Here is a 144179-nt window from a genome sequence, read left to right on the forward strand (position 1 = left end):
CAATTTTTGGCCCTTGTTATAGAAACCCTAGCCCATATGTGTATGATGAAAATGGTGAGATCTTCCTTCTTTCATCCTTGCTTGACCTTCTTTGACTTCCTGGTGAGCTAATGACAAAGAGAGCAAGGATGCAAACACACAAACAAAGAACAGAACTTGAACTTCACAACATGCTTCCATTCATCGATTAAACTGTTATATATACAGGATGGAGAAGGTTCTGGATATCAATTCGGGCGATGGCTTCCTGAAGAAGCTTGCCCTTTTGTCAACACTTTCTAGAAACTGCATTAAAATTACTGTTGAATATTGGTTCTGGGTAGTTGGAATTACTTCCAGTTTCTTCCAACACTCCCCCTTAATTCCAACTATATAACAAACATACTCTTAGTACAATAAACAAGACACTATACTCTTAATTGTCATGCATGCTGGTCTAAGTCTCAGCTAGGCTTACAACATAATTTGGATTCTCTACAATGCACAACTTACTTCTATATATTTCAAATTTATCCTTTCCAAGAGGTTTGGTGAATATGTCAGCCACATTTTCATTTGTATTACAATATGATAAGTCAATATCTTTTGATTCCAATTTTTCTCTTACAAAATGATGTTGTGTCTCAATGTGTTTTGACCTTTCATGATATATAGGATTGTTTGCCAAGTTGATATTGCTTTGATTGTCACATCTGATTACCGTAGGTGCTTGTTTTGTTTCTCCAACATCTTCAAGTATCCTCCTAAGCCATATTGCTTCATAGGTTGCACTGCATAATGCTTTATACTCAGCTTCAGTGGATGACAATGAAACAATTGGCTGTTTCTTACTGCTCCATGATATTGGTCCTGAACCAATATTGAACACGTATCCAGTAGTAGATTTCCTATCATCTAGATTTCCTACCCAGTCAGAATCAGAATAACCTGCCAATTCAACATCAAATTCATCAGTATACATAATACCAAAATTAAGTGTTCCTTTCAAATATCAAAGGACTTTCTTTGTTGTTTTCCAATGGCTTTCACAAGGCTTATCCATGAACTAATTAAGTGTGCTGACAGAATATGCTATATCTGGCCTGGTAGTGGTGAGATAGTTCAGACTTCCCACCAGTTGACGGTACATAGTGCCATTCACCTCTTTGGTTCCATCATCACTGCACAATTTGACATTCTGTTCTAAAGGAGTAGATGTTGTTTTGCATTTAATCATATTGAATCTTTTAAGGATTTCCCTTGTATATTTTCTTTGTGTGATTAGTGTCTTACCAGGTTCCCTCCAAACTTCAAGACCTAAACAATAATGCAATTGACCAAGATCCTTCATCTCAAATACATGTGACAACTGATTTTTAATTTATTCAATCAACTTGCATGCCTTTCCTGTTATGATGAGATCATCAACATATACAGATATTAAAGCAACATTCTTGCCTTCATCTTCCTTCATGTACAAGTTAGGATCATTTTTTCTTCTCATAAAAGAAAGAATCAATTTTTACATACCATGATCTTGGTGCTTGTTTCAAGCCATATAAAGCTTTATTTAACCTGCAAACCGGATGCTCCTGTCCCTGTTTTACAAACCCTTCAGGATGTACTAAATAAACTTCTTCTTTTAACTCACCATTCAAAAATGCAGATTTGACATCTAACTGATGCATTTTCCAATTATATTTTGTAGCTAATGCAATCATGATTCTAATTGTGTTCAACTTAGCTACAGGTGCAAATGTATCTTCATAATCAATTCCCTCCTTTTGTGAATATCCTTTTGCAACCAATCTAGCCTTATGTTTATCAATACTTCCATTAACATTAAATTTAGATTTATAAAGCCATTTGCATCCTATGGGAACTTTGTTTTTAGGCAATTCTGTTAATTCCCATGTGTCATTCTTCATTATAGATTTATATTCTTCATTCATTGCATCTCTCCATTCTTCATATTCTTTAGCTTCCTCATAGCTTGAAGGTTCTACAACATTCATAACATGAGACATTAATGCATAATATTTATACCTTACAGGTACCTGACTTTGACGTGATGACATTCTTGGAGTTTTACTACTTTCATCTTTATTTTGGCTTTGCAGAGTCTCCTCTCCTCTCTTTGGAGTGTCATGATGGCTTGATGCTACTTGTTCTTGAACTTGTACCTATTCCTATGCTTGTTCTTGTTCTTGTTCAACACTTGTGTCTAATTTGACATAATCATCAATATCATGCCATCCACTAGTATTATTTATTTTATCACCTTCATTTGTATTCTCACGAAACACCACATCCCTATTTGCAATCAGTCTATGAGTACTGGGATCAAACAACTTGTATGCTTTTTTATTATCACAATAACCAATAAATATGCACTTAATTGACTTTGCATCAAGTTTTCTTCTTTCATCTTTTGGAATATGAGCAAATGCCTTGCAACCAAAAACTCTTAAATGACTCACTTTTGGTTTGTACCCATAAAATGCTTCAAAAGGTGTTTTAAGCTCTAAACTTTTGGTTGGACTCCTATTTTTCAAATAAACAACAGTATTAATGGCTTCAGCCCAAAAAACATTAGAAATATTTTTACCTTGAAGCATACTACGTGCACATTCAACTAGTGTTCTGTTTTTCCTCTCGGCAACTCCATTTTGTTGAGGTGTATGTGGCACTGTAAATTGTTGCAGAATCCCATTGCTTTTACAATATTGATTAAATTCTCTTGATTTGAATTCTCCCCTTGATCAGATCTCAAAATTTTGATGTAATTACCAGTTTGTTTTTCTACCATATTCTTAAATTCTTTAAAGTGCTCAAAAACATCACTCTTCTTTCTTATGAAATAAACCCATGTATATCTGGATCTATCATCCACAAAAATAATAAAATACCATGCTCCACCAATAGATCTAGTTTGCATAGGTCCACAAACATCAGTATGAATTAATTCAAGTATTTCCCTTTGCCTTTTTCTTTATGTATAGGAAATTCCTCCCTATGTTTCTTGCCAAGTACACATGCTTCACATTCAACATGATCATTCTTCAAGACAGGAAGCCCTTCAACCATAGTGTTCTTTTGAAGTATCATTAAATCTTTGTGATTTAGATGTCCATACCTTTGATGCCATAAATCTTAGACTGATGATATTGTTGTAGATGCCAACGCTTGATGACTTTTCTTGGTCACATCCAACTTATACAAGCCTCCAACTCTGGTTCTTGTGGCAATAACCTTGTACTTGTCTTGAATGTCTTTCACTACACACTGTGATTTAACAAATTCCACCTTCAAATCTTGGTCAGTAATAGTAGAAACAGAAATTAAATTCTTTTTGATATCAGGAACATACATCACATTATGGATCTGTTTCTCTTGTCCATTAGGCAAATTCACACCTATTACTCCATAACCTTGAACTTCAAGTGATCTGTTATCTCCTAGGCATACATATGTTCCATTAATGTTTTCATGATATTCATCAAACCACTCCTTATTACAAGACATATGGAGTGACGCACCAGAATCAATGAACCAAGCATTCTTATCATCATTTTCCACAGACAATGCAGCATCAGAAACAAACAATTTAAGATTTTTAAATCCATCATTGATTGAGGTATCCTTGTCCACAAAGTTTCCATTATGCCTTCTGTTTTTTTACCTAGAATCATTATATTTCCTTTTATAACAATCTTTAGAATGATGCGTAGGTTTGCCACAATAATAACACTCCTCATTTCTCTTATGGATTGGAAATTTAGACTGTGTCATACCTTTTTGTTTTGCTTGAAACTTGCCTCCTTTGTTCTTGTCCCATGGCTTGCCTCTGTATGGATATTTTCCCTTGGCCACCAATGCCAAATCTGAACTGCTAGAGCCCAAATTAAAGCTCTTCATCCTCTCCTCCTCTTGTAGAAGAATTCCTGTCAATTCATCAAATGTAGGGGGTTTCTCTCTAGCTACAAGACTTGAAACAAAAATTTGATAATCTTGCACTAAGCCATTTAATATGATGGTGACTAAGTCAGTACTAGACACCTTTTCACCAATATCTCCTAACTTATCACTTAAATCTTTGACACGAGATATGAAATTGCTTATATTTTCATTTGCTTCCATTTTTAGAGATAAAAGCTTAGTCTTCAAAAACAAGATTCGGTTTGTATTTGTTGTTTCATACAAACCCTTCAGCGTATCCCATGTTTCTTTTGATGTCTTGCAATCTCTGATGTGAGGAATAATGTTGTCCTTTACGGACATACACAGCAACACCTTTGCTTTTGTCTCCCTTCTCTCCCAATCTGGAATAGAACCTGCAACAGTGGGTTTGGGCTCATCCCCACTCACAATGGACCACAAATTATTTCCTTCTAAAATAGTCATTAACTTGAATTTCCAATTCACATAATTTTCTCCATCAAGTTTGGTGGATTCATTCATATAAGTATCAAGCAACAAATTTGCCATGATGAAAAAAACTTTCTCCAATCACCAAAATGCAATTTTTTTTTCTTATAAAAGATCCTATAGAAGTATATTGTTGCTACTATGGCAAGATCCTATAGAAGTATATTGCTGCTGCTCATGGCCATCTAAAATGCCAAGGAAAAACGGCCCTTTTCTGCTCATGGCCAAGGAGAAAATATAAGCGGCTTCCTCAAAACTTTAAAAATTTTAGCTCAAACCTTCCAGAAATTTTCGCTCAAGGAAAAGAAAGAATTTCTATTGTGTCTGCGGTCAGGAACGAGGCCCAAAAATTAAAGATGGCTTCCAGAATATACTTTACCATCCTTCAATGATTACTCTCTCAGAAATCAATTTCAAATAACCTTTCCAAAAAAAAAAAAAATTGTTCAAGTTGTCAGCGTCCAAGGGAACTTTCATAAAGAGAAGAGCTTCAAAAGATCTGCAGCCGAGGAGGAAATGGTTCCAAAAAATATGGACGAGCCTTCTAGAAATTCAGTTTTGCTTCAGAAAATGAGGACGACTCTCAAAGATTTAAACACAGACAGCAGAGACATATAAACACAAAACTCACAACTTACTCAAAACTCCTCACCAATCCACGCATGAGCAGCACATAGGTCGACCACGATTCTGGCACGCAGAGGTAGATTTCCCTCACGTAGCCTTCCAAGCAAGCAACAGCTCTACGGGGCTCTGGACAGGGGCACGCCTTCCTTCTCACAGTTTACAAAGCACAACATCAAACAAACTCAATACTCAACATAGCTCACAATTCCTCTGCAACACACTTTCGTTGCGCACACCAGGCCGAAAAACTCAACAGATCTCCACCAACACAACACTGCTGCTAGTCTGCTACACAGCGATTTCTCACACACAAGCACAGCAGGCTCTTGACCTCACACCTGCTCTGATACCATGACAGAGAGAGTAGGGATGCAAACACACAAACACAGAACAGAACTTGAACTTCACAACATGCTTTCATTCATCGATTAAATTGGTATATATACAGGATGGTGAAGGTTCTAGATATCAATTCGGGCGGTGGCTTCCTGAAGAGGCTTGCCCCTTTGTCAAAACTTTCTAGAAACTGCATTAAAATTATTGTTGAATATTGGTTCTGGGTAGTTGGAATTACTTCCAGTTTCTTCCAACAGCTCAATCCTTGAAAATAGTCCTTATTAGCACTAAAACTTAACCCTTTTGATAGTACTGTAACTTGGATTTTTTGCAGTAGATAAGAACCTTGATTTTCTTCACACGTCTGAAAGTAGGAGGCTCAAAAAGTCCTAAACTTCAATTTTTCCTTCACTCCTTTCTTCACTAACTTGTAGGCTTCTTATCTTCATTTTCGGTCTTCTTACTTTCCCTTTCTTTCTTGATCGAATTATCTTTTTAAGTGACGTTGAGTCCTCTCTTTTATAGGATTCTCACCCTATTGAGAAATGGCAACAAAAAATTCCAGTTTAATTTGTCCTTGAATTAAATTGTGAATTAAAATCGAATTCTATTCTCATAGAAACTTGTAAATAGTTAATTAAGTTTAATTAACTTAATCATATTAGCAATTTCAAGTTGGAAGTCTTTCTGTAGTCATGTATATTTTCTCCCTAACTTTTAGGGGTCCAGTATGAGTTTATTTGAGTTGTAAATTGATTAACTCAGTTTACTGAGTTATGGTTAGTTAAATTAGTTCTAACTGTTTTTGGAACTAATAGAGGACTAACAGACAGTTGGTGCACTGGTGAATTCACAAGTGTTACTACAGTTAACTGAAGATTCCCTCATGAGAAACTCATGCATGTCATTCAGAGAAAGACACAGTTGAGACTAGAGTGCAGGGACAGTGTACTATCAGTTGTATGATTTAATGAGTCGTAAATATCATGCATGCAATTAGAGAAGATCCTATGTTTGGATTCCACAGTTTTGGAAGCATCAATTTCCTTTATATACAGGCTATTCATCCTAGGAATTGTGCAAGGAAATAAGGGCTTGGGAGGCAGTGTAAATTGGCTAAGTGTTGACTAATAGCGAGCTTGTGAGGTAGAGAGCTGAGCATACTTGTGCGGAATTGTTCTAGTGAGAACAATTTTTGTATCTTCACTCATATTTCTAATTAATGCAATACAGATAGGCGTGGTTTTGAGTTGTGGCTTTCCCCGGGAAAACATATTGTGTTATGTGCCATTGATTTGTCTTCTTCTTGTTCATATTGTTTTCATCGATCTATTGGCTTCCGTTGGTTGAAAGTAGAAGTAGATTATTGTCCTATGCTTTAGTAAATTGCATGAGCTTGTGAATCTACAAGAAATTCTACACACCCATTCATTTAGGCCAACATGTCCTCTTGTGTAGGCCAACAACTCCATTTGAAGGTTGAGTTGTTAGTAGCACTTGGTCTTGGTCTTGCAAGGTCTTTAGACTCTAATATTGATTCAAAATAATTATGTAACATGCCCAAGAAGGGTCTTTTATACATGACAATGACTCCCTAGACTTGTAGACTCAATGACAAGCACTAGAAGTTGTTATGAACAAAATATATATAAAATAGTACAAATAATGTAAAACAATAATAATAATAAATAAAGGTTAATTAGTAACTAGTTAATGAAAAGGTATGTCCCTAAGGACATAACCCTTGGTGACGAGGTACTTGCCTAGGGTATAATAAGAAGGCCCTCAACCTCATTGTAAAGATCTCACATCAATTCTTTAATACAATATTCAATATACAATTATTGTCCTACAATGGATGCCTTTGCCTTCGAAGTATTCTGAAGATTATTGCAAAGTATACGAACCTTATTCGTTACATTGGTATCAGAGCCACGTCTGATCCCGACCTTTGGCCATTAAGTCTCTATCAACATTGTTTCCACCACTAATTGAATCTTTTTTCTACCAAGCATTAGAGATTCTCCATCTTGTCATTAGGCCCTTGGCCATTAAAAAAAGCAATATATATTGAGAAGAAATACAAAGTTAAAAGTACAAAAAAGGAAAAAAAATATATACACATAAAAAAGGGATTCTATAAAAATAAATAATATAAAATGACACAAAATTATAATAAATTAAAATACAAAAAAAGGGTGACCATCTTTTACCGTTGTCGTTACACAGCACGTTAGTCAGCGAATTCCCTGTTGTCACCACTTCAAAGTTGGTCGCGCCGCTCCTGCAGCAAAAACTTAGAAATATATATATATATATATATAGAAATATATATATATATATATATATATATATATATATATATATTAAAACAAACAAAAAAAACCACCATTCGTAGTGTCTAATACCCATAGAAACTGACACACCGATCGGCCCTGACGTCCGCAACCACCTCTACCATCATCACACTGTGCTCCACCCACAAGAAGCTTTGCAGAAAATCGCATTCACTCCCAGCTGAACTTCTAACAACTGTCACAATTTCACGTCGAGCCACCAACACAGTGCCACTTGCCACATTACCATCATCGGCAACTTGCAAAAATCATTCCCTCGACATTCTTCCCATCAACCTGTGCTCCTTCTGCCACCAAATCACTGTAGGGAGTTCCTTCATGTTCATCAGTACTACAAAACGCGGCCCTACTTTCTAGTGATTCCACCTCTACCACCTTCGAACTGGGCCAAATACTACAATCTACGGATTAAAACAACTTCTTTCTACCATTGCAAGTTGCATTTTGATGCTTCCTCCAAAGACTTATTGCCGTTGTTCTCTATGTTTTCCATACAATAAGGTCACATGTTAAACAACTTACGAGACCAAAAAAATACCATAATCGTAAAGCATCATTAATTAGAAACATGTCCATGCCATCAATTTCAGTAAACAGGGGAACATAGTTTTCCACAACACCATGTCCCGTTTATTCCACACCAATTATTTCCCTTTTACTGGATCATTTCCATGGCCACAAACTTTGGATTCCACCCAACCATCTTGTCTCCTCTACTTCCAATGATCTGCCACGTTTCTTCCTCATTAACTTTTTTATTAAATCATGAACCTAACTTTGCCAAATCTTAAAGTTTCTATATGTATTTTTAAATTAAATCACATACATTAAATTAAATAATTAATTATATGATTATATATAATCAATATATATAGTTAATTAACTTTTCAACAACAACAACAAAAAATTAATAATAATAATAATAATAAATTAAAAAATTAAAATATATATATATATATATATATATATATTTAGATATTAAAAAAAATTATTGGTTTACGTAAAGGAGATTTAAGGGATATTTAATAAATAAATAAAAAGGAAATAAACTATGTATATAATTAAAAAAAGGTGTTAAGTCTCACAAGGAAGTCAAAGAAAAATATCAACAAAGCAAATAAAGAAGGGAAGATGAGTTCCACACAACAATCATTATTTTGGACTAAATGTCCATTATGTTTAAATGAAATTGGATATACTTATATTCAAAAAAAGACAACTTTAGATGTCCAAGGTGTGGAAGACTATTTAGTACAAAAGAACATCAAGGCAATGTGCAGATACAAATAAAACAATTAAAGGAAGAAATCGCAAAAATTCAACAAAAGAACAAAGCATCAGAGAAGAAATATAAAGATCTCGAAGATCGGTTTCAAGAAAAAACAACAGAAAGTAATGAGGAAATTTTGCGCCTAAAAGACCATAATAAAAAATTACTTCATTAGATCAAGAAGTCCAATATTAAGAAGCAAAAATTAAAGCAAGAAAATGAAAGATCTAAAAAGGGATTTCACGAGAATCTATCGAAGAAGGAAGAGGAAAATTTGTGCTTAAAAACTTTGAATCAAAGGTTATTAGAACAAATCAAAAGTATAAAAGAGAAACAGAATGATACGAAGGACAAAATAAATGATTCAAAAAACGAAGAGCTTTTAAGTTTAAGGAATCATAACTAAATCCTTCATAGGCAAATAAAGAAACTAAAAAGTGACAAAAGGTCGCTAAATGACAATTTATAACAACTTCCTCAAGAAGAAGTATTGAATTATCCACTCATAACAGTCCAAGTTGAAGATAAAAGAACAAATATTGATCTAGTCAATATCATACATCAAGAAGGTGAGAAACCAACAGAAGTTAAAACATATTCAAATGTCACAATTCAAACAATAGAAACTCCATGTGATGATTTCGAAGCCAACTTAATAACATCGGTATTTGAAGCGAATAAGGAAATTGCCACACACATGATAAGAGAAAATCAAACCAAAAGAACTCCTTAATGACATCTGAATCACAAGAGAAGGTAACCAAGTCAGTTTACATATTTTAACCATTCAAAACGGAAACAACAGATTTATCTTCCAAGGAATACTGAGGTTTGTAGAATCCATTCTTATTATGACAATTCATTTCAAAATTACAATTATCGGAAGATTCCACATAACGTTATTCTAGGATGGTCTGATTCATTCTCAGTCCGACAATTTTGTTTATCACTTAGAGGATCATATCATCTTGTACCAATGAAGATGAATTTTTTGAGACAAGAAGATACTTGAAACAAGAAAAGAGGTCAAACCCTTTCATCAATAAGCTTTGAGGACAAAGCTTTTTGAAAAGGCAATGTTATGAAGAAAATATATACTAAATAATACAAACAATGTAAAACAATAATAATAATAAATCATGGTTAATTAGTAACTAGTTAATGAAAAGGTATGTCCTAAGGACATAACTGTTGGTGAAGAGGTACTTGCCTAGGGTATATAAGCAGACCCTCAACCTCAATGTAAATATCTCACGTCAATTTTTTTATACAATATTCAATATACAATTATTGTCCTACAATGGTTGTCTTTGTCTTCGAAGTATTCTGAATATTGTTGCAAAGTGTATGAACCTTGTTCCCCTGATTTTCTTCATATGTGTGAAAGTAAGAGGCCCAAAACAGTCCTAAACTACAATTTTTCCTTCACTCTATACTTCCTTGACCTATAGGATTCTTACCTTCCTTTTCACTCTTCTTACTTGCCCTTTCTTGCTTGATCGAATTATCTTTTTATGTGAGATTGAGTCCTCTCTTTTATAGGCTTCTCTCCCATGCATTTAGGCCAACATGTCCTCTTGCGTAGGCTAACAACTCCATTTGAAGCTTGACTTGCTAGTGGCACTTCAACTTGTTCTTGGAGGGTCTTTTGACTTCAATATTGACTCGAAATAACTATCTAACGTTCGCAAGAAGGGTCGTTTATACATGACAATGACTCCATAGACTTGTAGACTCAATGAAAATCCCTAGAAGTTGTTATGAATAAAATATATATATAAAATAATACAAATAATGTAAAGCAGTAATAATAATAAATAATGGTTAATTAGTAACTAGTTAATGAAAAGGTATGTCCTTAAGGACACAATTGTTGGTGAAGAGGTACTTTCCTAAGGTATATAAGTAGGCCATCAACCTCATTGTAAATATCTCACACATTAGAGGAAATTTCAGCTTAAAGAGCACATGAAATTTTCGTGTAATTTCCATGTCATAATATGTAAACCAATCAAAATCCGTGAAATTTAAAAACAGGTACATGTAAATATTTTGGATGGAAAAGAAGAAAAACTAGTTTTTTTAATTATATTTTTTGTGTATCTCTTTATATGTTTACTCAAATTTCAAGTGTAGACATTGGTTGGATGTGGACTTAAATTCCACGTCCAGCAAGTACCCATTATGCATACCTTTGAGAAGACCCACATTGATAAAATTTGAAGATTCATTAAAAATTCATGTTATACAAGCTTTTTTAATGTATCTTCATTTTTTATCAATGTGGGTCATCTCAAGTATGCATAATGGATACTCGATGGATGTAGAATTTAATTCAACATCCTACGAGTGTCTACACTTGAAATTTGAGTAAACCTATAAGGAGATCAGTAAAAAATACAATTAAAAAAAGTAGATTTTTTCTTTTTCCTCCAAAATTCATAACTTTTATTTTATTATTTTGACTATTATTTTATTATTTTTCCTTAGGAGGCCACTTTTAGGCTAAAATTTCCTCTAATTTCAATTCTTCTATACAATATTCAATATACAATTATTGTCCTACAATAAATATCTTTGTCTTCAAAGTATTTTGAAGATTATTGCAGAGTATATGAACCTTGTTCATTACATTGGTATCAGAGCCACGTCTGATCCCAACCTTGGCCATTAAGTCTCTATCAACCTTGTTGTCGCCACAAATTGAAGCGTTTCTCCACCAAGCATTGGAGATTCTCCATATTTTATTAGGCCCCTAGTCATTTAAAAAAAAATCAATATATATGAGAAGAAATAAAAAGTTAAAAATACAAAAAAAGGAAAAAATATATACACATAAAAAAGGGATTCTATAAAAATAAATTAAAATAATAAAAAAATGGGCAACCAACCTTTACCGTTGTCGTTACAAAGAACGCTAATCAGACAATTCCCTGTTATCGTCACTACAAAGTTGGCCACGTCACTCATGCAGCAAAAAATTAGAAAAAAAATATATTAAAACAAAAAACAAAAACAAACCAACATTCGTAGTCATCGATACCCATATCATATGACACACCGATCGGCCCTGACGTCTGCCTTCACCTCCACCATCATCGCACCATGTTCCACCCATAAGAAGCTCTGCAGCAAATTGGAATCACCGTCCACTGGATTTCTGACAGTCGTCGCAATTTCACGTCGAGCCACCAACACAATGGCACTTGCCACACCACCATCACTGGCAACCTGCAACAACCATTCCTTAGCATTCTACCCATCGACTTGTTCTCCTTCTGCCACCAAATTGCTGCAGGGGGTTCCTTTCGGTCCGCTAGTGCTACAGAATGCAACCCTGCTTTCTGATGATTCCACCTCTGCCACCATCGAACTGGGCCAAATACCATAGTCTACGAATTGAAACTGTTGTTTTCCACCACTCCAAGTTGCATTTCACTGCTACCTTTGACAAACTTGGTGTGATTTTTCTCTACATTGTCCATACAACAAGTTCATATGTTAAACAACTAGACCAAAAAAAGACCATAATCGTAAAGCGCCATTAATTAGAATCATGCCCATGCCATCAATTTCAACAAACAACGGAAAACAGTTGCTCACAACACCTTGTCTCGTTTGTTCCACACCAATAATTTCCTTTTTACCGACTCATCTATGCTGCCACAAGCTCTCGACTCCACTCAATCATCACGTCTCCTTTGTTGCCAACAATCTCTCAAGTTTTTTCCTCATTTGCCTTTTCATTAAATCATGACCATAACTTTTCCAAATCCTTAAGTTTCTATTTATATTTTTAAAGTAAATCATACACATTAAATTAATTAATTAATTATATGATTATATATAACCAAAAATATGTATATACATTATATATATTTATTTAAAGTTATATAATTAGTAGGCTCTGCAACTTCCATGGCGGCCCCTCGTTATCATCTTGTAGGGAGGACTTTCTTCCAGGCTCACAATAGTTCAGTCGAAGGTGAACTCAGGTTTGCAGGCGTCCCCTCTCATCCGGAGAAGGAATCAAGTCTGGAAAGGGGTTCCTTACAGTTTTTACTTCCGCAACAGGGGTTTCACTTGTCTCAACTTCACCTGCGATCTCCAGGACTGCATGGCCGGGGCAATGTCCACCAGTCATCCCTCCTTGGGTGCGAGCCACGGTCCCTCTTGCAGCAACAGGACAGCGAGGAGATGGCTAGGGTTCCTGGAATGCCATGCGACGTTGTCGACACACTGTATCAACCAGACCGACCAGAGATATACCCTGGCAATAGATCTGTCACCCATAAAATCGAGCAAGAGTGGATAGGGGCCAAGGGGCCTGCAACGTCTCGGTTTTCAACTGGACAGGGGAAGTCCCGCGCAAATGTATGGAGGCCGACTACAGTGGACCCAGTAAAACTTGACGCAGTGGCTGGGTACTTGAAAAACGACCCATACAAACTAGATCCGGAGGAACCATGGCGCGGACAGAATACAAAAATCAGTGTTGCATTTGGGTTTACAGAGAAAATGCCCAATCCAACAAATCGTGGCTCCAAAAAGGTTGTTTCAAACTGCATGGGCGAAGATCTGATACAAATCTTCATCAAATTGATAGGGGGCAGACATCACTGCATGCAGCTCAGAAAGGGGCTGAATATTCAAGAGTTAAAGAAGGAAATCCAGATCCAACTTGGAACCCCCACAAAATACCAAAATCTGATATATACAGGACGTAGTCTATAGGATTTCCATACACTTCAGGAATATGGTATCATCAATGATTCAACTATCATTCTTAATCTGAGACTGCGTGGTGGATGCAATGGAGCCAGCTCAAAAAATACAGGTTCCTTTCGTGACGCAGTCAAAGGAAAGGAAAAAATGCAACACAAATCAGCACCAGCACCAGAGCTACCAGGTCCCTATATTGTGGAACAAAAACTGGAATCTCCAATGCTCCAAGTAACTCTGCCAGAGGTAACTAATCTACACACTGATCTATCCAAAAATGTTGTTATCTGTAGATTTAATGGGTTCTGGCCAAAATCCGACGCTCTGCATCAATGGATCTTCTCCACATGGTCACCTAACTGTGAAATTCACCTATGCTCAAAAGGTTTTTTCATAGTTAGATTCAACACAGAACAAGAACGAGACAGTATTATCAATCAGGGGCCTTGGTTTTGGGGCAATGCTAGCCTCTTCACCACCCCCTGGTTTTCTGATTTTGATGCAAATACTATGAAAGTCTCAACAATGCCTATTTGGGTGAGGCTACATAACCTCCCTCTACACTTCTGGCATCACAAAGTTTTAATAGCCATTGGGAATTCCTTGGGGAAATTCCTAAAAATAGATGAAGACAGAGTTATCAGGGGAATCTTCACTTTTGCCAGAATATGTGTAGAAGTGGACCTGAGTCAGGGGCTACCTGATCACATTACATTGAACTACAATAATACACTGAGGACTCAACCGCTTGACTATGAGAACACAGCATTCAGATGTCGCAGCTGCATGCAAACAGGGCACCTCCAATACACCTGCCCACTGGCCAGGAAGGACCCCAAAGGGAATAAGAAACAACAAAAAAAGCCCAAAGGGTGGCAGCATACCGACCTGCTGGAAGAAGAGGACATGTAGACAGAACCTACAGGGAACCAATCAGTACCTGACATACAAATGGGACAGAAATATACTCAGGAAGAAAATACCCCAGATACTCATTTGGGGCCAGACAATATGAAACAGCAACAAGAACCTCAGCTGGAAGTAAGTGGCATCAAAAGAACTCATGGATCTGAAGGATCGAAATCTGACAAAGAACATCCAATGAACACAATGGAAAACCAGCTAGCCATAATTGCACCCACTCCCAACTCTGAAGGTTGGCGAAGGGTGGAGAAGAAGAAGGGCAGAAAAGTATAGGCCAGCTAGAATTTATTTTTTCTTTTTTTGTAACATTTGTTTCCTGTCATTACAGGGATAGCCATATGCATATGCTTTAAGCATCTACAAAATGTAATTTTTTCATATGAATAAAATTACGACTTTTTCCATGGGAAAAAATTATATAATTAGTTAATTAAGTTTTCAAAAAAATTAAAAAATTAAAAAAAAAAATATATATATATATATATATATTTACCTAAAGGGGATTTAAGGGATATTTAATAAATAAATAAAAGGGAAATAAACTAGGTATATAATTAAAAAAATGTGAAGTCTAACAAGGAGGTCAAAGAAAATATCAACAAAGTGAAGAAAGAAGGGAAGATGAGTTCCACACAACGATCATTATTTTGGACTAAATGTACATTCTGTTTAAACAAAATTGGATATATATTTTTTTAAATCAATTTAAGATGTCCAAGGTGTGGAAGATTATTTAGTATATAAGAACATCAAGATAATGAGCATATGCAAATAAAACAATTAAAGGAAGAAATCACAAAACTTCAACAAAAGAACAAAGCATCAGAGAATAAATATAAAGATCTCAAAGATCAATTTCAAGAAAAATCAACAGAAAGTAATGAGGAGATTTTGCGCCTAAGAGACCATAATAAAAAATTACTTGCACAGATCAAGAAGTCCAAGATTAAGAAGCAAAAATTAAAGCAAGAAAATGGAAGTTCTAAGAAGGAATTTAACAAGAATCTATCGAAGAAGGAAGAGGAAAATTTTCATTTAAAAACTCTAAATCAAAGGTTATTAGAACAAATCAAAAGTACAAAAAGTAAAGAGGAGAATACTAAGGACAAATTCAATGATTCAAAAAACGAAGAGATTTTACACTTAAGGAATCATAACCAAGGCCTTCTTACGCAAATAAAGAAACTAAAAGGTGACAAAAAGTCACTAAATGACAATTTAGAACAACTTGCTCAAGAAGAAATATTGAAGTCTCCACTCATAATAGTCCAAGTTGAAGAGAAAAGAACAAATATTGATCCAACTAATATCATAACTCAAGAAGATGAAAAACCAACAGAAGTTAAAACATATTCATATGTTACAGTTCAAACAATGGAAACTCCAAGTGATGATTTCATAGCCAACTCAACAACATCAGTGTTTGAAGCGAATCAGGAAACTTCCACACATGATAAGAGAAAATCAAACCGAAAGAACTCCATATAGACATATGAATCACAAGAGCATACAACCAAGTCAGTTTACATATTTAAACAATTCAAAATGAAAACAATATATTTATGCTCCAAGGAATACTGAGGTTTGCATAATCTAGTCCTATGATAACAATTCATTTCAAAATTCCAGTGATCGGAAGATTCCACAGAAGGTTAATCTAAGATGTCTGATCCATTCTCATTTCGACTATTATGTTTATAACTTAGAGGATCATATCGTCTTGGATCAACAAAGATGAAAGTTTTGAGACAAGAAGATACTCGAAATAGGAAAAGAGGTCAAACCCTTTCATCAGTAAGCTTTAAGGACAAAGCTTTTTGAAGAGGAAGGCAATGTTATGAATAAAATATATATAAAATAATCCAAATAATGTAAAACAATAATAATAATAATAATAAATAATAATGGTTACTTAGTAACTAGCTAATGAAAAGGTATGTCCCTAAGGACATAATCATTGGTAAAGAGTTATTTTCCTAGGGTATATAAGCAGGCCCTCAACCTCATTGAAAATATCTCACGTCAATTCTTTTATACAATATTCAATATGTAATTACTATCCTACAATGGATTTCTTTGTCTTCAAATTATTCTGAAGATTATTGCAGAGTATACGAACCTTGTTCCTTTCATTTTCTTCGCGCGTGTGAGAGTAGGAGGCCCAAAACAGTCCTAAACTCCAATTTTTCCTTCACTCCTTTCTTCACTGACCTGTAGGCTTCTTATCTTCCTTTTCACTCTTCTTACTTGCCCTTTCTTGCTTGATCAAATTATATTTTTAAGTGAGGTTGAGCCTTCTCTTTTATAGGCTTCTCACCCATGCATTTAGGTCGACATGTCCTCTTTTGTAGGCCAACAACTCCATTTGAAGGTTGACTTGCTAGTGGCACTTGGACTTGGTCTTGAGGGTCTTTTGACTCTAATATTGACTCAAAATAATTATGTAACATGCCCAAAAAGGGTCATTTATACATGACTATGACTCCCTAGACTTGTAGACTCAATGAGAGGCCCTAGAAGCTGTTATAAATAAAATGTATATAAAATAATACAAATAATGTAAAAACAATAATAATAATAAATAATGGTTAATCAGTAACTAGTTAATGAAAATGTATGCCCCTAAGAACATAACAGTTGGTGAAGAGGTACATTCCTAGGGTATATAAGCAGGCCCTCAACCTCATTGTAAATATCTCACATCAATTCTTTTATACAATATTCAATATACAATTACTGTCCTACAATGGATGTCTTTGTCTTCGAATTATTCTGAAGATTATTGTAGAGTATACGAACCTTTTTCGTTACATTGGTATTAGAGCCACGTTGAATCTCAGCCTTTGGCCATTAAGTCTCTATTGACGTTGTTGTCGCCACAAATTAAAGAATTTCGCTACCACGCATTGGAGATTCTCCATCTTTCCATGACGCCCTTGACCATTAAAAAAAAAATCAATATATATTGAGAAGAAATAGAAAGGAAAAAATACAAAAAAGGAAAACAAAAATATACACATAGAAGAGGGACTCTATATAAATAAATAATATAAAATGAAACGAAGTTATAATAAATTATAATACAAAAAAAGGGTGACCACCCTTTACCATTGTCATTACACAACACTCCAGTTGGCCAATTCCCTGTTGTCTCTGCTGCAAAGTTGATCGCGTCACTCCTGCAGCAAAAAAATAGAAAATATATATATATATATATATATATAAACAAAATAAAAAAATAAAACAAACCACATTTGTAGCGGTCAATATGCATAGCAGTTGACACACTGATCGACCTTGAGATCCGTCGTCACCTTTTCCATCGTCGCACCGTGCTCCACCCACAAGAAGCTCAACAAAAAATTACATTCACCATCCACCAGATTTCTAATAGTCGTTGCAATTTCACGTCGAGCCACCAACACAACGGCACTTGCCACACTATCATTGTCGACAACCTGCAACAACCATTCCCTCATTATTTTTCCCATCGACCTATGCTCCTGCCGCCACCAAATCATTGTAAGGGGTTCCTTTCTGTCTGTCAGTGCTATAGAACGCAACCCTACTTTATGGTGATTCCACCTCTACCACCATCGAACTGGGCCAAATGCCACAATCTACGAATTGAAATTGTTTCTTTCCGCCACTACAAGTTGCATTTTGTTGCTACCTTCCACGGAATTTTTTTCGTTGTTCTCTACGGTGTCCATGCAACAAGTTCACATGTTACACAACTTAGGAGACCAAAAAAATACCATAATCGTAAAGCACCATTAATTAGAAACCTGCCCACGCCATCAATTTTAGCAAACAGGGGAACACAGTTGCCCACAACACCCTGTCTCGTTTATTCCACCCCAATCGTTTCCCTTTTACTGGCTCATATTTGCTGCCACAATATTTGGACTCCACCCGAACATCACGTCTCCTCTGCTACCAACAATCTGTCACGTTTTTTCCTCATCTGTCTTTTCATTAAATCATGACCCTAACATTGTCAAATCCTAAAGTTTTTATATATATTTTTAAATTAAATTATATATATATATATATATATAGTTAACTAAGTTTTAAAAAAAAACATTATTAAAAAAAATCTAAGTTTACCTAAAGAATATTTAAGAGATATTTAATAAATAAATAAAAAAGAAAGAAATTAGGTATACAATTTTTGAAAAAATGTGTGAATTCTGACAAGGAAGTCAAAGAAAAATATCGACAAAGAAAAGAAAGAAGGAAAGATGAATTCCACACAACAATCATTATTTTGGACTAAATGTCCATTCTTTTTAACCAAAATTGGATATACTTATATTCAAAAAAAATGCAATTTAAGATTTCCAAGGTGTAAAAGATTATTTAGCACAAAAGAACATCAAGACAATGAGCAGATGCAAATAAAGTAATTAAAGGAAGAAATCGCAAAACTTCAACAAAAGAACGAAGCATCAGAAAAGAAATATAAAGATCTCGAAGCTCAGTTTCTTGAAAAATCAACATAAAGTAATGAGGATATTTTGTGCATAAGAGACCATAATCAAAAATTACTTGAACAGATCAAGAATTCCAAGATTAAGAAGAAAAAATTAAAGCAAGAAAATGAAAGTTATAAGAAGGAATTTAACAAGAATCTATCGAAGAAGGAAGAGGAAAATTTGAGTTTAAAAAATCTGAATCAAAGGTTATTAGAACAAATCAAAAGTATAAAAGATAAAGAGAATGATACTAAGAACAAAGTCAATGATTTAGAAAACGAAGAGATTTTACGCTTAAGGAATCATAACCAAATCCTTCTTATGCAAATAAAGAAACTAAAAAGTCACTAAATGACAATTTAGAACAACTTGCTCAAGAAGAAGTATTGAAGTCTTCACTCATAACAGTCCAAGTTGAAGATAAAAGAACAAATACCGATCCAGTCAATATCATAATTCAAGAATATGAGAAACCAACAGAAGTTAAAACATATTCAGATGTTACAATTCAAACAATGGAAACTCCAAGTGATGATTTCGTAGCCAAATCTACAACATCAGTGTTTGAAGTGACTCAGGACACTACCACACACTTGATAAGAGAAAATCAAACTGCAATAATTCCTTATCGATATATGAATCACAAGAGCAGGAAACCAAGTCAATTTACATATTTGAACCATTCAAAATGGAAACAACAGATTTATGTTCCAAGGAATACTGAGGTTTGCATAATCCATTCCTATGATAACAATTCATTTCAAAATTCTAGTGATCAGAAGGTTAATCTAGGATGGCCTGATTCATTCTCAATCTGACAATTTTGTTTATCACTTAGAGGATCATATCCTCTTGTATCAACAAAGATGAAAGTTCTAAGACAAGAATATACTCGAAACAGGAAAGAGGTCAAACCCTTTCATTAGTAAGCTTTGAGGACAAAGATTTTTGAAGAGGAAGAAAATGTTATGAATAAAATATATATAAAATAATAAAAATAACGTAAAACAATAATAAAATAAATAATGGTTAATTAGTAACTAGATGATGAAAAGGTATGTCCCTAAGGACATAACCGTTGGTGAAGAAGTACCTGCCTATGGCATATAAGCAGACCCTCAACCTCATTGTAAATATATCACCTAAATTCTTTTATACAATATTCAATAAAATTTATTGTCCTACAATGGATTTCTTTCTCTTTGAAGTATTCTGAATATTATTGCAGAGTATACGAACCTTGTTCCCATGATTTTCTTCGCACGTGTGAGAGTAGGAGGCCCAAAACAGTCCTAAACTTCAGTTTCTCCTTCACTCCTTTCTTCGTTGACCTATAGGCTTCTTATCTTCCTTTTCTCTCTTCTTACTTTCCCTTTCTTGCTTAATCGAATTATATTTTTAAGTGAGGTCAAGTCCTCTCTTTTATAGGCTTATCACCCATGCATTTAGGTTGATGTGTCCTCTTGTGTATGTCAACAACTCCATTTGAAGGTCAACTTTCTAGTGGCACTTGGACTTGGTCTTGGAGGGTATTTTGACTCTAATATTGACTCAAAATAATTATGTAACATGCCCAAGAAGGGTCTTTTATATGAGACAATGACTCCCAAGACTTTTAGACTCAATGACAAACCCTATAAGCTCACAATGGGAGATTTGACCTAAAATTAAATTTCCCTTGAGCATGAAACCCATGCCTCAAGAGAAATAATAATAAATTATTTTTCCCATTACATCAAATACATAAAACCATGATTACACATGTCATTATGAAAATAGAACCTCCCTCTTTCAATTTGTTACATATTTCAACACTCCCTCTTAACTAGGGAGGTATCCATAGTCCATATAAGGTACTTGGACATTCTCAATCTGAAGAATTCTCATACGAAGAGTCGGATTGGTAACTCATTTGTTTAGCATAATATCACCCAACATTGTCACATAGCAAGGCCTTGACTAACATCTTTATCTCTCCACAAGATCATAGCACAATTCTAGTGATACCAATGATTTACAGACACCTTCATCATTATCTCTCAAGGAACATATCCCATCGGGTTCTCTCAAGATATGTCCTTCCAAGACTATTCTTATCTTGAATTCCCAATCCTCAAAGAATATCGGTCATCTACGAGTACTCTTATCCTATATACCCCACCACATACTAAAAGAGTATTGGATTGCATATGCTTACCCAATCCTCCATTCTTTCTTCTCAAGTGAAGACAAGAATGATGTGTTTATCTCTCCCTCTCATTTAGGAAGGATATACCCATTCCTATGAAAGGAATGTACCCATTCCTATGAAAGGAATGTACCCAAGCTCCCTCTTAACCGGGGACTTGCTTCCAACGGCTCTCTAGGCAGAGATCATGGGACAATCAACCACTTGTAGGGATCCCTCTTTCGATGTCATGAATTTTATATTCTTTGATATGGAACCTTCATCTTTTGGGAGTTTTTTGTAGGGAATCATCCATCCATCACTTTCCTCAAGTCAGTCGTGTCATTATTCTACTTGTCTAAAAGTGATCTTCTAGTTCATATTTGGCTTTCGTTTATACAACTACCTCCTTTACATCATGTTTCCTTTAGGAATTTTCATCCCATAACATTAGTAACAGTTGTAGTTGACATCCACAACATTTCCTTCGGTAGCCTTGTATTAGCCCATCCATATATTATTCAAAAATCAAAAATGAACATTGAATTAACATTACCTTTGTGACGGCCTTACATCATGACATATGTTTGTTGTGACATCAACATCCTGCATACATATTGACACATCTCCAAGATATGCAATGTTAAGGGTCTCCTTTTCCAAACTTCATCGGAGTCTTCATATATTTCCCATGGAGATATCATAGTCAAATATTTTAGTCATTGGATGTTGATATCATTCTCCATAGTTGCACCTTTTATGATCTCCTACTTTCTTTATTCACATATTGCTTCCCATGAACTTCCAATTATAGTTCCTTTATCTTTGTCAACCACCTCATATTCCATATGAGGACATATTATGTTAATTTCATCTATTTGATATGTGAACCATGCTTTCATGCATCCTTTTAACAAAAGAGATCCCTTTCCTTAGATCATACTCATGAGGTAGAGTATCCATCCTACTATCTACAATTATAAAATGGCATGACTTGGTTCATTAATCATATGCGTACATACCTCTTTCCTTCTTTTGGTCATCTAGACTCCCTTCAACAACATCCTTTCCTTGAGAGTAATTTAACCATATTGACATCATACCATCATTCTTTAAAATAATGAATCCCATCCAAAGTGGAGTTCTTAGTGAGACATTTGCTCTTCCTAATGATGTATGATGAGCTCTTTACTAGATGACATTCTTCTACCCATAAGTCCACTTATGTTTCCAATGAGGTTACCAGAGTTATTTCCTTCTAATAATGACTGCCATAGACTTCAGTGATCTTTCAAGCTTCCCATAATGATGTCATGACCTCTTTCTTTCAATCGTATGTCACTCTTAATGTGATGCATCCTATCATACTCTATTGACTATCATTATTTAACCATGGTAGAGGCCTTCCACATTCTACTCCTAGGTATTCATACACCATGAATAGTGCCCAAGGGTCCATATAGTTCCCTCCTTCTATCATGCTTCTTAAAACAAAGGCTTAGCCCATCCAACTTTACTTCTTGTACCTGCAATATTTATTGACAAGCACCCCAAGAAATGTATATAATACCAACACATTCAAGTTATCTTTCTAGGGTTTTATCCAATCAAGAGGTCATCCTAGGGTTTCTTAAGTTCAAACCCTAGATCATATTATTATATCTTTATGTCATTCTAGGGTTTATCCCATGTCCTAGAATCCTAACAAACCCTAGAAATCATAGGGAACAATTACCTTAATACTATGGTTCCTCGTTACTAGGATTTCTTATGAGTCCTCAAAATAAAAACCCTAGAGCAATAATTTTAATCCTACAACATCTTATGATGGACCCTTGAAAATTAAAAGGAAAATATCATACATGCCTCATGGATACCTACCTGCAGTGCTCAGTATTTCAAGAGACCATGGTATTGTTGTCCTTTCTGTTTTCTTCAAGAATTCTTTAACCAGGGAAATTATAGTTCTTCTTCTTGAGACCTGCTTCTTCACGAGTTCCTATGTAGATCCTTTCTTCTACTTTGATGGTTATAGGACTTATTTGCAACAAAACTTCATAATGGAGACTATTTTTGTTGCACTTACTTTCAGCCTGTAGTTTCTTGATTTAACTGCTTATCAAAATGTATAGATGATTGTAGAGGCAATTTAGCCTTCTCAAATGATTGATTGTTCTATAGAGAACAAGTATATTTGATTTGAATATGATTATTTCCTCAGTGCCATAGATGATTGATTTATCCCAAACTCGATGCTTTGCAAAATTGTGATATGAATTATCTTCATGAATTTCTCGGTCTTCTTAAGGAAATTGATTCCTTTCTGAGAATGTCTGGAATTTGGGTCATGTGGTGATGAAAACAACCTTTTAAGTCATAGAGATTTGATCTTCTTGTCAAAGGATTCAGACTATTATGAACATTTGAATTAGGCCTTCAGCCTCTTGAAACAATGATATGGTATCTTCAAAAATCGCTTCATTATGCACATAGTTTGAAAGTTTGCTTACTTGGAGAAGGATTGATATTGTAGCTAGAATTTTTAACTTTGGTATGAGCTTCCATGTCTTGAGAGAGATAAAGTCTTCTTGAGATTTATTGTTTTCAGACTTGAGAATTTCATAACTTGGTCAAGCCTTCTTCTTAAATTATGAGCATTCCTTTCTTTGAGTTGATAATTGAGTGAGGTTCCAAAGAATGCTAGGAGATCTTCTTTTACGTAATTCTTTTCCTTGAAATGCCTTGGATATGAGAGGATCTTATTGATGATGGATGCCCTAAATAATCTTTCTGTCGTTAAATGTTCCTTGTTGAGTTTACCTTCCTAGACTTGTCACCTTAGCTCTGATACCATGTTGAGAAATCTAGGGTGAGATGAGATGATTTCTCTTGCTTGATAATTGTTTGTGATGTATTTTTATTTTACTTTATTTGCTTCTTCTTTCACTTGCTTATTATAATTTTTTCTCTTCAAAAACATAAAGAACAATGAGACAAAGGACACAAGATATAGGCGATCAGACAGGGCCAAAACCTCTCCAATCTTGAGAGGAAAACCCACAAAATTTTTCTTCTTATAGAATCTTCAATTGATGAATTCCAAGACCTAGACCCTTGACCAAGACTCCTCCAAGACCAAGTCAAACCTTGCTTCTTTTTCCAAGTCAAACGAACAACTTCTTCTTTGTCTTCAACCTCGACCTAGCAACATCTTGACTACAACTTCGACTTCTTTTACTGCAACTTCAGCTTACCCGAGACTTCTGCAATGTTCGGCCCTTGTTACAGAAACCCTAGCCCATATGTGTATGATGCAAATGGTGAGATCTTCCTTCTTTCATCCTCGCTTGACCTTCTTCTCCTTCCTAGTGAGCTTGATCCTTGAAAACAGTCCTTATTGACACTAGAACTTGACTCTTTTGATAGTACTGCAACTCAGTTTTTCTGCAGTAGATAAGAACCCTAATTTTCTTTGCACGTGTGAGAGTAGGAGGCCCAAAATAGTCCTAAACTTCGTTTTTTCCTTCACTCCTTTATTCTCTGACTTATAGGATTCTTATCTTCCTTTTCGCTCTTCTTACTTGCCCTTTCTTGCTTAATCGAATTATCTTTTCAAGTGAGGTTGAGTCCTCTCTTTTATAGGCTTCTCATCCATGCATTTAGGCCGATGTGTCCTCTTGTGAAGGCCGGCAACTCCATTTGAACGCCGGCTTTCTAGTGGCACTTGGACTTGTTCTTTGAGGGTCTTTTGACTCTAATATTGACTCAAAATAATTATGTAACATGCCCAAGAAGGGTATTTTATACATGACAATGACTTCCTAGACTTGTAGACTCAATGACAAGCCCTACAACCTCACAATGGGAGCTTTGACCTAAAAATTAATTTCCCTGAAGCATGAAACCCATGCCTCAAGATCAATAACAATAAATTTATTTTTCTCATTACATCAAATACATAAAACCTTGATTACACATGTCATTATGAAGACGAAGCCTAGTTACATGTTTCAACGCTTACAACGTTGTAAACATTGAATTGGCATTCTCCAATCTCTAATCCTTCTAACTGCAACGAATGTGTGGGAAATGAATCTCTACCTTACCAACCCCTCAATCAAGACAACGAAGAGCCCTTAAGCCCTCAATCAACTACCTCTACTAGTGACTAATATTTTCTTCCTAATAATTCTCCAAGAAAAAGATGTCCCACATCCATCAAATAGAACTCATATGTCCATCAATGTAAAGAAAAATTATATGCACAAGATCCGCATCTCATCATACATTATTATTTTTATCTTAACATTTTCTTAATTTAGTTTTTCCATAAATTATCTTTACTTTCTTTTACCATTTTTCTTTTATTAGTAAAATAATTATTTTATTTCTATTTATGATCCTTTATTATTATTATTATTATTATTATAGGCATTACATATTCATAATTAAGTAAAGGGTTAATGTCTAGCAATCTCGCATCCTTAACAAGCAACATGTTTACAACCCAATGTAACAATTTATAGGATTCATTTTCCACTTTAATGTCCAGCAAAAGCTTATGATTTTTCTCAAATTTAATGCCATGTGGAAACATTTATCCTTTCTCCCTCCAAAGTAATGCAAAAATTTCAACAACTTTCATATAAAGAATTGTAGCACAAGTGCAAATTTGAAACTTGATATCCAATGAAAGGATTAAGATTGATCTTGCAAAAGCTTCAAGATTGAGAAAGGGCTTTGGAATGTCAACAACACATGATATATCAACCTTTGGCATTGTTTGGGTTCTTGTTTTCCTACTTCTCTAATATAACATTTTACGTAACGTATTTCCTTAACATGTTTTTTACTCTCTAGTAACAACAAAATGCAAAGCAAATGTTGGTGAAAAGACTCCCTATGTAAAATTCTAATATCCTTGAAGATAATAGGACAAACAATTTTATAAATTATTATGGAACTTATTATAAAAGATTAAATAATTATAATAATATATTTGTTGGTAAGAGACCCCTTTGTTTGTGGGACAATGGACCCCTTCTGTGCAACAATTTCGTTACTTAGTCTACAGAGGTGTACATAACATATCCCGTCAAACCCACTCAAACTGTGTGTAATATAGTATAATTATTTTAAATAATATAATTTAAAATATATTACAATAGAAAGTAGAAACTAGTAATTATCCCTTTTATGATTTTGCATTTGAAATGTAACAAACAACCATTAGAAAAAAAGTTGAAAAATAAGAAATAACCAAAAGAAACCATGTACTTTTATTTATTTATTTTTTAAATAGAAACTAGAGAAATTATACTATATAAAAGTTGTAGCATAAGCTAAACATCATAATTAAAGGTGCTAGCATAGATTCCCAAGATTGAAAACTTATTTATTGAATACACAAAATATTGGTTCGCAAAAAACTACACCCCATAGATTTTTACGTATATATACATTCTATAACATAAGATATAATCAAAAGATATGATCATTAGTTGTCTCTTATAGCCCTAGTTGGCTAGAGGAATATCCTAATTCACAATGTCCATATCTTCGAGCAATTGGTACACTATATTATCCTCCTATAAAGGATAATATAAATAGTCGGTGGACATCATATTGGAGGCCGCCAACTAAAAGCTCTATTACTTGAGCTTAAAACCAAAATTCTAAGAGGGTGACATTCAGATTCTTAAGCATCAATTCCTTTCTTCTATTGAGCCATAACATCCATAAATGTGGCATCCTTACGTTACAATGACGTTCATTATGGTGTACCTTACTTGTAACTAAAAGATATGGAGGTTCAATTGTATTGGATAGGTTCCCCATGATGCATAAGAGCCTTCTGAATTTCTTGAACCCATATGTAGTCCATGATTATTGTTTTGATAATGGGATGATGATGCTTGTGATTAATAAGATTAATTTTGGATTGTTGACTAGGTTAGCACATAGATAGACCAAGCCAAAATCACATTGATAACCTTAGAGATTGATGCAAGAGTGTTGAAGACTAAAAGAATTCTCCAAATAATAGAGAGATCCCCAATAAACCCACAAATTAACCATATAATCATTAACATTCCAAAACAGACTAAGCGAGTGGAGAATAGTAAGAGCCAAACCAAAATACCCAATCTCTTTACCCAAGTTTTAAGAACCAAGGGAACGAATGCATCAACCCACATTAAAACTTAGACAAAAAAATAAATAAATAAATAAAAATAAAAATTCCATAAATGATCCCCAAATCAATTGAGATTCTTAACAAACCACTACCAATGAGGGAAATTGTGCTCTAATTTGCAATTCTCACAGCCAACAACAAATCCATTATCCCACCACTTTCACTACGATATAGCTTAGACGAGATCTCAAAGGACACGACTAATTGAATATTAAGCATACAGTGAGGTGGGTCGAGATACCTATCATATCCATGACCCATGTGTGCAATTCGAATCACATGATGATGAGACACAATGAGGTTAAAAATGTATCCTCTCTCCTTTGGACACAGTAACATAAGATTAAGGGATGGTTTGATATTTTTTTGTTCCACTAGTCCTAAGAACCCCCTCTTTTAATGTGAAGGTCTCATTAGCTAACATGTTTTCTTGATGGTTGTTCTCCCTCAAGACATCGAGGAATCTCAAACCTTTTTACCTCAATAAAAGCTTGAGCAAGAATGAAGGCTAGAGCGTAATCAACGACAGGATATTTTTTTAATCTAGTTGAATATTTCACTCAAGTCTTCTACTACCGGCAATTCTTTAGATTGGAGGTTAGTTATCATTCTTAATTCTCAAAACAAAGCATATGTTTTTTCCTAGTTGTTAAATGATTTCCCTAATCCCCATGAAAAAGTTGCTTTAGTTTTTCCTCTAAGATCAATGATGATCTCCCCACTCTACACCTTTCCACCCCACTTTTACTTTATTATATTCATATAGCTTAGGGAGCTTTTACTTTATTATATTCCTGTAGCTTAGGGAACTCTAATTTATTTAGAGACAAACAAGGGATATCATTTTATTTATGACTTCAAAGCAATAGTTTAATTGTAAAAATATTTCACATTTCAAGGCTGGTTTATGTAATTAGCAACATTTAACTTTTGTCATACAACGTTAAATAGCATCCTAAAGTGTTGCTATGCAACCAAATTTTTTCAATGTTGTGTTGCTATGCAACCAAATTTTTTCAATGTTTAATGTGATGCTTGATCTTGTCCATACGAAAAACTATGTAAAATTTGATCTTGTCCATACTAAAAACTATGTAAAATGACACTAAATGCGATGGTGAAAATTTGTCCTTTATAAATAGCATTATTATAATTAAATAAATAATTCCAAACACCTTAAACTTTAGAGTAGGAATTTACACTAAAATACTATGTTTAAAACTGCTTTACAACCTTTCCAAATTCTCTACTTACAACCACCCCTATAAAGCAATCTTGAAAAGGAAGTCTTGAATGCAAGCTTTTTTTTCAACTAAAAAATTAAAGCCCCAATTAAGCGAAATAAGGTTGTTGCTTGGTCTCTAATTCACCAAGGCATTGGCTTACGATTCCATTTAGAAAAGATAAGCATAACCCTAACTACATAACGCTAACCACATCCCCCTTTTATGCTAGTAAGTCCTCTTTGTATTCACTCCAAGAATTTCCAAAAGCCAAGGAACTTTTGTGGTGGACTTTCTAATTTGTATGACACAAAACAATGGAAGCACTCCGTACTTGAAGAGATTAACGGATAACTTTTGTTGGACCCTAATTTTTAACATGCATGGCAATTTATCAAAACTGAACCGTGTTTTATGGAAAGAATATGATCGCATTTACATCAAAATAGTAACGTACAATAATCATTGTACTATACTGATTCTGTCTCCATTGAGTGCATTTATGACTTGCAAATTTAGAATCATGCTGAGAAAGTAGGCATGGCAATAGGCCACTTTCAACATGTTGGCCATTACGGAAAATCTACATACATATTTTGGTGCCACCCAAAAGAGATGCCAATGACATGGCTCACATAGCAAGAGCCAAGAAGAAGCACATTATGAAATCCTCCACTCGTACAAAGAGTTGAGATATCTAAACCAGGAGAGGTGGTGCCGGTCACACCCAACAAACAAAAATTTATTTTCCATCAAAAATATATGTCATGCCATTTTATGGTTTAAATCAAGTGATACACAACCTGCTGAAGGTCATGCAAGAACAAGATGCATTTGATTATTCAATGGAGTAACAGGTCATTTAATCATTAAATTGGTAAATAATGTAATACAATATAGATCCATGGTAAATAATGTAATACAATATAGATCCATCTTAACCCCAGATTTATTGAACACTGACAGACATCAAAACAACTAGGTGTAAACCTTTGTTAGCTCAAAAGATCAAAAATATGTCATGCCATTTTATGGTTTAAATCAAGTGATACACAACCTGCTGAAAGTCATGCAAGAACAAGATGCATTTGATTATTCAATGGAGTAACAGGTCATTTAATCATTAAACTGATAAATAATGTAAGACAATATAGATCCATCTTAACCCCAGATTTATTGAACACTGATAGGTATCAAAACAACTAGGTGAAACCTCTGTTGCTCAAAAGATCCAGAATTAAAATAGATCTATGTTAGTTTGAAAGAAATTCATGGATTCTTTTATTTTTTCAACATTAGACAGCAGAGGTCAATTTCTTTTTCATTTTATTTTATTAATACTGCATAGACGGGAAAACGAAAAGTTTAGCAGATCTTCCACCTAAGATGTAAAAGTAATTTAATTCACATGTGCAACTGAACATCAATATTCTTAGATGGTACCAGTATTGTCTTCCATAAACACAACTCCTTACATACCTCTCTGCAAGAAAATTTAGTCATGTTATGTGTTTTGCAACAAGGAGGAAGATGCAACCCCAACCAACCAATTTTCTTTTGCAAACCAGAAATATGTTTTGGGCCTCTAAAAGGTTAATCTGAAATCAGGTTCACTATTTGTAGTTTGTACATAATCAAAAGTAGCCTCGACATGGTTAGAAAGGCCTATGAAGGGTTGTGTGAACCTAAGTCAAAAGTGATCTTCCGCCAAGAGAAAGGTGAATTCTCGTTTCCCAGTGCTTCTCAATTCCAGTAAGTTTTCAGACAGTAGAATGTGCAGCTTTGACTTGCCATCAATTCATCTGCACAACGACGATGCAGCGAGATTCAGAATATACCAACATATAAACAAACAAACGTGGAAAGAAAACAAAACAACTCACAATAAGTTTTACCTTATTTGAATTCCACTCAAACGCATCAACCCGCGGATGAAGTATCTTCGTTTCCAGAGTTCTGCTTAGAGAATGATGCCGTGAATTTGAAACTGCCATTCAAAAAGCACATGCAATAATGATTAAAAGATTCATAAATATAATTAACTTCTCCAAAGGCTTTATATTTAAGGTTATCCGTATCTTCATATTTTAGAATATTTTGGTATGAGAAGTTAAAACCAGTGTTGCAAACATCTCGATAACATCCCGATTTTATCTCAAAATCACGATTTTTTGGCCTAGCTGATGTTTGCCGACTTTCACTGATATTTTCCCGATTTTATGATTTTTTGGTTTTCCGGACCCTTTCCGATTTTATCCCGGTGCCGTTCACAAAATTGATTAAAACAAGCCACATTATTACAAAACCAACCGGGGACACTAAGCATTAAGGTCCCCCTTCAAATTATATCTTTATATTTATTTGGCATGTGGATAAATGCCTAATTATTGCTAGAATGTGAATGTATTAATGATTGCCTAGTGGTCTTCTGAACAATTTATTTTTCAACAGCTCACCATATTGTAAAAAGATTTTATCCCACTTGTACTATGGGATTTGTTTTCCCTTCACTCTCTAATATATAATAGAGGTGAAGGAGACTATTGAGTGTGAGATAAGCAACTGTGCACTAATGGAGTGTGATGTGTACATATGTAACGTGCTCTAATGCATATGTGGGGGTGTAGCCTTGTATAATTGGGAGTTTATCTGGAGAACAAAGGAGCTGCTTCCATGGGAGCTACTTCTGTAGATGCTTCCTTGCTTCTGTAGATGCTTCCTCACATTGTGCTAGCCTCATCAAGCAAACAAAAGTTCAAGTACTCCATTATTTGACACATTACCATCTTACTTCAAAGGACATCATTTGCTGCCCTGCATTATTGTAAACATTAGAACTTGAGTGTAACCATTATGCAGCCTCCTCTAAAGTGTTTTCTTTGCCACATTTTCTATAATGTGGAAATATTGTGATTAAATCAATCTCGGTATAAGGTTAGAAACGCTGTGATTAAATATGGTTGACTTGGCAATTAATAACTATCTTTCAGAATAGCGAGACAAGAATTTTATTTGCTAATATGACTTGATAAAATGGCTCCAAAGATTTAAATGGGAGTAACCGCAGTTTTCAGTTCCTTACAAGCTAACCTTTTGTCATGTTCTCATAAAATCACCACACGGAACAAGAGCCTCATTGTGTCACATTGGCATCTCCCCTCTATCCTAGGAGCAACCATAATTTTATGAGTAAGGTCAAGCTCCAAATATGGCACCCTGTCACAGCCCGTGAGTTTTCCAATACATATACCTGCCTCGTGCAATTGGCAAGATGTCCCAAAATCCACAACATGCAAGTTTCCCACTGTGCATTTTTCTCTCCGTATATTTGACAAAATTAATGGCTCTTCATATAAATTTACACGAACCTGCTTGGAGCATGTCACAAAGTTATGCCTGGAAAAGTTGTTGCACGGCCTAATGTCATTTAAATATGTTCAGTACGTAGCTTTTATTCTAAGCAATCATTCCAACCCTAATCCTCTTTGGTTGGACGAAGACCCTACTCTGGCTAGTAGGTACAAAAGGAGCCCTGAAGACCTCGGGGAGAATCTGTTTGGGTCAGAGCTAATCAAGCTCTGTAGTGCTCAGGATCTCATAATTTGCAACGGTCTAAAGAAGTGGCCCAATTCTAGCCAGATAACCTGCATCCATGATCTTGGTAGCAGCGTGGTAGACTATGTTATTTCCGATCTCCCTTTATACAACGAAATAATAAATCTTGACATCTTAAACGACCACAAGCCTGACTCTGATCATAGGCTTTTACTTATAACTCTCAACTTTGTCATGCATAGAGATCCCATAGGAAATAATCCTTATAGCCAAAAAAACTTAATATTTGATAGAAATAAAAACGATCTCTTTCTAAAAGAGTTAAAAACTAATTTGTTTCCTTTATCTAGTATAGACAACATAGAAGACTTCTACCATAATTTTACTACAACCCTCTCATATTCTATTAACAAGTTCTCAATTGAAGTTTCAAATAATAAAATAAATAGCAAAACCAACCCATGGTATGACAAAGATTGTAAAAATGCGAGGAGAGCTATTAAGGAAGTTGTTGATGAATCTCTTAAAATGGACAAGATAAAAATATACAAAGCCCTAACTAAAAGAAAAAAGAGGCAGTACATTCGTAAAAGACAAGAGAATCTCTTACACCTCTCTAAGGTAGCTCCTAAGAAATTTTGGAGGCAGATTCTGACTAGGAAAACTAAAGATAATAATAAAATTGCTTTACACGATTGGAATTCCTATCTTAAAAAGCTCTATGAATCTCCAAATGTCATGGATAACTTTGAAACCCTACCCACAACGAAAGAAGTTTTCTCTCTAGAAGACATTGATTTTGGGGTTAAACGCCTGGCTAATGGGAAAGCTAAGGACATTGAAGGTTACCAGGCGGAAATCTTAAAAATTGGAGGCCCTGTCCTCATCCCCCACATCCACAAGCTTTTTAATCAAGCAGTCAAGCAAGGGTTCCCTAAGCTATGGACTGAGAGCCTCATTATCCCTATTTTTAAAAATGGGGATACAAATAACCCCTCTAATTATCGGACAATTATGATCAACCCTCTCTTAGCTAAGTTATATGGTAGTATTTTGGAAAAGAAGTTGAGCATATGGCTTGAAAGTGAAGGTAAGCGGGCTAAAGGCCAAGCAGGTTTTAGAAGGCATCACTCAACAACAGACCATCTCGTTACGCTTAAGATCATTGTGGACGAATGTCGTAATGATAAATCCAATCTCTTTTGTTTCTTTGTGGACTTTAGAAAGGCTTTCAATATGGTTCCTAGAAACAACCTTTGGAATAGATTAGAAGAGCTAAAGGTTCCTTGCGAGTTGAGAGTTGTCGCTATTAGGTTATACGAGAATGTAATTGCCAAGCTAAAGAGCAATGAGGGGTGGTCGAAAGATATTAAGTGTAATATCGGAGTTAAACAAGGTTGCCCTCTCTCCCCTACCCTATTTGGAATTTACATTGACAAGCTCGAAGGTTATTTAGAGGAAGCAGGATGTGTTGGCACGATCTTAGCTGGGATAGTCGTCATCCTTCTTCTCTATGCTGACAATATTGTTCTCCTCACAAGGTGTCCATCTGATCTTGATAAGCAACTTAGGCTTCTTAAGGATTTCTGCTCTACCATGGGTATGACTGTTAACACTGACAAAACAAAAGTTATGATTATCAAATCCAAGAAGGACACCCATGCTAATTTTATGTATGACAATAATAACTTGGAGGAAGTGTATTCTTACAAGTACCTAGGAATTGATATTCATCACAAGCTCAACTAGAACTATAGCATTGAGAAAAGGATTAATGGGGGGTGGAAAGCTTACTTTGGTCTTGAGAATAATTGTAAAACGGCAAACCTCGTAATGTGGGATAAAAAGAAGTTCCTCTTTGAAACTTTAGTCACTCCTGTTATCTTATATGGATGTGAGGTTTGGGGTTGCAGCATCTCTAGAGAATCCTGGAGAAAGATTGAGCAAATCCAGAAGCACTTTATAACGTATAACCTAAAAATTAAAAGCAATACACCCTACCCTATTCTCCTTATAGAAGCAGGTCTTTCCCCTATCGAGAGCCTAGCTATGACTAGGCTTCTGTTGTACAAGCACAAGCTCAATAACATAGGAGATCATATACTTCCTAAGCTAGCTTTAAATTCCAGCCAAAACCAACTAAGGCTCAAATGGGGGTGGTATAAAGACACGAGGGCCTGGTTAAACCATTGGGAGATCAACGAGAATGACGCATCGCAAAACATTAATAACATTAAAAATATTGTTACTTCTAAATTCAAAGAAAAAATGTGGTGTGAGAAAGATTTAGCAGCTAAAAGAAAATTAAGTTATTATACGAAGGTCATCAACCCCACCCTAGAAGATCAAAAATATCTCTATGTTTTAGCTAGCTCAAAGAAGAAAATTAATATAGCGAGGATTAGAACGAACTCTCATGAGCTCCATAGTGAAACAAGTCGTTGGGCAGTTCCTAAAACACCATAGATGGAAAGGATCTGCCATCTCTATGAGAATAGGAACATTGAGGATGAAAAACACTTCCTAGCCTTTTACGATGGCAAAATTATAGTGCGCTTGGGAGGCTTCTCTCCAAGCTTTTTGAGCGTAAAAATAAAATCTTAAATCAAACAATAAGACAGCTATCTTAAAATCACCGTGATCGACTCCATATGAAAGTTTTTTCAAAGAGAAGAAAGCAATTGTTTCATGCCCTCGGTGCAATGCAATCATAGGAAAACAACACCAGATATTAACAAAAAAAGCTGAAATGCCCCACAAGGGATTTATTTGAAATAAAATAAAGATAAAATATTAAAATTGCATCCTAATGAATGAGTATATGTGCATTAGAAGATAAAACCAAATTCGAATGAATGCATCAACAAATATAGTAGAAGCTAAACAGTACCTCTTAATGGATGCATTAACTATCTGATCCAAAATGGATCTAGAATAGACTTCTAAGTCTAAAAATCTTTCTCACAGAGGAAAATGAAAGTCAAAGGATGCCCTTGGAAATAGTCTCATTACATAGATCTCTTCATTCTGAATCTAACACAATTTGAATGGACGAAAACAGACTTCGGATGAAGAAGTTATTGTAAAAAGAAATTTGTCCATTGTCTTTGAAAATGAGGCAATTTCTTATAAATGGGACTTAATGGAGAATATCAGAGCAGGTGGTATCATGAAGCAGGTTGTATCATGATGCAAGTGGTATCAGATCAAAATGATTGATTGACAGAGCAAAGTATATGCTTGGTTGACTTGAAAGGTGTTTAAACAGTCGAGGATTGATTGTTTGATTGTTTGTAAACTGACTGTTGTTTGAGTTTGCAGAGGTGAAGGGAAAGCTATTGATAGCTAAGTCCAGGAGAGGACAAGAAGGAAGAAGGGCTGAAGGCATTCTTCTTATCCCAAAGGACCTCAAAGCAATCCTTGAAGCACAAGAGGTTTGTTGCAAAAGGTTGTTTGAATAAGCTCTTTGTTAATCTTGTTTGAAGTTCTTTTGTTCATTCTCATAATGACTACTTCTACAAGTGAGTCCTCAAATTCTTCTTTCTTCACAAGATTCTTTGATGAAGACATGAAGCAAGACTTGTTCATCATGATGGATATGGTGAGAGAAATGTATGAGGATGGAAGGAAGAGCATCATACTTCGAGAGCAGTTGAATTCCATGAAGGAAGAGAAGCAGTTGCTTTCTGACAAATTGCAAGAAATGGAGAGGCAACTTCATATTGCAAATATGAACCTAAAAAGGATGCATGAGTTGGAGACACAGCTCCTTGTTGCCAAAGAAGCCTTAGTCAAGTATCAGCTTGAAGAAGAGGTAAACAATTCCTGTTTGTCTTCAAATTCTTCTAAGAATGTTTATGTTGGTTCTTTTGAAAAACATACCAGAGGCATAGGTTCCAAGTTAATGTCCAAGATGGGCTATGAAGGAAAAGGCTTGGGCAAACATGCACAGGGTATTGTTGAGCCAATAATAGTTGAAGAAAGGCCTAAGTATTTGGGTATTGGCTATGGACAAGCTTATGGAGAAAGTTCCAAAGCTGCCATGAAGACAATTGAAACAGTTCCAAGAAGGAGTTTCATTTCAGGTCTTCTACCTCAAAAGTGTAAAGATTGTATTCTTGGGGAATGCAATAGTTTGAAACATACTTTGCAGGACAAAGGTGTTCATAAGCATACACTTGAACCAGAGAGTTGTGGAAACTCTGAAAGCCTTGAAGAGACTGATGTTGTTCCAAAGGGAGCCACTTCTCCATTTGATTCACCTTCTCATGAAGGTAATAAAGGTAAAAAAGAAAGGTATAAATCTGGTTCTAATCATATTCCTTTGATTATGTTCAGCATGGTAAATTTCCATATAAGTATTGGAAAAGAATTGCATGTTCCTTTTGTGGTTTGAATAACCAAAATGTTTCTAGATGTTGGAAGAGAATGGCCACATACAGGAAACTTTTGAAGGAAAAGAAGCAAAGAGCCAGAAGTCCATTGGACAAGGCAAATCATGCTATCAAGAAGATGCACATGTGTTGCACTTACTGCAATAAGCAAAGACATATTGCTGCAAAATGTTGGACTCTGAATCCAACAATGCTTCCACAAAACTTGAAGAGGGTGGAAAGAGAGAATTGCAAAAATGAAAAGAAAGATTCCATGAATGATGTGTTTCAGAATGATTCACATGTTGATGTTGATGTGCATACAAAGGAAGGACCTTTGAAATGGATTGGTAAGAAATGGTTAGAGTTCTTATTCAATTAAGATTGCATGTCTTTTTGAAAATGCATCAAATCAATAGAATGCATTTCTTTGTTAATGGAATGCAAGTTGCAGGGTTTTACCAAGAAGGTGAATGGAAAAGTTGAGTAGGAGACTCACTTTATTGCTACAACATTATATTCATTTCAGCTTCGAAAGTATAGTGTACTTAAGCGAAAGTTGAAAGGTAAAATGCATGCATAAGCATGATCTGCATAAACACGGGGATGTTGATGATTTCCTTGTATTTGAACATGTCTGTGTGATTAACTTGAAGGGTTGATTACTTTGTTGTAAACATGCGTGTAATGTAATGTTGACTTGGAAAAAGTTGATTTGGTCTCCAAGATGGAGATAATGATGAAGTGTTTCATCTTTGAAAAAGAATCCTAAAGTTCTTTTTCTACATGCTTGACTGGAAGGGTCAATTGTCTTAAAGGCATGTTTTGTTGGCTTGTTATCTAGTCAATCATTTGTATGCAGATGTAAAGGCATGGAGGTGTTCACAAGATGTGAAATATGTTTCTTTTGATGAAGCAAGAGTTTAGGCCATCCAGTTGTTGTCTGTAATTCTGTTGTTGTTGACAATATGTCAAACAGATACAAATGTAAATTTTTGTGAAGAAGATGTAACTTCACATTTGTTTGAGCCAACTTGGATCAATGATCCAGGAAGAGAAGTTCAAACTACCTACTGTAACCTTCTTAGCAAGAGTTCTACATGAAGACAAGGAGGAAGACAGTTCTTAAACGAAGGACAAGCACATCCAGGAAGGAAAGTGTTTAAAGGCTTTGGTTCAGAGGCACTATGCAAGGCAAGTGCATAAACGCTGAAAGAAGAGAGTGAGGTACTCTCATTTACTGTTCAAATCAGTATATCGGTCTTTTGGAGTCCAAAAGCTTTTTTGTGGAAAGGCGTGATCCAAAATGGATCTAGAATAGACTTCTAAGTCTAAAAATCTTTCTCACAAAGGAAAATGAAAGTCAAAGGATGCTCTTGGAAATAGTCTCATTACATAGATCTCTTCATTCTAAATCTAACACAATTTGAATGGGCGAAAACGGACTTCGGATGAAGAAGTTATTGTAAAAAGAAATTTGCCCATTGTCCTTTGAAAAGGAGGCAATTTCTTATAAATGGGACTTAATGGAGAATATGCGTTCCTTAAGGAAATGTCGCATCGGAAAGGTTCCAAGGGAGGACTTAGACCAAAGGCCTTAAGGACCCCCGATTAGCGATCTCCGATATATCGCATCGGAGGAAGGCCTGCATGCGATATCGGAACCCCGAGCAGAGCCGATTGCGATTAAAGCAATGAGCCGATCAGCGATTGCGATGGGTGACTTGCGATTGCGATGATCAAATCGGCGGATCGGCATCAGTGATATATATTGGATTGGCGCAGTCCATTGGAAAGTGGTATAAACCCCCGGGCTGTTACGATTGCGATATGTGATACGTCGATATCAGCGATCGGGATCGCAACCATATAGAGGGCCATTGACATATGCGACGTGCGATTGCAATTAGTGATCAAGGCACGGACCCGATGAGTTTATGAATGCGATTTCATATAATTTGAAATCCGGGTTATGCGGATTTTCAATGTATTTTCGCACTATCTCTGTGTATTGGAATTTTGTTCCATTTTCGGGAATTTGTCCGAAGAAAGGCCGCCTGTTCCTTTTCATTGTGAAACGGTCCCTATTCCTACAGTGTTTGGTTCCACGTTGTAATGGGGCATTTCTGTAACAATGATGCGTTATGTAATACGCAGAGCCATAGAGCCAGCGAGCCAGATGGCCAGTCGCACAGCCACAGAGCCAGTCGAAAAAACGCAGAGGCAGAGGAATGATTACACACAGAGAAACGGACAGGAAGTCGTAGAGCTGGAAGGATGCCTCACAAAAGTCAGAGAGCACAATTGACAGAGGGAGCTAGAAGTCGCTTGGAGGTCGAGCGAAACCAGAGAGCTCAATTGACGGAGAGTCGCTTGGAGGTCGAGCGAACCTAGAAGCTTGTGAGAGCCAGAGCCAAGAGCCAGAGCCGAGAGCAGAAGCAGAGCCCGCCGGAGGTTGGACGCAATCGCAGAGAATAGAGTCAGCATTCATTCTCAAGGTTCCAATAGTCGAGGTGACTGTAGGGGACCACTGAATCCATTGAGATGGAGTTCAGAAAATCCTGAAGACTTCTAAGAGCCATGGAGCAGTAATGAAGTTTCAGAACAGCAAAGAGATCAAATGATCAAGCTATTGCTGATGTCCAAAGTGTGTTGAAGACAGAAGAAGGAATTCCAGAGACAATAAAAGAATTCTGAGGGAGTTGGTGCAAGCTAGGAGCTCAAAATAGCTCAGAGCGCTGATTGAAATAGTCTAGTCCAGAGAAGCCTAAATCTGTCTGCAAAGTAAGGACAGCCAGGGGTGAGATGGTTCTAAGCCCATAGGTACAATTGTAAACCTATGGAGTTAAGTGTGGGACTTGTCAAAAAAACATTACCATAATCCTAAAGAGCCTAGTCGAGTTGATTAGTGTTCAAAGAGACGTAGCCCAAGATATCAGGCTAAACTCCATATTATATTGTTGTCTCCTGTGGTTTGCTTATTCGCTGTTTTATTTATTGTTATATGCATTTCATATCAATTTAAGCAAATGAACATAAGAACTTAACAGTGAAAGGCAAAGAAAAGCATACACCTATTTCAAGCACTTTTAATTCCGCAAATTGTCAATCATAAGCATAGATCTTGGAAATATATAAGCTTTGGAGTGGGAGAGGTTCTTGTAAGTTGACAAGAAGCCTTTAGTGCCCCATTTCAGATCACTATCTCAACTAGATCTACTTGAATTCTCTATAGTGCTTTTCTAAGTTTTCTTAAAGACACCAGCAGTTCTCTAAACATGGGGAGGGAATACCCAATGCTCTGACAAAACTAAGTCAGACCGCAGAATTTGGCTCCCCTTTATACAAATATAGTTGTGCCAAGCAATGGACGAGTGAATGCTAACGATAAAAGACACTATGAAAATGTGTGCAAACCTAGGGTGCTAGGTTGTGCCTCCTTGTTTTCCAGTCCTAAGATGCATTCTCAATCTAACATATTGTACATGCAATAAAGTGGTGAATATTTGTTTTTGAGGTTGGATCATTAATCATTTGTTAAACATGTTTCTCATGCATGAGTGAACTTGATGGTTAGCGTTTGATACAATTGTGCAAGTTAAATTGTGGGCGCCAAAACATATGGATTTCATCTTACCCAAAAATAACACCAATGATAAGAATCATGTCTAGGATATAGGCATGATGCAAAAAGGTCTCTACTAACAAACAAATCAAAATAAACAAATTTATGTCATCATTTCTGCCTTCTAGCATAAAGTACCTACCAAAGAGTATCTGTAATCAGAACAATAATAAGGCCAGCCTGCTCTCCAGTACATCGGTGGAATTAGAAGAGATTTGCAGCTTTAAAGAAAATCAAAGATGAGAAGGATATATGAGGTTTTAGTTCCTGGCCTAAATCGGACGTCATCATGTACAAAGAAAAAATATGTTCCATGATTCTCAGAAGAGGATCAAAATCTATATAAAACAATCCGAGTACTAGATACATGATACATGAAATAAGCCTGTTCAAAAATAAGAACAAATATAAAACAAATCTAATCAAATTGAGGCAATGAGATAATTTTATTCAATCCAACGAATTGCCACAATAATAGGTCAATGGGACCCAAGAATATATCCTGTTGTAAGTTCAAGTAAAACAAACCAACCAAATATTAAGGCCATATCTCTCTCACTTCAACACAACAAGGATGTGTTAATAATTCATCTTATGCCTGTCAGAACTTTTGTATTCCTGCACAATTTGATTTCATCTTAGACACATGTTTTTCACTAGTATGCTAGACATATTTGTGTTAATTTTTCAGGGTTTTATGTTGTAATAATCACTTTAAAGCAATTTCATTCACTTTCTTTCACCCCAGTAACAGTTAAGCAATTATTGATAGAACAGTAAACAGTAAATGCACAATAGAAGTTAGCAAAGCACAATGAGGCACACAGATTTTGGTCAACGACCAGGGAAAACCCCACAAGGGGAAAAACCTATGTTGCATGAGTTTCTGGAATGGAGGAACGTTGGGAACTTGGGTACGGGTGTCAGGAATGGCTAGAAGTTTCCCCAAAATTTACAGGAAACGGTTGATCGGGAACAGCAATATTATATAATAAAAAATTTTAAAATATAAGAAATAATAATAATTATATAATTTAAAATTCTTATATTTTTTTAACCTTTAAATTAACTTTTAATATAATAATAATAATTCTTATATTGTTTATTATTTATTACTTGAATTTTATGTAAAACTAGATTAATAAGGTCACTGCTGCTTCATTGTCAATTTTAATAGCACAATTATATATTGTTTGGGCGAAGACAAATAGGATTCATTCACATCTAATGCCTCAACATATAGGGTGAAAGCTCGTCTGGTCCAAGATCCTCTTTTCTCAGCAATGAGAACGCCTCTAGGGGCAATTATTGCGGCACATCTTAAATTAAAAGCACACATTGTATTTTATTCAGATTTTCAGAACTCCAAATACCCAATCTCTACGCATCTGATCCTCTGGACTGAGGGGAGGCTAGGGTTTACCTTACATAGGTCAACACTGCACACTGCATTATTTATTCAGATTTTCAAATACCCAATCTCTACGCATTTGATTGAATAGACTGAGGGGCAGCTAGGGTTTACTTTACATCGCCTTCCTGCAGAAGCTAACTATGTTTTATTTGTACTGAATTGGCTGAAAGTATGAGAGACCGGGCGAGCCCTATGAGCTTGTGGCCGTGGACTTCTTTGTGAGTATAAAATCGCAAGGGTTTGCCTGCATGAAAATAATATGAGTTGAATACATTTAATATAAATCTCACCACTCTAATTTTATAGAGGGAGCTGTTGAGAAATACTGAATCGTTGCAATGATAATAAAGTGGTAGAATGGGACAGGAGAAAGCAAGTGTCCGCAACCTACCAAACTGATTCACGAGTGGGTCTCGACCGATAAGTGGTTCCTCCCAATCGCTAGAAAGTAGACCAGTGAACAAAAGAAGATATAAATGAGATAGGGAAGGAGAGATTCAGAGGTTCCAAGTGTATAGTGTCTGCTCTATTCGCTTATTTCTTTTAGTCCTTCCGATAGAAATGCAAGACGTAGTTAATAACTCTTATGTTTGTTCCTACCTCGATTCATTACCAGCATTCGATTATTCGATACCTTGGCCTACCCATAGCTACTTAAAAATACATGGTGGAATTTGCCCATCAATAGGCAACGAGAAGGTCTAAAAATGACCACCGATAGATATGATAGACAAGTTTGTGCTTGAAGTCGGCCACTATGGGAACGTTCAAAACAATGCTCCCACGTTACCCGATCAGAACCTTCGGCGTGCCAAAAATGTCCCCTTGCTCTCTTTGTTGTTCCGCAAGAAAATGGAACATTTTGCTCACATTCCAAAGCTCCCGGGAACGTTGGAACCGTCGGAACGGGCTCCCTACATGTCGAGAGCAGTTCCCGTGTAACTAAGGGAAAAACCCATAATCAATTCTTCTTCTTCTATTAGTCAATCAATGTTCAGCATTGTTGATTTGGGGTAGCATCTAATGTGCTCTAAGCCTCAAATTTTGCAGGGAGGCTTAGGCACAGGTATTCCAAAGAACCCAAAAATCATTTTGGGAAATTCTACCGAGAAGTGATTTTATTTAAATAGTTAATATTTTTAATGGGGTTCCTAAGTAGTATATATGGGCCATGTATGTGAATGAAATCTCCTAAGGATAATTCTACCAATGGATATTTATCTTGATAAGCCATTTCTTTTTGCAAAGCGAAGTATAAAATCTTTGAGGTCACTTCTTCTTGCCCTAAAGGCCAAGCGAAGTAGTCCTTAAGGCCTCCTTGACTGAAATACAAAGTCCTTTCTCATCATTCTCCTAGACTCCATTCTCCCCAAGGGATTAGGCATTGGTCTACCAATAGGTGATCACTCAAAGAACATTTTTCTCCACCTCTTCCCTTTCTCTTCTAGGTCTAGCCAAGTTGGGTCACCTAGGGCATCACTCTCCTGACGAAATAGCCATAGAAAAAATTTGATCTCCAACCCTCTACTGAGTTAGTGTGTCCTCAAGGCCTCCTCCAAATTTGAAGCCATTCAGACGGTGGAGTTGTGAGATAACCTAAGCCCTAGCTCTGAGATCAAACTTTGGCCTGGTATTCCCTAGGCTAGCAGCTCATAGGATCTATTTGACACCTTTAATTGGAAATTTTTACTTTGATCCTTTCCCCTTCCTTGTCTGGGTTAGGAACATCATTGGTTGCTAGATTCTCTCTCCTCAACGTAAGTTGGGTCCACTTGGTCCTGTGTGGTCCCATACCTTTGAAAAGTCAATTCTTCAAAAACCATTCGGAAAGTCAAGTTCAATAAGGATTTTAGGATTGGGAAACTCTTTTACAAAGAATATTCCTGTTGATTTGGGGTAGCATCGAATGTGCTCTAAGCCTCAAATTTTGCAAGGAGGCTTGGGCACATGTATTCCAAAGAACCCAGAAAGCGTTTTGGGAAATTCCACCCATAAGTGATTTTATTAAAATAATTAATATTTTTAATGGGGTTCCTATGTCTAAACTTAAGAAAAATAAAATATTAATGGGTATTACTCTGATCGTGGATGAAACTTCTAAAAAAAGACATGGATCAAGCCAAAACGATCTGAGCCTTTCATTAAGATTTAATCTAGGTCATTGGTTGTCCAACAAGAAGATATAAGAAGGGGCTTGAGGGTCATTTGAAAGACACACCGAGAGATTAAGGAAATCGATTTTCTGAAGTGAGAAGTTCTCAGGAGGAAAAATCGATTGAAGAAATTTCTTGCAGCAGAGGGGCAGTGAGAATCCGGAAGAGGGAATTTACGGAGAGTACGAAGCAAAGGGAGGACAGTAAGACGTCTAGAGGAAGGCTAACGCTGGTCCACGCAATGCTGATGCATAGGTAGCGCAGTCCTTAAGGGGAAGTCGAGTTTTCTACTGAGGGAAGTCGAGTTTCAGTTACCGGAAGTTGGGGTGTGAGTACGGGAGGCAAAAGATCAATTTTCTCAGCCAGCAAAGGATTCAGAAGAGGAGCAACGTAATATTTAGGAGGGGTGACGCAGAAACTACTGGGAGTGACACAATTTTGCGCAAAGACCACACAAAGGGTGACGCAGAGCCTCCAGTTCAGCAGGATCAGTCATTGATTCTCCCAGTGACAGGGTGAGATCATTTCACCAGTCTTTTGTTCAGCATTCTCTCTGTATCAGATTGCTAGTTGAGCATTCTAGAATTGTATTCAGATTTTCTCCTGCATAATAATAAAACCCTCAGAGTTGCTGCACTGGTTTTCCCTCATTGGGTTTTTCATGGACATTTGTCCAAAAATAGCATTGTCCATCGTGTGCTATATTTTCTTTCTTGCTCAGTATCTTGTTTTCGTATAATAATTAATTAAGTGAAGGTTGCAGTAGTATTTACTTCGATATTTGTCGTAGCAAACAATAAATAACTTGTATGGATTAACAAGTAGGAGAAGTAACATCAATTTGTTGCAATAGGAGTTCCTGTTATGGAATTTTCACATGGTATCGGAGTTGTTGATGTGAAACAGGGAAGAGCAGATCTCAAACTGAAGCAAGGGCCAACTTGCTGCAGCAAGCAGCAGTTCGAATCCCCTGAGGGATTGCACAGTTCTAGCCAGGAGGGCTACATTTTCATGGGTGTCTCTCTCTGAGTGAACCGACAAAGAGGTAAGACTGTCGGATCGAGAATTTGCCAAGGCGGAAGGAGCCACGCAGAGAATCAGCGTAAAGCTAGAGGGACACAGTTTTCTGCAAGAAGTTGAGAGCTGGGCAAAAAAGTCGTCAGAAGGAGGAAGCAGATCGCATAGTGAGGGAATACTTCCTCAGTGATTTCTTGCCGAGGAAATCAGTATTTCTCATTCACTGAGCAGCTGAAGAGCAGCAAACTCACTAGCTCCATCAGGGAGTGCAAATCCAGCCTAGAAGCTATGCAATAGGGAGAAAGAGGGAGTTATTCGACATTTTTCGGAGGATATGGAAACCAGGGGCTTGAGGTATCAGGACCAGTTGGACGGGGCTTCCAACTACGTCATCTGGAAGGCTAGAATGTCTTTCCTTCTAGATGAGCATGCCCTCAAGACATATGTTGATAGTGTGGTAGTTGTCCTTGCAGGTGCAGATCCACTAAAGAAGTACAGAGTTGAGATGGCTAAGGCGAACAGAATGATCCTGGATGGAATCAAGGATCATGTGGTATGTCACGTTGCTAGCAGAGGGACTGCTAAGGAGATGTGGGATGCCTTGGCCACATTGTATCAAGGATCTTCCGAGCAGCGGAGGATGTGCTTGGAGCAGAAGCTGAGATCTGCTCAAATTTAGAAGGGAGAACGTGTGGATCCATTCCTCACGAAGCTGAAGGAAACCCGTGATGAGTTGTCTGCTGCGGGGCATACACCTCAAGATTCAAAGTTAGTGAGATTGGACCTAAATTTTGTCTCGGATGTGTGGCAAGTCTTTGTCCAGACTCCAGAGTATCCTAGGCAAAGCAGCATTGCCTAATTGGGATGAGATGTGGGCAGCTCTAAAACGAGGCAAGTTGAGGAGAGACCTGGTCAAGGTCAAACTTGACGGAAGAAGCAACAGCAGTGGGTCAAAGCCTAAGGAGGAGGAGGAGGAGGAGGAGAATGCAACCCTTGCATTGAAGGGGCAGCAGGGGCAACAAAGACGAAAGAAAGATGTCTCCAAGGTGAAGTGTTTCAAATGTGGCAAGATGGGCCACTATGCATCCCAGTGTCGTTTAAAGAAAAAGGACAAGGATGAGAAGCACGATCCTAAAGTTGCAGCCGCAAAAATCGAACAGGAGGAGGAGTTCGCCATGACAGCCAAGATACCTCCAGGAGGGAGGTGGGATGATATAGAATTGTAGTTCGATAGAGCTACAAATGGGTAGGATCCTTGAGGAGCCCACCTCTTGGATCATCACCTTGCTACGGGAGCCCATGATCAGTAGTAGCGGGATGGAGGAGTTTTCAATTGGTGCCATGGAGTGTTGATTCGACAGATGCAGTAGTTAGTAGCACCAGAATGTGAGCAGCGCAGAGCAGAGAGGCAGCAATGCGTGGAGGCACAGTGCAGAGCTTCAGCAGCGCAGTGGCTTCAGAAGACAGTGTGGGACTAGCAGCAGTCAGGATTTCAGCACCAAGGTGTATCCACTAGATACTTGTCCAATTTTGGGTGTTTTTCAGTTGCTTCTCTCAGCAACTAAGTTGCAATACGGATGCAGTGTTAGCAGTGGCAGTGCTAGCAGCATAGCAGATGCAGCATTTGAGAGGGAGTTGTAGTACAGATGTAGCATTGGCAGTGGCAATGTCAAAGGCAGCAGTACAGTAGCAGCAACAGCGTAGTAGTTGGTGGACAGTATGTCAGACATCAGCAGCACAGAGGAAGATGCTTTAAAGTCAAAGTAGTATGCAATTGCTAGAGCACATTCCTCGCTAAGAGGGAGTGTTGATTTGGGGTAGCAACGGATGTGCCTCAAATTTTGCAGGGAGGCTTGGGCACATGTATTCCAAAGAACCCAGAAAGCGTTTTGGAAAATTCCACCCATAAGTGATTTTATTAAAATAATTAATATTTTTAATGGGGTTCCTAAGTCTAAACTTAGGAAAATTAAAATATTAATGGGTATTAATCTAATCATGGGTGAAACTTCTAGAAAAAGACACGGATCAAGCCAAAACGATCTAAGCCTTTGATTAAGATTTAATCTAGGCCGTTGGTTGTCCAACAGGAAGATATAAGAAGGGGCTTGAGGGTCATTTGGAAGACACATCGAGAGATCAAGGAAATCAATTTTCTGAAGTGAGAAGTTCTCAAGAGGAAAAATCAATTGAAGAGATTTCTTGCAGCAGAGGGGCAGTGAGAATCCGAAAGAAGGAATTTCCAAAGAGTACGAGGCAAAGGGAGGACAGTAAGACGTCCAGAGGAACGCTAACGCTGGCCCACGCAGTGCTAATGCAGATGCAGCGCAGTCCTTGAGGGGAAGTCGAGTTTCCTGCTGAGTGAAGTCGAGTTTCAGTTGTTGGAATCTGGGGTGTGAGTCTGGGAGGCAAAAGATCGATTTTCTCAACCAGCAGAGGATTTGGAAGAGGGGCAACATAATACCCAGGAAGGGTGATGCAGAAACTACCGGGAGTGACGCAGTTCTACGTAGAGACCATGCAGAGGGTGACGCAGAGCCTCCAGTTCAGCAGGATCAGTCACTGATTCTCCCAGTGACAGGGTGAGATCATTTCACCAGTCTTTTGTTCAGTATTCTCTCTGTATCAGATTGCTAGTTGAGCATCCTAGAATTGTACTCAGATTTTCTCCTGCATAATAATAAAACCCTCAGAGTTGCTGCACCGGTTTTCCAGCATTGGGTTTTTCCGAGGACATTTGTCCAAAAATAACGATGTCCATTGTGTTGTATTTTCTTTCTTACTCAGTATCATGTTTCTGTATAATAATTAATTAAGTGAAGGTTGCAGTAATATTTACTTCGATATTTGTCGTAGCAAACAGTAAATAACTTTTATGGATTAACAAGTAGGAGAAGTAACATCAGTTTATTGCAGTAGGAGTTCCTGTCGTAGAATTTTCACAATTCCTCTAACCTAACCCTTAAATCTTCACTTCCTTATCCTAGAAATCTTTGTACCTTTCTTGAAGAGCAAGCTCCATTCTTAACCCCTTTATAAGAAAAGGATCATTAAGACCACTTTACATCCATCTGTTGATTCATCCTTTACAAGTGACTTCCATATATCGGGTCTCCTCCCATCGGTGAAAGTCCATAAAGAGTAGGGAGTCTTAACTAAGATGACAGTTGGCTAAGTCTCCATTGTTTCCCTTTACCTAGCAGTTGTCCCTTTAGGAGTCCCTTTTAGGCCCCCTACTAGTTTGAGCGGTAACATTTTGGCACCGTTGTCGAGGAGGAAGAAGGTCTACCTCCCTAGTGAATCATTGAGGAGTTGATTCGTTAACGACATCTATAAAGCATTCCTTTGACGACTCCACTCATTATCCAAACCCCAAGTTTACTTGAAGGCGACAACATTCCTCCTTTAACTAGGGCTGCTACAAAAAGGGGAGACTGAACTCCATCGCCTGTTGGAACCGCCCTTTTCCCTGAATTTGAGAACGTTAGTGATCCATCCCCAAAGATGCCCTCTAGTTCTAACACTGACCCAAAACAAGATCAACCCAAGATGACCAAAAGTGAAAGACTCTTGGTTAATGACTTTTCCCCATTGAAATTGAGTGATGCTCCCAAACCACTACCTGAAAAATATAACTGATGGTTGCCCAAGTTCAAAGGGGATGCTACTTGGACTGCCCATGATTTTATTGGGGAATTCTATTGGCAAATGTCCCCTAGGATGATCTTTGATGAAGATAGGATCATGATGCTTTTTGCTCTATGATGCTTTTTTAGGGACAAGCAAGAGAATGGTACCTTAGCCTTCCCCCAGCATGCAAAGAAGACTCCAATGACTTTGAAGAGCTATTCATGAAGAGGTGGTCATGCAATGCCCAAGGGACCTTTAACATTGAAAAATTCTACCAAATAACCAAGGGAAGGGAAGATGTACGGGAATTCATTAAAAAATTTGATAGGGTAGTCAAAGATATACCTGATCATTTGAAGCCATCCGAAGCTAATATTCTTGATAAGTTCATAAAAGCAGTGGGTGGCCACTTAACCTATGTGTTAAGGGACAAGAAACCCTCCACATTGACTGAAGCCAAAGAGATAGCAATGGAAGTTGAAGAAAACATACGAATCTCGAAGGTAGATATCACTGACCACCCTAGACCTAGAGTCGAGGTCAAGAAGGAGAAGTCCAAAGATCAACACGAAGAAACTCTCCTTGCCATCCTCAAGGGAATGGACAAGCTCACTGAAGAAAACAATTCACGTGACAGGGTTATCATGAACAAAATCACCGCCTTGGAAAGGGCCCAAAAATCTAGCTATATCCCAAAAGGAAAACCATTTCCAAAAAGCAAAGTGAAGAAGATAGGTCGAGCTCATCTCAATTCCCAAACACTTTGGCTCCAACTAATGCTATTGAGCCAAACCCATCGTCTGAGGATGAGGAAAGTGAAGAGGAAGAGAGTGAGGATGAACAAATTGATGAGTAGGCTAACCTTGTGGAATCTAACACCTTCAACATTTTGCTTGGAGGGTCATATACACATCCTCCCATTAGTGAGGTCACCCTTAAGGAGGAAAAGAAAGAATCTATTCTTAACTCTGATAGCAAGGGAAGGTTCAAAGGGGTCCAATATTCATGAAAGGAAAATAATAAAGACCCTACAACCTCTAAGGAACCATCTAAAGAAGATTCATTGCCTAAGCAAGCCCCTCCCAAAGAGTCTCTCCCTGAAATTCCTCCCAAGAAGGATCCCCCAACCAAAGCCAATTCAAAAAAGGATCCTCCGAGGAAGGAAAACATCAAGAAGAAAGAAAAAGGGAAAGAGGCTAAACTTGACATTGACATAGGAGTTGTTGTAGGAAGAATAACCATACTCGTTCCTTTGAAAGAGATTGCTAAACTTCCCGAGCAACAACAACAAATCAAGAAGTCCCTAGGAATTCAGGAAGAAGAATTACCCAAAGAATTACAAAACATTCATATTCCTGACCAAAACCCTGGGTGTGAACCATTTATGCTCACTTTGGCTATCAATGACCTCTTCTTACACAATTGTATGTTAGACTCAGGGGCTTCCGCGAATATCATGCCCTTAAAAGTTATGAAGCAATTGGGTCTCAGCATCACTTGGCCATACAAGAAGGTGTGTGGTTTTAACTCCAAGCCTGTGGAAGTAGAAGGTCTCATCAAGGACCTTAAGGTTTCTTTGGCCAGGAATCCCGACATATCCCTCCTCATGGATGTTGTTGTCATTGATATTCCTAATGTGTGGGGGATGCTATTATCTAGGAAATGGGGGCTACCATTGGGGGTCATGTTCAAATGGACTTATCATATGCTACCATTCCACAATCTAATGGAAACCCTTTTATCCTTTATAGGGAACCCACCTACCTATCTCATGTGATCAAGCCTGGACCATACTATGAAGCACATGAAATTGAGAAGCCTTCTCCTATTCTCCCAGCTCAAGAAGTTTGTATCCTCAAACAACCAATTTCTAAAGCAAGCAAAAAGTGGAAGCCTAAAAAGGAATATAAGGTCGGGGACTTGGTCTTGGTTGATAGAGATCCAATGCCTATCAAGATTCATGGAAAAGTTGGGGAGGATTATTATTACATTGCCAAACTCAATGACGAACTTTGGCCCGAGCCGGTCAAATTAAGTCGTATCACCCCTTTCCTTGAGACTTGATATTGTATCATATGCATGATGCATTGCATGTTGATTTTGCATTAGAACTAACATCATATGATATTTCTCATGATAGATTAGATGCATCTAAATTAAAATTTGCATATTTTATTTTTCTGTTGATTTTACGGCCTAACATTAAGCATGTGTGATCATGAGACGCCGCAAAAGCATGTTGCCCCGTGTTTTTCATCTATTATATGTGCAGGTAACAGGTCTACGGTAACCAAGAGATTGTTGGAGTTCTTGTGACCTCCCGTTCGAGTAGCTTTGTCCACTTCTTCGAGAGATCACGTCCCAATTGGAGCCAGATGTTACCCACCATTTTGTGGGTGATATCCCTAGGAGAAAAAATTTCTCCAAGATGGTCCTCAGCCGACAGCTAGTAGCCACCAACAAGATCATTGTACCATTTCTTTGCCACTTGAGCCAGCCACGTGGTCCCTTACCCATCTGTCATGATCGTATGTTTGAAGGTGGGCCTCCCGAACCTAAAGGTATACCTTGTTATTTGGTAATTGAGTATTATAGTTTGCTTATAATGGACACTTTTGGGCATGAATTAATGGGGGGATTCGGCAAAAAGAATGGGCTAGGTCCATGCTCTTGTCCCCTAGACCCCTTTTGGATATTAAACTAGGATTCTAGTCCTGTGGGATCTCTTTTATTGACCATTTAGTTTTAGGGATGGTATTTCATGGGAAACCCTGATTTTGGTTGCGTGGTCCCACTCCCGCATCCACATATATTGCCCCCTTTCCACTCATTATTACCCCAATCATCATTTCTCCCACCTAGGTCCACATCCCTCCACTGGGTCTGCATAGGGCTAGCTCTCCCCTTCCCCTTGCCCACACCTTGGGTCAGGCCTAGAATGATGCCCCGGAGGTTGATGCAGCTAAAAATAAATCTAAAAGCATAATTGGCCACATTCAACGGAAAAATGTACCACAAAATGCAAAAGATGGCCAAGACAAACACATTTAGCATGTGGGAAAAATCCAATACATGAGCTCTACCCCATCATCATGGCCATCACCCTAGTCCCTGCAGGCTCTATGAGCCTCCTTCATCATATAGGAACCCATGAGTGTCCCAACCCCTGGTGGGCAATGTAACGCCCTAACTTAAAAGGGGGTATCCACTACTATATCTCATGCATCATCCTCTTACCCCTTGAGCCTGAGCAGTTAATTAAAGAAAAATCATAAAAAGGAAAAATGCATATAAAGAAGGGTGGAAAAATCAATGTCGGGGCACATCATGTACGATGATTGCTCCCTCCTATACATTATATAAACAAATGTGGGCTTCCCTTTTAATAGCTACCCTTGTATCCCAGCGTGTGGCCCAGGGCTGCCCCTTCTCATTACCTACTCCACTCATCTCTTTATCACATGCCACCACCTTTTAAAGGATGTACCTTGGACATATTATCCCCTTTAAAAGTAGAAACCACCTAATGGGATACTTGGTTAACCCCATTTGGAGTTTGGAGACATTAGCACATGCCAAAGCCCATTATGGAAGGGCATGCCATTATGAAGTCCCCACTTGTGGTCCATGGTTTGTAAGCTCTTTTACTCGATTTCCTTGATGACTTGTTGTACTGGAAGGCTAGGGGACGCATTGGATCTTATGCAGGATTGCAGATGGTCTCCATCTTGGGTTTGGTCTCCTTATACGGGGTCCTAACCCTCCAGAGGGCTACATTGGCACATGTAGGGTGTGTGTTGAGAGCCATGGGCTTCCACAACAGTAGACAACACTCCATGGATCCCTAGAGATGCTCAGAGATTGCTCGAGATTCACCTATTGGACGAAGAAGATGCACCTGGTTCACCTTTGCCCAACCAACCCCACAGATGTAACATGCACTTGGCAGATGACCCAGGACTTGTAGGATGATGTCATCACTTACACCATCATCTGAGCCCTTACAGATGATCTATAGGCATCTTCGGCTAACTTGGAGACCCATGAGGTCACTTGTATGCCCTCACAGCCATTGGGAGCACCATAGGTTTATTATGTGGAGAACAAGGGGCCAACCCCTTGTCCATTACTTTTTGGAAGTCCAACTCATCATTTTGGCACTTATGGATTTCATTAGGCCTCTTAGAGAGCCCAACGACATGCATTATTTATCATTCAACCTCTTGGGAGGTTTCTTATTTTATTTATGAGCTAGTTTGGTGGGCTTGTCACCAATAGATAGTTATTTGCACATTATTTTAGTTAATGGGCTAATGTAGGCTCAAATTAGGTAATTCAAACTCCTAGTGTGTATAAATAGGAGAGACATGAATTCATTTGTATCATCACTTTGGATTAGATCATTCTTCTCTCTTGAGAATTTCGCACTTTATCTTGGAGGATGAATTGGAGCATGGATGAATTTTGATGTTTGGATTGGAGTATCTTATCTTGGAGCTTCTATATTCTCGAATTGTTGATGGTTGGATAAGTTCTATTACATGTAAGTACACACATTTAATGTTATTCTTGTTTTACTTTCTTCATATGCATTGAATGGATTTTTGCTATATTAGGGCTAATTGTTGCATTGCATAACTACAAAATTGTGGAATTATTGTTTCTATATAGCATCTCTCAATGTATGGGCCATGTATGTGAATGAAATCTCCTAGGGATAATTCTACCAATGAATTTATCTTGATAAGCCATCTCTTTTTGCAAAGCGAAGTATAAAAGCTTTGAGGTCACTTCTTTTTGCCCTAAAGGCCAAGCGAAGTAGTCCTTAAGGCCTCCTTGACTGAAATACGAAGTCCTTTCTCATCGTTCTCCTAGACTCCATTCTCCCCAAGGGAATAGGCATTAGTCTACAAAAAGGTGATCACTCAAAGAACATGTTTCTCCTCCTCTTCCCTTTCTCTTCTAGGCCTAGCCAGGTTGGTCACCTAGGGCATCACTTTCCTGACAAAATAACCATAGAAAAAGTTCGATCTCCTAGCCTCTACTGCACTGGTGTGTCCTTAAGGCCTCCTCCAAATTTGAAGCCATTCCGACGATGGAGTTGTGAGATAACCCAAGCCCTAGCTCTGAGATCAAACTTCGCCCTGGTATTCCCTAGGCTAACACCTCATAAGATCAATTTGACACCTTCAATTGGACATTCTTACTTTGATCCTTTCCCTTTCCTTGTTTGGGTTAAGATCACTATTGGTTGCTAGATTCTCTCTCCTTAACCTAGGTTGGGTCCACTTGGTCTCGTGTGGTCCCATACCTTTGAAAAGTCAATTCTTCAAGAACCATCCAAGAAGTCAAGTTCAATAAGGATTTAGGATTGGGAAACACCTTTACAAGGCATATTCCTCTAACCTAACCCTTAAATCCTCACTTCCTTATCCTAAAAATCTTTGTACCTCGCTTGAAGAGCAAGTAAGCTCCCTTCTTAACCCCCTTCTAGGAAAAGGACCATTAAGGTCACTTCACATCCATTTTTTGATTTATCCTTCACAAGTGACTTCCATATACCAATTCTCTTCCCATCGGTGAAAGTCCGTAAAGAGTAGGGAGTCTTAGCTGAGGTGACAATGGGCTAAGTCTCTATTGTTGCCCTTGACCTAGCAGTTGTCCCTTTAGGAGTCCCTTTTAGGCCCCCTGCTAGTTTGAGAAAGTAACAAGACAGTCTCGTGCCATATGTCCAAAATGGTTGCGTATGTAACACTCTATACTATACTTGGATAATGGATCAAACGAATTATGATTTATATCATTGAAGCCATCTATACCTCTAATTTTGTTGTCTGCAAGCTTATTCTTAGAGATTTGGTGCAAACCTTTGTCATAATCATTATAAGCTTTACACTCTTTTGCTCGATGTCCAAAATTTTTGCATAAGAAATAATGAGAAAGAAAAATAGTTTGATACCTAGTTATATATAATTGTCGAAACGAAACAATTCTTCAGGGATTGATTTTCTTGGAAAAAGATTGATGGTCCTTGTCCCTTATTGGATTGCTACTTGCATTACGAATGGACTTCTTGAGAGCATCATCATAGCTTTTTGGCGTAGCAGTGTTTCCAAACTCCTCCCATCTCCTATCCTTGCTCTTACTGAGATTGGGGTTTTTAGATTTTTCTTCAACTTCCTTACTTGGTGACTTGGTGTTTGCATCTTCATTGTATGAAGTCTCACCCATATAACCAAGACCGGTCTTCTCATGTGGTGATCTTTGATTGATGAGAATAAAATCCAGGGTTTGAGAATTTTCCATTTTTTGTTGAGCTTAGCTAGCTCTTTCCTTATTGAGACAATTTCCACTTCAAGATTTTCACAGTTTTCTTCCTTTTCTTTTAGCTAAATGTTCAATGCTTTTTCCACTCTTTTTGCTTCCTCTCTTTCAGTTTTGATAAAGATTATTTCCTTGGATAGTCTCTTGTTCTTCTTCCTAAGGTTATCAATTTATTCTAATGCACTAATAATATTTGTCTCAAGATCCAATATGCCTTCAACACTTTCTCCTTCTGCTTTTTCTTTTTGCTCCTCTGATTTGACTATGTTTGATTCCTCATTTGTGGATAAAAATACGATCGCCCTTCTGTCATCATCAAAATCGTATTCTTCAAAAAACAATCATTATCCTCTTTGGAATAGATATTTTTCTTTTTCGAAGATTTTCCTTTGAACACCCTTCTTTTGGGTTCTTCATCATCACTATCTTCCCTGTAAGGAGACTTAACAGCAAAATGTCCTATCTTACCATAGTTAAAACAAATGAAAGGCAACTTACCTTTGAATTTGGATTTTCTCTTTAGTTTTTTAATTAGCTAAGCCATTTCTGTATCAAATTCATCATCGGAACAGTTACCAAACTTGCATTTTCTTAACTTCTTATATGCCTTAAAAGTTGCTTCCTTATGTGATCAGTTTCCTGTCCTCATTTTGTATGAAGTGAGAATTCCATGAGGCTCATTCATTTTCAAATTCTCCAAATCCCTTAATTCTTTTATGGCAAAGACCTTGGCATCAAAACGCAGAGGAAGAGACCTCAAAAAATTTTGTACAGTTGTTGTTTCTTTAACTTCTTCACCAAATTCTTTGAGAGAATTAACCACTTCATCTACTTGAAGAAAATAAGAAGCAACATCTCTGTCATCATTCATTTCCAGGTTTTCAATGTCTTTGAAAAGTTTGAAGCTTTGCCTTCTTTACTTTGTCATCTCCTTCATAATTACTTACAAGTTTGTCCCACGTCGCTTTAGTTGTTTCACACGGCATAACTTTAACAAATTTTGAATCTGACAAGCCACTTAAAATGGAGTTCATAGCTTTTGCATTCGAGAGAAATCATAGTTAATAGACTGCCAAACTTCAACACCAAGAGACATCAAGCGTGTTCTCGTTCTTATCTTCCAAATTTCAAAATTTGTTCCTATTGGAAAATCCATAGAGATGGCAGTTAAATGATTTTCCTCTTAATGACATTAACTTGTGATATTTTCATTATTAGTATTAGATCTCTTAGTTATCTTTTCTTATCATCAACATTAATGCCAAGCAACAAATAGAAGAGAACACAAGATATAGACACGCTGCTAGGGCAAGATCCCCCTCGAGGCGAAAACCCAGTCACAAATTCTTCCTTCAGTAGATTTAAGATGAGACGACCAAGACCCTTACAACTTAGACTCGAGACTACCTCCATCCATATAGTCACCCTTGTCATGTCATTCTTTAGTTCTATCATCCTTCTAGCAGTCATCCTTCTTTACACTTCAATCCTTGCAATGGCACTGAATGAGCATCGAACCATCCTAGTTGTAATAACACCGATTTTACTTCACTGAGATAGCATTGAAGGTTGTCCATGAGACACTGAAGAAAAGAAACTTTCTCACTCTAATAACACCAAGATAGAACCACTGTGGTAGCACTGAAATTCATTGTGGTAGCATCAAGATAGACCCACTGTGATATAACCGAATTGCATTAGTACCAAAACATATTCATTGTAATAACCTGAAATTGTGATAGTTCTGTAGTTTGTTTATTCATCATATTAGCAATCAACCCGAGCTTCCTTCACTGTAAAAATACCAAAACATAACAACTGTAGTGGCACCGAAATTCTTCCTGTGATGACTGAACTTATTTCAGAGATAATCAAACTTCTACTTCTGTGTTTAATGCGAGTTTCTCAGGCTTGTATATATAGTTGATTCCACATTGAAATGAGCTGATTCCACATTGAAATGAGCCGACATGACCAAGTGAGAAGATGTGTCGTTGTAGTGAGCCGACATGTGTTCTTTTGAGTTTAGCCGACTTGATAAGGATTCTTGAAATTCTCCCTGTGATGACTGAACTTATTTCAGAGATAATCAAACTTCTACTTCTATGTTTAATGCGAGTTTCTCAGGCTTGTATATATAGTTGATTCCACATTGAAATGAGCCGACATGACCAGGTGAGAAGATGTGTCGTTGTAGTGAGCCGACATGTGTTCTTTTGAGTTTAGCCAACTTGATAAGGATTCTTAAGGAGACTAGATGGATGGAGGAGTCGTCTCATTTTGACTTTGACAATAACCTAGAGCCTACAATGGAGGCTTGACCTATACATTTGACCCAAGCATGAAACCCATGCTTTAACAAGTCAAATAAAATAATAATAAAATTCTTTTCACTTTCTTTTGACAAATATATTACATTTTGACTTCAAGTACAATTATGAAGAGCGAACCTAGCTACATATTCCAACAGTTTCATCAAAGAAAGAAATTTTGATTGACGCTTCTCAACTAGCCATGGCCCTTGCTCTGATACCAATTGTTGGTGATACTAGGGGGGGTAAATCAGTATTTCGTTATTGTTGACAAATTTTCACTTAATCTTAAAACTGAATTCACATCACATAATCAATCATCCACAATGTATGAACACAGAGATAGTATAAATCAAAATTTGAAGAGATACTTGAAAACAATACCAATCCTCTATAAGCACCAACTTACAAAAATTGTAAGATCCAACCTGTCAAAAAGATGAGGACACCAATCCTCAATGAGCACCAACTTACAATAACTGCGAGCTCTACCTAAACTCAGCCCCCAATACACTAGAACTTGAACTTCAAATTAGGCCTGAACTCGGCCTTCAAGACACCAAGACTTGGCCTTCAAACCAGGCCTAAACTAGACCTTCAAATAGCAAAACTCAGCCCTAAAACTCGACCTTCAAACAACAAAACTTGTCCCCTGAAATTTAGCCTTCAAAGACACCTGTACTTGACCCTCAAAAACAAAGGTCAAACAAATCAGAAACCCTTCCCAAGAACAATATCAAACTCAAAAACCCTTCAAAAGATGTGCCAAAACCCTTCCACAGAAAGCTACTTCAACTCGGCTTCACTTCTTCTTGCTTCATGAGGTATGAACTTCGTACTCACTCCTTCGCTTTCTTAAACACAAAACTAAATGCTTGAGTTGAGTGGTAGAAATGCTCCTTCTCACACCTATTTATAGTGCGTTTGGACACTAGGTTAGGGCCGACTTGTCCACTCGCTGGGCCAACTAGTGCAACTGGTAGAATGTATAATGAATATTCAAAAATTCATTTCTCCTTAACAATGAAGAATTAGAAGCCATGGAGGAAGAACTGTTCGAACCGATGGCTCCAAGGTTGAACCCTAGTTCTGCCGCCTCCATGCCCTCGGCCGACGGTGGGTCTCTGATCGCTCTAGCCGCGAAGGGATCTGAGAGACTTAGGCAAAGATCATGGATCTTTCTTTCCGCTGCAGGTTTGCAGGATGGCCACACCAGGAAAGACAGAGCCGCGGACTCAGATGCGTTTGCAGACCCCTTGATCGAGAACTCAGGGGCTGCATGGACCCGATCCCCTGCTTCCACAAAGCGTTTGTAACTTTGTACAGCCCTCTCCAGAATGACGGAGCAGAGGCCAAGGATGATCATGCAGATCCCTTAGCCACTTATCCTCTGACCGCGGCTAACGGGAAGGAAGGGCTTGCACCGACTGGCTGTTCGCCTCTGTTACCCATGAGGCAAATCCAGGAAGCGCGAATCAATCAATGCATATGCCTGCCCTCTCCACAGATCTGCAGGGGAAGGGGGCGTTCGGAACCCTCTTCATCATTCCAGATACAAATCAAGATCTTGACAGGCAAAACTATGTTACTATGGGTAAGCCAGACAGATCTAGTGCAGCATCGCAAGCAGACACTGAACATCAAACTGGGGATCCCCTCTGCAGCACAGCGGCTTCTCCACGAAGATAAACAACTTGAGGATCTGTTCCCTATTTCTTTTTACGGCATTAAGAAAGATGCATCTATTATTTTAACCTTTCGTTTGAAAGGAGGAGCTGCTGGAGAGCCATCCACAGCTAAATCATTTTCATATAAAGATGCAGTCCATGCCAAGAAGCCTGACAAGACAGCTCCACCAGTTCAGGCTTTACCCAAGCCTTTTTTGGTGGACAAAGTGGAGGAGGTTCCCTCTGTTGAGATCTCCTACTCTAACATGGCAGACGACTCCCAAAAATTTGCAGAAAGGGCCATCATATGCAGATTTAATGGGCTCTGGCCACGCTCAAAAGATCTTTTGGACTGGATCTATGACAACTGGACACACAGTTGCAAGATCTTCTTCTGTGCAAAGGGATATTTCATAGTGCTGTTCGACAATCTCGAGCACTACGAAAAGGCCTTAGAGGAAGGCCCTTGGTTCATGGGTTCGGCAGGCCTCTTCCTAACTCCATGGTTCCCAGACTTTGACCCAGCTTCTGCAGTTATCACAAAAGCCCCTGTATGGATCAGGCTTCCAAATCTCCCTATATATCTGTGGAACACAAAGGTATACAGGCAGATAGGCAACGCTTTGGGCTGCTTTCTAATGGGAGATTACCAGAGGGAAATCCAAGGCCTCTACACATACGCCAGAATCTGTGTAGAGCTAGATCTAAGCAAGGGTCTGCCAGAGCAAATAAATCTCAAGATCAAGGACACTGTTTGGACCCAGTTTTTAGATTATGAAAATACTGCCTTCCGATGCCGCCATTGTCACCTAACAGGGCATCTACAGACCTCCTGCCCATCGCTGACAGCAAGAGCGAAAAAAGGAATCTCCGCAAAATCCAAACCTAAGCGTTGGGCTCCCTGTACTCCGCAGCCAGCTCGAAGCTCCAGCTCCCCAAGTTCAGAGGTCGGGGAAAGCGATTCAGAACCGGACCAGGCGCCTCAGCCAATGGATTCACCCATGAACACCATGGGGCACACCCATGACTCAGCTATAGCCCAGAAACGCGTCCATGAGACCTCCTCGGAATCAGAAAAGGAATTCCCGATGAAAGAGAATTCCAGTCTTCAAGTTGTCTTAGCTCATTCCCCTCAGGGTGGCTGGACAAAAGTCAACAAAAAGAAAGGGAAAAAACAATGTGTTGTAGGTTCTGCCCCTATGGGGGATTTAGGCAGTCTGTGATTTCTAGTCATCTGATGTAACTATGAGTTTGAATCTTTCTTCCGGAACCGAGGTTGATGGATCCATCATTTCCGGTCTGCCGGTTTTTTGCTTATCCTGATTGTACTATATTACACTTAATAGAATTAGTCTTTAACGAGAAAAAAAAAAAAGAATTAGAAGCCATGCCATGTATCATTGGGAAGGTCTCAAAATAAGCTTTCCAACCATATATCCTATGCTTCCATTTGAACTAGGTAATTGGAGTAAAAATGCCTTCAAATATAAGGTATCCAAATGGGGTCTGCTTGTACTTTGGTTGGGTTATCTTGACAAAATATTTCATATCTTCTCATTTCTATGGAATTAGAGGGAGGTGTCATGTACTGTTGGAAAATTCTCAAAACATGCTATTTGACTATGTAATTTCCTCTTTCATTTGGACAGCCTTTGACATCAATAACAACCATTTTCAATATTGGCAACTTATGGAGGTTTCATTGTAAGCTTGGAATATTTAAATGAAAAGCTTATTTTAAGGGGTAATTATTTGTGTATCAAGTTTATGCTTTCACCATTCATATTCCAACTAAATGTGTGATTATTGCATTTTCAGAAATATAAATTTCTCTAGTTCAGATTTAGTTTATTTAATTAAGAGAAACATAGGACAGTGGTCACCTAGGGCTTGAAAATTTATAATAATCACATTTTGCATGGTTCTTAGTTTATGATGTGTTGGTCTTAGGTTGTTGCTTGTCACATCTATATCTCCCTCCTCCCCCTTGTGCCTTATGTGTTGCTCCAAACTCATACTTTTTGCTATTGCACAAAAGCTCAAGTAGCTTAGAGGTGGGTTGAATCTTTGTATGGTCATTTCACCCTTTCCCCAATTTCTTAGGAAATCTACTCTTTTGAGGGACAACCATCGTTGGAATACCGGTTTTATGAAACCCTTACACATGATTTATATCAGTTTCTTTTGAACTATGGATATTATGGAAATTATTTTTCGCACACAGATTGCTAGTTTAAATATTTCTTAGGCTAACAAGATCATGGTAGTGACCAATCTGTTATATAATGTCAAGCAAAGGCAATGTCCAAGGAATTAGATCAAATAACATTTTTTGGCAGGCTTGGGGGAGCACTCCATGCTCCATCAACCATGTCCCACCAAAATGTTAAATTTTGATGTTCTACGCTGAAACAATTACTTATTCCAAAAACTTCTTTCTGCTGCAATATTAGTTAAGCAATTGTAGATAGAACATAAACCAAATGCACAATATAAGACAGCCAAAAACAAAATGAGACACAGAAAATTTATGTCCAATGACCAGGGCAAAACCCACAAGGGGAAAACCCAATCAGATTCTTCTTTTATTAGATGTCAATTGTTCAGCAGAGATACAGAGTACAACGAGAGATCAAGAGAATGAGTAAGTTCACCCAAATCTGAACAAGTTGTAGCATGAAGATCACTGGTAGCAGCAGCAGATGCAAACACTGAATCAACCTTCCCTTCAACTGAATTAACACTGAAGCACTGAATCAACCTTGGCTCACCAAGTTCTGCTCTTACACTCCAAGTCTCTCTCTCTCACAATCTTCTTCAAGTCTCTTGAACTCTCTCTCTCTCAAGTTCGAATTCTTTTTCACAATGCATAAGTAGTAGTAGTCAAGTGAGAAGGCATGAGACACATATAGGAGGAGCAACGAATTCTTGACATAAAGGAGGAGCAATGCGCATGCCTTGAGGAAGAGTAACATATGCCATTAAGGAAAGAAACGCATGCCTTAGTAACTTACGCCATTAAGGAGAGGTACGCATGCCTTAGTAACTTACGCCATTAAGGAGAGGTACGCATGCCTCAGTAACTTATGCCATTAAGAAAGGTAAGCATGCCTTAGTTAAGTAGAGTGTAACATACGCATTAAAGAGAGCACAAGAGGAATTTTTATGACATGCCTTTAATGAGTGTAAGAGGAATATGTCATGTCTTTAATGAGTGCGTAAGAGAGAGTGTAACGTATCATTAAGAGAGAGAGAGAGAGAGAGAGAGTTACGTAGTGCCATGTGAGTCATCAAGGAGAGAGGTGTGAAGTGATTGAGGTGATGAAGGTAAGGTGACTTGTAATTTCTTTTAATAATAATATCATAGTATCATAAAGGATAATAATATTAATGTTAATAATATTGATGATTAAGTCGAGATTGAACTATTAGGATTGATTAATGATAAGTTAGGTAATTTTCGTTCAACTATACTTGATTACCAATTGGTGCAAGGTGACTTACTATTTTTGGAAAGTCAAACTTGAAATGCTAGACATGACTTTCTATTTTTAGAAAGTCACTCCAAAATTGTTAGAAATGAGATTTTATTTAAGAAAATTCTTCCTGAGCTGCCAATTTTCAACACAAAAGGTTTGTCTGGGAAATCAATCAAGCAGCAACAAGATGCTTTCCAACAATATAGAAATCAAATGAATAGTGAACACCACCATAGGAGACAACACAATGGACCAACATAGAGGTGAATTGATAGGCCCTCGCCCCGATACAAAGATAAAGTTGAAAGTTTCCAACCATCTAACTCATGACTTCTGAGAACAAATGTCAACTATTCAAAGGCAACCTGGGTTGGACCATATATGTGCCCACCTGCCAACTGATGAGCCACCACAAAATAGATGGGATTCTGTACCTGGCACAATAATGACCTTCCGCCTCCTCTCGGTTTAGTGGCCTTAGGGTCAAAGATTCTGTGGGAAGACTTTGCCTTGTATGTAATGTTGATGGCACTCTGGGAGTTTTAACTTTTGGTATCCACCATGAATGGGGGTAAAACTATTCTAACAACCTTTTGAACTTTGTGGTACTTAGCCAATTCAGATATTAATAATATTCTGGTCTAGGTTCCTATGGTGGTCGGTGTTTTTGTAATTTTGAAGGTCAGCTTGTTCTTGGCAGTGTTCCCTTAGCCACCCCTTTTATGTAATATGCTTTGCACAATATTGTTTACATAAAAATAAACTGAAGTATAGTTCAACCAAAAAAGGTTGTGAACAGCCAATCAATAGCAAACCATGTACACGTTTTCTCATAGACATATTATATAGTTGTTCTATTGAATTTTATCTGGTATAGATGGAGTTTTAACGTATTTCCTGTTCTAAATGAAGCTGACCAAGGCTAGACTAATGTACCAGTTACATTTTTATACACAATTTTCTCTATTAGGGTTCTGTAATGCAATGTTTAGATATTTCTACCTACTTGTTTGCCAACTCAAGAAAATCAGATTCATATATTCATTATTTAAGGCAGAGAACAGATATACAAACTGCATGATTTGGTTTCTGTCTATACTACATTCTGGACATTCTAGCAAAACTCCATGCCTTATATTGCCACTACAAATCATAAACAGTTAAGGAGTATTTACTGTTACCGGTTTCAGATTTTCACTCCTCTATAGTAGATTTTTTATAATCAAAGTTAAGTTCTTTGCTGATTTAAAGCCAGAGCAATCAGAATACATTTTATCCAAACTAAGATATGTAAGCATAGCAAGTGTCCTTTCACAACCCATGACCAATAGAGAAGGAGACTCACATGTTACTATCGTTGGCAACAAGTGTGTTCATATGCCCTGCAACATCAGTAAAATAGGGAGTTCCATGCTGAAGAGATGTTGAAACATTGATTTTTTTATGACGTTTGCTGCAATGTAAAGGAGTCAAAGTAATTAAATCACACTGCTAAATCTTGTTTCACAAGGTAAACCAATCAGTTGTAAAGAAACATGAAAGTCCTCATTATACTTCTGAAACTGTAACAGACTAAATTTACCAAGCCTTAATTGGTTTCATCGTTCTTGTAGTAACTGGAGAAGAGGAGGCTTTTCTGGCAGCTGCCTGTACAGCATCAAACTCATTGCTATCCATCCCAGCTCTCAACTCAGCTAGTTTTCCCTGTCAAAAAGAATGAAAAGAGTTAACCAAGATTCTAGTCCGGATTGATGTGCTAAAGCCACAATTCCACAGAGTTGCACACTAGGTGCAGTCTACTTGCAACACTACAAGAATTGACTAGGGAAAATACTCAACGAGGCAGAAGACCCAAGGGTTTGACTCGGAGAGGAAGAAAAAATTGGCAAGTACGAAAACATGACAAAATGTTGCAATTATTGATGTAATCCATACATGTGGCCACGGCCCATTCATATGTATTATTGTGGACTTGTAATTATGGCCAAGGCCATATTCTTTACTCTTTTATCGTATTACAAGATATCATTAAAGCCAACCTAGTAAAAATTGATATGTAGGCTCAATAACCCTCTTGGTGTGTGTACCCTCGTTTTGTGGGCCCATGACCTCCTCTTGAAGGAATACCTCACCTGAGTGTTGATTTTTGGTAGCATCGGATGTGCTGTAGCCATGAAAATTGGTGGAGAGGCTAAAGCACATGAGATTTCCAAGACCCAAAAATCGTTTGGGAAAATTCCACCTGGATGGAGAGATATTAAAATAATTAATATTTTTAATGAGACCCTAAGTCTAAACTTAAGAAAATTAAAATATAAATGTGTATTAATATAATATGGGTGAGAAAGTTCTAAATAATGAGGATCAAGCCAAATCTAATCTTAGCTTTTGATTAGGACTTAATCTCGGCCGTTGAATCGTCAACAAGAAAAGTATAAGAGGAGGCTTGAGGGTCCATTGGAGACACACCAAGTTTATCAAGAATTTGATTTTCTGGGGCAGGGTTTGCTGAGAAATCGAGTTAGTGATCTGTTGCAACGAGGAGCAGTTCGGCAGAAGGCCGAGAATACATATCAGAGAGGCAGAGAAAGTGCCAGAGAGACAGCACAAAGCCTTCGAAGGCTAACGCAGAGGTAACCAGGACTGACGCCGAGGCTGAGTGGGCCAACGCAGAAGACGCAAAGGGCTGAGAGGCTGACGCAAAAGGCCAAGACGCTGACGCAAAGGTAGCAAAGGCTGCACAGAGGCTAGCAGAGCTGACGCTGGGCTGAAGAGGCAACACTAAGGAATTTTCGTGGGGCAGACTAGGAGCTGACAGGCAATTGCAGAGCCATAGAGGGTGACACAGTCCCTGGAGGGTGATGCAGTTCCAGAGAGAAGCTTGGAGCAACGTTCGCTGTCCAAATAAGGAACTGTCAAAGTTGTTGTGGGATCAGTTATCCGATTGCTAATCAGCCAGAATATCTGTCTCCATGGAGAAGTACTTCTGCCAAGGAAAATCTCTAAAGGGTGAGCCATTTCTGGCACCCTAGTTGTATTCAGAAACTGCATAATAATAAAACCCTCATATCTGTTGCACCGGTTTTCCCACATTGGGTTTTTCCAAGGATGATTGTCCAAAAATATCAATGTCCCTTGTGTGATTGTCTCAGTTATTTCAGTTGTTGATTTGTATATGTGTGAATGTTGCATTTATGTTTATTTTGGTATTTATGTTAATAAATAACTTCTTAATGGAATAAACAAGTAGGAGATAATAAACCAGATAATGCAGTAGGGATTTCTAATGTGTCAAACTTAGAAATTTCCACATGGTATCAGAGCATTGTAGATCATAGGAGAACTGAAGATGCCAACTGGAGAAATCTAAAGAATTTTAAGCAGAAGCAGTTGTCCCGAGAGACAGCGTTGTTCCAAAGCAGAAGCAGTTGTCCCGAGAGACAGCGTTGTTCCAAAGCAGAAGCAGCAAGAGAGGAAGTGACGCAGAGCCTGCGTCATCATTTCAAGCCAAGAGGAGGGTCAGCGCAGAGGCAGAGGGGCAGATCAGACCTACGCAATACCCAATCATCTTTCTCAGCGAGGAAGGATCGACGTTGTGGCCATGAGGAGCAGATTCAGCCTTTATCGGGATTGCGCAAAGTCTGAAAGGTTCAGTTTCTTCGATTGTCATGGCTTGGGGAACTATGGGCAGATTTTGATTTGAGGAGCTGGTGGGACGTTGTTTCTGTCAAAGCATAACAGTGTCTAAGGAGGCGGGACCAAGGTAGAGGGAGTCACTACCTCAACGGATTTCTAGCCAAGGAATCCAAATCCGAGTTGTAGTTGCAAGGAGGATTGGAGAGGAGCGGTTCGACAGTTGGCCAGAGGATTTCCAGAAGGGAAATTAGGACTCAGAGGGAGTCCAGAAGAGGAGTTGAAATGGCAGTGAACGGACTAAGGGATCAGGACAGGTTGGACGGGGCTTCCAACTTTGTCATCTGGAAGGCCAGGATCCTGGCAATCCTGGATCGACATCGCATCAAGGACTATGCCTTGAAAACTGTGGCTATCCCAGTTGACCCAGCTGAGAACAAGAAGTATGAGGATGCAATGGCGAGGGCGAAGTGCATGATCCTAGACGAGGTCAAAGATCATGTCATACCACATATTGCTGAAAAGAACACAGTAAAGGAGATGTGGGACACCCTGACCACCTTATACCAGGGCTCTTCTGTACAGCGGAAGATGCTATTGGAGAATCAGTTGTGGTCATATCAGATGCAAAAGGGAGAGCAGATAGATCCATTCTTTCTCAGGTTGCAGGAGATTCGCGACCAAATTACTTCCGTGCGGTCTACACCGAATCCAGAATTTATGGTCAGGACTACCCTGAATGCAATCTCCGAGGAGTGGGAGACATTTGTCCAAAGTATTTTGAGCAGGGCTACTCTTCCCGGTTGGGAGGAGATGTGAGTAGCTCTTCGCCAGGAGGAGATCAGGAGGATGACCAAGGCGGGGAGTAGTGACAAGGGAGGTCGAATAAAGAAAGAGGAGGAGGATGCGCCTCTAGCATCTGCAGGACAGCAAGGGAAGAGGAAGAAGAAGGACATCTCCAAGGTTAAGTGCTTCCATTGTGGGGAGTTGGGGCATTATGCATCCCAATGTCCCAGGAAGAAAAACAAGGGAGAGGCTTTTGATTCAAAGGCAGCTCCAGCTAAGGTGGAGAAAGAGGTCGAGACTAATGACGATTGTGCCATGAGTGCTCATGTGCCTCTGAAGAAGAGGTGGGGAGATATCGAGTTGTAGTCAAGAGGACTACATACTAGGGGCAAGATCCTTGAGATGCCCAAACTCCTCTTCTTTACTGCCTTAAGCTTCAGCAAATTATGATCCTGACACCTTTGCAGAAGCTTCAGGCCATCTAGATTAGGACACAGCTATGAATGAAGAATATCGTTCACAATTGGCCAAACTATACATGGGACCTTGTTCCTCTTCCAAAGGGACGAAAACTTGTTAGATGCAAATGGGTTTACAGAACCAAGTTTGGACCAGATGGAAAAGTTGATAAACATAAAGCTCGTCTTGTTGCTAAGGGTTTTTCACAAGTTGAAGGCATTGACTATACTAAAACCTTCTCCCCTGTTGCCAAAATGAACTCTATCTGCCTTGTTCTTTCCCTTGCTGCCTCTTTCAAATGGGAAGTCCAACAGATAGATGTTAAATCCGCTTTCTTGCATGGGGGCTTGCATGAAGAAATCTATATGGAACAACCTCCCGGCTTTATACAAACAGACTCCAACCTTGTATGTCGGCTTAAGAAATCCCTTTATGGTCTCAAGCAAGCCCCTCAAGCTTGGTATGCCAAAATGGATAGCTTTCTTTTAGATACTGGATTTTCTAGGTGTCATTCTGACAATACTGTCTACACCAAGAAAGTGGGTAAGTCTCTTATCATTCTTGTTCTTTATGTTGATGATCTTATCCTTACTAGTAGTGATCCCAACCTTATAAACCATGTGAAGTCCAGCCTTAAAAAGAAGTTTGAAATGACAGACTTAGGACACTTGCATTATTTTCTTGGTCTTCAAGTCTTGCAATCCAAAGAAGGTATTTCCCTTTCCCAGTCCAAGTATGCTTGTGATCTTCTACACCACTTTCACATGGAAGGCTGTAAGCCAGCCCCTTCTCCCTTTCAGTCTGAAGCCAAACTTTCAATCACTTGTACTTCCCCTGAAGTTGATGTTACCTTATACCGTCAGCTTGTTGGAAAAAATTTGTATCTAACCCATACTCGTCCTGACCTTTCCTTTGTTGTTGGCCTTGTTGCTCGGTTTATGCAAAACCCACATGAAAGTCATTGGAAAGCAGCTAAAAGAATACTTTGTTATGTTCAAGGTATAGTTCAGTTTGGGATTCATTACAGTGCAGAAGCATCTCCTCTATTGGTTGGTTTCACTGATTTTGATTGGGCTGGTGACCCTGATGATCAGAAGTCTACTGCGGGTTATGCCTTCACTCTTGGTTCTGGACCTATTACATGGGCTTGCAAGAAACAAAGTGCCATTTCTCTTTCTTCAGCAGAAGTAGAGTATCATGGCATCGTTGAAGCTAGTAAGGAAGCCCTGTGGCTTCATCAGATCCTATCAGAGTTTGGTTTTCAGTAGCAGCACCCGACCACACTTTGGTGTGATAATCAAAGTGTCATTCAACTATGCAAAGATCCAGTCCAACATCAATGCAGCAAACACATTGAACTACACATGCACTTCATCAGAAAGCTCATTCATGACCATGTTCTACCAATGATCAAGTTGCAGACATCTTTACAAAGGCTCTCACAGAGGCAAAGTTTACTAAACTCCGATTTATGGTTGTAGTTCAGGAAGTTGTCACTAAGGGGGGATAGGCTCTAATGACTCCTTCCTTCTCCTATTGTGTCATCTTTGCACATCCTTCAATCCTATCCCAAGTTGTTCTTAAGGGGGGATGTTAGGATATTCTGACACATAGGAAATAATTAAGTATAACTTGGTCTAGTGTATAGTTAGGTAAAGTGTGTTTCTTTAGTATGTACTTTTTGTAACTTACAATCTAATGGTCACAATATGTTCTAGACATGAAGTGATCCGACGGTTCATTCTCTCCTCGGTATTACTGACACTTAATTTGTGGCTTAACACTCGATTGGTCCATGATCTCTATTTAAAGAGCATGGAGGGTCATTTGTTAAGTGACTATTCATGAGAAAAGCTTATGTAAATTTTCTTTCTTTTGCATTAATAAATTGCCTGAAGTGGCCGCATTGGCTCAGGCCGTCCACTGTTTCCCTCTTTGAGGGTTTTAACCACGCCAAGAACACTGGTGTACTGATCTGTGATCTATTTGTAAACGGTGTCCTTTGGTGTTCTATCTAAGGAACGTACCCTATAAATTCCTACAAATCTACTAGTGGAAGAGTTTGACTGGGTTTTCCCCTACATATGGATTTTGCCCTCGCTGAGTACCTACATTTGGTGTTCATTGTGTATGATCTTCATGTTCGTGGCATTTATTTGATGATGAGAACACTAATATAATCAATAAAACATAAAAATAATATCACAAGTAAATGTCAAGAAAGAGAAATCAAGAATGAATGTTGCCCTCATGGACTTCTCAACATGGTATCAGAGTTAAGGACAAGAGGACAAGGTAGCAAGAAGATCACTTATGAGTTAAAGAAAAAAGTTTCAAGCCTACCTTTGAAAACCGAATCATCTAGAACTAATATGGCACATTTCTGGGCATGATCATATTTTTACTATTAGGTCGTAGACCTAGGTAATTAGGCTGTTGACCGAAACTTGAAGACACCCTTTTTGAGAAGCTGAAAATCTAATCTACAAAATCTAGATCAAACTGAATTCTCTATGAAAGAGATCGAACCTTTGTGTACAAATTAAGGTCTGAAATAAAAGGTCTGAAGTCCTAATACTAAAGTTTGAAGTCATTCAAAGTTCTGGGCAAATAGTCTATCAAGCTAGCAAAGAAAAGAAGTCAAGACAGATCTATGTAGAAGCTTCATAAGTCTATTTGACAAGATTTTTTATAATACTACAATCACTGTAATAAGGAGCCGAGCATCGTTTTGAAAACCTAATTAGCTAGTCAAGGCCATGTTCCTTAAAAGAAAAAGGTGAAGTTCAGTAAGAATCAAAATTTACCTCATGTCACAAAAGTTTTGTGGTGACCAAATCATACTTTGAAAAAAGTCTACTTAAGGTCAATCTGTTTAGAGGCATTATAAGCCTATTAAATCCAAATTCACTTCAATCTTTGAGGAAGACACAATCCCTAAAGAAAAGAGCGAATACTTGTGCATATATATAAAAAGCAAGTCTTTTGTACTAAAATCTGGGCATATACATATAAAGACCGAGATCTATCAGTATCACTGAAGTCAGTTTTTAAGTAGAACGAGTATACATCGATTTATGATAAAGTCTGTAGCAACCTTTCTATATCACAAGATCAAGTCCGCTTTCTTCTGGCACAAAGATAGTGAAGAAAGAATAAAGTTTATAGTCAATCATTGTAAGGAAGATATCGTTAAGCAAGTTTAGTATCTCAGTCTTAAAGAAGGAAGCAGTTTATATCAGTATAAGTAGAAGTAGCATCTAGTATTTTGGTACCAAATTGATGTCCTCATCCAACTCAGGTAAGCATTTATATTACTATTTATGCTTTTGTCATCTAATATTTTCTTTTCAGTTTGCAAGGAGAGCAATAAGCTCAATGGAACATCAATCATTCAATCATGAAAGACAAAGGTATGTTACCTTAAGGTATGTGTAGTATGTTAAAGTCTAATGACTGAAAGGTTTAGGGTTTGTAAGTTCTCAGTGTATCTAGGGATTGTAAAACCCTAGATAGTTCAAAAGAAAACCCTCCCTTTACTTATAAAACCCTATCTCATAATGTCTAGGGTTTACGGCAATCCTTGGCAGGAATGAAATTGAATGATGTCTAAACTTTGAATTTACTCTCTCTTAAAAATAATGGAAACACTAGACAATCATCTATTAAAATTGGCAACTAGGGCCAAATTCCACCTTAGGACAACTCATATGATGGAGATGATTATTGCATTGGATTCCCCTTTTCGAGAGGTCCAATTTTGATATAAAGATCATCTCATTCTGACAAGCAAAAGTGAAATTTTAAATTTATTCTCTCTCATGCAAAAATTGTCAAGGTCGGCCTCAGTCAAATGTAGGCTCAAGAAGCCCAATGGATGTGTCTCCTCAACCTGAACGAATTGTATAAATAGGAGTGACCTCTCTCCTCATTTGGACATCACTCATCACATCATTTCATCTCTCTCTCTTTCTCTCTCTCTTTCTCTTGATTGGTTTGTACAGCTTGAGCAACCTCTCTCTCTTCTTCGCACGTGTGGCAGGAGGCCGAAAATTTCTGGGCAAGGACAGTCGAAATTTCAGAGAATCAAACCTACATTGACCAGTGTTGAACAAGCTTGATTTAACCAAGTTTGACTTCGGTTTTCAAGGCAAAATTCTGATTTTTCTATGCCGAGTTGTTGGGCACAAAAACCGAGGTGTTTTGGGCAAGTTGACCAAAGTTGACTTCAGCGTTGATTTCAGATTTGACCACATAAATTACAACAGTGTTTCTCTCTCCTTTGACTAGGTTTGACAAAACTGTTTTGGGATGACTTTGACTCTCTTTGAAGGACGAATTGGACTACTATTGACCGAGCTTCTTGGAGGACGTTTTGGTATTGATTTGACCAGCGTTGACTTTCTAGTTAGGGCTACAGCTTACTGCCACTGACTTCTGATTTAGACAGGGTTGTTTTGACAATGTATTGGGCAAGTGAATTTGATCGATGTACTCTTTCTCTCTCTACTGAACTATTGAATAATAATAAGAAGATTTGATCAAAGGGTTTTCCCCACATTGGGGTTTTTCCCTGGCATCCTCCAAATCTTGTGTCCTCTTGTCTTGGCTTGTCTTCTGCACATCTTTTTATGTTCTATGATCTATCTGCATTTACTATCAATGTGATTAAGTTAATGTGATTGCTACTAGATATAATTGGAAATTTCCATTGGGTTGCTAAAGGAACATTGAAGTAAATTGTGTTAAAGCATAGAACATACCATTGTTATCTAAAATTAACATGGTATCAGAGCTCAGGTGAAGACAAAGCCCAAGCAAGAGTGAGGAAAAGCAATCACTAAAAGAAGTTGTTGGACAAGAACTTGGAACTAGTCCCAATGACAACTACATCTTACTTCAAATCCAAGGACAAGCTTAAGGACAAATCCGACTATCATGCATGGAAGATGTCTCTAGATTTGACTTTGGAAGAAAATGATGCCATGGACTATGTCAAAGGAAGAGTAGTGGAGCCTCCTTCAAATGCATCCGCAACTGCACAAACAAAGTACAAGAAAGGTGAGGTTAAAGCTAAGAAAATTATTGTTGATTCTATTCACAAGCCTTTGGTTGCCTATATTTCTAATTTGGAAACATCTAAGGAGATGTATGACAAGCTGGTTGGGATGTTCAAAGTAAATAATGCAAATCAAGTTCTCTTTCTCAAGAACAAGTTGAAAGACATCAAGATGGATAGAGGAGAATCCATTCAATCCTACTTCATGAGGATTACCAAAATCAAGAATGATCTCCTATATGTTGGAGAAGTCATTGGTGACAGGGAGCTCACTCTTATTGCACTTGGAGCCTTACAAGAGTATGGGATCTGTTTAACACTAACATCCTCAACAATGACAAGATTCCAGGATTTGATGAATTATTTGCTAGATGCACTCAAGAAGAAATAAGGATGATGGAAAGAGACAAGCCCTCAAATGGAAACAATCCTACCGCCTTCTCCACTCATTCTAAGAGGAAGAACAATGTTGGTCCAAGAAGACAAGGTCAAGGGTTCAAGTCAGGATTCAAAGAAGGAAGAAAAGGAAGGTGCTTCAATTGTAACAGGTTTGGCCACTTTGCTAGAGTGTTCGCATAAGAAGGATACTTCAAGAGATGATGACAATAATAACAACTTCAAAGGCAATGGCAATCAAAGGAACAACGGGCTCAACAAAAAAGGAAAGAGGAATGCTCCCACTGCTCAAAATGGAAATGGTCGTCCTCTCGAGAAGTCGAGAAACTCCAGGTATGAAGAAGTTGATGTTGTAAAGCAAAAAGAATTTTATCTTATTTCTGCCCTCACCACCGACTCTCCTCCAGATGCATTGGATCATTGGTTGATTGATAGTGGTGCCTCAAGGCACTTCACTGGGTAAAAAGAGGCTCTCTCAAACTTGATTAGAAAGAAGACAAATATGGAAATTATACTTGGAGATAATGCCACTTATCCCATGAAAGGAATTGGGATTGTTACTCTTCATTTAAATCAAGGTCAAACCCTTCATTTACAAGAAGTGTTGTATGTACTTGATATGAAAAAGAACCTGGTCTCTATTTTTACGATAGAAGATTAAGGTTTCAAGGTGACATTCATTGATGGGAAGGTTCGTGTTTGGCAAAGGAACCCGTGAGATGCATTCACTCTTGGGTTCAGGGTTGAAGACCTTTATTAGGTTGGAGGAAGTCCGTTGGGAGCAATGACTTGCAATACTTCTCTTCAATTTGAATTATGGCACCGAAGATTGGCTCACCTTCATTACAAAGCCTTACCTGATGTAAGAAAGATGGTCACGGGTATGACCGAATTCAACTTAGATCATGAAGATGTGTGTCAAGGTTGTGCAGCTGGAAAACATACAAGGGGACCATTCCCCTCAAGTCAAAGTCAAACTACCAATATTCTTCAATTGGTCCATTCTGATCTATCAGGTATGTTGCTTGTAACATCCTTGGATGGGTATTTGTACTATGCAATTTTTGTGGATGACTTCTCTCGCAAAACATGGATCTATTTCTTAAAGAAGGACGAAGTGTTCAAATGGTTCCACTATTTCAAAGCCTTGGTCGAGAATCAAACAGGGAAGAAGATCAAAATATTGAGGACTGATAATGGGACTGAATATGAATCAAATGAATTCATTGACTATTGTAAAGAAGTTGGGATTAAGAGGGAGACCACTACTACATATACTCCTAAACAAAATGGAGTTACTGAAAGGAAGAATCGAACTATCATAGAAGCCACCTGTGCCATGCTTCATGACCAAGGTCTACCGAAATTCTTATAAAGAGAAGTTGCCAACACTGTTGTGTATGTTCAAAATAGATGCCCACATCAAGCATTGAACTTCAAGACACTCGAAGAAGTTTTCGCCGGTAAGAAACCTAATGTTTCTCATTTTAGAATTTTTGACTGTCCCGTATGTTTACATGTGCCGAAAGAGAAAAGAAACAAACTAGATGCATCTGGGAAGAAAGGAACATTTGTGGGCTACAGTGAAACTTCGAAGGCATATAGAATCTATGTGTCTGGTCAAAGAGAAGTGGAAATAAGTCATGATGTCACTTTCGATGAAGATTTTGCCCTTAGGAAAGTCCGAGATCTTCCTATCCCTAGGAAGGACAATGATGATGATGATGCAGGAAAGCAGGATGAATCTCCGACAGATGATCTGATGCCCGATGTTGAAGGTTCGATGGATCACATTGATCCACCTCCTTGTGAGCCCTCTACTTCAAGAAAAAGATCATTGTGGCTCAAAGATACTCTTGAAGACGCTAAGAAACATATTGCACCAAAGAGGGCATTTCATGAAAGCAAGAAGTTAAACAAGTACCAAGGGTACTTAGCTGCCATGAGTACAATGGTACAATTTGAGCCATGTACATTCGAAAAAGTCATGAAACGTTAAGTTTGGAAGGATGCGATGAACGAGGAATATGAGTTGATCATGAAGAATGATGTCTGGGATGTGGTTCCTAGACCCAAGGACAAGTCAGTGGTCACTTCAAAATGGCTCTACAAGATCAAACATGGAGTTGATGGAAGTGCCGAAAAGTTGAAGGCCAAATTCGTTACCCGAGGCTTCTCTCAAAAGGAAGGAGTAGACTACAATGAGATATTTGCACAAGTATGGAACCTACACCAAATGGATGTTATATCTACCCTCTTGCATGGCTCGCTTAAAGAGGAAGTCTATGTAGAACAACCCGAGGGGTTCGAAGTTCAAGATCGTAAGACACATGTATGCAAGTTGAAGAAAGCCCTCTATGGGTTAAAGCAAGCCCCCAAGGATTGGTATGAGAGGATTGATAGCTATCTTATGAAGTTGGGATTTACCAGAAGCGATGTTGACCCGAACCTATACTTCAAGGTTGAAAAAGACAGGCCTCTCATTCTGGTCCTTTATGTGGATAATCTCTTTCTGACGGGTGATGACCCTCTCATTCATTAATGCAAGAGGGTGTTGGCTTCCAAATTTGAGATGAAGGACCTAGGATTGATGCACTACTTCCTAGGACTGGAGGTTTCGCAAAATCCAGGTGAGATTTTCCTTTCTCAAGGAAAATACATTGTGGTTTTGCTTGAGAGATGTGGGATGGTGGATTGCAAGTTCGTATCTACTCCCATGGAACTCAGATTCAAGAAGCTATGTGGAAGTGTTGATGGGCCCGGATTAGCGAGCCCTTCCGAGTATCGTCAACTTGCGGGGGCCCTAATGTTCTTGGTGAACTCTCATCCTGACATATGCTTCGTTGTGAACACGTTGAGTCAATTTATGGCCAAGCCCCGTTACCTTCATTGGATTGTTGCTAAGAATCTCTTGAGATATCTCTGGGGCACAACCCACTATGGACTGAGATACACTGTCGGGAACTTGAGGCTTCATGGATATTCAGATGTTGATTGGGCTCGCAGTGTGGTGGATCATAAGAACACGTCTAGGCGTTGCTTCTCTTTAGGGTCTGCTTCAATATCTTGGATGAGCACGAAGTAGAAATCAGTTGCTTTAAGCATCGACAAGGCCGAATACATCGCTGCGAATATGGCCTGTTGTGAAGTTGTTTGGTTGAAGAAGCTCTTCAGTGAACTATTTGAGCACGTGCTAGATACCACCGTGATCTTCTGCAACAACCAAAGTGGGATTCACCTATCAGAGAATCCCGTGTTCCACGACCGCTCCAAGCACATTGATATCAGGTACCACTTTATTCGGGATATGGTACAACGAGGAGCAATAAGGCTCCAACACATCAAGATGGATGAGCAAGTCGCAGACATTCCCATGAAGCCTTTGGGGAAGGTTAAATTCTTAACCTTCTGAGAGAGACTTGGAGTCGTGGAAAGACCCTCCTATGAGAGTCTCATATGAGTTGGACATTGAGCTTTGGGAGCTCCTGGGGGCTTATGGCAATTTTTAGAGCTATGAGCGACCATAAGGTGAGTGGTTCACCTTCCCTTGTGATACCCCATGATGGTTGACATGTGTGTAGGGTGAGTGGTTCACCTTCCCCTACGATTGCGGACACATGTATGTAGGGTGATTGTTCACCTTCCCCTACGATTGTCATATGCATAGGATGAGTGGTTCACCTTCTCCTATGGCATATGAGTAGGATGAGTGGTTCACCTTCTCCTATCGATGCCCCAGCACACATCCTACCCACAAAGTCCGGGACTCATGGGAAGTACCTCTCATTAGGCCGATGAGTTGGGAAAAGTGGTTAGGGACAATAGCACTACCGATGGACGCATCGTGTAATATCGTACTCCCTATGACTAGGATGCATGGTGTTCAACAACTTGATTTGGGATCAAGAACTGACTTTTTCCAGCGGAGAGTGGTAAGGTCTTGTGACTCACTCTCAATCACTTCTTCATTATTACTTCATGGTTCAATAGAGTAGAGCAATGATGGCAGAGATGGTACATGATGATAGGATGGTATGATGATGACAGATGGACTGGCAGGTGGAATTCTCCCTAGTTGAGAGGGAGTGTTAAAATTGGCAACTAGGGCCAAATTCCACCTTATGACAGCTCATATGATGGAGATGATTATTGCATTGGATTCCTCTTTTCGAGAGGTCCAATTTTGATATAAAGATCATCTCATTCTGACAAGCAAAAGTGGAATTTTGAATTTATTCTCTCTCATGCAAAAATTGTCAAGGTCAACCTCAGCGAAATGTAGGCTCAGGAAGCCCAATGGATGTGTATCCTCACCCTCAACGAATTGCATAAATAGGAGTGACCTCTCTCCTCATTTGGACATCACTCATCACATCATTTGATCTCTCTTTCTTCTCTTGATTGGTTCGAACTTCGTACAGCTTGGGCAACGTCTCTCTCTTCTTCGCACATGTGGCAGGAAGCCAAAATTTCAGGACAAGGACAGGCCGAAATTTCAGAGAATCAAACCTGCATTGACCAGCATTAACCAAGCCTGATTTGACCAAGTTTGACTTTAGTTTTCAGGGCAGAATTTCGATTTTTCTAGGCCGAGTTGCTAGGCACAAAAACCAAGGTGTTTTGGACAAGTTGACCAAAGTTGACTTCAGATTTGACCGCATAAATTATAGTAGTGTTTCTCTCTCCTTTGACTAGGTTTGACCGAACTGTTTTGGGCTGACTTTGACTCTCTTTGAAGGCCGAATTGGACTACTATTGACCGAGTTGCTTGGAGGACGTTTTGGTGTTGATTTGACCAACATTAACTTTCTAGTTAGGGTTGCAGTTCACTGTTGTTGACTGCTGATTTTGACAGGGTTGTTTTGACTATGTATTGGGCAAGTGAATTTGATCTATGTACTCTCTCTCTCTGCTAAACTATTGAATAATAATAAGAAGATTTGATCAAAGGGTTTTCCCCACATTGGGGTTTTTCCCTGCCATCCGCCAAATCTTGTGTCCTCTTGTCTTGGCTTGTCTTTTGCACATGTTTTCATCTTTTATCTGCATTTACTGTCAATGTGATTAAGTTAACGCAATTGCTACTCGATATAATTGGAAATTGTCATTGAGTTATTAAAGGTACATTGAAGTAAATTGTGCTAAAGCATAGAACATACCATTGTTATCTTAAATTAACATCATCACACTATTGTATTTGTATATTTTGGTTTTTGTGTTTGTTAATAAATATTGCAGGTATATATTTTGGTGACTTGGTAAATCAATTTGGATCCTTGGGCACAAGTTGACTCATAAGGAAAATGATCCATGAAGATGCTATCATAATTCGAAGGGAGTCCTTCAATAAGGTAACCCTACGAGGTTTGTAAAAGGAAGAATATCAAGGTATATATAAAGTTTCGTAGCTAAAATTCTTCATTAAAAGGGTACAACCTTTTTTAAATTTGCCTTGATTTACTATCTTTCTTATGTTTAGGGTTTTGAATCATAAAGATTCTTGTTAGAGTGATTAATCACTAGATTAAATCTACCCTTATCATACTATCTCTTACCATTTGTTCATTTTGGTGAAACCCTAACCTTTAGGGTTCACTGTAAAACCCTATCCTTTTGGTGCTTAGGGTATGTTGACAATAATGATGAAACCCTAGTCTACTTAGGGTTTTTTGCTAAAGTCTAGAACCCATAATGAAATCCTACTCTCTTGATCTTTAGGGTTTGTTGATATTATGAAACCCTAGCCTTTTAGGGTTTGTTGTTGATGACTATGAAACCTTAGATTTTTAGGGTTTGATGAATTAGGGTTTATGACAAAACCCTTGCGATAGTCAATCCTAAAAATGAAACCCTAGGTGTATGAGCTTCCACATAATTGAAACCTTAGTCTGGTAAAAATTGTTGGAGTTTGATGTGTGTCTAGGGTTTATGATAAAAACCCTAGTAATAGATTGATGTAAGGAAATAATAATGAAACCCTAGATACGAAATGTTAGGATACTAACTTTGTTATTGATATCTATGATTTAATTTTATCGCACAAACCCTAGTAGAGTTTGACATGAAATTCTAAGAGCATAATATTGAAACCCCTGATGTAAAATGTTATGATTGGATTGCTAACTTGATTTAGTTGTTGATATCTAAGGCTTTAAGTCTCGATGATGGAATCTAAGGTTTTTGACAAAACCCTAGCAAAGTTGTTGAAGTCTAGATTATGAAAAGATGTAACTCTTGTTGATTGTAAACCTAACTAGGTTTAGGATGTCTAAAGTTTGATTGTTTTGATGCTTCCATTACAATGATATGTTAACCCTATTTTGATAAAGTTAACTTCATACTCTTGTATATTTGTACTTGTTGAAAGATTTGCAGGTACATGATCTTCAAGATGTTGAAGATGTTCATGACTTGATAAAATTGATGAGCATGATGGAAAGAGGGAGCTATAAGAATAATGATGATGTTCCTGAAGGAATGAAGCTTTGAAAGGTTCAAGTTATTCAGATGATATGATACAAATAAAAGACATTGTGTGGCTTGAAGAAGGAGGTTTTTGATATTGGATATAAAGAAAAGGTATATCTCCCTAAGTTAAGAGGGAGGGCATATTATGATGGCTATCGTGCATATCTTGAAAAAAGGAGGAGATCAAAGAAATGAACAAAAGCACTACAGATGGATGTTCTTGATTCGTGAAGTTGCAAATAAAGACTTGGTTGTGTTGAGGATGAGTTTGGTGCCACTAAAGAAGTTAAAGAAGAAAGCTTCCAACAAGATATGATTGGATAATATGATGATGATTTAAGCAGAGGACCCCGAAGGTTTGTGCTATATATATATAGGCACCAAACTCATCCTCAACACAACCAAGTCTTTATTTGCAACTTCACGAATCAAGAACATCTATCTATAGTGCTTTTGTTAATTTCTTTCTTGAAAGTTTATTATTAATTGGAGTTGTGATTGTGCAAGATCTCTCCATATGAAGGTTGAACATTTTGAAGCATGCTTGGATTGGTGGATATATTTGATTTAGCTGATAGGAAAGATGTTGGGGTGACAAGATGCTTGGGAGGACATTTGGTCAGGCTGTGATGATGTCTAGAATCTAGATCCCAAAGTAGGGAGGGTATCGTTGGTCTTTTGGAGCTTTGACCTTGGATACGATACCTAGATCCCTAGGTTGGTATTAGAGTTGAAACCTGATGGTACCAATAATGGCTAAAGCTTGGAACACACCTTAGTCCCACCAAGTTAGATACATTGGTCAAGTATCTAATATGTAGCACTGCGTGTGATGTGACTCTTCATAGAACATATCATTTTGAGATCATCCTTGTACCTATGTATATATGTAATTATGAATGCCTCCCTAGTTAAGAGGGAGTGTTGAAAAATGTAACTAGTGTTGATCTTCATAATTGTATTTGTCTAAAGAAAGAAAAAGGAATTTTTATTGTAAAATAAATTGACTTATTAAAGCACGGGTTTCATGCTTGGGTCATTAGCCAATAGGTCAAAGCCTCCATTGAAGGCTTCTAGGCTTGTAACTTGAGTCAAAGTCAAAATATATTAGACCCTTCTTGGGAAGAAAAAATTATTTTTATGTGTCTTTTACTCCTCCATCAAGTCAGCCTCCACACCCTTCAAGTCAGCCTCCAACAGCTGTCAAGTTGGCCTCTTTGAAGGGTCATGTCCTCTCACAAGAAGAGTATATATATACCTGTGCTATTCAACCTATTGAGGAAGCTATCATCGATTTGCAATTTGAATCAAGAAGGAAGTGCGGAGGTATCCAAATAGAAGTCTTTTTGTCATCACTATGAAGGTATTACCTTAGCAAAGGAAGGAGAGATTCTTGGAGTCGGAATTCTGTTTCAAACGCAAAAGAAATCATCAAACTGCAGGACCAAAGCTTCAGAAGTATGGATCAGACCAGCACTCTTGTTGACTCATTTTGGAGAAACAAACCTTTGTTGACTTGTGAAGAAAAGGAAGGAGAGATGCTTGACTAGGTTACATGGAGGCTGACTTGGTGGATGGAAAATGTCTATGGTCCTGGTTGTCTCAATCTGATTTGAATCTACTAGTGGAAGAGTTTGACTGGGTTTCCCCTACATAGGGGTTTTGCCCTGGCAGAGTGCCTACATCTGGTGTTCATTGTGTATGATCTTCATGTTTGTGGCATTTATTTGATGATGAGAACACTAATATAATCAGCAAAAGATAAATATAATATCACAAGTAAATGTCAAGTAAGAGAAATCCAGAATGAATGCTGCCCTAATGGATTTCTCAACAAAGTCAATCCGCTGCTCCATTCGTCTTAAACATAGATCACATGCCTCGCAATTAAATGATCTGCTAAGTATGAAACATTATGGTATCAGTTGCTAGTATGTCTTGATATTGATAATCATTTCACCCTTTTTTCCTTGAACTGCCTTATTGGCAAAAAATCCGCTTAAATGTTGATGCCCCATACCACATGGTAAAATTCGACAACAAGGATAGAGCGCAAGACACTTCAAATTCTATTGAAGATTGAGCCTAATTTTGAATCAAGAGGAGCAGTGCCCACTTGAAGGTGTCCGATGATGTTCTGCAAGTCCCCCACAATAATTAATATTTGAATACTTAAGAGTGCTAGCTACATTTGCTCCTCGTATAAAATTTGTTTGAAGCCCAACCCAGTTTCAAGTTCATGAAATGACATCAAGTTTAATGCTCAACCCAAAATGTTTTATGTTGCTGTCATTAACATGAGTATTTTTCAAACTTCGAAACACATTTGCTTCTCTACTCTTTCACTTTTGTTGAGAATAACACAAGCATTCATACAAATTTTTGACACGATATTTTTGGTCCAATGACCCTAGAAAAACCCCAAACAGAAAACTAGTGAGAGAGAGAGATTTTGATTTCTTAATAGAGAATTTATACAGCAATAAATGACAGCAAACACAGTCAACTTCTCTCCCTGAATTCAAGCTCAGAACTGCTTGAGAAATGTGTTGTAGTTGCTTCTTGAAGTTTGTGCCTCAAATCGCCTAGAATTTCATGCCCGACTCACAGAAAAAATCATGTCTCTGCTGTATTGTCTATCAGCAATTAATTAACTGTCTGTTCCCCTCAAAATTTGTGCCACCTAACCCAAACTTTGTGCATAGATAGTCCTGAAATCTGCCTCGATTTCAGTGCTCTAACACCCTTGATTTTCTTGCCCTAACAGTGCAATAAATGCATATTACCAACCTCGAAATCTTCACTCAGACTGTCGATTTTCGTGCCCTAACAACAACTCTAACAGCCCTCGATTTCAGCATTATTGTTATTTGAAAATCGTGTTGCTCTGAGAGCAATTAATGTGACCCCTCTGACAGCAATTAATGCAGCCTAGCTACCTCGAAATCATGCCCAGGCCCTCAAATTTCGCTGCCCCCTTTCTCGAATTACGTGCCCTGATCTCAACCTTGGAATTCATGCCCCTTGCTATATTTCTCCCTTCTTCTGCTGCACTTCTCCCTTGGCTCTCTATCTCTTCTCCAAATCTCATGAAGAATGGTGTGCCTCTTCACTCTCCCTTTCTCCTTATATTTCTCATTAATGACTAAAACCTCTAACCCGAAATCTCAATGGCTGAGATTTAATCTATCCATCTCAAGATCAATGGTCATGACTTAATCTCACATTGGGCGCACTTAAATCACTTAAGTGACCCAACTTTATAAAGTCACACTCACTTTATAAAAAGTCACTTTTTAGTCATTAATTAAAAAGGTACACTTCTCGCCCACGGAGAGTAGAATAGACAAATGATAAGGTGCTCTATTAAGGCACTCCGTAGTGAAAAGGTCACCGGTTTGAAACCCCGTGGGCAAAAATCCAGCCATGCTAAGGGCTGGTTTGGCCCAAGTTGGGTGCAATCCCCGGGGGATTTTTACGGCTTAGATGCCTCCAGGTCACAGCGACTCAAGTCACAGGTTAGTCGTGCTAGTAATCTCAGGAGTCACATTACCTAACAAACAAACAAAAAAACTTCTCAACTTCATAAAAACACTTTATAAAGTGTCTAGGGAGTGAAATGTGCTTGGTCACTTCTACATGCTAGGCACCACCAATGCAGAAATGCCTCCAAGCTACCAAAAAAATTAACACTCCCTCTTAGTGAGGGAGGTAATTCTGGCACCTCCACCACCTAGATCCATCTCATCATCTGTAGTTGCTCCCTCTAAACCTGTAGCTTTTCCTCCTACCTGCCCTAAAACCTAAGTTGAGAACCTGCCAAAACCAACCATGCTCCAAGGTGTCTTATCACACTCCTGAGCTTTTATCAATGCCATGTCATACAAACTGAGTCTCCTGACAATACCGGAAGAATCACTCTTTTTAGCCACCTATCCCCTCTCGGTCGCTAACACTGATTTTGAATCCAAGATCCTCTTAGATCCACCCACAGGCTATCCCAACAACCCGTATGACTGCTCGTATCTGATGCCAGGCACTATTGTTGCATCTAAGGTCCCTCCCTCTAAACATAGAAGCACTTGTCCATCCTGGAACAAAACTCTATATCCATCATCCTCCAAGATTGATACTGAGAGCAAGTGTACCATTAGCCTAGGAATAAATAATCCGTGCCACCTCCAAAGACCCTCATGACTCTAGTTGGAATCTAACACATCCAATCCCCCTCCACTACATGTGTGGTGCTAGTGCCACAAATCACATGGCAGTCTGAACCCGTCTCTGTAATATTATGGAAAATTGACCTTATCCCCACCATGTGACTGGATGCTCTACTATCCACTAGCCATAACCCACTGTCCTCATACACAGCAGTACTACAACCCGAAATACAGACGATAAGAGAAAACTCTTTCTCAAATTCCTCAACAAAGTCATCAGTCTCAAATGAAGTTGTTATTGCTACTTGTGCCTCTTTCTTCTTCTTCTTGTATGGACACTAGCTCGCATAATGACCAGCCTTGTGAGATGCAAAGCATTACACTTTGCTCATGTCCTTCACAGAAGCAAGTTCCCCACATCCTTTTTCCTTACCTTTTCCCTTTGTCGCAAGAGCAACATTCTTCTCTTCTTCCCCACCACTCTTGGCATTTCGCCTTATCTCCTCTTGACGGAAATCATCCCACATTCTTCCCCAATCTGGAAATTTCTCACGAGCTACTATCCCACCAATGAAAGCATCCCAACTCATGGTAAAACCACTCATGGTTGATCTAACCAACTCCTCATCAGAGACGGTTTCACCCACAGCTACCAACTCATCTTTCACTTGAGTGACCTTGGTGAGGTATAAGGAAACAATGTCAGTTTTGGTCATTTTGGTTTGCCTTAGTTTATCCTGCAACACCATCTTTCTATTCTCATTAGTGCTTTGGAAAAGTTTAATTAAGGCTGCCCACTTCTCAAAGGCATAAGTCTTCCCCAAAACATGAAGAATAATGTGGTCTTTGATAACATCTAGAAGGAGCCTCTTGGCCTTAACATTCCTCTTGTTAAAATCATCCAACAGTATAGAATTAGTGGGATGGACTACTGCATTCTCAACAACATCCCACAATTCAAACTCTCGAAGACCCTGTTGACCTCTACTGGTCAACTACCCATGCAGTACATCCCCCTTTTTTTTGGCAAAAAGGGGCAGCACCTGATCAGCATGTCCGTGCCATCCTGCCATCATCAGCAACTTGATCTTTTTGATTGTAAACCCAGTCTGCATGTATTGATTGTAAATAATCTTAGCAGACATGAGTCGTGTATGTAATTTGCCTAGGTGGACCTAACTTTCTGATGATAATCTACGTCCCGGAAGGTTTTTCGTCTCACCGATCCACGGATCGGTAGAGTTTTCCTTCAAACCTGACCCCAAAGCCGGGATTGATTTTGTCATTGGAATTTTAGGAGAATCCTAGTGTGTTGATCTGCTAGATTATAGTTGTGTCGCAGAACTGGGTGATTTGTGAGGGTCTATGTTAAAGGGGTTTTCTCCCTTAAGATGTAAATTGTAAAAGTCATGATGTAATGTGTCCTGAGGGTTGAAAAATGTTTTAAATCCCCTCATGAGTCCTAGGTCCTAGGTCCTAGGTGATGTTTCCGAAGGCTTAGTTCGATGATCCATTTTAAAATGAATTAAAAAATTAAAAAATGAATAAAAATAATAAAATAAGTAAAAATTAAAAAATGAAATATAAAGCAAAAACCCTAACTAATAAAGTAATAATATTTTAAGTGAATAAATCGACGGATGAGATCAAGAGATGTCTTGATCCTCATCAACGGTCGAGATCATTTCTACATGGATCACTCGAACTAGCCGTTGGAGGCATTTCCTTTAAGTAGGGTGCTAGGGGTCATTTCAGATCATCTGATCTGTGAGTCTGTACTGAAAAAGCTCTCTTGTAATCTGATATTCTGGTTAATAAAAGAAGACTTTGGGGTCCAAATCGTGCTGGTGTTACTCTCTGGAATTACTGTGAGATCTTTAATTTTCTGCATATTTCAGTTTTCAGCCATTAATCATAGCTTTTTTTTAGAGTATTGTGAGCACAGGTATCTTGTTCACTTGCTAGGGTTTGAGTGTTTCTAGGGTTTCTGAAATAATGGCAGGTATCTCCATTATTTCCTGAGATCTAGCAGCATTCTCTCTCTCTTTGCTGATGGTTGCTTGAGATGTGCAGGAAAACCTTTTAGTAGAGAATATTGGTGGGCGTTTGGGGAAGTTCTAGGCTGAACCAGCCGACTCCCACAGGCTTTTCTTTGCAGAGCCCAGCTGATTTTGGCCCTGGGTTAATCATTTAAAGTTTATTTCCTGTTTTGCATGAGAGATTTTCTTTCTGTTCACAGCAGAATTCAAGTTTTCTGATATTTCGAAAATATTACTGCTGTTATTGCTAAATCTGGCATTTCAGGGGCCACAATTTGTACATTAATCAGCTGTCTTAGGGTTTAAATTTTTTCTGTTCTAGGGTTTCATATTTTTGTTCAATTTTCATTAGGGTTTTCAGTTTTGGGTCTGAGGCATATTTCATCAGGGTCTTGTTTCCATGCAATTGCAGGGACAAATTTATTGGCAGATCAAGTTTGGTTACGATAGTGCTGTCTCCAAAAGCATTTGTCTCAGCCAGAACTCCTGTTGCAGATACCTGCTTACTTCTGGGGCAGTTTCATATTTCTTGATTGGCAGTTTAAAATGATTATCACACGCCGAAACTCTGGTTTCTGACTTAACGTAAGGGCTTCTGGAAGCCTTTCTCTGCCTGTGCACAAAGAGTCTCGACGTGACTGAAATATTTTGATCTGTCGTGACAGCTTGTTTCAATGGTTAAAACCATCGTTTTGGTGTGACGGCAGTAAAACCATTTTTGTGTAGAAGGTATCGAAATTGCAAGTTAGGTGTGTATAAGCCGCCGTCAAATTTCCTGGCTGGAACGTGCCTATTCAAACAAGTAAAGGGCTTCAGCAAAATCTTGTTGATACGCATTTCTCACTCACGCAGACAAGATACCTGCAAACAGTTTTATACACGCCGCCGCCATCCTGTATACACCGAGCATTCAACAAATGGCTTAAAATATGAGGATACAGCAGTTAACGTGAAAGCGGTTTTTCTCAAAATCCATAGCATATGGTAAGAAAATCGTGGTTTCTCTTTGCCGTCGAAAACCCCGCGCCAGATTTGCATGGAAACAAGGTATCAACCCTCAGGCAAGCATTAAACAAATCCGCATTCAGTTATCCGTCGAAGATTTCGGGCCATCACGCAGTAAGTCACAACGGTATCAGTCAAGGGCTTCATCGAAATTTCAGAACCCAGCATCGAATCCGGGTCACGCTCTTTCCTCCTGCGGCTGAGATATTGCGTGGGTTGGCTTCTTCAATTTCATCTTACGCCCTTGAAGTCTGCAAGCATTCGCTTTCTTTCTCTGTCCGCCGTCAATCCAGATAAGCTATTGCAGAGGATATCCGCCATATTCATCGCCGGGCTAGGTAATATCCTCAAGTATTTGCGTATCATTGCCTCCAGGTAATCCTGCAATCGATTTCAAGCTCTTCCTTGCCGCCGTCGACTAATGCATAAAGCCCGATTATCTGTTTAGGGTTACGGTTTCATGTTTGGTTTTGGGTAGATTTGGTTGTTTTAATTTTTTGACATTACGTTTAATTTTATTGACATAGTTCGTAAATTTTTTAGATTTAAATTTTGATTTTGTGTTTAGTTTAGTTATGTTTCAGATTTTTGTTTAGTTAGATTTTATTTTGTTTATTAGATTTGTTTTAATTAATTTTTAATGTGTTAGTTTTTAGAATGTTTTAAATTAGATTTTTTATTTATCTTTGTTTTAAAATAAAAAGGAAATAAAAATAAAAAGATTTTATTTTGTTTTTTTTAGACTTTAGTTTAATTTTCATAATTGTTAGATTTTAGTTTAATTTAGATTAATTTTAATTCATTTTTTCTTTAGATTTATTTGGTAATTTTTTTTAGATTTTATTTATAAAAAATATAAAAAAATATTAAAAAAAAAATAGATAAACAATAAAATAAAATAAAAAAAAAAAAAAAAAAAAAAAAAAAAAAAAAAAAAAAATTGAGAAAGCATAAAAAATTTTGCGGGGAATTTTCTTTGTCGGATCCAGTCATTTTCGGGAATTATATCTTTCATGCTGAGATCTGAATTTTTTCAAGTCGAGATACGAATCCGATGTCTGGTTAATAATTCACGATTTTCGTGGTGGTTTTAAGCATTCATCTTTTCGAAGTTTTCAATTGCTGGATATCGTTTTGGTCATGTGATTTAGCTGATGATAAATGGTTGCTGTTCATGGTCCATGTTTCTATATCATTTAACAAGTAATCGTTTCTACATCAATCTCTTAAGGCACTGGTCCACCCAAATTAACAAAGTCATTTCAGCATTTCGTGTCTCCCAAACCAACTGGTCGACAGTTGGTACCCTTCGCCTCGCAGGGTCTACCCCCCTTAGCCGCGGGAGACAGGCTCAAACGGAGAGACCGGGGATCAGAGTGACAGCCCCCGGTCTGAGCGTTGTCGTGCCAATCTGCGCGACAACAGACCCAATACAAACCTTCCTTCCATGGGCTAAAATTTTTAGCACCACTCAATCTATCCTCCACCCTCAACCCTAGTGCCATTGATCTACTTACCAACAAGGTTTCAAATTTGTCCAAGGGTAAACACCAGCTCCCTTTCAACCAAAAAGCCCTATTTAGTTTGTTATTATGCTTGTTGTAATAAATTCTTTGATAAGAAATAAAAATCTCTCTCTCTCACTGGTTTTCCCTTCAGGGTTTTTCCAGGGTCATTGGACCAAAAATCTCGTGTCAAAAATTGTGTGAATGTTTGTGTTTTTTTCACAAAAGTGAAAGAGTAGAGTAGCTCATGTGTTTCCAATTTTGAAAGTTATTCATGTTTGTTGAAAAGTAGTGAAGAAATGGATTCCTTGATTTGTGCCTTAATTCAAGGAATCAAATTTTGTGATCTTCTTAGTCATGTACGAGTTCCAGTGATATGGACAGTTCAAGCAGCAGTTTGAGTGTGAGATTGTGGAGGACTGAGTTGTCTGTTTTCTAGTGTGAGATAGTTTGGGAACTGAAAGAACAAGTGGAGTTAGACTCTTAAATTTAAGGAGGAACAAGTTAACAACTTGTGTTGACTTTTGCTAACAAGAAAAGCACCAGTTCAATTTCCCAAACATAGAACTTAGTAACAATAGCCAAATCGAAGTGCTTATAAGGAGGTCGAAGGCACACCTTGTATTCATAATTGAGCACGAGTTTGTGAGCTTGTGTGGAGCTTGTGGAGGAACGAGCCAAGAAATTTTCTCTTGTGCAAATTGTTGGAGAAGATTTCCCTTGGAAGTGCGCATGAAAATAGAAGAAATTCCTATTTTTTAGGAGTTGGGAATGCAATAGGAAATAGGGGCCTATTTCCTGAGGAATGCGCAAGGATTTCAGACTGAGTGCGGGCAAGTTAAGGGAAGCAGATCAGCATTTTAACAGGTGTTTCAAGCCTAGTTTAAGGCAAGCAGAATATTATATTTTCTGATTGAGACAAGCTGGTTGTAAGAGATCTATAGTTTATTCTTCTTCAATAAAATTCTGATTGAGACAAGTTGGTTGTAAGAGATTTGTAGTTTATTCTTCCTCAATAAAATTTTGAATCAAGCAAGGGTTTTCCCAGTTGGGTTCCCTAGAAAAATTGTGTTGTCTATTGTGTGATTTTTTCTTTTAATTTCTGTTCCTATTTCGCCGCATCTTGTAGAGATATTCTGTTTTTATATGAAAAGAAAATTGTTTTCAGATTGTTCATATTAGCATACCAGAATTTCGTGGATTTTCTACATGGTATCAAAGCAATGAACAGAATCGACCAGCACATAGTCTTCAAGTTTGAAAGATGAAAACTCACACAGGATTAGGATTGAGAGCAGGATAGACTAGATGGCGCTTCAAATTTTGGTGTTTCAAAGGTCCAGATATTGTTCTTGCTGGACGAGTTTGGGCTGAAGGAATTCGCTGAGAAAGGTGTTGCAGCACCTTCATATCCAGACAAGTTTAGGCTTTTCCAAAGGCAAATGGCCAAGACCAAGAGGATGATCCTAGATGGACTTCGGGATCATGTAGTCCCACATGTTGCAGCGAAAGATACAACTAAGGAAATGTGGGATGCCTTAGTCCAGCTCTACAAGAATCCTTACGAGAACCAGAAAATGGTCCTCAAAGAGAAGTTGAGGACAATCAAGATGCAGAAGGGTGAGAGTGTAACTGTCTATCTCACCAGAATTCAGGAAGTCTGTGATGAGCTAGCAATTGTTGGAGAAAAACGCGTGGACACAAAGCTAGTGCGTGTGGCTGTGAATGGGTTTACCAAAGATTGGCATACCTTCATTCAAAGTATTATTGGACGAGAGCAATTGCCGGATTGGGAACGCCTATGGAGTGAGTTCACTCAGGAGGAGCTAAGGCTTAGATTAGTTGAGACTTCTAACAGCAGTGGCAAGGGTTCCAAGGTTGAGAAGAAGGAGGAGAATCTTACTCTTGCAGGTAAAGCCAAAGGCAAGAAAGGAAAAGGAAAGAGCGAGAACAGTTAGAAGAATAACAAGAAGGATCTAAGCAAGATCAAGTGCTTCCATTGCCATGTTTTCAAGCACTATGCTTCTAAGTGTCCTAATAGGAAGAAGGGGTCGATGAGTTTTCCTCTCGGTTTGAGAAGGACTTCTCATTGATAGCTTGCATGGCAAGCTCAGTAGGGAGCAGTACATGGTATATTGATTTAAGAGCCTCTTTCCCTATGACTGGGAACAGGGAGTATTTCAGCCAGCGGGATGAGAAAGATATGCAGGTGAATATTGAGCTTGGAGGCAATGGCAAGTATGCTACCAAGGGAATGGGTACTATCAGCTTTGAGAGGGAGTCAAGTAATTATCTTCATCTCCAATATGTGCTCTATGTTCCAGGGTTGAAGAGAACCTAGTTTCAATAGCTATCCTTAAGGATAAAGGATATGATGTCACCTTCGACAGAGGTAAGGCTTACCTCGAGCATCTAGCTTCAGGAGCAGTGAAGCAGATAGGTGTGAGGGTGGAGAATCTCTACAAGTCGCGGGTAGAGACAGATGCAGCCTTGAGCAGCAAGGCAGGATGTGCAGATGTTGGTGAACTTTGGCACAAGAGCATGGGACACTTGCATCATGAGGCGCTAAAGATTCTTCAACAAATTGCCACAAGCTTACCAGCAAGAGGCCTTGACAAGAGTGGAGTGTGCAAGAGATGCACACTTGGCAAGTATGCCAAGACTACTTTCCATGGTCAGGATAGCAGAGCCAAAGGTATTTCGGAATTGGTGCATTCAGATGTATGCAGGCCCTTTTCTTCTCCATCATTGATGAAACAAAGGTATTATGTTACTTTCAATGATGATTTTTCTTGGAAAACTTGGATTTATTTTATGGAAAAGAAAGATGAGGTCTTAGACAAGTTCATGGAGTTTAAGGTTTTGGTAGAGAAGCAGACCGGGAAGAAAATCAAGCCAGTGAGAAGTGAGAATAGTGGAGCATATATCTCCAATGCCTTCAAGGAATTTTGTGCAAAGGAAGGTATTAGGAGAGAATTGATAGCACCACATAACCCTCAGCAGAATGGGGTGGCGGAGAGGAAGAATAGAGCATTGTTGGTACAGCTAGGGCTATGTTGCATGATCAGGATCTGGCTAGGTTCTTGTGGGCAGAAGCATGCAACACTGCAATATTTCTATAGAACAGGAGTCCACATAGGGTGCTTGGACAAGTCACACTAGATGAGGCTTTCACAAGCAAGAAGCCTAATGTTTCCCACTTCCAGATCTTTGGCATAAAGGTCTACTGTCATGTGTCCAAGGATAGGAGAAAGAAGTTGGATCCCATAGCTAAAAAGGGAATTTTCGTGGAATATAGTGAGACATCTCAGACATACAGGGTGTATCTTCTAGGACTCAGGAAGATAGTTCTCAGGCGAGATATGAGATTCCAAGAGGATCAAGCTCTAAGAGTTTCATTAGAGCGTGAGCAGCTTGCAGTGCCTGAGAAGGAGCTACTCGCTCCCAAACAGGAGACACAACCAACACCTCAGAGTCAACCACAGCCATAGTCTAGTGGCAAGAGGGTAGTGCAACAAGATTTGCAGCAGGATGAGGAGGAGAAACCAGGCCGAGAGAAGACAGATCAGCCAGAGCCACCCACCACAGGGAGGAAGAAGGCCAAGTGGGCCGAGAGGTTGATTTAGGAGGCTCAGGAGTAGGTCAAGGCTCCTAGCACCATTTAGGCAGAGTAAACAGCCATAGGGGTACACAAGTTATATGGCACTGATGACAGAGTTGGTGGACACTAAGCCTTCTTCTTTTAAGGAGGCAACATCTCAGCAAGTTTGGTAGGATTGTTGAAGAAAATGTAACTAGGTTCGGTCTTAATAATGACATGATCTTTGTAAATGATGAAATAAAAGGAATAAAGTTATTGTATGCCTTGCTGCATGGGTTTCATGAGCAAGAGGTTTATATATTCGTGGCTCCCATTGAGAGCCTTAGGATTTATTATTGAGTCAAAGAGTCAAAGTCTTGTATGAAGAGCTCTTCTTGAGCCTATGTTAAATTTATACAAGTCTATAGAAATGTCTAATAACCCTCCGAAGAGAAGCACAATCCCTCTTGAAGAAGTCAGCCAGCAAATAGAATTAAAAGAAGTCATGTCAACTCATATAAGGAGACACATCAGTTCACTCGGCCAAGTCGGCTTATTATGGAGACGAAACTACTATAAATACCCAGCTAGGGTATGCACAAAAGGACAGTCACAACAACTCAGATTCTCTGTAATTTTCGGATGGTACAAGTCTGAGATTCTTCGCATTACAGTGAGGTTCAGTGTTTCGGATGGAGGAGCATCTCTATGTTTTTCGAATGGGTATCACAGAAGATGATGTCTCGGCCTCCTCACAGTGAACACTGTCTCGGCATACTAAAACGCAGTCACAGTGTCATGTGTAATGAAGAGTAATACACCCTCGACATACTCTCTAGACACAGCCACAGTCTCGGATGATGAAGATCTCGATGATCTCACAGTTAACACTCTCTGTCTCGACCTACATTCTAGATGAGGTCATGATCTCAGTATAGATTTATCATGGTGTCCGTAAAGATACAATCATGACCTTGATGGAGAAGATCATTATCTCGATGGATCTAAGTGCAACTCTCATACACATATATATCTTAGATCTCGTTGTTATGGTGAAGATCTCGGTGAGGGTGCAACAGTAATGATCTCGGTGGTGCAGTAGTAATGATCTCAATGTTGCAGCAATGATGACTTTAGTAGCAGTGATGATGATGATCTCAGTAGTGACAAAGAGGAGGATTGGTGTCTTGGTCTTGGAGTGGCCTAATAGGTCAAGGGTCATGGTCTTGGTATTCGTCAATTGGAATCTCTATAAGAAGAATTTGTGCGGGTTTTCCTCTCAAAGAGTGAGAGGTTTTGGCTTTGGCTCATAGCCTACATGTTGTGTCTCTTGTCTACTTTTGTTCATGCATTGGTTATTGTTTGATGAAAAAGAATGTTAATAATCTAAACAAGAAGAAGAACCTAATCTAAAGAAGTTAAAAATGCATCCACAATTAGTTACTAATGAAGAAGAAATCTCCTAATGTCGAAGCCCTAGATTTCTTCAACATGGTATCGGAGCTATGGTTACAGTCTAAGGAAAAGGGCATCAAAATCAAGGTAGCAGTGACATCAAGCTCATATCACAACATTAATGTCTCGGCACAATCACAGGTAGGCGGATCTCAGTAAATCTCGGATAAGCAACTAAGTTTTGTAAAGAAAAATTGCAGTGATTACAATGTCACTCTATGCAGCAGTTCGAAGGCTCTGCAAATACATACTTCTACAATTAGATGACATACCTCAGATGTGCCAAACAGTGATTGGTTCAACCTAGATTACAGTACACGGAACTTGGACAAAGTTTCAATGCTAAATCACAGTGCACAAAAGCGGATTACAGTAAGGATAACAAAACAGAGTTTTCATTGACATATTATAGTATGGTTCAATGCTGAAGTTATCAACACAGAAAGGACATCAATATCATCGTAGTCACATGTTCTTGATCCTACATCTTGGTGATACAATCTCGATGGACTCCTAGTAAGAGTCTCGATGCTATCTCAATCAAGCGTAAGGGCACAAGTAATCTCGGTTCAGTGCAGAATGGTACAAATAATGCCACAGTAATATGCCTCAAGGATCTACAAATCAAAGTATCTAGGATTCTACACCAGCAAGGAGGATCTATAACAAGACCACAAAAGATAACAAGGGGAGGACTCTATAACAAGACCACAAGGATCTACAATGTATAGAGAAACAAAAATCACATCAACTCAAAGATCACCCGGAGGAAGCATCAGTGCTCAATATGATCAAGGTGAGGTGAAGTTTTTATCTTCACATGTCAAGTAAGTATTCTCAATAATCAATTTGGTAAAATGAATTCATTATTGCAAGGAGATCTATAGGTTGGATGGGTCATCAAAGGTCCTTGCATGGAATAAGGAGGATTGTCATAGTCCTCATAGAAGAGAGAAGTCATTGATGTCTATGGAAAAGTCTCTGAAGCTCAAGCATTGTTTGAATGCACGGAAAAGGATCAAGGGACTCATAGGATTCTTATAAAATCAGCCAAAGGTCCTCTCATCCCTATGTAGCGGGAGAGGAGACATAAAAGAGATATATGAAATGATGATGCAGTGAAGAAGGTCATATCACTTAGATTTGATTGAAGGTATCGAAGAATGAAGGAATATCTTCATGAGATCTCAATTGAGAGATCTCAAAGAAATGATAAGAGGATAATCATCATTGTTCTAACTGATAAGCAAGGTAACAAATGTCCATGAATAAGAAGGCTACCTCAGTCGACAATTTGTGGTCTCTATGCTAGATAGAGAAAGAGAAGTTGATGGCAAAAGTGTTGAAGGTTAAAGGACTCAAACATGTGCAGAAAGGAAAGGAAAGGGTCCTCAAACAAGACAGAACAGTGCTATGGAAAGATTATAAAAAGAAAGCTCATATCACCGGAAATATGGCGGAAGCTGAAAAAAGGGACAAAGGAAAGAGGGAGTAACAGATCTCTACTATGATTAAGATGGTATCCCTCACAAAAGGGTCCTATCATAAGCTCCTAAATCTTTAGTTACAGATATGACCATGATAATAAGATGCATCATGGCATCATGGAAGCATTAGAAACAAGAGTTCGGGACATCACCATGGGAACCATGGAGGACAAAATCCATGGCAGACAAACATGAAGAATATAGCTCTTGGGAACCTCATTGGACATTGAAGAAAATGATGAAGTCATCTAGGACAAGGCTCATCATACAAAAAGGAAACATCTGCCAAATGGGGATATACAAGATCCTCAAGATTCTCTGAAGGAATCCTCATCGAAGGGTTCACTGATCTAGAGAGGAAGCAAGTGTTTCATCAGGAAATCCAACTTATGGAATTCATGAGATGATGGTATGATGACATGAGAAATGAAGCAGATCAAGGGATTGAAGATCTTTTTAATCAAGGAAGCTTTTGGAAGAAACCTAGATGACCTAAACGTAAAATGAGGTATGTATGCTTGTGTTTAATATTATAATGTCATGTCATATGGTTGCAGGTAACATGGATCATTACTTCTATCTTGAGAAGCATGATCAAGAGAAAAAGGATCTCCTCCTCTAAAAGGATGCAGGAAGGTATAAGTCACACTAGATGAAATCAACATAATATGTCCTCATATGAAGTATGAGGAGGTTGACCACAATGAAGAAACTCTAATTAAAAGCTCCTAGGAATGGAATGTGTGAGGAAGAAAGAGATTGTGAGATATGCAAACGTGATGAAGGCGATCAACATCCAAAATACCAAGAATATTTGACTAGGAAATCTCTCGAAAAGATATGAAGACTTTGATGGAAGTTTGAAAAAGATGGAGACCCTTGACTACGGATCCCTTTGGGAGATGTGTCAACATGTATGCAGGATGTTGATACCTATAGAAAGATGTCATGATGAAGAGTCATATCGAAAGGTACAATTTGATTTAACGTTATGTTTTGATTTCTTGAATAATATCTGGATGAGTTCATGCAGGGCTACTCGCACAAGAGTTGTAAGTACAACAACTATCATTCATGTGGAGGATGGAAATTCCTGAAAGAAACATAATAAGGAAGAAGTAGCCATATGACGAAGGTTCCAGATATGTATAAGAAGGCCACTTTTCATGAAGAAAGGAATGACATGACAAACCAAGAAGGAAAGTGATCGATGGCTAATGCCCTACAAGGAAGAAACTCGACCGAATTTCATGACATTAAGGAAGTTGTAGGACCCACGAAGAAGAAGTTGCTGATGAAAAAGGAGAGTCCCTTGTTAAGAGGGAGCTCTTCCAGGTCCCTGATCAAGAGGGAGCTTGGATTGGGTCACCCATGATTAAGAAGGAGTGACAGTTGTGTTTTTCTATTTCATGTGTCATGCACTAGACCAGGACTAACAGCGGTAAGTCTTAGCGAAGGCCATGAAGAGAAATGTAGACACATGATAGATGTATACTCCCTAATTGAGAAGAAGAGATAGACACAACATTCTTGTCTTCACTTGGGAAGAAAGAATGGAGAATTGGGTAATCATCTGGCATCTGATGCTCTTTAAGGATGTGTAGGGCATCGAAGATAAGAGTAGGCAAGAGGACCGATATTCTTTGAGGGTTGGGAACCCAAGATAAGAATAGTCCTAGAAGGTCATACTAAGTGAACACCCGGGTGGGTATGTACCCTGAGAGACAATGATGAAGGTGTCTATAGTCAATGGTCTTGCCAACATTGTGCTCTAATCTGATGAGAGATAGCGTTGTCAGTCAAGGCCTTGTTGTGGAAATAATGTTAGTTACTATGATTCTATACAGATGGGTTACCAATCCGATTCTTCTTATTAGAAATTCTTCAGATTGAGAATGACCAAGTACCATTATGAATACCTCCCTAGTTAAGAGGGAGTGTTGAAGAAAATGTAACTAGGTTCGGCCTTCATAATGACATGATCTTTGTAAATGATGAAATAAAAGGAATAAAATTATTGTATGCCTTGCTGCATGGGTTTCATGAGCAAGAGGTTTATATATTAGTGGCTCCCATTGAGAGCCTTAGGATTTATTATTGAGTCAAAGAGTCAAAGTCATGTATGAAGAGCTCTTCTTGAGCCTATGTTAAATGTATACAAGTCTATAGAAATGTCTAACAACCCTCCAAAGACAAGCACAATCCCTCTTGAAGAAGTCGACTAGCAAATAGAATTAAAAGAAGTCATGTTGGCTCATATAAGGAGACACATCGGTTCACTCGGTCAAGTTAGCTTATTATGGAGACAAAACTACTATAAATATCCAGCGAGGGTCTGCACAAAAGGACAGTTACAACAACTTGGATTCTTTGTAATTTTCGAATGGTACAGATATGACATTCTTCGCATTACAGTGAGGTTCAGTGTTTCAGATGGAGGAGCATCTCTGTGTTTTTTGGATGGGTATCGCAGAAGATGATGTCTCGGCCTCCTCACAGTGAACACTGTCTCGGCATACTAAAACGCAGTCACAGTCTCATGTGTAATGAAGAGTAATACACCCTCGGCATACTCTCTAGACACAGTCACAGTCTCGGATGATGAAGATCTCGGTGATCTCACAGTAAACACTCTTTGTCTCGGCCTACATTCTAGATGAAGTCATAATCTCAACATAGATGTTATCATGGTGTCCATAGAGATACAGTCATGAACTTGATGGAGAAGATCAATAACTCAGTGGATCTTAGTGTAGCTCTCATACACATAAATATCTCATATCTAATTGTTATGGTGAAGATCTCGGTGAGGGTGCAGCAGTAATGATCTCAGTGGTGCGGTAGTAATGATCTTGGCATTGCAACAGTGATGACTTCAGTAGCAGCGATAATGATGATCTCAGAAGTGACAAAGAAGAGGATTAGTGTCTTGGTCTTGGAGTGGCCTAGTAGGTCAAGGGTCATGGTCTTGGTATTCGTCAATTGGAATCTCTATAAGAAGAATTTGTGTGGGTTTTCCTCTAAAAGAGTGAGAGGTTTTGGCCCTGGCTCATAGCCTACATGTTGTGTCTCTTGTCTACTTTTGTTCATGCATTGGTTATTGTTTGATGAAGAAGAATGTTAATAATCTAAACAAGAAGAAGAACCTAATCTAAAGAAGTTAAAAATCAATTCACAAGCAGTTACTAATGAAGAAGAAATCTCCTAATGTCGAAGCCCTAGATTTCTTCAACAAGGATGCCATGGTGGAGGAATATTCCTCTATCATGAAGAATGATGTCTGGGAGGTTGTTCCACGACCTGAGGGGAAATCAGTAGTTGGATCTAGATGGGTGTACAAGGTGAAGCATGGAGCAGATGGGAGTGTGGAGAAGTACAAGGCCAGGTTTGTGGCCAAGGGCTTCTCACAGATTGAGGGCATAGACTATGAGGAGAATTTTGCCCCAGTAGCACAGTATTCATCCATCAAGACTATTCTGGCACTTGTAGCACAGATGGGGTGGAAGATCCACCAGATGGACGTGAAGACAACCTTTCTCAATGGAGTTGTTGAGGAGGAGATCTATATGGAGCAGCTAGAGGGGTTTGAGCAATTCAACAAAGACACGTGTGCAGACTGAAGAAAGCTCTTTATTGGCTCAAGCAGGCTCTGAGAGCATGGTACACTCGGATTGACAGCTACCTTCGAGGATTGGGCTTCACCAAGAGTGAGGCGGATGCTAAGCTATACTACATCATGGTTGGAGGGGCTTTCGCTCATTCTAGTTCTCTATGTCAACGACCTTATACTGACTGGAGATGAGAGCTTGATCCAGGATTGCAAGGAGGACCTTGCAAGGGAGTTTGAGATGAAGGATATGGGGCTTATGCACTATTTCCTTGGCTTGGAGGTTTGGCAGGGTGATGGTGAGATCTTCGTGGGACAGGGCAAGTACACTGCAGAGATTCTTTGGAGAGTTCATATGCATGATTGCGGGCCCATGGCCACGCCTCTAGTCACAAACTAGAGGAAGGTGGAGGCTAGCACAGGAGAGTGAGTGGATCCTATAGTATACAGGCAACTCATTGGGTCATTAATGTACTTGGTCAACACATGACCTGATATTTATTTTGCAGTCAACCAGTTGAGTCAGTTCATGGTGGAACCGACCAAAGTGCACTAGGTTGCTGCAAAACATGTGTTGAGATATCTCAGAGGCACGGCGGACTATGGATTGTGGTACAGATAGGTTGATGTAGTGAGGATTGAGGGCTTCACAGATGCAAATTGGGCAGGGAGATCCAAAGACAGGAAGAGTACTTCGAGTGGCATCTTCAACATTGGGTTAGCAACGGTTTCCTGGTATAGCAAGAAGGAGAGATCAGCTACACTCAATTCGGTAGAGGCCGAGTACACAGTTGTTAGTCAAGCAGCTTACGAGGCTATTTGGATGAGGAAGTTGCATGTGGGACTTTTCAGACAGAGGATGGAGCCTACAATGATACATTGTGATAATCGAAGTTGCATTAAGCTCTCTGAGTGTTGATTTTTGGTAGCATTGGATGTGCTCTAAGTCTCAAATTTTGCAGGGAGGCTTGGGCACATGTATTCCAAAGAACCGAGAAAGCGTTTTGGGAAATTCCACCCAAAGACAGTTTTATTAAAATAATTAATTATTTTTAATGGGACCCTAAGTTTAAACTTAGGAAAATAAAATAATTAATGGGTATTAATCTAACTGTGGGTGTAACTTCTAGAAGAAGACGAGGATCAAGCAAAAATGATCTTAGCCATTGATTAGCTTCTAATCTGGGCCGTTGAATGTCAACGAGGAGATTATTTAAGGAAGCTTGAGGGTCATTTGGAAGACACATAGAGAGTGAGTTCAGAAGTTCGATTTTCTAAAGCAGAGCAGCTGCCAGGAGAATTTCGATAGTGAGATTTTGCAGTGAGGGGCAGGGATAGTATCCGAAGGGAAATCTTTCCCGGTCAGAGGATACTCAGCAGAGAAGGCAAAGGGAGATCCAGCAATGGCAGCGTTGTGCCAGAGGGGTTGGAACAGAGGCAGCGTTGTGCCAGAGGGGTTGGAACAGAGGCAGCGCCGAAGCCAAGAGGGAGTCCGAAATTTGCAGAGGGAATTTGAGTTTCAGAAGCAGAGAGTTTGGGTGTGAGACCAGGAGGCAGAAATCAAATCACCGGGGCAACAAATCGACCAGCAAGAGGATTGATGTTGTCCCCAGTAATCTTGAGGTTGGGCTGACACAAACACTGTGCAAAGGCAGTGTAGAGGCAACTAGAGAAGCCGGGGTCAATCTTTCTAGGGCTAGATCAGCCAGGATTCCCAGTGATAGTGTGAGGTAATCTCACAAATCTCTCTGTCAGGATTATTCTCTGTAACTGGATTGTTGGGAAGGCTTCCAAAGATGTATTCAGATTTTACTACTGCATAATAATAAAACCCTCAGATCTGTTGCACCAGTTTTCCCGCATTGGGTTTTTCTGAGGAAATTTGTCCAAAAACAACTGTGTCACTTGTGTGTATCTTTCTCTATTGTTCAGTTTCTTGTTTCGGCATATTATTTAATTGGTGTAGGTTGCAGTGTATGTATTTCGATGTTTGTCATAGGAAACTGCAAATAACTTGTTCATGTAAATCTAACAAGTAGGAGAATATCATCAGGGCTAGAGAAGGAATTCTCGAGTTTAAGGAATTGTCACATGGTATCAAAGGTAGTGCGAGAGAAGCAAGAAGAACAGTGTCAGAGAACCCAGCGCTGAGTAGAAAAAGGAGGTCGAAAAAGTTGCAGGAGGCAACAGTTCGAATCCCCAGAGGGGTTTGCGCAGTCCTAGCTGAAGGGCTAAATTTCGAGGCAGTCTCTCTCTGAGTGAGTCGACAAAGAGAAGGGCTTCCAAATCGAAATCTTGTCGTGGCAGAGGGAGCAGCGCTAAAGCCTCAGCGTGAGGAGCTGGTGGGACACAGTTTTTCTACAGGCCACTTTGCTAGGCAAAAAGACGTCAGAAGAGAGAATAGAAGCACAGTGAGGGATTTTTTTCCTGAGTAGACTTCCTGCCAAGAAGTTTGTTTTCTTATTGGCTGAGCAGCAGCACTAAGAAACAAAGAGGAGTAGTTCGACAGTTTTCGTCGCAAAAATGGTAACCAGTGGCTTGAGAGATCAAGACAGGTTGGATGGGGCATCCAACCACGTCATCTAGAAGGCGAGAATGTCATTCCTTCTAGATGAGCATGCTCTCAAGACATATGTCGACAGCATGGTGGCTGTGCCTGCAAATCAGGATCCGCTGAAGAAGTACAAGGCAGAAATGGCAAAGGCAAAGAGAATGATCCTCAACAGGGTGAAGGATCATGTAGTCTGTCACATCACTAGCAAAGGGACTGTTGAGGCGATGTGGGATGCGTTGCCTACGTTGTATCAAGGATCTTCCAAGCAGCGGAAAATGTACCTTGAGCAGAAAGTGAGATTTGCACAGATGCAGAAGGGGGAGCGTGTGGATCCGTTCCTCACGAAGCTTTAGGAGACCCGAGATGAGTTATCAGTTGTGGGGTCTACACCTCAAGATTCCGAGTTGGTTAGACTGGCCCTCAATTCTGTCTCAGATGAGTGGCAAGTCTTTGTCCAGAGTATCCTGGGCAGGGCGACTTTGCTAAATTGGGATGAGATGTGGGCAGCTCTTAAGCAAGAGGAACTAACGAGAGATCTAGTTAAAGTGTAAGCTTGACGGAAGCAACAGCAGTGAGTCGAAGCCCAAAGAGGAAGAGGAGAATGCAGCCCTTGCATCAAAAGGGCAGCAGGAGCAGCGAAGGCAGAAGAAGGATGTCCCGAAGATAAAGTGTTTCAGGTGTGGTGAAATGGGTCACTACGTTACTCAGTGTCCTCTCAAGAAGAAGGACAAAGATGAGAAGCACGATCCGAAGGTTGCACCCGCAAAGATCGAGAAGGAGTTCGCCATGACAGCCGAGATACCTCCAGGAGGGAGGTGGGCTGATTTAGAGCATTAGTTCGAAAGAGTTACAGATTGGCAGGATCCTTGAGGAATCCACCTCTCGGATCAATACCTTGCTACGGAGCCCAGATCAGTAGTAGTAGGATGGACTAGTGTCCAATGGTGCCGAGGAGTGTCGGGGAGATTGTTGTGGTGGATAGGAGTGCCAGAGATTGAACAATGCAGAGCACAGTTGGCAGCAGTGCAGAAGGCACAGAGCAGAGGTCAGCAGCAGCGCAGTAGATTCAGAGGGTCAGTGGAGAGACTAGCAGCAATCAGGCTCCAGCATTCACATGGTATCATACTGAACACAATTAGTTCAGTAATTTGGGATGTCTTTCCGTTGTTGATGCAATAGCAATAGCAATTTGCAGTGCAAGGGCAATTGCTAGTGGCAGTGCCAGCAACAGCACAGATGTAGAAATTCAAAGGGAGTTGCAGTATGGATGCAGTGTTGACAGTGGCAAGGTCAACAGCTGTACATATGCAGCATTCGCGCAGTAGTTGGTGGACAAGATGTCAAACATCAGCAGTGCAGAGGACGATGTTATGAAGTCAGGGTGATGTTTCAGTGGGAGGCATTGCTAGAGCACATTCCTCGCTAAGAGGGAGTGTTGATTTCTGGTAGCATCAGATGTGCTCTAAGTCTCAAATTTTGCAGGGAGGCTTGGGCACATGTATTCCAAAGAACCTCGAAAGCATTTTGGGAACTTCCACCCAGAGACAGTTTTAATAAAATAATTTATTATTTTTAATGGGCCCCTAAGTCTAAACTTAGGAAAATAAAATAATTAATGGGTATTAATATAACTATGGGTATAACTTCTAGAAGAATACAAGAATCAAACAGAAATGATCTTAGCCATTGATTAGCTTCTAATCTAGGCCGTTGAATGTCAACAAGGAGATTATTTAAGGAAGTTTGAGGGTCATTTGGAAGACACACAGAGAGTGAGTTCAGAAGTTCGATTTTCTGAAGCAGAGCAACTGCTGGGAGAATTTTGTTGAAGAATCTATGACACATGTGGTTAATGAGATTCTTCTTTTCTGATAACTATTTGTGAGGCCTTTTTAATTTTCTTATTAGCACAATCTTCTCTTTGATATTATTAGAGTGTGTGTTTCTTATTTCATCAAATAGCTACCAAAAACAAAAAGACAAGAACACAAGATGTTGGCATTCTACCAGGGCCAAATCCTCTCACTCTTGGAGAGGAAAACCCGCACATAATTCTTCTTATAGAGATTCCAATTGACGAATACCAAGACCATGACACTTGACCTTCTACCCCACTCCAAGACCAAGACACCAATCCTCTTCTTTGTCACTGTTGAGATCATCATCATCGCTGCACCACTGAGGCCATTACTACTGCACCACCGAGATCTTCATTACTGCTGCAACATCATTGTTGCACCTTCACCAAGGTCTTCACGAGATCTCCATATGAATGAGAGCTTCTCTTAGATCCACCGAGATCATGACTGTTTCATCATAGTTGTGCCTTCCTCGAGATCATAACTGCACTTCTACTGAGGTTATCACTATGTCAATGAGGTCTCTACCTTGTCTTCATCATGACTTTGATAACATGTCTTTATCAATGCACCAAGATCTACATTGTGACCTTGTCTTCACTAGGATTATAATCGAGACCATGGTTGCCATTATGACTGTGTCTAGTATGCCGAGAGTGTCTTATTGTGGGATCACAATTATGTTGAGACAGTGATCATTACTACTATGAGGAGGCTGAGACACAGATATGCTTGATCGAATTCCTTATGACTGTAATTTCTTGCACCATGATTACACACAGAATTGCAGAGACATTGTGTTCACTGCACCCATCCGAAATATTGTACTTTTGTACTTGTTTGAAACACTGTAACCCTGTACCTTATCTGAAATACTGTACCCTAAACTTCATCCGTAATTTCAGAGATATTCGTGATCCTTTTTTTCTTTTCTGTGCAAACCCTGACTGGGTATATATAGTGGTTTGCCCCTGTATTTGAGCCGACATGTCCACCGAAAAGATGTGTCTTCATATGTGAGCCAACTTGATGTTAATATTCATTTTGAGGCTGACTTTAACTGTTCTCTTCATCGTTTTGCAGGCAGACTTCTTTGTGCTTGTCTTGGAGGATTGTGCTTGGTCTTGGAGGGCTAATCTAGTCACTAGGTAGACTCATATACATTACATATATGCTCAAGAAGAGCTCTTTACACATGTCTTTGACTCTTTTCCTAGACCTATGGAATGAGAAAGAAACTCATTCTTATAATTTACAAAAATAATATTTATTTTTCTTGACAAGTACAAAGATCAAAATTACATTTGTAAATACTGAACCTAGTTACACTTTCTTCAACACTCCCTCTTAACTAGGGAGGTATTTATAATGGTACTTGGTCATTCTCAATCTGAAGAATTTCTCATAAGAAGAATTAGATTAGTAACCCATCTGTATAGCATCATAGTAACCAACATTGTTCATAGCAAGGCCTTGACTAACAGCACTATCTCTCATAAGATCAGAGCACAATGTTGGCGAGACCAATGACTTATAGACACCTTAGTCATTGTCTCTCAAGGTATATATCCACGCAGGTGTTCACTGAATATGACCTTCTAAGACTATTCTTGTCTTGGGTTCCCAGCCCTCAAAGAATATCAGTCCTCTTGCCTACTCTTGTCTTGGATGCCCTACACATCCTCAAAGAGTATCGGATGCCAGATGATTACCCAATCCTCCATTCTTTCTTCCAAAATGAAGACAAGAATGTTGTGTCTATCATGTGTCTACATTTCCATTCATGGCCTTTACCTAGACTTACAGTTGTTAGTCCTGGTCTAGTGCATGACACATGAAATAGAAAAACACAATTGTCACTCCTTTTTAATCAGGGGTGATCTAATCCAAGCTCCCTCTTGATCAGAGACCTGTCAAAGCTCCCTCTTAGCTAGGGACTCTTCTATACATCAACAACTTCTTCTTCGTGGGTCCTTCAATTGCTTGATCAACTTCTCTCCTTGATGTCATGAAAGTTAGTTGAGCTTCTTTCTTGTAGGGCAACAGTCATCGATCACTTTCCTCCTTAGTTCATCATGTCATTCCTTTCTTCATGGAAAGTGGCCTTCTTCATATCTGGAACCTTCGTCATATGACTACTTCTTTCTCATCATGCTTCTTCCATTCATCACATGAATGCTAGTTGTACTTGTAAGTAGCCCTGCATGAACTTATCCAGATATTATTCAAGAAATCAAATATATCATTAAATCAAATCATACCTTACTAGGTGGCTCTTCATCATGACATCTTTCTGTAGGTATCAACATCCTGCATTCATGTTGACACATCTCCCAAAGATATCCATTGTCAAGGGTCTACATCTTTTCCATCAGAGTCTTCATATCTTTCTAGGAGATTTTTCTAGTCAAGTCTTCTTGATCTTTTAGATGTTGATTGCCTTCATCAGGGTTGCATATCTCACGATCTCTTCCTTCCTTACACATTCCATTCCCAAGTGTCTTTTAGAGTTTTCTACTCAGAGTTATGTAATTGTAGTCAACCACCTCATATTTCATATGAGGACATATTATGTTGATTTCATTTGGTGTGACTTATGTCTTTCTGCATCCTTTTAGAGGAGGAGATCCTTTTCCTTCGATCATGATTCTCAAGATAGAAGTATTGATCTGCAACCATACAACATGACATTATAAAACTTAAATACAAGTATACATACCTCATTTTACCTTTAGGTTGTCCAGGCTTCTTTCAGCAGCTTCCTTGATTGAAATATCTTCAACCCCTTGAACTGTTCTTATGTCATCATATCATTATTCATGAACTCCACAAGTTGGAGTTTCTATTGAAACACTTGCTTCATCCCTGGATCAATGAAGATTCCATCAGAGAATCTTGAGGATCTTAAAGATCCCTATCCAGCAGATGTTTCCCTTTTGTTGCATGATGAGCATTCTTCAAATGTTTGAGTTCTGCAAAGTTGTTGCTTACAACTTGCCTTCTTTCATAGAAACCCTAAGTTGTTGACAGAGGCATCTTACTTATCCTCGTGATCATAGTCACCCTTGTGATGATGTCACGAGATTTTGTTTCTAACACTTCCATATGTTATACCACATCCTATAACATATTGTAGTCATATTCTATGCAGGATCTAGGAGCCTAGAAAGAGACTTATAGAGAGAGGCTAACTTAAAGAATTCTACTCCCTCTTATCATGGAATCTATTCAATTCCTTCCATCCTAACCAGTAGCACAAATTTTCTTTTTCTCCTCTATTTGATATTGTCCTTTAAGGACCATCTTTTCCTCTTCCAGCTTCTTTTAAGTCTCCAATATTATCTATGTGAGAGGACTTTAAAAGTTTCTTCTCATGAATTCAAAGGAGACCAATTTCAATGACTTCACCTATCTATAAGGACAAAGACTATTCTCCTTATACAAGGACCAGCATATCGATTTGTACAACGAAGTCATTTAAATCAAAGATTGATCATAACCATGAAAGATACCTACTTGGCACGTGAAGAGGAGATCCTTACCTTGATGCTTCTTTAAATGAGATTCTTGTTAGAGCATTATTGAAAACCTCTTACCAAGACTCCTTGCACTGTCCAGCACCAAGCATGACAAAAATTACTCCAGACTATATGTTATTATGATGTTTGAAACTGCTTCATCATCTTAACTTCTAAGGCACTTTGACTCCTTATCATGTCTTTATGATTATTGATATATGTTATTGTATTGCTGACACATAAATAGACTGTGGAGTATTAGCAGCAATGTGTAAATACTGATCATCTTTTTATGGCACTGAGACTTAGCACTGCTTGCCCAAAATAGAGGAGCTAACACTTCTTTAGCCCAAGTAGATTTATCCTAGTTTTGCTTAGAAACATTATCTCCAAACTATGACTTTACCGAGGTAGTATGCAACACTTAGCATATTGTGATGTCACCAAGATTGCATGATGCAAAACCAAGATATATTGTAAATATGAGAAACTGAACTGTGTGAGATATTTGTATTGAGGAGGTTCTGTGATCTTGACACCATGAAGAGAGATTATAATGCCACCAATTTGAATTCTTCTTGAGGAGATCCGAGACTATTATTGTTCTTGCAATAGTGACATCCCTAAATCATGCAGTAGTATAGAATATCACTATGAGCTCGAGACATAAAGCATCCTTGTGTACTGAGATCATGTAGCATTATTGTGAAGTATCATTTGTTGTTACATTGAGCCATTCATCATTGGAAGCACCGAGACTGTGAAGTACACCTGAGAATTGCAGACGCGATTGCAGAGGATGATCGATCTGTGGTTTTGTAATATCATGGTTGCTTCAGCATTTGTGATATGACATAGATTTGAGTTTTGTAGTATGAACCCGAAACTGTGATTGCCAACAAGACTATGATATCCGAGATTGTTCCTTGATATGAAGATGAGATGCAGCACTGTACATTTTTCAAACTCATCTTTTTTATTTGCTTAGATACAAACTTGATCCTTGAATGTCTCTTTTCTACCCTTCCTTAGACTTTAGCACCTTAGCTCTGATCCCATGTTGAAGAATATAGGGCACATGTGATTAATGAGATTCTTCTTTTCTGATAACTATCTGTGAGGCCTTTTTAATTTTCTTATTAGCACAATCTTCTCTTTGACATTATTAGAGCGTGTGTTTCTTATCTCATCAAATAGCTACCAAAAACAAAGAGACAAGAACACAAGATGTTGGCATTCTACCACGGCCAAAACCTCTCCCTCTTGGAGAGGAAAACCCACACATAATTCTTTTTATAGAGATTCCAATTGACGAATAACAAGAACATGACACTTAACCTTCTACGCCACTCCAAGACCAAGACACCAATCCTCTTCTTTGACACTGTTGAGATCATCATCATCGCTGCACCACTGAGATCTTCATTATTGTTGCAACATCATTGTTGCACCTTCACCAAGGTCTTCACGAGATCTCCATATGAATGAGAGTTGCTCTTAGATCAACGAAGATCATGATTGTTTCATCATAGTTGTGCCTTCCTTGAGATCATAACTGCACTTCTACTGAGGTTATCACTATGTCAATGAGGTCTCTACCTTGTCTTCATCATGACTTTGATAACGTGTCTTTATCAATGCACTGAGATCTGCATCGTGACCTTGTCTTCACTAGGATTATAACCAAGACCATGGTTACCATTATGTCTGTGTCTAGTATGCCGAGAGTGTCTTATTGTGGGATCACAATTATGTTGAGACAGTGATCATTACTACTGTGAGGAGGTTAAGACACAGATATGCTTGATCAAATTCCTTATGACTGTAATTTCTTGCACCATGATTACACCCGAAATTGCAAAGAGATTGCGTTCACTGCACCCATCCGAAATACTGTACTTCTGTACTTATTCGAAATAATGTATCCATGTACCTTATTCGAAATATTGTACCCTAAACTTCATCCGCAATTTCAGAGATATTCGAGATCCTATTTTTTTCTTTTCTACGCATACCATGACTGGGTATGTATAGTGGTTTGCCCCTGTATTTGAGCTAACATCTCCATCGAAAAGATGTGTTTTCATATGTGAGTCGATTTGATGTTAATATTCATTTTGAGGCCAACTTTAACTGTTCTCTTCATTGTTTGCAGACAGACTTCTTTGTGCTTGTCTTGGAGGATTGTGCTTGGTCTTGGAGGGCTAATCTAGCCACTAGGTAGACTCATATACATTACATATATGCTCAAGAAGAGCTCTTTACACATGTCTTTGACTCTTTTTCTAGACCTGTGGAATGAGCAAGAAACTCATTCTTATAATTTACAAAAATAATATTTATTTTTCTTGACAAGTACAAAGATCAAAATTACATTTGTAAATACCGAACCTAGTTACACTTTCTTCAACAAATTTCGATTGTGAGCTTTTGCAACGAGGGGCATGGACAGTATCCGAAGGGAAATCCTTCTCAGGCGGAGGATACTCAGCAGAGAAGGCAGAGGGAGATCCAGCAGTGGCAACGCTATGCCAGAGGGGTTGACGCAGAGCCACGCAGAGGCAACGCAAAAGCCAAGAGGGAGTCCAAAATTTGCAGAGGGAATTCGAGTTTTAGAAACCGAGAGCCGAGGTGTGAGACCGGAAGGCAGAAATCAAATCACCTGGACAGCAAATCGGCCAGCCTGAGGATTAACATTGTCCCCAGTGAGCTTGACGTTGGGCTAATGTTGACACTGCGCAGAGGCAGCGTAGAGGCAGCTAGAGAAGCCAGGGGTAGATTTTCTGGGGCTGGATCAGCCGGGGTTCCCAGTGATAGTGTGAGGTAATCTCACAAATCTCTCTGTCGGATTATTCTCTATAACTGGATTGTCGGGAAGGCTTCCAAATATGTGTTCAAATTTTACTACTGCATAATAATAAAACCCTCAGATCTGCTACACCAGTTTTCTTGCATTGGGTTTTTCCGGGGACATTTGTCCAAAAACAACTGTGTCACTTGTGTGTATCTTTCTCTATTGTTCAGTTTCTTGTTTCCGCATATTATTTAATTGGTGTAGGTTGCATTGTATGTATTTCGATGTTTGTCGTAGGAAATTGCAAATAACTTGTTCATGTAAATCTAACAACTAGGAGAAATATCATCAATGCTGCAGTAGGAATTCCCCGGTTTAAGGAATCTTCACACTAAGAACCCAAGGTTTCATGATCGCTCAAAGCATACCGAGATCTGGTATCCCCATCTTTGAGATTGCGTGCAGAAGGGGATAGTCAAGCTATTGTACATTGTAACAGGGGAGCAGACAGCACACATCTTCACCAAGGCATTGGCAAGAGGCAGTTTTGTTCATCACAGAGATAAGTTAGGAGTTGTATAGAATCCCTTCCTCGCTATGAGGGAGTGTTGAAAAGTAGTGAAGGAATGGAATCCTTGATTTGTGCCTTAATTCAAGGAATCGAATTTTGTGATCTTCTTAGTCATGTACAAGTTCCAATGATGTGGACAAGTTCAAGAAGCAGTTTGACTAGTGTAAGATTGTGGAGGACCAAGTTATCTGTTCTCTAGTGTGAGTTAGTTTGGGAACTGCAGAACAAGGGGAGTTAGCTAGTTAACAACTTGTGTTGACTTTTGTTAACTAGAAAAGCAGGAGTTCGACTTCCCAAACATAGAACTTACTAACAATAGCCAAATCGAAGTGCTAATAAGGAGATCGAAGGCACACCTTGTATTCATAATTGAGCACGAGTTTGTGAGCTTGTATGGAGCTTGTGGAGGAACGAGTCAAGTTTTCTCTTGTGCGAATTGTTGGGGAAGATTTCCCTTGGAAGTGCGCATGAAAATAGGAGAATTCCTATTTTTTGGGAGCTGGGAATACGCTAGGAAATAGGGGCCTATTTCCTAACGAATGCGCAAGGATTTCAGGCTGCTGATTAGGGGAAGCAGATCAGTATTCTAGCAGGTGTTTCAAGCTTAGTTTGAGGCAGGCAGAATATTATTTTCTGATTGAGACAAGTTGGTTGTAAGAGATCTGTAATTTATTCTTCTTCAATAAAATTCAATTCTGAATGAAGCGAGGGTTTTCTCAGTTGGGTTCCCTAGAAAAATTGTGTTGTCCATTGTGTGATTTGTGCTTTTAATTTCTGTTCCTATTCCGCTGCATCTAGTAGAGAAATCCTGTGATTATAAGAAAAGAAAATTGTTTTCAGATTGTTCATATTAGCAGACCAGAGTTTCATGGATTTTCTACAATGTTTATAACAGCAACATAAAACATGTTGGGTTGGGCATTAACTTGATGTGATTTCATGAACTTGAAACTGGGTTGGGCATCAAGCACAATTTTCTACACTCCCTGCAAGAGTGAGTAAGCTTCAGCCTGATTATTAGAAGCAAGTCCTAGGCTCGAAGCATAGGTAAACTCCAAAGTTCCTCTGGGGTTAGTGATAGCCCCTCCTGTACCTGCCACCCCAAACTCATCTCAAAACTTGTTGTCTGCAATATGCAGGACAGCTTTTCTCTCCAGGGATTATGTTAGAGTTACAGACCGTACAAATTTGCAGTTGAAGCTCTTTACTATTCCCGTCTGAATTGTATTCTCTATGAAACGATGAAATACAACCCATTGATGTTGGTTCGCTAGTGACGTCAGCTAGATTCTAGTCTCTATGAAAGAATGAAATAGTTGGTGAGTTGTAGTCTCTATGGAAGGATGAAATACAACCCATGGATGTTGGTTCACTAGTGACGTCACCTAGATTGTAGTCTCTATAAAAGAATGAAATAATTGGTGGCGTCAACTCAACTTCAAGCAAATTACCAAGGTTCAATTCCAGCTGCAGCCTGCCCTGCTCAAATGGCATCAGATTAAAAAAGGATGAGACCAGGTGCAAATCTTGGGATTAGGCACCCCTCTACCCCTTGAGGAGTGTTTCTTGAAGCTTCCAATAAAATTCATGTATCAAAAATTAAAATCAATATTGTGACAACAAAGCTTTTCATTAAATCCACAATATGCAACGCTACCCCTGAAGGCATGTTTCTTCAAGCTTCCAATAAAATTCAGGTATCAAAATCAATATTGTGACAATAAAGCTGGTCATTTATTAACCCCAAAAAGTGCCAAATACCCTTTCATGCGTGGATCAGAAAACTCATGTCCGATAATTCTCCAATGATCAGAGTCTGAAAGCTAACTTCGATAACTAAATTTGATCTAGGTCCTATAGCTAACCCTTGAAAAGTGAACAATTGGTCCCATGGATACCATACTAGTTATAATTTTTGCAAGTGACCAGTGCAGACCTCCAGAGCCACTGGAAGAACTTGGGTGCCTAATAAGCCAAAAGTTATGTGTGAGCCAAAAGTTCTCACAAAGGAAATACAGCCTAAGCTTCCCACCTTTAAAAAATACCACCCGTGTGCCAACAGATTTGGTACACATCAACTAATCGTGTGCAAGCCTGTATCGATTTCATTGCCTGTAAAATTTCCAATTCAACGAAATACAAACTCCAAGAGAATTGAGAGAGGGTAAGAAACTACCTGTCTGAGAGCTGATGAACGTGATGCAACCGACCTCTGCAGAGTTTCCCTGGCTGCCCTGACAAACTTCAAGGGGCAGGTTTTGTTCTGCAAATAAGAATCAACAAAATTAACCATCATCCCTATGTCTGTCTATATATATTTAAGGAGGAAAAGAACAAAAGGTGTCCAGAAAAAACTCACAAAAAGACGATGCCCTCTAGAACTTGTTCTCTTCCGCGAAAACTCTTCTGCAACCCGCGTTTAAGAAAAAAAGATCAACGGATGTACAAAAAAGGAAAATTAATGTTCACGAGATTCGCAGAATATGAAAGTAGTCCATGGCGATACCATGTAAGCTGTGCATTTTCTGATCAGTTGCGCCAATGGTGAAGCGGGCATCCGCAGGAGGGCAGAAATGGTTGAGTTCCATTCTGTAAATTGCCCACAATTCCCAAATGAAGCTTGGAATATCTTACACTTCGACACCAAACCAGAGAGAAATCGTGTGGAATTCAGAATACGATTCAGAGAAATACAGGGATTCACAGAGATGATGGTGCTTTGGAATTTTTAGAAAAGATGTCTCTTCCATCGATGTACGTGCACACGTGCGTGACATTGCTCGTCTTGATTTGCGACACAATTTCGCTAGTGAAATTTTCAATACAGTCAAAAAAATTTAAGAAATTCAACTTTGAACCATTTTTTAATGATGGAAATGGACGTTTTCCAAGCACTATGAATGGCCTATGGCCTACGTACCCAAAATCTTAATCGTTAATCATTGTAATTTAGGTTTCCACTGCCTCAAGATTAATGCTGGCATTCAATTCGATTTACCCCGTCGAGGAATAAGTGTACAGGGGAACATCAACTGTTATTCAATGCAGTGTCCGGTTAATTGGTGCGACTGCAAAACGCAGTTATGGCGAACAGGTCTCGAGAGAATGATGCAGAGTTTAAAAAGGTGGTGGAATGGAGCTGGTTCACGCTTAGTATTTGGGTTATGAAGTTCAGGGTCCTACATGTGTTATTGTTCTCCAGGCTACAGCTCTTGCTGTTAAAGCCATCTTCCAATGTGCTGAGGGCCGTCTCAAGCCCGAAAAGTCTGTTGGGTGCTGTCCCTGGTCTGTTGGGTGCCGTCTCAAGTCTGTTGGGCGCCGACTCAATTCTGTTGGGTGCCGTTTCAAGTCTAGAAGGTTTTCTTACCCAGCTTTGCTCCACTTCCCCGGTGCTCTTGCAAAGATGGTCAGACCCCGACAGAGATTGCTCAGCCGTCGAGGTTCTGCCCGGGGAGGGTCTTCTCGTCCTCCAGTCACAGAGCCCCAACTCCACTGTTGCCGCTGTCATTGCCATAGAATTGCTGAGGCCAATCCCCTCCAGACAAGCCAATTCATGGACTCCAGTAGCCCAAACTCTGATCCGGAACCTTTGCCTGCCTTCGGTTCTGCCATCTTCACCTTCTGCAGCTCTATGGACAAACCCCGCATCAATGCACACGTTTCGGTTCTATTCCTTGAGGAATCTCAGGACGGTGACGGAGGTCCGCGCAGCAAGGGGAAGCACCCAGGTGGAAGCTCAGAGGACGTCAAGGAGAGGCCAGCGGTGGCTCCCGAGCAAGCTCCTAACCGCCCTCAGGCTCAGGAGGCGTCGACTTCCAAGGAGGTCAATGTCGAAGAATGGGACTCCTTTCCCACTGCAGAAGAAAGAGAGAAGTATGGATGGTGCAGGGTGGTCGAGGAGGAGCCGGACGAATAGCCATCCATTGGTTCAGATTCTCTTCCTCCATAGCTGCTCAGGTCCTGTTTTGGTTTTATGTCTATGTCTTTTTGGTTTAAAGTCTGCTCTTGCTATGTCTGTATGGCCCGAAAGGGAATTCGCTGAAGGTCTTTTGATGCCCCTGCGAGGGATGAACACTTTTGGTCCAATGCCCCTGCGCGGGATGTATATGTTTGGTTTGGATGCATTGTCGTGGTATGATGCCCCTGCGTGGGTAGTTTTGCTTAGACGTGGTACCCCAGCGAGGGCTGTTTTTTGAGAAACCCTGGTCCAAAGAGCCACAGTGGGCCTTGGGGTAAACTGACTCTGTGAATGTAATGTTTTCCTTGTTCCTGTAAATAATAGAATAGAATAGTTTTATCGAGGAAAAAAAAAAAAAAGGTTTCCAAAAAAAATCTCATTGTGTTATTTTTAGGTTCTTAATAAATTAGTTTGATATGTACAAATATTTGCAAAGCTAAAAATATATATACTAGCGTATTCACATTAATAAATATAATTGATACATATTATAAAGATTTATGTTATGGATTTAATATTAATATTGATATAAACTATTTATGCGATTTTTCAAGAAAAAAAAAATTATAAACATTATGAATCATGGAAGCTTGCATTCATAAAATAAATAATAAATATATAATTATAATAATCATTATGTTGTTATAAGGTTGTCATTAATGTCAACCCAAGTAGCGCTAAAAGATGTTCCATCTTTTGTCAATTAATATGACATGGTAATTAATGGTTTTTCATGTCACGATCATTCTTGATGGATTATCCGAGTCGAGTTGATTTCGGTGGTATGTGGCACGCCACGAGAAGCCTCACAGTTTGTGAGTTATGCTAGTTTGAAGACATAAGACCCAATTTGTGGATACAAAACCCCAAAGGAGGGTGATGCCGTGCCCTACCATTAGCCAGCGCATTATTCATATCAAGGGAATGGGTTTTCATCTAAAGTTGTGGTTAAAGTGATTCATGGAGGGTATCAAAGATTAAAGTTTTGAAATTATAAGTCATGAGCGGTTTGGTTTCAAATAAAAATATTAATTCTTTATCTACTACGGCAAATAGTCACAATACTTGAGCCCCAAGACATTGAATTTCAAATTTGATGTCTCCCTCAAATTTTGGAATCATTACATCTCTTGAAGCCTCCATAAAAAGCAATTGCTTTATCATCCATAATATGCATCAAATGAAGAACTTTTAATCATTTTGTGTTCTAAAATCAACCTCAACCCTGTGGTATAGAGTCAAATCAGACGAGAGGCTTGAAAGGAGATTTTAGTTGGCTTGTGCACTTAACTTTTTTGTGGTTTGGGATTCGATTTTGTCTATTATAAGAAAAAGAGATTTGACCCTGCATTAGGGCATCATTTTGTGCCCTAGTTACCAAAAACAGGACGATGCTTGTCGTTTCTTGGAGAAACTGTCGTAGAAACCCAACGACGTTGGAAACGGCGTCTTAAATGGCCGTTTTGGTTTTCAATGGCCAAAAATAGTTTCTAGTGAAATGAAACCGTTTCTACATTTAGTTTCCAAACTCCGGCTAACTCCAGTTGAACTTCTCTTTTCCAAACACCGATTAAGTCTAGTTCAGTTCGCAATTCAATTCTAGTGGACTTTTAGTTTTCTAGAAGTTGTATCGCTACATACAAAGGGAGAGAATTGTCATCCACTAGTATTGTGAGAGAACCGCTGTAAAAAAAGCACCAGTTGTATTTGTGAGAGAATCCGTGCAAGCTCCAATAGTTGCATTAGGCCATTAAACTCCAGTTCCATACTCTAGTTGTGTGGTATTCTTATAGTGTATCAAAAAAATTTATTTATTCAGGCAGTAATTACTTTTCTTTTTTAACTGTGCAACTACCCATGCAAACCAGTGGCTTTTCTCAGTTGTGCAGTTGTTCACAGTTTTTCAAGGATTTAAGCCGAAGAGGAGAGAAAACTCATCACTCGTCAGATACAAGCAAGGCACAGATCAAAGTCGACTCTCGAGCCGAGCAGCTTCACGCCCCATCGAGTTATCTTCAGCGGTATCGTCAATCTTATTATGAACAGGTACAAACTTCAATCTCTGGTTTTTCTCATTCTTTTGGTCAATCTTTTTACAATTAGCACTTGAAAATCTGGGACAACATGTGAATCGTGATTGACAAGATTTTTTCATACAAGCTTTTTTCATCCAAATTTGTTTATCAACAATCTTTAGTATAGTAGACATCTTTAAAAAAATATATAAGCAAGATCAAATCAATACGACAGACCATATAGCAAAACAATGACCAAATATCAAGACCATTCCTTATTTCAGCTCTAGTTGAGGCATCTCAAACCAAAAATAGTCCTTGTCTAAGTTGTACTTGTACACCTTTACAAATATGCTAGCCTATTTCTTAGAGATTTTGGCATTGCAATTCCAGCATCTTTTCCTCCAAATTATGTTGTTGCATTCTTTGTAGCCTTTCCCTGAAGTGCTTTAGCTACTCCTTCTCTTTGTTGTTCAGGAATCAGGAGTAAGGCCATCATCCTTGGTCTTCCCTGTCCTAATAGCTCGGGCAGCAGTGCTCTCTTTGTCACAATCTCTCTGATTGCTATGATTCATGGTGAAAAACTGAGCTTGAAATACGACTTTTAAATGCCATCGTCACTATTTGGCTTCAACAGCTACCCATAAAGACAGAGCTCCTTTGGGAAACTTCCACCATCCAAATTTGTTTATACAATAGAGGCAACTGTGTTCCAAATTTCCAAATATTTCAGCCAAAATTAACATTATTTTCGAGGTAAATTGGGGACTACTACTCTATCATAATTTCCTTCTTGTGCAAAATTTTGGGACTCAGGAGAATGTCAATCAACTTAGTTTTGTCCGAGGAATCAACACAAAAAAAGTTCCATAAATAGGAGTGATTAGTTCAGCAAAAAGATTTGGGGAAACTCTGTTTTAAATGGGATTATGAGCTGTTGTGCTGACCTTCATAACATTGGTTTTGTATTAAACCAGTCCATTTTTTCTTGTAAAAAATGGTATCACTATGTTGTTGGTATAATAGCTTATATACCAAATTCCAATTGTATCACATATTATATCAAGAATACCAAGAATGGTATCACATATTATATATAGTATGTCATTGTATTCTTGGTATGATAGCTACTCCGCACTTGTCAAATGGAGGTAATTTTATTTGAACCAATAATATATATATATATATATATCAAGTAGTATCAATAATCAATGTGTTCTTGGTATGACATTATATTCGTGTATAAAATAGTATCACTGTATTTTTGGTATTCTTGGTATGATACGAAGATGTGATCGGTTTTATTTATTGGTTAAACATTTAAAGTATTTTATTACTAACAATGTTTAAATTGTTTAAATTAAATAGCCTTAAGTTAAATGGAAACTTACTAAACCTATTTAAATTGTTTAGTTATTCGTTAAACATTTAAAGTATTTTATTCGTTAAAGTGTTAAAGTGTGCTTCTAGAGACCTGTTGTGGCTGTGACTTGAATATTGTGTGAAAGAATAAAATTATGCGCACATTGTATGCAAAATACACATTGTATTTAAAATTTTAAAATATTAAAAATAGCAAATCAAAGAGAATTTTAAATACAATGCAAAATACACACATTGTATTTTCTTTAAAATAGCAAATCGCATAATGAAGAGCATACACACATTAGAAAGAATAACAACTTGAGAATAAAAATAGAAAACTAAATATGAATTTTATAATTTTTTAAGGGCGTATTCAAACTTTATTCCTTTATATTATATGAGAAAAGCTACATGTCGAGCAAATGGGAACTTTTTTGGATGAAAAGAGAGGTGTTCTTAACTAAAAGTAGTGCTATGGATACAATGGAATAGTTTGTTTAAACTAGAAACATATGGAAATAGTAGATCTCAAAAATGTGGAAATATAGGCTCGAGATTTCAAACAACAATAAAAGTGGCTCTTCAAACGAGTTTTGACACCATGTTTGAGAAAACACGACACTCTATATAGGATGAATACCTTCAATAATGATTCACATAAATAGATCAATTATCATAACACTAGTATTTTTATGTGGTTAAAACCTTCTAATAGGGAAATAATTCATGGCCCTTGTCAACATGGCTATTGAAGGCGATTTTATTAATGTAAGAGAAAATTGTCAAACAAGAAAAAGAAATAGAAATCTTAGGGGAATTGATATTAATCTTCCCATTGCTTTTAGAATTCAATACTTGGCTTTTGAAAACAAGATACATAGAAATGAAATACTACATATTTGGTATTATATGCACATTGTAGATGATGTTTCCAGTGCTCAAGCATCATAAAAAATTGCCAGCAATCGTCCATCATGCAGTACATCAAACTATGCATGTGAATAAATTTATCTCTTCAAATTTTTAGTTAATTATACTTTTCTAATTAAGTGTCAATTTATTTTTGTTTTTGTTTTTGTAACTAATTTTCAAATATAAATTGTGCAGATTAAAATTGGTTGTGGTAGAGAATCATCTATTTTTTATTCCACTCATTTCCCATTGCAATGGAAGAAAGTTCATCAGTGTCACAAAGTAGACCACCCCTTTCCCAAAGGCATAAAAAAAAATCCAAAGCAAAGAATATCAAGAAGCAAAAAAAACCTTTGAGTCAAGGTTATGGGCAGTTGTGAAATGCACTCAATCTTATAGTGGAGGATCAAGTGGATCAACTGGTTCAAAGGTTTGGTTGTGCCCTTATTGTAAAACACAAAAATCGGGGAATGTAGGAAGAGTTTGATGGCATTTACTTGGAATGGGAAAAGAAGAACAAACAACTTTATTTATGGGTGTACCTAAAACAAAGAAAGTTTCTCTAATTAAGCAATTTAATGAACTTGAAATGCTGAGACATATTGTTGAAGGTTTAGTTCAAACCAACAACAATCATAGTAGATTCACAATTGGTGGTCCACACTCTTGTTCTCAACATCAAGTTTCTATTTCCCACCTTGAAAACTTATGGGATGTAAAAGGGAGGGGGAATCTTGATGCATCCATTGGATGATTTTTTTCGCAAATGGCATAGCTCTCAATGTGTGTAGGTCTCCTTATTGGAAGGAAATGGTAAGGGATCTAGTTAACAATGTCCCTAAAGGTTACAAGCCTCCTAGTTATGAAAAGATGAGGACGATTGTGTTATCTGAACAGAGGGCTCAAGTTGAAGCTAGACCTCAAGACATTAAAGATAGTTGGAAGGAATTTGGGGTCTCCATTGTCTAAGATGGTTGGACAGATGTCAACCATCATCCCCTTATCAATATTTTGGTTTCTAGCCTAAAAGGAGTTATGTTCTTAAATTCCAGGGAAAATTTTAAGAACCCCCTCTAGATTTATAAGTATAATAAATGGGCGAATCTCCATGGTATATAGGAAAAATGGAAGGCGATTTTATCAATAATATAATATGTATATATAATTTTTTGGCGAATCTCTCACCAGGCATGTCGAATATTTTACTCAATTATAAAATCTTGTAAGATCTTGGTATTACCATGGGTTATCATAAACCTGGAGCTTAAAAATTACTATTAGTAATTTATAAAAATTAATAAAATTAATAATTGATTTTTATTTTATTTTTTATTTTAACCAAGCTAAATTGTTTAACATACATTAAATTACAACATCCATTTTTACTTTTACTCTATGCTAGTTTGCATATCACGATATTTGATACCTCTCGGGGGTTAGTAGATCCAGAGTAAAGATGGATCTATGCTGGTTTAATTCCCCCATTTAAATAGGCTACATTCCAGGTGAATACCATGGGTCAATACCATGTGCCATTTTTATTTTTATTAATACTAATATTAGGGTTAATAATATTTTTTTGCATGGTATTAATAACAATCTAGTCCATGGTATTTCTCCCATAGTATTTTGCCCATAGGTTTCACCATGTGCCATTTTTATTTTTATTAATACTAATATTAGGGTTAATAATATTTTTTTGCATGGTATTAATAACAATCTAGTCCATGGTAGTTGTCCCATAGTATTTTGCCCATAGGTTTCACCTAAATATAACGCATTTTTTGAGTGTTCGTAAATATAAGGTGACTTATGGAGTAAATATAAAAATATTTTATTTGTTTACCATACCTCTCATTTATTTATATTTTTATTAATTTACCATACCTCTTTTAAAAATATGGTATTTGGCCAATAGGATTCACTTAAATAAAACCTCTTTCTTGAGCCTTCATAAATAGAACGAGGGTTATGGACTAAATATAAAAAGAGGTTTTATTTATTTACCATACCTTTTGAGTAAGTATAAAAATACATTTTGTTTATTTACCATACCTCTACTTTACTTATATTTTTATTTGTTTACACCCTTGCATGTATATAAGGTGACTTATGGAGTAAATATAAAAAATGTTTTATTTATTTACCATACTTCTCATTTATTTATATTTTTATTAATTTACCATACCTCTTTTATAAATATGGTATTTGGCCCATAGGATTCACTTAAATAAAACATATTCTTGAAAATGGGCGAATGGATTCACTTAAATAAAACCTATTCTTGAAAATGGGCAAATGGAAGGTTGTAACTCCTAATTTCAAGGGCTAAATTTACCTTTTTTACCCTCTCTCTTAAAATAAGGTGGGCTATTTGAGGTGATTTGTAAAAATGTACTATGATACAAAATATTCGCCCACTAAAAATTTAAAACCCCTTAATTTCGCCAAAGGGCGAACATTCGCCCCTAAAATTTTCTATGTTAAATTCCCATGATACCACATGAAAGACAAAAGATGGTCCATATCTAACGGGTCTCCTCAAAGAGGCAATATAGGAGGTTGGAAGAAAATATGTGGTCCAAATTATTATAGATAGTACCTCAAGCAATGTCCTTGTTAGTGGGTTGATTAAGGATGAATATCCAACAATTTTTTGGACTCTTTGTTCTGTGCACTACTTGAATTTTCTCCTGAAAGATATTAATAACATTGCATGGGTTGATAAAACTATAACTAAAGCAAAGATGCTACAACACTTTATTGTTAATCATGCAACATCCATAGCAATTTATAAGAAATATGCAAAACTTCAACTTTTTCGATGTGTCGAGACTAGATTTGCATCTACATTCATTATGCTTCATCGCCTTACTAAAATGCATCAATCTTTGAGAGAGATGGTGGTATCAATGGATTGGAAAAGGGGGAAGGGTTTACATACTAGGGATGGCCTAAAAGTTGAGGACATTATTATTGGTCTTTCTTCAGAGAATTTTTGGAGAGTAGAGGATATTGTCACCCTTATTACACCTATTATTTCCACCATTCGCATATTTGATAGTGATCAACCATGCATAGGGGATGTGTTTGAGAGCATGGATCAAATGATAGAGAAGCTTCATGACATAATGGAAGATGAAAATTCTAGGATCGACAAAGACACCATAAATGAAGTGTGGGAACTCAATCTGACAAGGTGGAAAATGCTTCATAGCCCTCTTCATTCAATTACATTCTTACTCAATCCTAAATGGTTGCATAAGAAACCATCGTCAGATGTAGAGGTGATGCAAAATTGGAACACTTTTATAAGTAGGTGTTACGATCGTCAAGATCGCACTGATTTATGATTTGAGTTAGGAAAGTATTTGAGATCGAAAGACCACTTTGCAAATGAAGATTGTGCATACAACAGACAACAACTTGGACCAATCGACTTTTGAATACAATATGGTGCAGAGACCCCCTTGATTCATCAATTGGCTATCTGTTTGCTTTCACAGGTATTCTCAATAATAAATACCTTTAATGTATTGATTTATTGTTTAAACAATTAATTCTAATGTGTATTTTGGATTATTTTCCTTTTAAGATTTCAAATTATTATGGCTAACATAATTTTAATTGTATTTTACAAGTGACTAGTTTCTATGCATGTGAAAGAAACTGGAGTGAATATGCTTTCATCCATTCAATGGAGAAGAATCACATAGGCACAAAAATGGCACAAGATTTGGAGTTTGTACACTCAAATCTACGTTTGTTATCTCGACAATAACTAGAATACAAAACTGGACCCACGAGAATGTGGGATTATGATGGTTCACAAGATGACGGAAATGTTGAGCTTCCACTTGAGGTGCTACAAGACAATGATGAAGGCATGCTTGATGATACCACGAAGTCTACTAACCAAAATAATGCTTTTGGAATTGGCTCAAGCTCAACAAGCAGTAATCTAGATTATTAGGTTTACTTGCATTTTGATATGAATTGTTGGAAGTTACCTTAGATATACATATATATTCAAAAGTATACAATTAATTATTTATATTTCAAATCTCTTATTCTCATCAATGCTTTCTATTTTCTTGGAATTAATGATGGGTAAGTCTTTGGATCTACAAAATTATCATTTCTTTCTTAAAACTAAATTACTATTTATGAATGTTTCTTTAAAATTCCATAAGCAAAAACATTGTATGTTTATGATTAGTGCTTTGTTTATATTGTTCACCTTTAATATTGTGTTTTTCTCTCTCCTCATTTCTTATATGCGAAACCTCCAAACTTCGTTTCTCATTCTCGTTTCGTTTCCCGTTTCTCATTTCTGGTAACACATTTTTGTGCATTCTAGACCTGTAGATCATCGATTTCTATTGAGCTTATCTTCTGGACTGAAAAGAGGATTCATTGGGGTAAATCTTCTTTTATAGGCAATCCTTGAAGGCATGAATTTTATTGAAAAATCTACGACCTTGTAGTTTCTCTGCGGCCTTCATCCCTATATTATGTCAGCTAAAGAAAGGAGTATGATGTTGAGGTTCAACCCTTCTCAGGGCACCAATTATGAACATGAAACATCTTACCTCTATGGCTTGAAGGCTAGACCTCTCATCTTCTAAAGTTTTTTAGAACAACAATTGTTTTATCTATTGAAAAAGTCGAGGTTTGTAGTCTCTTGAGGTGAATTTGCTCAAACTTAATGGCTCAATTGTGCACTCTGAATCTGCATTTTTCTTGAAGATTATTAGAGGCATGTTGCATGCCTAATCCTAAGACGATTGATATCCCAAGTATCACTGATTTATGGAGGAGTATTTATCTTTTCATCAAGAAGAATCTGGTCACATCTAGGACATCAAATTGAGGTCTATTTGCAACTCATTCTGAGGTTACATTGCATTAGCAAGGTATCCATCTTTGCAGCTATGTATGACATCTCAAGCATAGTCCGAGCATCCATCCTTTGACGATTGTGGTTCCTAAGGTACATAATTTTGAGCATAAGAAAGGATCCTAAAGTGTTGAAGACCAATCATTACGTCTTACTTGGGAATTCAGTAGCATCTCAAGATTGAAGTCTACCTACTATGGAAGGATTATAGTGACAATGTTTGCATTCAATTACACTTGAAATGATCTTACAAGCTACAACAAGGCTTTGACACATTCAAGAAGGTTGCATAAATAGTGAACAATTGGATTGCTATTCTGTTCATCCACTATTTTGGCATCTCTACATATATATGTTTGTTGATGTGTCTATCAAGGCAAGTGTAGCCAACTTATTGTGAAGAATTATGGAAACAAAACAGAGGTGTGCGACTTTTAATTAAATCTTGTATGTTGGAAGATTGACAATGAACATGTGGACAATTTTTCCCTCAAGATAGAAGTTGGTACAACCTAAGTGTTTCTGTAGAAGATGGGCTTCTTCAGTAATAAAATAGCATAGAAGTGAGGGTCTCTTCTAATAATTGTACAAAGCAATAAGGGCAAAGCAGTTTTATCATTTTCTATGGTAGTAAGAGCAGAGAAGTTTCATCATTATAATTATAGCAGCTTGGAAGAAAGATTTACTTGTCATCAGTTGAATCTATCAGTAACAGATTTGTCAAGGTTTTGTAGTAAGGGTATATGTATCTGGGATTTCATTGTTATATCTTTGCTAGTGTAAGTGGGCCATTGCCCCTAGTATGGGAGCCCACAATAGTTGATTTTATTTATTATCATTTTTCAGGGTGGTTGGGTGGTGCTAGGAAAGTGGTTAAAGTCACCTTCAGGTTGGAACTTGAAAACACTTCAAGGTGGTAGGGTGGTTCTAGGGCGAGTTGGAGCTTGCTAGGGTGTTGGAGAATCCTTTCAACTAATTGTTGATAAAACCAAAGCATTGGGGGGTCCTTCCAGTTGGAGCTAGAAAATTGAATGTTTTTTCTATAGTACTAGGGACTTGGGTTTCCCCTTTCAGTTGGAGCTGAAGCATTTTTTATGTACTCACAAAATTATTAGAAAAACACTTGGTGGTTTTTTGTCCCGGAGGGGGTTTTCCACCTAAATTTTTTGTGTCTATTGCCTACTACACATTTATGTTCTTGAATTGATGATGAAGATTAATTAATGCTCTGAAAATATTTAATAGGTCACTAATTACTAAGAAATAATGATTCACCCCTCCCCCCGCCTCTTAGTGTTTGCAACAACCGAAATCAAAGTTGGTCCTTGGACAATCAATCTAATCGTTGAAGGAGATCACGGAGTGCACCAAGAATGGATTTCCTCCGTTTAATGGGAAAAAATATGCACTATGGAGTGGAAGGATGCAAGTATATATACTTTCACAAGGATATGATAATTGGGAAATAGTCGAACAGGGCTATGATGCAAAAGCCTCTCCTCCAACAGATGAAAAAGGTAGGAAACTTGTTGAATATGATGCCAAAGTCAAGAATGCCATTATGAGTGGAGTCATTGAATTTGTCTATGTTAAGGTGTTGGGTTGTAAAACAACTAAGGAAGTTTGGGGCAAGCTTCAAAACATATATGAAGGAGACTCAAAGGTCAATGAAGCAAAACTTCAAATTTGCAGAGCTCAATTTGAACAATTGAAGATGAAAGAAGACGAGAACATTACAACTTACTTTCAACAAGTGGATGAAGTAACAAATGCCTTGGAAGGACTAGGAGAACTAGGAAATAAAAGAGTTATTGTACGAAGGCTCTAAGATCTCTTCTAGCAAGATTTAATCCTAATTTATTATTATTATTATTATTATTATTATTATTATTATTTTTTTTTTCTCGCTTAGAAGATAGATCAAACTTAAACAATCTTAGCATGGACGAGCTACACAAGATTCTTACAGCTTATGAAATGAGGATTGAACAGGAAGATGGTCCATCTAACCGAGAAGCAACATTCACAACATCCAAGAAGACTGAAAAAGATAAACAGGAATCAAGACCAAGCTCCAATTGCTGCCAAGAAGAAGAATACTCAGATGAAGAAATTGCTAACTTTGTGAGAAAGATGAAAAGAGGAACATGTAAGTTCAAAGGTAAACTTCCATTAATATGTTTCAATTGTGGTGAGATTGGTCACTTTGCAGCTAAATGTCCTCATAAGAACTTTGGCAATGAAGATGAAGCACCCAGGAAAGGGAAGAAGGGTCAAAGAAGATTCAACAAGCAAGGTAAGAAGAAAGGCTTTAAGAAAAAAAGTTTCTCCAAAGAATACAATTCATCATCTAAAGAAGAAAGTGACAGTGACAAAGAAAATGACATAGGAAGAGTATTATTCATGGCTAGGGACAATAGGAAGGAAGCACTTGAAGAAGAAGAAGAAGAGATGGATCAAATTTCAAAACAAGATGGTCAAAATTGTAAAGGATCTCAAGATTGAAAGAGGAAATGTGAAATATCTCGAAGTCAAACTAAAGATAACAAAAGAACAGGTTAGAAGCCTCAATTAGAAGAATGAAGAATCAAAGGAAGCCATTATCAACCTTAAAGTACAATTCGAAGAAGCGATAAAAGTCGAAGATTCTCTCAGAAGAAAACTTGAAGAAAGCAACAAGGCAAGGGAAGACTTGGAAGCATAGATAGTCTATCTACGAAAGGAAGCAGAGAAAAACTCCAAAGTATTAGATGAGCTCATTAGCATTAAAAGGCCAGACGGGATTGGGTTACAAGGAAACATTTGTAAAAATCTCAACCTCTTTTGCAACATAACAGGAAGGTGGACAAAAAACATATGCAACAATTACTAGAGGATTTATTGAGAAGGAAAGAGGATTCCCAACAGAATAGAAGGTTCAAGATCAACAAGAAGAATCATGGAGAACGATGTCATGAAGAAGGACTCCTCCTCTTAGGTATTAAAATATCATTCTTGGTGTTTGTTATTCACGTGGAAATTTTGGACATAAAGTTTTAAATTGTCAGGCCTATGGTAGGAACAAAAGCAATTTTGGAAGGTCTTTAAGGAATGATTATCCCATAAATACACGGGAGGATTACAAGAAAAACTACAACATGTTTTGTTATTTAAGAAATGAAGTATAATTCCATAAATCAACAAATTTTGACATTTGACTAAAGATTGTAGGTTAACCATTTCCCCAAAGTAATCACGTCAGAATCAAAATGCTCAGGTCTGGAGGAAGAAAATTGAAAGATGTGCACTTGCCCTAAAAGCTCAAAGTAAGAAGAATGTGTGGTATGGCGATAGTGGTTGCTCAATGCATATGAACGAAGACAAGAACAAATTTATCTCTCTAAAAGAAGGAAATGATGGAATAGTGTATTTTGGAAATGACGGACTTGCAAACGTTATAGGAATGGGCACTGCTAAGCTTGGAAACAAGGATGCTACAACAGAGGATGTGCTTCTCATTGAAAATATGAATCATAGTATGTTGAGTGTAAGTCAAATGTGTGATCAGGGACACACATTGCTCTTTGACTCAAAGAAATGTGAAATAAGAAGAGAGAAAATTGGCCAACTAATGGCTATTGCAACTAGAACTCCAAATGACATATACACCTTGGATGAGACTGCTAAAGGTTGTTTCTTAGCAAAAGAAGATGAAAGTTTGACATATACACATAAACTTTTAAAACCTTGTCAAAATTGGTAAAAAGGAGGTTGTGAGAGAAATGTCGTTGACGACTATACCAAGATGACAACAATCAACTTTTTGAAGAAGAAGTCTGAAGCATTTGAACGTTTCAAAATCTACAAGGAAATGGTTTAAAATGAAATTGATTTGAAGATCAAATGTTTAAGATCAGTTATAGTGGAGAATTCACCTCCAAATCATTTCAGCACTACTGTGAGGAACACAGAATAAAAAGATAGTTATTAGCAACTAGGATGCCACAACAAAATGGAGTCCTTGAAAGGAAAAACAGAACAATAGAAGAAATGGCCAAAACAATGTTGAATAATTCAAAATTGGACAACAAATTTTGGGTTCAAGCAATTGATACAATTGTGTACATTTTGAACAAAGGATTTCTTAAGAGCAATTGTGATAAGACTCCATATGAACTATGGAGGGGAAGACCAACAAATGTCAAACATTTTCAAGTTTTTGGAAGCAAATGCTACATCAAAAGGGAAGACCAAAAGATAGGAAAAATTGACTCTTGGGTAGATGAAGGCATATTTTTTGGCTATTCATGCAAAAGGAAAGCATACAAATGTTATAATAAAAGACTCAATCAGATAGTTGAAAGCATCAATGTAACCTTTGATGAAGCTCGTGGACCAAAGATTGAACAAGAAAACTCATCTTCAAGCAAACCAAAGACACAAAAGAAAAAACTAGAAAAGGTCAAAGCCCTAAAGCAAGTAAAATCAAATGAGGAAATAACTAATAGACAGGAAGAGACATGAAGTGGACAACATGCATCCTCTAAGACTTCCAAGAAATGGTATCAAAAGAACCATCCTTCATATCAAATCATTGGGGACATTAATGAAGGCATAGGTATCAGAAGAAACTGACAGCTATGCATACCAGAACAAGCCCATCTTGCACTCTTGGCCACATTTGAGCCTAACAACTTTGAAGAGGCTAGTCATGATGAACATTGGGTAGCAACTATGAATGAAGAATTGGATTAGATTGAAAATAATGATACTTGGGAACTAGTTCCACGACCAAAGGAAAAGAATGTCATTGGCACAAAGTGGGTTTTCATAAACAAGTTGAATGAGGATGGATAGGTTACTAGGAACAAGGCAATATTGGTCTGCAAGGGGTATGCACAAGTTGAAGATATAGATTTCAAAGAAACATTTGATCCCATTGCCAGAATGGAAGTTATCTAAATGTTCTTTCCCTATGCATGTTCGAGGAAAATCAAAGTATATTAGATGGACGTAAAATCAACCTTTCTGAATGGAGAACTAGAAGAAGAGGTATACATAGAACAACCTAAGGGATTTATGCTTACTAAGAAGAAATATTATGTTTTCAAGTTAAAGAATGCATTATATGGTCTCAAACAAACCCCTAGAGCTTGGTACGCTCATCTTGATAGGTACTTGTAGAAACAAGGGTTCAAGAGAGGAAATGTAGATAGCAACCTTTATGTAAAGGGTTGAACAGACAAATTGAAAATTATTGAAGTATATGTGGATGACATTATTTTTGGGAGCGATGATGACGGTTTAAGAAAGAAATTTGTAGCAGATATGCAAAGAGAGATTGAGATGTCACTACTTGGAGAGTTGTCTTTCTTCTTGGGACTTCAGATATCTTGGGAAGATAAGGACATATTCATTTGTCAACCAAAACATATCAAATAAATGTTAAAGAGATTTCAGATGGAAGATTGCAAACCAGTCAACACCCCAATGGTGACAGGTTGCAAGTTGACCATGGATGACCTATCTAAGGATGTGTACCAAAGGATGTATAAATCTATGATTGACTGTCTTCTATATGTGAAAACTTATAGGCGAGATGTGATGCAAGCAATTGGATAGGTAGCACGTTTCCAAGTAGCACCAAAGGAATCCCATGTTGTTGCAGTGAAGAGAATATTTCAATACCTTAAGGGAACAACAGATTTTGGCTTATGGTATCAAAAAGGAAATGACTTAACTATCACATCTTATACAAATGTAGATTATGTAGGTAGAGTTGATGATCGCAAAAGCACTAGTGGAGAAGCTTGCTACCTAGGTGGTTGTCTTGTATCATGGTTGAGAAATAAGCAGTCATCAGTCTCCTTATCCACAACGAAAGCAGAATATATTGCAGTAGCAACATGTTGTACTCAGTTTCCCTGGATGAAACAAACATTGTAGGATCTTCAGGTGAAGTTTGATGAGCCCATTCTGATGTTCTACGACAACACCAACGCCATAAACATTTCCAAGAATCTTGTCATGCATTCAAAAACAAAACACATTCCTATCAAGTATCACTTTATTCAAGAGTAGGTTGCAGAGAGGAACATCAAAGTGGAATATATTGGGACAAAGGAACAAATAGCTGACATCTTCACCAAACCTTTACCGCGTGAGATGTTTGAGTATCTTTGACAAAAACTTGGGATTCTCCCAAGTTCACATTGATCGACTTTCTATCCAGCCAAGCATATAAGGGGATCAGAGGTAGGTTATAGGTCCACTTCAACAGGTAGATTGTTAGGGGGAGTCACCCTTTGCCATTGATGTCAAAGGGGGCGAGAAATCAAGTCGGGAAGATCATAGGCATGGAGTTAAGGGGAACAATGATCGCAGGGGTAGTACGTGTGTTTCCACCAATGCCAAAGGGGGAGATTTTTGCTATAAGGTTGCCATTGATGTCAACCGAGGTGATACTAGAAGATGGCTCACGTTTTGTCGACTAATATGACATGGAAACTCATGGTTTTTCATGCCAGGATCATCCTTGATGGATTCTCCTTGTCAAGATGATTATGGTGGTATGTGGCACACCACGAGAAGCCTCACGATTTGTGAGTTATGTTAGTTTGAAGACAAAGGACCTAATTTGTGGATACAAAACCCCAAAGGAGGGTGATGCGGCACCCTACCATTGGCCAAATCATTATTCATATCAAGGGAATGGGGTTTTCATCTAAAGTTGTGGTTAAAGTGATTCATGAAGGGTCTCAAAGATTAAGGTTTTGAAATGATAAGTCATGAGGAGTTTGGTTTCAAATAAAAATATTAATTCTTTATCTCCTAGGGCAAACGGTCTCAATACTTGAACCCTAAGGCATTGAATTTCAATTTTGATGTCTCCCTCAAAATTTGGAATCGTTACATCTCTTGAAGCCCCTCCCATGTCTATAAAAAACACTTGCTTTATCATCCATAGTATGCATCAAATGAAGATCTTTTAATCATTTTATGCTCTAAAATCAACCTTGGCCCTATGGTATAGAGTCAACTTAGATGAGAGGCTTGAAAGGATATTTTGGCTGGCTTTTACACTTGATTTTTCTTTGCTTTGGGATTTGATTTTGTCTTTGCAGGAAAAAGAGTTTCGACCCTCCATTAGGGCATCATTCTGTGCATTCTAGACCTGTGGATCAATGAAATTCTATTGAGGTTATCTTTTGAACAGAAAAAGGGATTTGTTGGGGTAAATCTTCTTTTGTAGGAAATCCTAGAATGCATGAATTTTATTTACATATCTACGACCTTGTAGTTTCTTTGTAGTCTTCATCCATGTATTATGTCAATTGAAGAAAGGAGGAGTATGATCCTAAGGTTCAACCCTTCTTAGGGCATCGGTTCTGAACACGAAACATCTTACCTTTGCGACTTGAAGGCTAGACCTCTCATCTTCTAAAGTTTCTCATAACAACAATTGTTTTATCTGTTGAAAAAGTTGAGGGATGTAGCCTATTGAGGTGAATTCGCTCAAACTTAATGACTAAAGTGTGCACTTTGAATCTACATTTTTTCTTGAAGACTCTTATAGGCCCCTTGCACGCCTAATCCTAAGACAATTGATATATCAAGTACTGCAACTTTATGGAGGAGTATATGTCTTTTCACCGAGAAGAATTTGATCACATTTTGGGCATCAAATTGACGTTTGTTTGCAACTCATTATGAGGTTACATTGCATTAGCAAGGTATCCATATTTGCGGCTATCTGTGACATCTCAAATATAGTCCAAGCATCCATCCTTTGAAGATTGTGGTTCCTAAGGTACAAAATTCTGAGCACAAGAAAGGATCCAGAAGTGTTTAAGACCAATCATTATGTCATACTTGGCAATTTAGTAGCATCTCAAGGCTGAAGTCTACCTACTCTGGAAGGATTACAGTGACAACATTTGCATTCAATTACACTTGAAAGAATCTTACAAGCTACAACAAGGCTTTGACACATATAGGCAAGTTGCTTCAATAGTGAGCAATTAAATTGTCATTCCATTCAACCACTATTTTGGCATATTTGCATATATATGTTTATTGTTGTGTCTATCAAGGGATTCAATGTAGTCGACTTATTATGAAGAATTCTAGAAACAAAATAGAGGTGTGTGACTTTTAATTAAATATTGTATGCTTGAATATTGACAATGAACATGTGAATTGTTTTTCCCTCAAGATAGAAGTTGGTACAACCTAAGTGTTTTTGTAGAAGTCGGGTTTCATTAGCAACAAAATAGCAGAGCAATTTCATCATGGCCTACAATAATAAGGGCAGGGCAGTTTCATCATTCTCTACAATAGTGAGGGCGTAGAAGTTTCATCATTATTACTACAATAACTTAGAAGAAAGAGTTATTTGTCATCAACTGAATCTACCAGTAAGGGATTTGCTAGGGTATTTGTATCTGGGATTTCATTGTTATATCTTTGATTATGTAAGTGGGTCATTGTCCCTAGTATGAGAGCCCACAATAGTTGATTTTATTTATTATCGTTTTCAGGGTTGTTGGGTGGTGCTAGGGTGAGTTGGAGCTTGCTAGGGTGTTGGAGCATTCTTTCAGCTCACTGTTGATAAAACCAGGGCATTGGAGCATCATTCTAGTTGGAGCTTGAAAATTGAACATTTTTCTAGAGTATTAGGGAGTTGGGCTTCCCTTCTAGTTGGAGTTGAAGTATTTTTGAGGTAGTCAAAAAACTATTAGAAAATTGTTTGGTGGTTTTTGTCCCAGAGGGAGTTTTCCACATAAAATTCTTGTGTCTATTGTCTACTGCTCAATTATGCTTCTTATTTTTTGTAGATCGAGATTCTACTCATTCTTCCAAAAAGAGGTCCAATAGTAGCAAAATGCAGGTAGTCTCACCCCGACCAGTTTTTTTTTACTACCATGATCAGCATATGACAAAGAAATAGAAAAACATATAAAGACACTGTCCACAACTTAGGAGGCCAAAAGCACTAGTAAACACATAAAACAAGTAAAACACCTGTAACCATGCTAATCATCAGAAGTGATGGAGGATGGGTTGTCCTAAGTTATTCCTGGAGCAGGAGGAGGACGAAAGGAGCAATGAACGTGCTCTTCGAAGTGTGTCATCCAAGCCTCCATCTTCTCTACTTTATTAGATAACATATTATGGCCTCGCCAGACCACCACTACATGCTCCCAGACATGTCACTAAGAGTAGTGCATTTTGTTCAAAGTGGCAATGAGCTCTCCATGATCCTCCTGCTCACTTGTTCTGAGGTTTCCAAGCGTTTAAGTACCGGCTGAATCAAATCATGACAGTGCTCTAAACAACAATCTTGTCTCTGATCGTGTCCCAAATTATGAGCCTTCCTCCGTCACCTTGAACCGCCGCGACAAATCGTCCCGCCCCATTGTTGGCTCCATGTGGTGTGACTCCCATGACCAGCCACCGAGCCACCACGACCGCGACACCACAGGCCTTAGAAGCTACTCGACTAGAATGACCCGCCCTGCTGCCACTATGGCTGCCAGAGACCACCAGTCCCAAGCGACCTACATTAATACCACCCCACCCAGAGCTATTGGTCGACATTTCCATCTGCAAGGGAGATGCACAACCCCCCGGGCTACTCGAATTAGGCTTAAGATGCGAAGAGGAATGAGCCAAATGGGGAGTTGGACGCATTATGACTGACCCTACACTGCTGGGATGAGTTGAAGCTAACCAACAAGTGACTTCACAAACCTCAACTATCACTGAGGAGAAACGCCCCACCCCCACCGACGGGACCACAACCAACCAACCCAGGATGAACACAAAGAACCAAAATTTCGAACAAGCAGCAAGGACCTAGGTATACATTTCACAGTATATCTCCTTGAATAGGACCCTCGCTAACCAAGCCACCCAAAATCCAGTACACGTGCTCCACAGACATCGCCTGACCTTGCAGGACCCCGAGAGAGGACCACTGAAGGCAACGAGCCAAATTTCGCTCCAACGCACAGGGGATGCCACCAGACCCCAACAAGACCAACAAAACAAAACCAGATCAAGAAGGTTGAATCCTTCCCTGTGTGTGATGACCATAAACCAAATACTAAATTGGAAATTAACAAGAATTCACACCCGTAAGCGGAGGAGGGGACGTCGGCGATGAAGACGCCACCTCTCTCAGACAGGGTGCCATTGGAAACAATCGCTCCCTTGCTCAAAGCTCAAGTTGCATTTACCATAACAAGACCAAACCCAAAATGTCTAATAACAAACCTCACCACCCTCCATAAATTGTTGACAGGTGCCACCTCCCATGAGTTTCAAGACTGATTGAGGTCTCACACAAGTTACATTACCATCTCCCGCACACAAGGTGCATTGAGAGGATGAGGAGGTCGGTCCTCGCGCTTTCGACCATGTAGTATTCATGAATGCCCACGCGTTACCACAATATTATCGTTGGCTTGGTTAATCACCCCCATCGAGGATGCTCAATTATGTTTTTGAATTGATGTTGAAGATTAATTAATGCTTTGAAAAAAGATTAATAAGTTACTAATTGCTAAGAAATGCTTATTCACCCCCCTCTCAGCATTCCCAACAAATTATTATATTATAAAATACTATTATTATAATATTATAATTATGATATTAATTATAATAATTATAAGAATAATTTATAATTATTATTATTACATTATAATTATATGATTATATTATCAATAATTGAATAAATCCAAGGGATTATTGATATTATAAACCCAGTGGAATAACATTATAAACCCGATGGTTTATTATAAACCCCTGGGATAATTATATAAACCTAAAGGATTAATATTATAAACCCAAGGGAGAGATATATATATATATATATATATATATATATATATATATATATATATATATATATATATATATATATATATATATATATATATATATATATATATATTTCCATTTATAAACAAGTGTTTAATTTGAATATTGTTTTTTCAAAGTTAAATATTAAAATTTGCATTGTTTAATGCTAAACTATAGTAATCAACAAACAAATCCATTATAAACTAAAAATGAAAGTCTCACTAAAAAATTATATCTCAAAATAATATAAATTTTAAAAATATTTAGAATGGTGTCCGCATGTGGTAGCTCAATTTGCAATGACTGTGGAAATGAAGTCTCACCGAATTGGAAGTCTTGGGTTCAAATATTGTGTTATCCCCCTCGATCGGGGTGAAAAGTTGGACATGTTGAAGATGTCGTCCTACCAAGCTTACAAAAAAAAAGAATGACAAAAATAAATATTGATAATGATTGAAATTTCTAATTACATTCATATATCCACAATACACCATTTGGATACTTTGAATATATAGCAAGGCGAAGTTGTCTTTAGTGCGACTTTTTGGAGTTTCTGGTGTTGGAATCCGATGGGAAAAATTGTGTTGAAATCTTGATTTGTGTTATTTAAACTAGTTTTTTGACTGTATATATGGATTCGACACCCTAAAGAAACCATAGGGAACTTCTATTGTGTAGGGGTTACCCATCAAAATTGTGATTTTAGAAAAATTGGACCAGAAAAATCCACCGGAAAAGCTTCCAAAAAGTCACACTAAAAACAACTCGTAGCAAGGCCACACAATTAGCGTGTCGCTTAGTATAATTATTGAACTTTGAAAGGTATGAACCAACTCACACTTTTGAATAAGGGCTACAAAGTAGCTACTCTCACTTAGTTTAAATAGAGTTAAACTAGAGTAAAAACATAAAGACATACAACTTTATATTAATAAAAAATACAATTAAAATAGCAAGATAATTCATGATTCCATTATGTCTACTAATAAAATTTATATTTGTAAATGGTTTTAATATTTTTTTGTCTTATAACTCTCTTCGTTTTTAAATTATTTATATCCCATTTTTCGAGAGGGCGGGTCTATTTCCATGGTTTCCCATTTATGGTTAACTTGACTTAGGAATATTAGGGACAATAGAGATTTAAATACAAATCCCTAAGTCTTTGTGTTGAAAAGTCTTATGTTGCACATAGGTAACCTTGTAACCCAAAGTTGTTTGTTTAACACGAAAGCAAGATGACTTAGGAAAGAAAATTTGGATGAAGTGTCTCATTCATTTTTTGAATTTAATAATAATAAGAGTGTTTGGTTGATCACATTAATGTAGAAACATCACCAAATATGAATACATGACATGCAAATGATTAAATGTCAACAATTTTCAACGATTGGTATTGACACTAAAAGATCAATGACTTCAGTTGAATTGCGCAACCCCAGGCTTTTTGATGATTAACGGAAGGGGGGAGGACGCGAAATTAGTTGTTTTGGCCAGACCATCTTTTCTTTTTCTTGTTTATATATCGATAAGCTTGAGGAGCTATTAAATTCGCAAGGGGGTGATGGTATCTATTTGGGCAAGTTTGTTATAAGGCTTCTTTTATATGCAGATGACCTTATTCTGATTGTTAAATCTGCTCTTGGTTTGCAAGAGCACTTACTATCCCTTGAGAATATTTGTAGAAGTGTGGGGATGCAAGTCAATATTAGCAAAACAAAAGTAGAGGTTTTCTTTAAAAAAAGAAAAGATAACAAACATAAGTTCTACTTTAAAGGCAACATTTTGGAAGAAGTTGCAGATTGCAAATACCTCGGAATTGACTTCAACAAAATCTAAGCTGGGATGGTTGTAGAAATAAAAGAATTTTGGGGGGTTGGAAAGCATTTTATGCTTTTCAAAATAGGTGTAGAGAGGCAGAGTTATGGGACTGGAAAACCACTCAAACTCTTTTTGGGCTTCTAGTGATTCTGGTGATTCTCTATGGTTGTGAACTGTGGGCCAGCAGTACATTCGACATGCAGTGGAAACAAATTGAGAAAATTCAGAAGTGTTTGATTACAAACAAATTCAAAATTAAAAGTGCAGTTCCTTATGCTATCTTGTTAAGTGAAACAGGGGTTGCTCCTATTGAAGCAATTGTTATGGTGCGAGTCATAAGGTATTAAAAAAATGAGAAAATGGAAGAGGGTAGATGGCCTAAGGTTGGTTTTAATGATATATTGTGCAAAAGGAAAAATACTTGATGCAACAAAATAACAAATGGTTTAGTAAATGGGGTATTTGCTTGAATGTGTATCCCATGAACAGTGAAGAGATAAAATCTTTTGTTATGGATAAGTTTCACAAGCGTACTTGGGATAAGGAGCTAGGGAGAAAGAAAAAGTATTATATTGAAGTGTTTAATCCCACTCATAATCATCAACAAAAAGCGTACATAGAGGCCAATATTTCTTGGAGAGCCAAAATTCTTATTGCTCAGTTAAGAACTAATTCTCATCAACTCCGTTGTGAAACAGGGCACTGGAAAAGGCCAAAAGAAGTGTCGGAGGAAAAAGTGTATATTTTTTGTTCTTCCGAAAAAGTGGAAACATAAAAGCATTTCATTTTAGAATGCGAGACCTTCAAAGACAACAGGGAAAGTTATGCATATATTTTGGCAGCTAGCTCTTGGGATAATCTATTTAGCGAGGGGTTTGTCGAGAAGTTGGGAGCATTTATTGTGAGGCTTCACAAGAAAAGGGCCGAATACATCAACCAGATGAAGAAGAAATTTGTCCCATAGGCTATCTTTAGTCTCGTGGACATTAAAATAGTTTTCTTTCCTTCTTACGTGGCAGCTTGAGGTGAATTGTGCTCCCCCAGGTAAAACCACATACCGCCTAGACCTCTTTATACACTTGGACTGTGAAATACTTCAATGACATTTGTTGCAGGTTTAAGTTTAGTGAATTTTGTGTTGTCAAATTCTTGGATCGAAGAGAGTCACGAAGGAAGAACACGTACAAAGCAACGCGTGTTTCGAGGGTTTCGAAGTGTGATCATGTAAATATGAAGAATGACGCTCATAGAGAAACCTCCTATGATCATATCGTCTCTCGAATTTGCAAGAGGACCAAATGGAAGCATTTATTGAGATGACCACAAACTTTGCAGCTCCCAATTTAAGAATTTTAATGTCTTTGAAATGAGAAATTACAGTAGTGGAGGAAGTTGCAAAGGTCCTAGAGGGCCAAATTATGGGATGCAAAGCATCTCATTTTTATTAGTGATCGCATGCAGAGGTCCAAGAGGGCCAAATTATGTGATGCTTGAATTCCAAGTTAAAGCATCTCATTTTTATTAGTGATCGTATGTAGAGGTCCTAGAGGGCCAAAGTATGTGATGCTTGAATTCCAAGTTAAAGCATCTAATTTTTATTATCCTGTCGCTGGCAGGTATAATGCAATTGATATTGCATCAATCATCAATTAATTTGGATTGAATAAAAAAATGAATTGTAATATATAAGGTTTACATTGTAAAACAAAAATGTTTTATTTTTTAAAATATATTAATTTTATTTATTTAACATTTGATTGGTTAGTTTCATTATGCTCTTATTTTGAAATGATAACTTCGTAGAACGTGTAGTGTGTCCTGTTTTCTGTCATGTCAGTAAGTAAATGACAACAGCCCACTTCGCCCCTGTAGTGTAAAGTATGGCGAAGGATTTTCCCAAAAGTAAAAACTTATCTGCTTTTAAATGCTTGCACTGCTATGACACTTTTAAAATTTTTAATTAATTCAGTGACCTTGAATCATCAAGCTATAAAAAATTATCTTGACTCTTTCTCATGTAAGTCACCTAAATGGCAACAATTTTATCTGAGAACTTAATTTAATTATAAATAAAAATTTTGTTTTTATTGATTAAAAAAGATCTCCAAACCTGGTAACTTTAATATTTACATAATAATGAGAGGAGAGACAATTTTAAATTTCTAACTTCTCAAAATTTTAGATTTCCCCATTTGATTATTTACCATGTAAATTTTGGAATATTTTAGAGATTAATAAAGCTATTTGTTTTGTTTTGACTTGATTTATGACCAAATTATTATTTTTTTAAATTAGTTAATCAATTATTTGACTTTATTTTTGTCACTATTGTTTTAAAATTTACAATCAAATTATTCTCATGTTTGTAGTTACTTGTTTAGTGATAATCCATCCAATACAAAGATGGAAGGGTTCTATACTCTATTGATAGATTGAGTATTTCTTTCACAAAGAGAAATTATTGGATACTAAGAGTGAAATAGATCTCACTTATTCAAAGATTTGTTCCTTAAGATATCTAGGTGATTGAGTAGTTTAATAATTCTTTATCATGTTAGGATGATACTCCCTTTTGACTATTTAAGATATACAATGTTATTGTTTTTTAGCATTTTTTATGTGAGATTGTAGATTTTTAGAATATTTTGAAATCTAATTGTCAAGAAAAGAGTCAAACAATCATAATCAATCTCTTTCCTAAGAGTTAAATTCCACAATAATTCCAAAATCTACAATCCACATAAGTACAACAATCTTTTCAAATTATGTAATGTTGATACATAATAATATTCTAAAAATTATACTAAGTATTATTAATTCATACATATAAAAAGTAGGAACAAATTTTTAATATAAAGAATCCAAAACTTGTTTGCTTAATTGGTGTGTTTAAATAACAACATATATCAATTTTATGAATTTAGAGTATTTATTTTCTTTGTAAGTTTGGCCCACACGGCTTTGAATCTCATTGTTTACATAATACTTAGTAACAAGGTAATCATTCCTGCTCATTGTTTACATAATACTTCGTACCAAGGTAATCATACATATAAAAAGTAAGAACAAATTTTTAATATAAGGAATCCAAAACTTTAATTGGTGTGTTTAAGTAATGACATATATCAATTTTAAGTATAATTGCAAGGTTATTTTCTGTTCTAAAGGCTTCTTTATAACACTGTTTGTTGACAGTCAGGATTACCAAAGAGTCTTAACTGAAGGCCCTTGGTTTTGGAAGTCTGCGGGTCTGTTCCTTACTCCGTGGTTCCCAGAGTTCGATCCTTCCACAGCAGTCATCACCAAACTCCCGATTTGGGTAAGACTTCCTAACCTTCCGGCGCATTTATGGAACTTTGTTGTATTTGAAGCTATCGGCAACTCCTTAGGTCGCTACCTCGACACAGATCCCTCAAGAGGGCTAAAAGGAATTTATACCTACGCCAGAATCTGCGCAGAAATAGACATAAGCAAAGGACTTCCTGATCAGATCATTCTCAAAATAGGTGATTTCCATTGGACTCAACCTCTGGATTTCGAGAATACAGCTTTTCGGTGCCGAAATTGTCATCTCACAGGGCACCTTCAAAGTTCGTGTCCTTCAATGCCTTTCCAAAAAAAGAAAGCCAAATCCAAGCCAAAATCCAAAAGCTGGAAACCTCAGGATCCTCCCCCAATAGATGTTTTTTCCAGCTCAGATGAAGAGGACGAGGAGGAAGATGAGGAAGTCATGGACGAAATGCCAGAACAGGTTTCTCCTTCAGTGCGTCACGAGGAAGCAACAGTCCCTCCCATCTCTCAGAAACGAACTCATGAGTCATCTCCTTCGGATTCAGACAAGGAGCTTTCGCCTCCAGCCCAACACAGTTTACAAATCGTACTTGACCAACAATGTCCAAATGGTTGGGTCAAAGTCGGTAAAAAGAAAGGGAAAAAAGGTCGACCAAATGATTCCACCCTCGCTGTGTGAAATCTTTGGTTTTGATCGCTCGTCCCTCTTCTTTTAGTTTCTTTCTGTTCAGCTCTGGTTTCGTCCTTTCTTCTCCTGGGAGCCGAGGTGGATTTCTTTCCTTTCCGACTGCCCCTTTTGTTTGCGAGGATCTGTAACAGATCCTTCTTGTTTCCCAGTATCTTTTCTCAGGTCTTTTGGTCTTTGCCGCCCTGCGTGGTGTGTTGTCCATTCTCTTTAGTCTTCGGACGCTCGGCCTGCTGTTCAGCGGCCCGTTGGCTGCAATTGCAGCCGACTTGTATCATATTTTCCTTTTAATACAAAATTCTGACTTACACAAAAAAAGACATATATCAATTTTATGAATTTAGAGTATTTATTTTCTTTGTAAGTTTGCCCCACACAGCTTTGAATCTCATTGTTTACGTAATACTTAATAACAAGGTAATCATTCTTGCTCATTGTTTACATAATACTTCGTAACAAGGTAATCATTCCTGGAGTATAACTGGCCAGGATTTATGGCCAGATTTTGATACATTCGCTGAGGTGTTCAATGGCGGAATCGTGTCTGAATCCTTCAATAAATCGGTCAGCTTTGACGAGGCATACATGTAGATGAATAAGCCCAGCAAAACAAATTCAACAAGGATTCAAGATGGAACCCTCTGTGGGATTGGGCTGGGCAAATACTGTTCAGCTCCACAATCCCAGCTTCCCATTTTTGTCGTCCTCCTGCCCACTAAAATCTGAAATCTGACACACGCTGAACCTGTAGGACGACGTCAAAGAATTCGTGGAGAAGTTCACGGGCGCATCGACTAACTTGTAACTGGAATTCGTGAGTATGCTTCCATTGCTGCTTCGGTATCTGCTTCTGCTTCTGGAATAGATTCAACTTAATCAACGGATGAAACTGAAGGGTCCGGGGCTTTGAGTCTTGCTTTGTTGTTACAGGCTTTGGAACTGCAAGCCAAATGGGATAATTAAAGAAAAAATCTATTTTTCCTGCCCCTAAGAAATGGAAGTTTTCTGAAGAAACAACAAGGGCCGAGACCCTCTGACAATATAGATGAGACACTTAGTTACTTACTACACAATAGTGTGTCTCCATCGTATGACCAATGGGAAAATAAGGAAGGGACTCACGGCGTTGGCAAAAGTTACGATCAGTCCCCTCACATTCGACTTTCTAAATTTTAAAATCTCTGGTGTGTCACATGCAATACAATCCCGTAATAATGTCGAGATCAATGTGTTTCTGTCTCTGCTTAATTTCCACGTTCATAGCACTTATTCCGAAAAAGGACCAAACAGACTCATTTGACTACAGGCCTATTGCCTTATGCAATATTTTGTTTAAAATCATCTCTAAAATTATAGCGGAAAGGATGAACCCTGTTCTAAACTCTTTTATCACAAGTGACCAGCATGCATTTCTAAAAGATAGGAACATACTGGATGCGGTTGCTATGACTCAGGAATGTTTATTTTCAATTTTGTCAAATAATATTGACGTGGCTATTCTAAAGATAGATTTGAAAAAAGCGTATGATTGTGTGGATTGGGGGTTCCTTAGAATCTTGCTGGCCAAAATTGGGTTGAGACCACAAGGTATTAACTGGATAATGGCGTGTGTCGAAAACGTTAAATATTCAGTTATTATAAATGGTATTCCATCATCTTTTTTCCAAGCGGAAAGGGGACTTCGTCAGGGTTGTCCCCTCTCCCCTCTGCTCTTTATCCTAGTGATGAATTCTCTCAGCACTCAGATCAACAAAGCTGTGACTGATCGAAGATGCAGGCCGATAAAGATTTGCAAGGATATATTCCTATCCCATAATCTTTTTGTTGATGATGTTCTCATTTTCGCCATGCTCTGCAGGGCAACCTGGTATTGCCTAAATGATATCCTTCAAAAGTTTCAGTCAGCATCCGGCCTGGTCATCAACAGGGACAAATCTTTGCTGTATCACAATGAGTCTAATCTGGAGACAGTTCAATGGATTGCAGCCCTGTTCGGCATTAACCAGGCATCGATTAAGGAAGGCTTTAAATATTTGGGTTTTATCCTGAAAGCAAAAGGAAATCACAAACATGATTGGCAATGGTTGATAGATCGCTTCTACAAAAAAATATCAGGATGGGAGACGAGATTCCTATCTTTGGCGGGGAGGTACATCTTGGTACAGGCGGTTCTATCTCAATTGGCGGTTTATTGGGCCCACCTATATCTTCTCCCTGCTCCTGTTATAAACAAAATGTGTTCTTTAGCTGCCAATTTTTTATGGGGAGGAAGATCTTATCAGACCAAGATTCACTTAGTAAAGATGGATTTTATCACAAAATCGAAGAAGGCGGGAGGCTGGGGTCTTATGCACATGAGGACTTTTGGGAAAGCCCTCCTATGTAAATCTCTTCATAGAGGCATTTATGGTGAGGGTCCGTGGAGCAAAGTCATCAATAGAAAATATCTAAAAGGTAGAAGCATGGTATTCTGGTACAGGAGGAAATCTCTGGGCATTAAAAGAGGATCAGCTATCTGGCAAAGTTTCAGGAAAATTCAGTCTTTCTTCATGGGAAATTTACGATGGAGAATTTTCTCGGGCTCAAGCATCTTCATCGGTTTCGATTCAATTGTAAATGGTTTGGATTCATTGCTCTCCCCTAGACTGATCTCCTTTTTCCACTCAAAGGGCATATTTACGTGGGACAAGCTGATAAAATCTTGGTCCTTCTCATCTCCAGTATGGAAGGACGGGGAGGATTTATCTTTGCCTCTATCTTTGCGGCCCTTATGGTTGTCTGTTGCTCAGAACCTTATCGGCAAGGGGATCCATCGATCTGGTTCAAAGGACGTTCTGGCATGGTCTCTACAGAATTCTTCTCAGCCTTTACGTGTTAAGGATTTATATACAACAATGTCAACAGGCCTTACGTCTTACTCCGATCCGATCTTTCCACCCAGGCTTTGGAAGGCGACATGTCCTCTCAAAATGATTCTATTTTCATGGCTGGTTTTTTCAAACAGGAATCTTACATGGGAGGTCCTTCAAAAGAAGGGTTGGCAGGGTCCAGGCAGATGTTCCATGTGTCAGTTTGCGGCTGAAACTAACGCTCATATGTTCTTCCAATGCGCTTCATCTACTCATATCTGGTATGAACTGTCTTTGTCTTATGGTTTTCCTTACCGGGTTTTCTCCTCTGTACAGGATGGTTTCAAATGGTGGAGTGAACAGTGTTCATCTTGGCGAACCTTATTTATCCTTGCCTGCTGGTTTTTATGGAAATGGAGGAACGCTCAAATCTTTCAAGATTCCAGGGCGCCCCTTGCCTCCATTCTGTTTCACATATCGGCATATCTCGACCTTTCTGGATGACTTTGGTCTATGGTTTCTTTAAATCGGTTATCTGGCCTTCATGATCTCTGCTTTTTGTGGGAGTCAACATTTTTGATATTATCTCTATGCATTATGGAATATGTTTTTTTTTTTTGTTTCCAAAATTAAAAATCTGTAAGTAATTTGGACTGACAAAGTTTTCTCCTTTATGGGGTTTCTGTTTATCTGCCGCTTGGACTTTCCTGAACTCTGTTTCAGGATTTGGATGGTCTCTTTGTAATGTATTCAGAATATTATATTTTCTTAATATAATCTATGATGATTTTCTCTCTGAAAAAAAATCTCCACACATGTAAAGCAAAAGCCACATTATTATTATTAATAATCTTCAACATTATTATTTAATGTCAATCGTCCACGTTATCATCCCTAAATAGTCCCTCAATCAATTTTCCTATCAAATCATAAAAATTAAGTGCACCGTATGAAAATTTTGTTGACCATAGCTACCAACTAAAATCTCGATGCCAATTGTGATAGAAAGTTTATAAAATATTAATATTAAATCATTCAAAAAAATGTTATTTAAATATAGATATAAATAATTTAATAGATAAATAAATTTAATATTTCTAAATATTAAAATCTTTTTATAATAAATATTTATAATCACATTATTTATATTTAAATAAAATTTGCAATTTTTTTATTTTAATAAAATTTTGATTTTTTAAATAAATTTTAATAAAAAAATAGATTTTAAAATTTTTAAACTTACTTTATTTTATATAAATGATCATTGTTGCAATAAAAAATAATATAAAACTAAAAATTTCCTATTTAATTATAAAATAAGAATGGTTAAAATAATATAATATATTGAAGAATGTAATATAAAATGATAATTTATATTTATATATATATATATAATTCTACTTTATTCAAATATATTAATTATTACATCACACATTAAAAAATGAAACTTTTTCATTTAATTATGAAATTGTTTTTAGTGCGATTTTTTGGACTTTTTGGTACCTGAACCAATCGGAAAAATTTGAGGTGAAATCTCGAGTTGTGTTATTTAAACTGATTTTTTTAATTGTAGATATAGATTCATCACCCTGAAAAACCCCAGGGCATTTAGATTGTGTAGGGTTTACCCATCAAACTTGTGATTTCTAGATTGTGCAGGGGTTACCCATCAAACTTGTGATTTCTAGATTATGGAGGGGTTACCCATCAAACTTGTGATTTCTATAAATTCTTGTAGGATTTTAGAGAAATTAAACCGGAAAAGCTTCCAAAAAGTAAAGACAACTTGCCATAATTAGTACACTGGAAAAAGTGAAATCTTTCTCTCCTTACTCCGTGGTGTGTCCTATCGACTCTCGTGGAAGCAAGAGTGTGAAAACTAATCCATTTTGTCTTCACAATTTGCCCCACCCAATATGGCAACATATTAAAGTGGCAATTTCCTCAAAACCGGCAATTTCCTCAATACTCGAAAAATGACTTAAAGAATTTAGCTCCTCTTGTCATTTGGTTATTTAACTACGTAGTTTAGTCCACAATATAATGAAATCTTGCAGAACAAAATTCCATCAACAAGTAAGCAACCAATGAAGTAGTAAGTTGCTCTTTGTATTAGAATTTTCTCAAAAAAAAATTCCAAATAATCTTTTATTTAACGATACTCCCAAATCTTTTATTTTTTCAATATATCTTTGCATAATTGCTAATTTAAATAAATAAATGAACAAAATATATGTAATATGTAAAAGTTGATAGCTCACCCCACAAACAAAAGGCTTAGATCTAAGATATTCAATCTATTAACGAAGAGGTGCTTAGAGGACAGATCTCCGACGACAGATCT

General features: G+C 38.0%; 1 protein-coding gene across 1 annotated transcript; it reads right to left on the reverse strand.

Moving 5' to 3' along the window:
* Positions 1 to 30071: 30071 nt before the first annotated feature.
* Positions 30072 to 111990, reverse strand: LOC149202515 (uncharacterized). The gene is made up of 7 exons (XM_089400001.1): positions 111701 to 111990; positions 111554 to 111600; positions 111371 to 111457; positions 63839 to 63960; positions 63602 to 63709; positions 30603 to 30694; positions 30072 to 30509 (listed from the first exon to the last, which is right to left on the reverse strand). Exons 1-6 carry the CDS (start codon positions 111780 to 111782, stop codon positions 30628 to 30630), a joined length of 513 nt encoding a protein of 170 aa, XP_089256127.1. The 5' UTR covers positions 111783 to 111990; the 3' UTR covers positions 30072 to 30509; positions 30603 to 30627.
* Between the last annotated feature and the right edge of the window lie 32189 nt (positions 111991 to 144179).

This window comes from Pinus tabuliformis, chromosome 2_1, assembly GCF_031772625.1.
Source record: "Pinus tabuliformis cultivar Carrire ecotype Pingquan chromosome 2_1, CPIR1, whole genome shotgun sequence".
Lineage (NCBI taxonomy): Eukaryota > Viridiplantae > Streptophyta > Pinopsida > Pinales > Pinaceae > Pinus > Pinus tabuliformis.

What these genes read in the sequence shown, in the direction of transcription:
- LOC149202515 (XM_089400001.1), bottom strand. Translation starts at nt 111,782, where the DNA reads ATGGAACTCAACCATTTCTGCCCTCCTGCGGATGCCCGCTTCACCATT. An exon ending in ATGAAACCAATTAAGGCTTG is followed by an intron (nt 63,710 to 63,838) that starts GTAAATTTAGTC and finishes TTTACATTGCAG; the next exon opens with CAAACGTCATAAAAAAATCA. An exon ending in GTTGCCAACGATAGTAACAT is followed by an intron (nt 30,695 to 63,601) that starts GTGAGTCTCCTT and finishes TTTGAATGGCAG; the next exon opens with TTTCAAATTCACGGCATCAT.